This window comes from Sphaerodactylus townsendi, linkage group LG06, assembly GCF_021028975.2.
Source record: "Sphaerodactylus townsendi isolate TG3544 linkage group LG06, MPM_Stown_v2.3, whole genome shotgun sequence".
NCBI lineage: Eukaryota > Metazoa > Chordata > Lepidosauria > Squamata > Sphaerodactylidae > Sphaerodactylus > Sphaerodactylus townsendi.
This window is the reverse complement of record NC_059430.1, coordinates 51205338-51349516: the sequence shown is the minus strand read 5'-3', so window position 1 is coordinate 51349516 and position 144179 is coordinate 51205338. Positions and strand designations below refer to the sequence as shown.

The 144179-nt window shown below is 41.4% G+C and overlaps 2 protein-coding genes across 2 annotated transcripts in view; one reads left to right on the top strand and one right to left on the bottom strand.

Annotated features, from left to right (window-relative positions):
- Window positions 1-53686: 53686 nt before the first annotated feature.
- Window positions 53687-103356, bottom strand: RASSF9 (Ras association domain family member 9). The gene is made up of 2 exons (XM_048502124.1): window positions 103004-103356; window positions 53687-55975 (listed from the first exon to the last, which is right to left on the bottom strand). Exons 1-2 carry the CDS (start codon window positions 103048-103050, stop codon window positions 54712-54714), a joined length of 1311 nt encoding a protein of 436 aa, XP_048358081.1. The 5' UTR covers window positions 103051-103356; the 3' UTR covers window positions 53687-54711.
- Window positions 103357-132215: 28859 nt separating this feature from the next.
- Window positions 132216-144179, top strand: part of NTS (neurotensin) — a 13433-nt gene continuing 1469 nt past the window's right edge. Inside the window, exons 1-3 of the mRNA XM_048502434.1 lie at window positions 132216-132484; window positions 137020-137081; window positions 143290-143517. Coding sequence (XP_048358391.1) covers window positions 132415-132484; window positions 137020-137081; window positions 143290-143517 — 360 coding nt within the window. The 5' untranslated portion in view covers window positions 132216-132414. The remainder of the gene's footprint in view (window positions 132485-137019; window positions 137082-143289; window positions 143518-144179) is intronic.

The following is a 144179-nucleotide window of genomic DNA, read 5'->3' as shown; positions in this document are numbered from 1 at the left end:
AGTTAGTTATATGATCCTTCTGCAAGCATATTACCTTTTTATTAGCTTTATTGCAATTTATAGGCAATGCACAGCAATTTGCATATGCAACAGTGTTAAATAGTGAGATGAGGCTGAGTTGCCAGAATCTAATTTTGAGCTAGTTTTATTATTTCTATCTTATATTGCAACCTGCCCTGAGATCTTCAGGTAAAGAAAAAATGTATAAATAAATAAAATAAATAACAGTCATTGAACAAAGAACTGTATTTTCATATTTTAAACAGACAGACATTTATTTACAAAGCAAAAAAAAATCCCTGGTTCATCATTGAGGAAGATACAGAGAAAGCAATAACTGATCCTGGTTCTCTAACAACTGTACATAGACATACATTTTGAAACACCTGCTTATTATATTCACACTTGACAGTTTTAGTTGTAGCCTTAAAAATATGATGATATCCATCCTTTCTAGCTGGTAGAAAAATTCTTTTTTAAGCTCAAAGATGACCAAGAATATGAAAACATACCCTTCTTAAGATAAACTTATTTTGTCTTCATTTTTTCTTTATATGGCAGGAAACAACATGTATATCAGACATCTGAAGCTTTCTTTTATTAGTCCATCACCAGCTGTGTTAATCCAGGGTACAGGACTGAAACTCAGGAGCACGATATATCTCATCCAAGCAATACATATAATCTCTTCTAAGCATCTAGAATGGCTTCTAAAATGGCTTTTTACTGACACAAGATTATCTATAGCTGAAATGTTGATAAACATCTTGTGACGGGCTGTGAAGATCAACAAAGAAATTCATAATAAGTGCAGATACAGAATTCCTTGAAATGAAAATCTTTAAAATATTGACATTAATGTTATTGGGATTGTATCTTTAAACTACATTCCATCAAAAGAAAAAAACAAAACCCTGACTTCCGGAACTTATATCTGCTTACACATTGTTCATGAATTTGTCCTTTAAAATATAATAGCAAGTAAATTACAGAGCAAGAACTTTCTAAGGTGGTATAAATTACACTTGTTTGAACTTCTTATAGAAGATGAAGCATGCGAAGCAAACAACAAGATGGTATGATTATTGAAGGGCATCCCTTACATGAAAGAATCCTGTTGTGCTCACATCCTCAGCCATGCCATTTACCTTATTCTTCTTATGGGAACTACTCATTAACAAACAATTTAGCCTTTCAGTTCAGCAGCTATTTGCAATGTGACTCAGCGGATAAACAGCAGGACTCATAGCAACAGCATATTCAACTAAGATGTCTAAATCACAGATTGCATTCATTGGCCCATGGCACAATCCAATCTGCAGGCCTTGGAGCTAAACAAGTCCTCAGCCCAGTAAAACTATCAAGAATCACCAAAGATCATTCACTGCTTTCAGAGCTGGGGAGTTTGGTCTCCCTAGGTCTAGTTTGACCCTCAAGTTATTAAACCACATTGGCTACGCAAAAGTTAACAGAAAATATTTCGATTGGCATTTTGTGTGTTTTGTGTGTTGAGTATTATCAAGTTGCGTCCAACTTATTCTGACCTTATGAATTAATTTATTCTAAAACATCCTATCATTAACAGCCTTGCTCAGGTCTTGTCAACTGAGGGCTATGGTTTCTGTGTTTGGGTCAATCCATTTCATGTTGGCTCTTCCTCTTTCCCTGCTGCCTTCAACTTTCCTAGCATTTAGCAGGCATGAATTATGGATGTGGACAAAATTTGTGTTTGTTTTGTTTTGGGGTTCTTTTTGAATGTAAGCATAAGCTTTACTATAATCATGACAGTCAGTCAGAGGCAGTAGGGCAAATACAGCAGCAAACAGAAGACTTATTTTCACTGTAATGAAAACAAGTCCTGGAAATGCTTGGTTACAAGAGCAGCCTAGAACAATATACGTGGCAAATACAAATGTAACAGGAAAAGAAATGTTACCATGGAAGTTAATGTTATTATTTTATTATATTATTATTTTATTAGATTTATACTCTACCCAATTCCCAGCCAAAAGTTGGGCTCAAAGCAGCTTACAAATATGGCTAAAACTGACAGTATAAGCAATGTATATATTAGATAAAATCTAATAAATTATAAATTAGATCCAAAACCAATACATATCCTAGTTCTAAAATACAACTTTCCGCACTGCGGAAAGGGCGCTTCCCCACCGGCAGGAATTCTGCTGGTGGGGAAGCGGGGGCCGTTCGCACGAGAGCGCCTCTTCCCCGTCCCTCTCCCACTCACCTCGTCGCCTCCGTCGCCCTGCTGGCCTCCGTAGACCCGCCCACGCTGCCCTCCAACCTCCAGGGGTCGGAGGACAGTGAGGGAGGGTCTACAGAGGCCAGCAGGGTGACGGAGGCGATGAGGTGAGTGGGAGAGGGATGGGGAAAACAGCGCATTCCCGGCGGTGCCGTTTGCACCGCGCTGCCGGGAATGCGCTGTTGTTCCAAAAACCTCCCTCCAGGAGGGAGGTTTTTGGAGGAGGCCTGACGCCGCCCTGGGGGAGGAGGAGGGGAGCCAGGTCAGTGCTGCTGCATTTTGGCAGCGCCGCCTGTGCGAATGGCTCCCTGGGGACAGCGTATACCCGTCCCCAGGGCGCCGTTTATGGCCCGTGCGGAAAGGGCCTTATTTATTGAGGGAGGAAAAGGGGGATGAAACAATGTTTTAGATGAATGCCCAAAATGTAGGGTATTCTTTATGTGCCTGATGTCATGTATGATTCATGGTTTGGTAGACTGGTAATTTAGTTGAAATATCATAGGCTCACAGAAAATAGTGCCATTCGCTCAGCACCAGGTGGGCGCTGCCACTTCCCAAAAGACTCGCTCATTTAGCAAGTCAACAAAACATCATTGGGGGGGGGAGGAGTGGTGCTGCCTCAATTTGAAGTGGCAGCCGTGGGAAGTTCCCCCTCCAAATGGTGTTTTTACTGGGCTGACACCGGTAATTTTGGCCCATGCAGAATCTGCCATAGAGGAAGCAATGGCAAACCATCTCTGAATGTCTCTTGCCTTGAAAACACTACAAGGTCACCATGCATCAGATATGATTTAACAGCAAAAAAAGTAGCTATCAGACAACTCTTTGGAAGAGAAGGCACTACTGATGATGATCTATATTACTGGGAACATCCTTTCATGAATCATAATGAACATTGCAGGCAAAGAATGAGATTTTGCAGGAGTCCTGTTTTTTTTAAAGTCTGCACTTTGAAGAGGCAGAGAAAGATCTCACCTACTTGAGGTTTTGAAAAGAATTTTTTTTAAGGTTTCTTTTCTAGGCTGAGCCTTCTTTAAAATATCAAGCTCTATTTGAAGTGTAAGAAGTAACAAATGGATTTAAAGAAGAAACAGAAAGTACAGATCAGGGGTTCAGTACAATTTAAACTTAGTAGGCATGGTCTACTTTACATTAATACCTATACCTAGTTTAATTGTGAGAACTTGTGAAGGTCACAATTGAATGTGATTAATGATCAGCTTTCAGGTTCCATTTGGTATATTAATGTGAAAGTATAGGTCTTTTTGGAAAAGCACAACCTGCACAAATATAAGTCATTGTAGTACTTTACACATTTGGGACACTTCCCAAAGGATTGTAGCTCATGAATTGTAAATTTAGGCATTTCCTAATGCTGTCATATGGCTATGTCATGATCCATTACCCATTGCCACTCATTAAGCACTTTAGCCTGTTCACCAAGCTGGAATTGAGGAAAGCCTATTACAGGGTTCAAATCTGTGAAGGTGATGAGCAGAAAAGCAGTTTCAATACCCAGTTAGGACAATCTGAATCCTGTATTATGCCCTTCGGGTTGAGTGCTCATGAAGGCTCTGGGAGTCTTCATGAACCTGATTAATGAGGTGCTGCATGAGTACTAAAGTGGTCATGATTCACTTGGATATTGTGTTGATTTATATGGAGACTTTGCAACAGCATGTACAGTTAGTATGGTCTGTGTTGACCAAGCTGCGGGACAGCTCTCCGTACATGAAGCTCTCCAAATATGAGTTTCACAGACACAAACGAGATTTCTTGGGTTACTAGATCTTGGCAGCTGGAATTGAGATGAACCTGGCCAAGGTATGGGCTCTGGTGGATTGGGAGGCACCTTGTACAAGAAAGCAGCTCCAGTCCTTCCTTGGGTTTTCTAATTTCTATCAAAATTTTATCCCGCAATTTTCCTAGGCTGCACGCCCCATCATGGACCTACTCAATCAATCAATAAGCCTTTATTGGCATACAATGTAGATTAAAACAGTTAAATATAAAAACAGGATAAAAAGACGATTCTTAAAATCAGATACTGTACAACATACCAGAAGTAAATAATTGGTTCGTTTCCATTATTACATATAAAAACTTGGCCACTGCGTCACATTGACTCAAGTTATTATTATTCAGTAAGAAGATAATTTTTTGTTGGTCTGACCTTTCAGTATACTGTGATGTTAAAAATGCCAGGTACTTTGTCCTAGCTTCATTAAACCTTGGGCAGCAAAGCAACAGGTGTTGTACAGTTCCTTGTTGATCTAAATTGCATGGACACAGCCTCTTCTCTCTAGAGCAGGGGTAGGGAACCTGCGGCTCTCCAGATGTTCAGGAACTACAATTCCCATCAGCCTCTGTCAGCATGGCCAATTGGCCATGCTGGTAGGGGCTGATGGGAATTGTAGTTCCTGAACATCTGGAGAGCCGCAGGTTCCCTACCCCTGCTCTAGAGACTCCTTTAAACTTGCCTTATGGCAAAGCAGAAGGTAATATATCAAACATAGCATAGGAATAACCCTTCTTTGCTTAGGATGTGTTAGGATGCTTAAATAAGGAGCTAGGCACCCCTGTTGAGTGGAATCAAAACTTTCAAAAGGTAACAAGATTTATTTGCAGCAGTAGATAGCCTTTGGAATTCCATTGCCAAGATCCTCTTTTTGAGACAATCATAAGCTTTTGAGTAGGAGAACATGTTTAATTAATCTGTAGTTAGGCCCATTTCTTCAATCTTAAGAAGAATAGATGTAATTCATCTAGAATACTGAGATTCTGTTAACATCATGTGAACTAACATGGAGAAATCTAACTGGAAGAGAATTTACAGCCAAAATTTAATTTTTCTAATCCAAGCTATTGTATCTAGTGGCCACTGTACGGTCTCAAGACATAATGCCGCATAAGGGACACAATTTGGAACTCCTAAGGTTTTATACAGGAATTTGGAATGAATCGATCTTATAGAGTACTTTGTAGCATCAAACCATATGGGTGCACCATGCATTGAATACCTTTAGACCTGCAGCGATGTATTGATTGTCTCTGGAAAAATAGAAATGTAAAATTGCTTGGATGTTAGTCATTGCTGTAGCAGAGGCTAGTTTCAGGCACGTTGACCATGATAGTTTATAACTAAACCATAATCCCAGGTATTTGAAATGTTTTTCCTGCTCTATTTGATGGCCCTTGATTTTCTAAGTATATCGCTTTGGCTTATTAGCGAAAACTGGAATTTTAGATTTATCATAGTTCACTTCTAATTTGTTGGTCTTACAATATGCAACAAAATGATTCAGTAATTGAGATAGGCCAACCTGGACAAGGATGTAAGTAAGGGGTTTCCCCCCCCCCCCCATTACATGTCCAAAACTTCATCCCCGTTTGTGGGTTTTTTGTATTTTAAAGTGTTTTTTCAGTTTTTGGCCTGCAGGGGGCACATATTTTGTGCTAACAGCACCTCAATTTCAGGGTATCTTTAGGACACTCTCCTGATGATACCTCCCAGGTTTGGTGAGATTTGGTCAAAGGGGTACAAAGTTATGGAATGCCAAAGGGGGTGCCCCATTGTTTCCAATGGGAGCTAATAGGAGATGGGGACTACACCTTTAAGGGTCCATAACTTTGGACCCCCTGAACCAAACTTTACCAAACCTGGATGGAATCATCAGGAAAGTCTCCTAAATATGCTCTAAATGTTTAATGCTGCAAGCTTAACAATTGCACCCCTGACAGCAGGCACCCCCCAAAAAAAAATTTCCCCAGATTCTCCTTTTAAATCCACCCCCTTTACCATGAGGTCCCCAGTTTAAACATTGAAAGTGATACTGTTTTAGGGTGGGGGAGAATCCACCCCCAAACAGCATCACTGTCACTGCTGATTTAACTGGGGACCTAGATTCTCCCTTTAAGGTGGATTTAAAAGGAGAATCTAGGCTTCCTAGTTTAAACACCATTGAAAATGATGCTGTTTGGGGGTGAATTCCAGCATCAAAGCCCATGGGGCAGGCACAAAACTCAGATCTTGCACCTGGGGCTGCCAGCTGGGAGCCCAGCCGGTGATGGGGCGGGCGGGGCAGGGAAGTCTGCTGTCCCTGGCCTCGGAAAGCTGCTTTTATAAGCACTGAGCCCAGGGCTTGTGGAGACATGGCCACGCCCCATGGGGCAGGTGGGGGCGTGGCCCCTCCTCACAAACCCACCCCATACAAAATCTATACCTACGTCCCTGGACCCGGGTATAGAACAGCAGAACGGCACCATTCCCGTATAGTAATAGTGGCATATGAGTTGAGCCAAGATTAGGGCTATGGCTATTCTCTTCTGATAACACAGAAGCTAGGTCAAATAGATAGATGTTAAATAGAAGGGGGACAAGTATACAACCTTGCTTAAACTCTTTGTTGACAGGAATGGGGACTGTGAGAAGTCCCTTTTGGGGATCTTTCTTTTGCTGCTTGACCCAATTAACTAATTTAATGTAGATCAGTTTAGAGTAAAATTAGCCAATTATAGATAGTAAGCTAATTGAGCGGTTGGGTCTTATATATGTACTTACTGGATCATTATGAACTTGGGCTGTTTCATCAAAGAAAAAGGTTGAAAAATAATGGTGCCAATCTGTAAGAGGAATTGCTGACATTGTTGGCTTAGAAGCATGGTATGAATGATTAACAATAGTCCAAAGCTGCCTAAGTTTGTTAGATAGAGAGACTTGAAAAAGCATTTCCCATTCAGCCATGACATACTCAAAACTAAGGAGAAGGGTCTGAAAGCTACCTTGGGGCTGCTTGGACTGGTCACCCGAGTGTCAAAGCGCTTTTGAGGCATTAAAGAAGCTGTTTACCTTGGAGCCCATACTGCAGAATGTTAACTCTTCCAAACCTTTTGTTGTGCATGTATATGCCAGTGATGTGGCCATGGGAGAACTCTCCTCCAATCTGGAGAGGATGGATGGTTGTACCATGTGCTTACATGTCTGTCAGGGTCTCAGAAACTGAACAGAATTGGGCTGTGTGGGAAAAGGAGTCTGGGCTATTAAGTTGACACTGACTGCATGGCAACATTGGCTGGAGGGAGCTTCCTATGGACTGAACAGAAGAACTGGAAGATTTTGCAGTCTCCTCAAAAACTGACGGAAAAAAACTGCATGGGTTGAGTTCTTTCTTAAATTTAATTTCACTCTGAAATATATTTGGGGGGAAAATAGCTTTCTAGTTGATGCTTTGTCCCACCTTCTCAGCATGCCAGTAAGTGGGAAGAGGTGGTTGATACTTTGTTCACCCCAAAGCAACTGGGATGAGGGTAGTGACCTGTGGTCAAACTCAAGCTAAAAAAGCTGCTACCTAATCTCCAAGTCCTGCTACCAAACTAGGGTGGCTTGGGCTGAGGAAACCTTGATTTGACTGATACATGAGGCCCTCAAGGGTGACAAGGAGGCTGAATTGTTCAAGGCCTCCCTAGTTGAGAAGGAAGGCCTGTTGTGGTCAGGGTCTTAAATCAAGTTTCCTGAAACCCTCTGCATTCTTTAGTTTGTCATGACTCAAAGTCTGCTGGACACTTTGGGTTTGTTAAAACTTTGCATTTGACTCACATACAATTTTGGTGGAAGTCTCTTCATAAGGATGTGGAGGCTTGTGTTCAGGGCTGTCTTGTGTGTGCAATAGCTAAGCACACCGAGGGGAAGCCTCAGTGGCTACTCAGACCTTTGGAGGCTCCTCAGAGAACTTGGACTGGGATTAATATGGATTTCATTACAGATCTTCCTCCAAGCCATGAGAAGACAGTAATCTTGGTAGTGATGGATACCTTTTCCAAACAAGCCAATTTTGTGCCTCTGAAACAAAATTGCAAAATTCCCATGGCACAGAAATTGGCCAAGTTATTTATGAATCATATTTACAGGTTGCACTTGGTTCCAAACAAAAGAATCTCAGACAGAGGGTCTTAGTGCATGTCAAAATTTTGGTGTTGCTTTCTCAAATTGTTGGGACCCGGGATTAAGCTCCTCTCACCATCTGAAAAGTGATGGTCAGTCAGAGATAATGAACTCGATGCTTGAGCAGTAAATGTTGTTAAAGCTAAAGATTTTTGGGTATGTTGTGTATGTAATTAGTGAGGCAACTGTAGAAGTAAAATTGCCTAAAACTTACTGGAGTGTGCACCCTGTGTTTCATTCCAGCCTCCTGGAGTGGGCACTGTCTGCCGACCAGCGGCACCCAAAAGTGAGAGTTCCTCTTCCTCTACTTGTTGATCAACAAGAGCACTACGGAGCTACCCATGTTTTGGACTCACAATTGTATCGCAACTGCCTGCAGAATTTGGTCACTTGGAGAATGAGTTGGTTGATACTTGTGATGTTCTACCCCCTCCCCCCAATTTGGTGTTGGAGTTCCATAACATTATCATCCTGAGGGCCTCTAGGTTGTCATTGGGGGGCAGTATGTCATGATCAACCCCTATTTGATCCTTCTATGTCTCCTGCCCAGGTTGTGAAAACCTTTTCCTTCTTATTCTTCCTCCCTGCTGTGCTTATGTTTTCCACTTTGCTTTTAGGCAAAGCCTTATCAGCTCACTAGACAACTGCTGTTGTAGCTCTGTCAGTAGTGTGGCATGGAGGGGTGCCAGCTCCCCCTTGGGAATTGATATCAGGGGTGGGGTGAAATGACATGAGGGATGATGTGGGATATAATGGTGGTTGCATTGCTGGTTATGCTTAGTTCTGGCAATAGAAGTCTGAATGCTTATTCCTGATGGAGTTTCATAATGAAGAAATCAACTGAATGCAGAATCTTATTATTGAACAGTCCAGGGGCATGACTGGCTATCACATTAGTTTAAGAATGTCAGGAAAAAAAATGTGGAACATGTAGCAAGACTCTGAAATTTCACAATCAACATGAAAAGTTCCCAGCACCAATAAATAAATTGTGTTCACCCCTTTCTTTCTTGAAGCAACTACTTAAATGTTTTTCCCCTGATCAGCAACTACTTGTGGTATACCTGAAAAGAGTGCCATGAGTTTGGAGGGAAGTTAAACGTAGAAAGAAGAAAGTATCTTTGTATCTTGAACTCAACCACCTAAGTAAAGGGGCTGTATAATTCCACACTTTAAAAAATCTGTTTTGAGAGGAAAGGCTTTCCCTTGGGATGACAAGGAGCATAAGTCATTACAGCCAAATGTGAGAAGACTGCAAGTAAGTGGGAGGGAAAGTGACAACCTGGCAAGCAAACTAGACATTGATTTCAAACTGGCATGGCCTAATGATGTCATTCCATGTGGTTATTTGTTCAATTCCAAACAACCAGCCATTCATTTTAATTCTATGTTTCCCCTTGTGGTTCTGTTCACAAAGATCTTTCAACTACCACTAGCTAATTGCAACAGGACTAGAATCAAAGATTTTGTGACAGAAATCTTTACAGCTAGAAATACCAATCTGCAGGATCAGCTTTGGCACACCAATGTTTACTTGGAAAGAAAAACTCAGAATTTTAGGTTGGCAGTGGGTTCAAATGATTGCATTGCTCTTTTTTCTTCTGTCCTCATATTTCCAGAATTTCTATACACCCTTTCATGTTAAGACTTGAGAGCACTACTGCTGACAAAATGCTTACTGCAAAGATAGAGTCTTGCCCATATGAATGTCTTTTCCTTCCAGATGCCTGACTCATAGGATATCTTCTACACTTGGGAGGGAGTGGGTTCATGTCTAATTAATATTTGTTGTTCAGCTATTGTTTTTCATCTCTTTCCCATCACTTTTGATTTATCCTAATTGAATTTACCACAGATGATGCTCCAATTATCTCTGCATTACGCTCTAATCCTCCTATTATGGATACTGACACCCACAGACTGATTTTCCAGAACCACCTTAATCCCAGATAGTTTTGATGTATTTGACATCATTCTAAAATAATCAGAAAGCAGGTGATGTGAAAGACCTTTCCCTGCTTTGGAGAGCTGCTGTGAGTAGAAAATACAAACCCAAGATTCTGATTCTGTATAAACCAGCTTCATGTGTTCATGCTTTTCAACCTTGAGTATAGAAAAGCATGAAGAAAGCAAGTAAATTTACACATTAAATTATACTGCACCGCACAAGGAAATTACTTGGTGGAATATGCATGGTGGAAAGTATGCACTGGGTTTCAATCTTTACTCTTTCTATGTGTAATAAAATGTTAATATAGCTGAGCCATAGCATCCTAAACAGAGTTCTATAGCCCTGTAAGCCATGAATGCCCTGACTTCTAATTGTATGTAGCAATCCCCAATATGGCTTCAGTTTATTAATGTCATGTGGGTTTTGCTCAGACTAAGAAATTTGTTCCACCAATTTCCCTCCAAAAGCTGCTAGTGCTCAGCACTGGTGATTACCACCACACACACAAAAAGAGCCCTGTTTGCAGACTGGTATGTAGCTTTATGTAGCATTCCACTTTAAGAAAGCAAGAAACTTTGTGTACTGTGACCTAATATGCCATTAGAGAGGGAATACATTGTTTTAAAATAATGGTGGCCCACAATCAAAGTAAGATTTCCACCTGTACCTCTCCAAATTTTCTGTACCAACATTCTGTATGTCAATAGCTACTATTCATACTATTTATTTGTTTGTTTGTTTGTTTGTTTATACCCTGCCTTTTTCTGGAAGACTCATTATTTACATTATTTATCCAGCTTCTCACAGGGAAGCTGGATTACACAAAGTAGGGCAGTACAACCACAAAATAACCAGTGCATCAAGATTTTAGAAGACTAGAACCACCAGAAATAGTGGAAGTATAGCATAAGCATTCACATTACACATTAAGTGATATAGAAATTACATAAATAGGATCCTACTTAGAATAAACTTAACTGTGCACGCACAGAGACAGTTCTCAGCAGTCAAATTCCAATCCAAGGTCAGCACAGATATTCCTCCTGTGGCTCTACAGCTGCTAACTGGGTGTGAAGCATCAGGCCACTGTCTGGCTTTTCAACTGACAAGTCATCTGAATCCCTGGACTCAGTTGAGCCTGGCAGGGCCCTGTTACCAACACAGAAGTACAGACCACTTTCCCCAGTCATTTCTCCAAGTAATATCATAAAACCATTTTGTGCAGTGGTTTCGTCACATTTTGTGCAAATGTTTCATCACAGCCTTGCGGTTTTTGGGGAGGCGGAGCTTGCATGCCAGACCTCCCCTCAGCTGGGGATCTCAATAAGAGGTCTAGGGGTGGGATGGGCTCAGTAACTCAAGCCATGGAGGCTCTGCTCAAGAGCCCACTAATTCTGGCAGGAAGAGGTGTCACCTAATGGGCCCATGCTCAGGTGGCACTTTCTATCAGGTGGTAACTTACTATCCAAAGGTGGTAATTTACTATCCAAATTCCTCAACATTGCAACTGGAAACAGTGCTGGGTTCAGCAGGCTTGCTGCCTGGTGGCTAGGATAGGCCCCGGATTCAGCAGGATTGCTGCCCGGTGGCTAGAATATGCCCCTGATGCTTGCCCAGCTTCCTTCATTTGTTTAATAAAACTGGCTTCATGACAATGGAGCTGAGTTGTTGTGTTATTGGTATTAAGCAAGCCCTCCACACATCAGCAAGAAAAAAAAACCCCTCTGAAATATATTATCAGTTCATAAACAGGAGTCAGAGCACTTCTAAGCATGGAAAGCACCTGTCTGCTCCAATAAAGACAGATCTTGGTAGCTCAGATGTACAATAATCCATCAGCTAATATTGTTTCTTCCAGTGCTGACCTGTCATTTTAATATGTCAGACCATGCTTGATTGGAAACACATAAAGACTGCAGTTTGCATAAACAGAGGTGCAGCATGGTTTTTGCTACAAACCACATAGACTCCAGGGAATTCTGCTGCCCTTTCAAACTTACAAGCAAGCATTTTTTAGAAAGCATTACTCATAAAATAATGATGATGTTAATCTCCAGGGATTCATGTTAGAAGGGGCTTAGTCCCTGACCCTTTCAGAAACAGGTTTTTTAAGGAATGTTAAATTGCATTCTGCTAAATAACACATTTTAGGGAGAGAAGGAATTCCTCTCTCACCCCAATGGATTCATGGTGTTGGAGGTTGTTGCCTTTACTATTATCTAAAGACTTGGCTTATGTGCTTAAATCCTTGGGCACGATTAGCTCTGCAGACAGCCAGGTGATAGGCCCCAATGCCCACCTTCTCTGAAAGCCTAAGGGTAACACCAACAGGAAACAAAGAAACAAACACAAAACTGCCACTTCTCTGTTGCAAAGAGATGGGGTGGGTCACTTCGCAAAGAAGAAGCAGCATGCAAGAAAGGATGCTTCACTCCTCCCACCAATTACTTTCCGCTAAAAATAAGCTCTCTTTTATTGCCAAAGGAAAAGATGGGGGTTTCAGTCCTGTTTCTACCATTAGGCTAGTAGTACTTTCCTTGTAAGTCCAGCATTGTTAAATCCTGTAAATTAAGTCCATTGGTATTGACTCTGTAGTCAGTTATTGTTTAATATTATTTTCACTGAAAATCACCACAGCCCTTGAAAGGGCTTTTGAATGACAGAATGGCCCTTTCTGGACAAATCACCTAAATATTTGTAAAACATTTTCAGTCTTCCCCACACCATGATTTTTCTCTATACTCACCCCTTGAAACAATTCATGACCACCATTAGGTGTTTTTCTCTTTTTTGAGTTATTTGTTGAATTAGTACTTCAGTACTTTAATGTTTCTTGCTGCAATCCTCTATAGCTTGTATAATTGATGTTTCAAAGATTTTACCCCCCAATTAAAAAAAACACAGAAATGATTAAATTAAACAGTTGAGGGGGGATGGAGTGAGCTTAGTAACATGATAAAATGGTGCCAAGGATTAAGTTTGGCAACAGCACAGAAGTGTGGAAAATAAAGCAAATAGATCACACAGCAATGAAGATGTTTTGAAAATGTTTCAGGCTAAAGAATCATTTTAGAGTATTCATTTAAAATGTTTTAAGGCTGGAAATAAACATTTTTGGGATGTAAGGGGGGGGGGAAGTGCAGAACTCAATTAAGGAAACTTTTAATTTCCTGTCTCAAAACATTTTCAAAGGTTTGTGTGGAAAGGACCAGTGTGTGTGTGTGTGTGTGTGTGTGTGTGTGTGTGTGTGTGTGTGTGTGTGTGTGTGTGTTGATTGAGGGATGTTTGAGCAGATACTGACAGAACTGATTTTGCTGCAGTATAATTGCTGAATTGTTTTAAGGGTTTTCTGGTGTTTGTCAGTTAATATTGATTTTTGTTTGCTTGTTTTAAACCACTCTGAAAATTCTATTTATTATAGAATAATAGCTCAATTAAACAGTGTTTTTTTTTGTTTCAGCACAAGTGTATGTCACTGATCACTGACATAGAAATATTGTACACATGAAAAACTCAATAATCTCATTTGTAAATTGCCCGCTTTGTGGTGGCCTTAAGAACAAAAATAAAATTGTTTCATTTGTGGACCCATTGTCTACATTATGAGATAGTAACATAGAGTAGCTTAAATATTATTACATACTATAAGGAAAATTGATTCTGAGTTGTTGAACAAAGAGAAATAAAATTCATTACCACAAAAACCCACTACTCATGTCATAAAAGAAAAAAACACAATGAAGAAACATTTAAAATTATAAATCTACAGACATTAGAATACTAGATGCATTATAAGCTTCACACAGTAGAAAAACAAAGATCCAAGTACACATGTAGCCTCTGCTAGAACTTTGACTACTATTTGGACATATTTAAAATAACTCATTTGAAAGACCCTTTTTGGAACACAAGTGACAAATGTGAGAAATCTTTTTCCACCCCTACAACAGTCCATCACACCTTTAAGATTCTGTGTTGTATTCATGCTTCCATATGAAGACTTGAGACATTAAATGTATGGGTTCAACTAAGTTTTCTACTTGTCTGATCTACATCAGTAAAGCATCAAGGCCGTTTTCCCCAAGGCCAACATATCCTGGGATAAGGAGGCGAATCATCCTGCTTCTGCCATTATTTCTGCATGAGTTCCGGGTCTAACTCAGGCCCGCCCCGCAAGATTTCCCTTATCCTTTAAAAAAATGATAAAATTGGCAGTTCTTTTTTAAAAAAACGTGCCGCTCCCGCTCCCATGCAAGCACTGCAGAGGCAGGCTGGCTTATTTTTCCTGCCTCGCTGCCTGCAGCCAATCAGAACGTCAGAAAAATGGGACAATTCACGCATGTGCAGCAACGTCTGTGAGGAAAATGAAACTAACCAGGGGGCTATGCAAGTTCTTCCTCCCAGCCTGAATGCGCTGATGGGCTGCCATGCGGAGGGAGAAACCAAAGCCCCTTCCACACACGCAAAATAATGCGTTTTCAAACCACTTTCACAACTGTTTGCAAGTGGATTTTGCTATTCTGCACAGCTTCAAAGAGCATTGAAAGCAGTTTGAGAGTGAATTATTCTGCATGTGCAGAATGAGCCCAAGATAGAAACATCCCGGTATGTATGATCCTGGTTTCCCCCCAGGATATTTTGTCTGTCCGGAAAACACCAAGAATGTGTTACTTAAAGTATGGACTGCTACTGATAGGTAGCTTCTAATGGTACCGAAATGGTGGGTAAATCTACTTGTATTCCAAACTTGGCAAACATTGCCACTTATTTTGTTTATCCCATCCTACATATTCCGACTGTACAAAGAAGGGATATTCACAGCAGTGAAGTCATGGATAAGTTTTCCAAGACATCTTCTTTGAAATGAGGCATAAAGCTTCACAGGCAAAGCTGAAAATCCACAGCCAAATCTACAGACATTATGTGGGATTTTATAAGAGAACTATGCATCCCCCAGGTAGGTTTTTGCCACCAACTGCTGACACCCCACCTTGGGATATCACAGGATTAGCTCATTGCCCATTTCAGGGCCAAGCAGGATTTTTGGGGGGTGGGGCCCTAACTAGTTCTTGAGAGGGCTTTTTTTTGTCTTTTTCATGATATCACTAGAAAAAGATGTTGTAGATCAAGTTGACCTCATCTCAGGCTAGAACTAGTTTGCCATGAATAGGTTGGATTACTCATAAGCAGGGATTTTGGTAAGCACTCTGAAACATGGGATGTGATGGAGGGCATGTCCAGAACAGGTCATCACAGGTCTTGTGGAGGTCTGGGATGTGCACACCACATCTTTAAATCTTAGTTGAGGCATTAAGGTACATCAGGAGAGGGGGATGAAGCTTGGCATCTTTCAACACAGTTCATGTTCAGGTGTGAATAAATCAAGTTTACATCCAGGAACTGCCCAACGAAGGGAGTCATCAGTTGGCTGCCTAGTGCAGTCTGTCAAATTTACCCTAGTGCAGCTTGTCAGATAGGAAGATGGTCTTTTAAGTGCAGTCTCTCCAGGGATTACTTGGTTACTGATGTTGTGCTTCCCTTAGCTTAGCATTCTCCCTCCATCTCTAGCCCAACAGTCTGCTCTCACCGAATCCTTGCCACATGCTTGAACCCTTCTTCCTGTTTTCCTTCCTTGACTGTTGCTCTCCCTTGACAAGCTCCAGCATTTTTGTCACCAGCCTCTTCTGCTCCTGGTCTTGCCTTGGTTTTTTCAACCAGGAGCTATTGCACCTCCAACCTTGCTTGCTGATGCCTGTGGGCCACTGGTAGAACTGCCAGCTGCAGATTGGGAAATATCTGGAGATTTTGAGGGGAACCTGAGGGGAGTGGCATTAGGAAAGTGAAAGTACTTCAATGACTGAAAGATTTTCTGGCATTTAATTAATGACTATTTAAATCATGGTACTAGCATTCCCAGTTGTATCATCTGTATAAATGTTTGGGAGAGACACTTTAAAGCACTGTTCTCTGAAAGTAATGGTCACTGTGAAGATGATGAAGCCCAAATCTTGGATGTACTCTCTAAAGCTCCTCAGTGGAACTCTGGTATGACAGGAAGTGACCAAGCTAACTGACCAGCTGAAAATTGGTCAGGTTCTAGACACTGAGTTCTTCTTAAAATCGGTCTATTATTTTATTTTATTTAAGCTATTTAAGCTATAGAGGGGGACTGTGGGAAAAGTTTACTAGATCAGAGTCTATCACTTAAGTAGAGCAGTGAGCAATCAAATCTGGTTCTCCACATTAGAGTCTGCCTTAACAATTATACTTTAATTAATTAAAGGAAAGACAGTCTGATCTAAGCTTAGACTTGTCCATGAAGGGATGATGTGACATGCTCCTCCCTCCAGAGTACACAATTCTAAAATTGCTCAGACTGATTCAGTGATCACGAGCTATGTGATAACTACTTGACAATATCAACAAAACTCCTTATGAATTATATGGTATATTGCTATTGTTTACTGTCTGCATTCTCATGATATTCTCAACATTCTTTCCCCTCGGAGCTGAAGCAGACATGTAGATCTTTCCACTGGCTCCCATTCTCTCCTCCGTTCCTCATTTTGTGAGATGAACATGACTACCAATGGCTTGATCATAAATCTTTATACGTTCTCAACTAGTTATTTAATTTTCCTACTGACTAATTAATTGCTATAATAAAAAGAGAAAATGAATGTCTGAATAACATTTATAGGATGAATCATGCAAAATTTTCCTGAGAGTTGGTTGTAATTTATTACACTTACCCCTAAACAGCTCAAGTCAGACCATTTTTTTTTGGTGAAAGAACTTTGTTCTATAAACACACTACAACTTTTCTTTCCTTGTTTTAAATGTGAATCCAGGAACCCTGTAATCATCCCCCAACACACTTAAGCAATTCTGCCAGCTGTGGAAAGCTAGCATTACAATTTTAAGGACGGCTCCTTTGATTCAGATACACTTCCAGCAGTTAAATATGTCCTGATTATGTCAGTAGTCTACAAGCACAGTGCACAGAAGCTGTACCAAACTACACCAATTACCCAGCATGTTTAATACGTTAAGGCTAATATGACAGTAGATAAAACCACAATACTCCCACTGGTTGTTTTGCATAAGAACCATGAACATTTCTCTGCAAGCTGCTGAAAGCATGTTTTGGTCACAATGATAGTTATCTGCACATCTTCAAAATATCTCAGCTATCATTATAAGCACTAACTACAGTTTTCATTTATGTTACTATCAGAATAATTTTAAATAGTTTAAGAATTCTTCCTTTCTTTTACTTAAAGCACATTATAATTCAGAGGTTTTTATTTTTGTTAAGTTTTTTCACACTTTTCCACATTTTTTTTCTGATAACACAACCACATGAAGAAACATTAGTATAAAACAAGCAACAGACAGTCATTGAAATCATTATGATCACAATGGTTGGAAAAATGAACACTGAAATTAAAGAAATGTCTGTCAGCCACCTTCAGCTTCTGCTAACATTTCTTTATGTTTTTTTTGCTGTCAAGTCACAAGCTGACTTATGGCGATCTCTAGTGGGGTTTTCAAGGCATAGACATTCAGAGGTGGTTTGCCATTGCCTGTCTCTACGTTATGACCGTAGTATTCCTTGGATGCCTCCCATCCAAATACTATATCAGGGTCAGGCATAAGAGTGTTTGACTAACTCAAGGTGATCCAGCAAGCTTCCTTGGAGTGAGTGGTGATAATACAATTATCTGTATGCCTGAATGAGACAAATAATATATTTGGATATACCTGAATATTTGGGTATAGGGTCCGTCTGATTTTTTGGGTATTTTTGGTGTTTTTAGCATTCGTGCCTGCAGGGGGCACATGTTTAAAGCTAGTGGCATCAAAATTTCAGGGTGTCATCCAGAGATTCTCCTGATGATACCAACTGAGTTTGGTGAAATTTGGTTCAGGGATGTCCAATGCTATGGACCCCCAAAGGGGGTGCCTCCAACCCCATTGTTTCCAATGGGAGCTAACATGAGATGGGGCTACCCCTTTGAGGGTCCATAACTTTGGACCCCCTAAACCAAACTTCACCAAACTTGAGTAGTATCATCAGGACACTCTCCAAATGATACTCTGAAATATTGGTACTTCTAGCTTTAAAAATAAGCCCTTGACAGGCATCCCAGGAAATTGCCCAAGATTCTCTGGACACAGTCACTTGACTCTCCTAATCTTTTGTCCACCTTCTAGACCAGTGGTGGCGAACCTTTGGCACTCCAGATGTTATGGACTACAATTCCCTGCATCCTATGCTAGCAGGGGCTGCTGAGAATTGTAGTCCAATTGACCATACTAGCAGGGGCTGCTGAGAATTGTAGTCCATGAACACCTGGAGGGCCTGAGTTTGACACCTATGTTCTAGACCAAAGGCGTTCCTCTCATTGGGCAACGTGGGCAGTTATCCAGGGCGCCCCCTTTGGAGGGCGCCAAAAATGCAGGTTCGTTTGTAGGATTTTTTGTATTTTCAGTGTTTTTTCTGTTTTTGGCCTGCAGGGGGTGCTGTTTTTTGTAATAAAACAAAAAACAGTAATAAAACATTTTGAAAGCATTTTAAAAATGTTTTCAAAAATATTTCTGCTGTGTTCAGATTTGTGAGTTGGGGCAGGTTCTATAATGTGATGGTGACTTTGAAACGACCTGGTGAAAAAAATCATTGTTTGGTCATGGTGGGGGAGGGTGGCTGCCCATGGGGGGGCATCAAACTCAGGTTTTGCCCAGGGCTCCAGTTTGCCTAGGTACGCCACTGTTCTAGACTATTAGATAACGTGCTCATACCAACCAGGAACCCTTTTTTTCTGTATGTATCACTTTCCTATATTGGATTTTTTTCCACCTAGAAGATAGAATCTTAGTTAACCATTAAAAAAAGGCTCCAATCCCCACCTTGGAGCACACTGGCTACCCCACTTACAGCATTTTTACTGAATAAATATGGTCCCAAGTTTCCCTGATACTTTGCAGCTGTTTTTTGGATCGTCCACTCTCTGCTTCTGTCACCACACAAGACCCTCAGAGATTTTGAGCTGATCTTAATCTCTGGACCTCATGGTGTATAGTGCTGCAGTGTATCTTCTTGTCACTGGACCCTACATGACTTCCACCTTCTCCAGGACAGGCTTGCAAGTTTTTATTTGCTCCCTTTCAGTAGTTTTTTCCTTCTTAGGTGTTAGCATTTACACACACACAGGTGTGTGTGTGTGTGTGTGTGTGTGTGTGTGTGTGTGTGTGTGTGTGTGTGTGTGTGTGTGTGTGAGAGAGAGAGAGAGAGAGAGAGAGAGAGAGAGAGAGAGAGAGAGAGAGAGCATATGATTCTCTCTGTGGTTCCTGTTTTTCTATCTACTATATATCAAAAGAAAGATGTGGATTTTACTATCTTCTACCTTTTTTATATCTGGAAATTACCCACAACTAAGGGCTGTCCAAATTCAGGACCCTAGTATACATCAGATAGTGGTTCCTTAATATAATTTTGTCCCAGAACATATGGATTTGTGGGTGACAGAAAAAGGGGGATATTACAAAAGTCAAGGGCTATATATGTGTAGGCTTTGGTTACCATTTTGGTAACACCCAGACTCTGTTCAGAATGATATCAAATAAAATGAGCCAATGTGACCTTGATTCATATTAGGGTCAAATTAGCTGACCAAGATATGAAATACAGGTGGAATTGTGCATCTGATGATGCCATCTTCATCCTCAATTTACTCCCAATGAAGTAACTCCCTCTTAAGTACACTGCTGGCCTTGTACTTTTCTCCAAGGCAGAGATAACAAGGATGCTGCTACAGTCTTGGCTATTTAGGAAGAATGTTGTTGCCATAAGCCATGGATAAGCACATTTTCTATTGTTATCTAAAATTCTGTATGTCCTAATAAAAGTTGCACTGATATCCTCTCTATTGTTGTCACAGATAAAATTCAGTGGGGAAAAGGAAGGCTATAGCCATAGTAGCAGAGAATACTGGGGCTAATGCAAAGATGGATACAAGCTGATCCCAAGCTTTGAAAACTTTTCTAAAAAAAATTTGGAATCAGCTTGTATTTAGTTCAGTAGCTCCAAACTGGAAAATTTCAAACTCTGAACTCCATAGTTTTGCTATTTGTGATATCTGTGTCACCAAAACTCTAAATATAACAATCTTGTGATTAAAAAAATGAATAGGGTAAAATCTGTTACTTAAGAGATTTTTTAAAAATACGACAGAATTATAGTAATAAAGCAGGTTCATTAGGCATGTTCAAGCTGTATCTAAGATGCATTCTTACACTTTCTGATATAAAAATTCCCAATTTATATGCAGAAAATTTCAAGCTGAAACTTGATAGGACAGATTATCTATCTCAGACAAGTTCTGTATTTGAAAATTTGAGTGACATAAAAGTATGGGGCCAGAGATTTGGGCTATGATTTAAAGAAGTTTGAAGCTAATGATAGGTATTTAAGATATGCCAATAAAGTATGTGAAGAGATTCAAAAGAATTCACATATGTAACTGTGGTGAAACCTGTCTGAATCCCAGTTATTCCAGGTCTTTGAACTCATTTATACATAATGCACCAAGTTCTGTACAAAAGATTGCGAATACAGCATGGTTAAGTTTTATTCTATTAACAGCAGCAGGAGATGGTTTCTTGTTAGTCTTGAGAAGTTCTGTAAAAGTGGCATTGTAAACCAAATTCAAATATCAGTTTCTGTGTCTTATTTGTCAAAAGAGAGTTTTAGAACTAACTGCTTTTAAACTATATCTAATGAATCAATTCTGTTTTATCAACATGTGAATAAATGGAGTCAAAAGTTCTGTTTTTGAACTGTTACATGCCAAATAATTTATACAAGCGGAACCATCAAGGACTTGTGGGGAGCCTCTCATTTGCCCTCTCCCCCTCTAATTCTTCTTTCCCTTTCCTGAAAGCTCCCATTGTCACTCCCTTTCCATGCTTTGTTCTTTTCTTCTATGGTTGCCACCATCCAGGTGAGGCCTGGAATCACAGCAGATCTCCCAGCTACAGAGATCTGTTCTCCCCATAAGGTTGTCAGCTCCAGATTGGGAGTAGAGTCATGAGACGGCAAGGTTGGGGTGGAAGATGGCCACAGTGTGGTATAATACCATAGAGTCCACCCTCCAGTGGTGTAGTGGCTAAGAGCAGGTACACTCTGATCTGGAGAAACCAGGTTTGATTCCCAGCTCTGCCGCTTGAGTTGTGGAGGTTTATCTGGGGAATTCAGATTAGCCTGTGCACTCCCACACACGCCAGCTGGGTGACCTTGGGCTAGTCACGGCTTTTTGGAGCTCTCTCAGCCCCACCCACCTCACAGGGTATTTGCTGTGAGGAGGGAAGGGCAAGGAGATTGTAAGCCCTTTTGAGTCTCCTATAGGAGAGAAAGGGGGGATATAAATCCAAACAACTCCTCCTCCAAAGCAGCCATTTTCTCCAAGGAAACTGATCTGGAGATCAGTTATAACTGGGTGAGCTCACCCTCCACCTGGAGATTGGCAACCCTAGCTTCCATGGAGAAAATGGCTGCTTTTGAGAATGGAATTTATGGCATTATACCCCTGTGAGGTCTCTCTGCTCCTCAAACCCCACCTTCCTTATTTACTTCCAGAATCTCTAGGAATTTCCTAACCTGGAATTGGCAAAACTATCTCATTCCCATCCAGAGGCCAACCTACCTTTATCTGCCCCTTTGTTTTCAGCTTTCCCTCCCCTGTCCCCCCTCCTCACTTCCTGTACTTAGAAAACTATGGCCCAGTTGTGTGGTGCAGGCAACTGGGCAGGAGCGTATAATGCCTAGGGCAAGCAATGAAATTGTGCTCCCTTCCCTCAGGGCAAAAGTCTTGTGGCACTTTCCAAAATCCACAGGCTGGTTCTGGTAAAAGCCTTTGGCCTTCAAGAGCCCCCTTTGTCTTTAAGGCAACAAAATTCCATCCTGAATGTAATTGAGAGGAAAACCCCTTTGAAAAAACCAAGACTAACCATGCATAAGAGTCCCTCTAGCCACGAGAGCAGCAGTGGTATAGTGGTTAAGAGCAGGTAAACTCTAATCAGAAGGAACAGAGTTTGATTCCCCACTCTGCCTCTTGAGCTGTGGAGGCTTATATGGGGAATTCAGATTAGCTTGTGCACTCCAACACATGCCAGCTGGGTGACCTTGGGCTAGTCACAGTTCTTTGGAGCTCTCTTCGCCCCACCAACCTCACAGGGTGTTTGTGGGGGGGAGGGGGAGGGAAAGGAGTTTGTAAGCCCCTTTGAATCTCCTTACAGGAGAGAAATGGGGGACATAAATCCAACTCTTCTTCTTCTTCTTCTTCTTCTTCTTCTTCTTCTTCTTCTTCTTCTTCTTCTTCTTCTTCTTCTTCTTCTTCTTCTTCTTCTTCTTCTTCTCCTCCTCCTCCTCCTCCTCCTCCTCTTTCCAAACAGCACTTCCCTCTTCTTCTCTTCTGAAGCAGCACTTTGTGTGCATGACATGCACCCTTTTCACAAGGTCTTCTTGCTTGCCACTGAGCTCATGTTTGCTCAGGTCTGAAGTCAGGCTGGCATGCAAGGAAAAGATGAGGAGCATAGTACAGGGTGCAAAGGGCCAGACCTGCCTGAAAAGCCCTAGAAAAATGGCTGCTGGAGCTTCCTGGCTGCCTCTCAACTTTTACCTCTTTGCTTGCAAGTCCTGCCTGTCAATGAAACCCCTTGTGCACCTTTCTTTGTCCTCTATCCCCTCCCCACACTATCTCATCTTTTCCTCCTCCAGCAACTCCCATATCCTCTCACCTTTCTGTACCTCATTCTCTCCTTTTGAAACTTTCACAAACAGAGTTTTCTGCTATAATTATTATTTGTGTCATTTATACCCTGTATTTCCCTACAGTATAGAATCAATGAGCTTACTTCATTCTCCTCTACTCCTTTATATCTACACAACAACCTTCTGAGGCAGGTTATATTGAACATATCTGACTGGTGACCCAGTGAATTTCCAAAATAAGTTGGGGATTCAAACCTGGGTCTTCCAGAGCCTACTCTGAAGCTGTAACTGCTATACCACACTGGCTTTAATAAAGTGGCTGCTGTTGAATGGTAGCAAGCAGCCCGACCAAGTTGAGTCATTCCAGTTACGTGGTATCAAGTCATTCAAAGATTTCTTTCAAACCTAGGACTGCCAATCTCCAGGTGAGACCTGGAGATACCCTGGAAATACAACCCAACTCCAGATGAAAGAGATATATCCCGCTGGATAAAATGGCTGCTTTGGGGGGTGGACTCTGTGGCATCACACCCTGCTGAGGTTTCTGAGGCAGCCAAGCCTCACAGGAGTCCAGGAACCTACCAGCCCAGCCACCATTTTCTGGTTCAGGGGTTGACTTTGCTACCTCTGATGCCAGTGGTTGGGAGAAGCCTCCAGTCTGAGTCCAGTTTGTTCCTTTACCTTTTACAATTTGAAGGGCCATGGGTTGACGTCAACTCTACCTGACCATTAGCTGTGATCAGAATCAATTTTCATAAGCAAAAGAGATGCCAACTCCCCCCCGCCCACCCCACACACACATGTGCTTCCTTGAAACCATAAAACAATTCTAAAATTCTGGGACACACATTTTCATTAATTCGAGAATTTATGGAGTGTCTGGGTCATAGTGAGCATCCCTAAGCTGACTTCAAACAGCTAATTTAAGGTGTAATTTTGGGTGTAATGTAAGTGACATTATCAGTTGGTGACCTTCATTAGGTTGGTGTATGCTCAGAGTTTGCAGGATCATCATATAGATCCCAGGTAGCAGTGCAAGAACAGGTAAAGTGTTTGTGATCACAGTTAGGACACTTGATATAATGCACATGACAGGCAGAAAAAGTAATACTGAAAGACCAAGGAGAACAGTCATTACACTTTGCAGAGCAAACCAGGCTAGCAACAACCAAGCAAAGAACCATTATTTTAAATTTAATTTTTTTTCCTGTCAAGCAGACTACCCAATTTAGGAAAGAGATAGGGAGAGACACAGTAAAGGACGTAAGCACATGAAACAATTACAAAACATGTTTAATACAATTTAAATAATTCTGATTAATTAGAAAGTGGATAAGAGAGCTGCTTGCAAATCTGCTATCAAATTGCAGCTTGAAGAGAGGCACATTCTCCCATTGATGTATGAAACATATGCAGAATCATCTTGATCCTGCTGAAGTTATTGTGGCCTTTAACCACATACTGCAATGCACCATCAATTAACAAGAAATATATTATTCAGACTCATACACAGGATCATAAAAATGCTTTTGTGCTTAGTAAGACAAGGTAGGCCATAATTATCTGAGCTCAAACAACTTTACTTATATGCTTTATAAATGATAAATCCCCTTGTTCTGGACCATATAATCATTTATGATTATAAAGCAGAGATGGACAAGAAAAAAAGAAGTTATGTGAAATTGCAGTTGAAGGTTGCTTGTAGCTACACAGTTCACCAATGAGTTTGAAAACTTCCAAAATTAAGATCTTATCATAAACACCCTTTAGTGAATAAGCACAGTAATCTCTTTCAGTTACAGGCAAATTTTATTCATTTTATTCCCAACCAGTGATCAGGTGTTACTTTGTTGGCCAAAGCTTCCATTTGAGGAATACGATATGCTGGTGAAAATGATGTCCTATACATTCAGATACCCATATTAAAAGGCACTTATGATAAAGTTTCTACCATGGTAATTCACTGTAATACAAAGATGACATGTGATTACTCCACTAATGAATGGACTCTTTGTTCCATTTACAATATGGCTTTGAAATGACAGAGAGGAAAACGCTTCCTTCACAAGTGGGAAAATGTCACACTAGAATGGTCATGAACTCAAGTTTGATTTCCAGTCTTAAATGAAGGACCCTAGGCTATTTTCCAGTTAACCTTTGACTTCACATCAAAGTTACATGTACAGTTTAGCAGTATATAGATTACATTCCTGTGTTGTAAACAAGAACCTCAAAGGATATAATTCTCTGACAATAAAAATGCATAAAAAATAGGAGAGTAATGTTCCTCTGTACTTTCCTTATATAGCGTATGATGGGGCAGAGTCTTTCTGGTCATAAACCTGGAACCTCGAGAAAGCCTGGGAAGCTACCTCCTAGAAATTATTTTGAGTATCATTATAATAAAAGTCCTGTGCAGGTTTTCAAATGGTGGTTTCTGTTCAGCTGTTTACTTCTACCAAGCTAAAATTAGTTTGCCATCTTAAAATCTATACAACACAATAAACCGAGTACTTCCCATTAATTATAAGATGAAAAAGCCTATAAACAGTTGCTGTACATAGGTGCAGATTGGACATTTCACTATTTCATCAAAGAATTTTTTTATTCACCTCGCTCAAAACCTTATCGTTAAACCTTGTTTCTCGCTACATAAGCAACCTTTTCCTCCTTTTTAATCCAATCCCAAATGTTGTGGACATCCATCAAAAAAATTCAATTAAAATATATATTCCATTTTATTGTCAAAGGCTTCCACAACCGGAATCATTGGAGTGTTGTGGGGTTTCTGGGATGTATATTTCATTTACTTCTAATTAAGAACTAACAAATTTATCATTTAACTGAAACAACTGATGACAAGGTGTTAATCCATGACTCATTAACATCTTGCTTTCATGCACTAATGTATTGTGATCATAAGGCCTCAATGATACCAAAGATTTTTACTGGCAATTGAAGGGAGGTTTTGGGGGAAAGGACATGAGTGTGTGTGACATCCTGTGTACCACTATGTTTCTTTTGGGGAGGGGTGAATGGGACATAGAGTTTCTGGCAATTCTTGGAACTACCCTATGTCACTTCCAGGTTTTCTCCAGAAGCGATATGACTCACAGGGCATTTGTTTTTCCCCCAATTCCATTGTTGATGGACAATTCCATTTAGTTCCACATTTAATACAATCCTACCACAAAGACTGGTGATCAAACTTCTGTATCTTGGACTCTCACATTCAATCTGTTTGTGGATTAGGGACTTTTTGTCTGGATGTTCCCAGAGGGTGAGACTGGGTAATCAGGTTCCTCGGTTCTTACTCTCAACATGGGAACACCACAGGGCTGTGTGTTGAGTTCTTTACTGTACACCCTTTATACATATGATTGTACCCCTGTCCATAGTAACACCATTATCAAATTTGCAGATTACACAACAGTGGTGGGGCTTATCTCTGGAGGGGATGAGTCTGCCTACCAGGGTGAGGTGGACCAGTTGCTCTCGTGGTGCAGGGAAAATAATTTGATTCATAATACTAACAAGAAAAGGGAGCTTATAGTAGACTATAGAAGGAATAGCTTAAAAATTCAGCCCTTGATTATAAATGGGGATCGAGTAGTGTGGGCGGCCAGTTTTAAGTTCCTGGGCTTTATGATTAAAGAGGACTTGACCTGGGGTATTCAGACTGCTGCAGTGGTTAAGAAGGCCCAGCAGAAACAGTGCCTTCTTGTTGTAATCCTTCTAGTTTCCCCACAGGTCTTTCCAAAACTGAAGAGTTGCATTTTTCTCTGCTTTTCTTCTTTCAGCATTGATCTTTACATTGAGGCTGGCAGCCTTTACAAAGGCTGGCAGCCTTTGGTCTGATCAAAATTGCTGATTTTGTCTGTACTGGATGTTTCTTGCTTCATATCTTTCACTGTGGCTGTTATTTGTTGTTTGGTGATCTCCAGTGCTTCTTCAGTTGTTCTAATGTCTAGCCAGTACCTTCTAATTAGTTCTTTCATGATCTTGCCATTCTTTAATCTTTGTTCCTTCATATTTTTCAGGTTACTGGCATCTGATCTTAGTTTTTTTGATATTCTGTTCCAGTCAAATTTTCCACTTTGGTTTTAATGTTGGATTTATCTTGGGTTTAGGTGTTTCATTGCCCAGTTCTCATATGACCACTACAGTCATACTGTACATGAGCTGACTGGTTTGTTTGATGAAAGTTGTTTCAATTGTCATCAGTGCCTTGTTCACATCCCTCATTGTGGGTGCAAGATCTTTTTTGGGCACCATTTTCAATGCTGGCAGCCGTTGTCTTTCCTCATTTGATTGTCCATAGTGGATTATCTTTTCCCTTAGTTCTTTTTGTCTTTCTGTCAGTCTATCAGTTTTTTCCATGGGGACTTTCTCTGATGGTTGTACTATTATTTTCTCCCTTGTACTGGTGCTTTCATCTAGCAGTTCTACTATTATCTCTCCTGTTACTTCTGGAGTATGTACTGTTCTTTCTTCTGGTGTTACAGCTGCTTTCTTTTTGCAATTTTTCTGGACTTTTTCCAGTTCTATCTCTGTAAACACTTTTGATGAATTGCCTTTGATCTGCCAGTCTTTGCTCAGTGATATTCGAATCTCAGTAGCGTTGTTTCCACAGTTCGTACATCCACTTCAAGTATCCTCTTTTTTCTGGCTCTGAGTTGTAGTAACAAGCCATGATGGCATGATTTTCTTGCACACTATACTTCTTTCTTTTGGATCGTTGGTCTACTTGTAGCCCACTTGTCAGCACATGCCCAAGGACCCCAGCATGCGACACATCCCTTGTTAACCCACGCAACAACCGATGCAGTATGGAATAATTTTTCATTTGTATCACCATATTGTATAGGTTGGTGGACACTCTTAGTCTGGTTTCTCAGTTGAGACCTGCCTGGCTTGGGAGCCCCTTCTGGTGGTATACCTCCAGCATAGCTCTCAACATCATAAAAGTACACAAGCACCTTCCCCACAACAAAGGGTGCTCATGAGGGGATTATTATTGTTGTTGTTGTTGTTGTTGTTAATATGGTGCTGGTGCTGGTGCTGGTGGTGGTGGTGGTGGTGCTGGTGGTGCTGGTGGTGGTGAAGAAGAATGGGCAAGGATAGATACTAGAGGCCTGGCAGCCTCACATCAAGTTATTTAACTCTGGAGTTTTTCTCCAGTGCAAGTTTATTCTACCAGAGCAAAGCTCTGGAGTTAGTGTAAATGTCATATATAAACTTTTTGACTGGTATAGGAAACCCATACAACATGCATACATAATTCACAAGGATCTACAAAACCAACAGAAAAATTGGAGAACTGAAATCTTTTCCAAAAATATGTGAATATAAAAAGAGCTCCTATATGGAACGTTTACACTTGACTACCCCGATGACATATTTCATTAACTCTGCTGTGTGAAGTACTAATCAATGTCTTTTGGTCCTAGCCCCTGTTATTGTGGGCTAGATAGAGATCAATGATACTCTTTCAACTCATCCAGTTCTAAATGACTACATTAATAAATCAAGTGGGTAAAAAGTGCTGAAAAAGAATGTTTTGAAGTCTCTTTATGCTATAAGGGGAAGAGCAAGATTTGACTTCACACTCATGAAGAGCAGGAACTTGATAATATTACTATACTGTTTGGAATACCCTGTGTTAATTGAACATCAGTACTGAAAGAGAGGGAAAGAGCCGATTGTACAGTTATAAAGAGAGCATGTCTCCAAACTCTTCCAACAAGAGAGGCAATGAACAGGAGCTACTGATTTTATAAGCAGTCATGAGTCTGTATTTTTTAAAGCTAATCTCATATGTTCAGTTCATTATTTTTCAATAGACTTGAACTAAATTAACCTCATCTTATATATTGAAATGCCCTAGGCAGACACTTAATCCCAAACATCACTAGATACCATCAGGATGGAAGAACCTTGGCACTCAGTGTCATACTTCTTAACACTGTGGCATGAGCTGCCCCTACTCATGAGTCAGCGGTAACCATTAAAAACTGTGCAACTTTAATAATCAAACAAATGGAACATGCATTGGTCTATCTGGTGTTACTTCAATGTCTCTGTGTGTTTTCCACAGCAGAAACCATACTAATAGTTATTTGAACCAAAAAAAGCACATATAGGTGTTCCTGATCAGAATAGCTTAACTCCTAACAAAAACAAGAGAAGATAAATAGCAACTGTTTTCTGGGACAGAGAAGTTTCTGGATAGAGAAATCAAGTGGTTTTTTTTAAAGCTGTAGATTTTTGAAATGTTCTTACCAGTAAAGAGAGCAGCAGTGGCGTAGGAGGTTAAGAGTTCGTGTATCTAATCTGGAGGAACCAAGTTTGATTCCCTGCTCTGCCACCTGAGCTGTGGAGGCTTATCTGGGGAATTCAGATTAGCCTGTACACTCCCACACATGCCAGCTGGGTGACCTTGGGCTAGTCACAGCTTCTCGGAGCTCTCTCAGCCCCACCTACCTCACAGGGTGTTTGTTGTGAGGGGGGAAGGGCAAGGAGATTGTAAGCCCCTTTGAGTCTCCTACAGGAGAGAAAGGGGGGATATAAATCCAAAATCTTCTCTTCTTCTTCTTCTAAAGTAGTTCCCTTCTGCCTTGTGTAGACTACCAGCTTGTGTAGTTAACAACTTGTGCTACTTGGTACATCCACATCTGCTAAAATAAAATAATTTACTGTCTTTTTCACAGTCTTTTTTTCACAGCATTTAAAAAAATTTAAAGGAAAGCAAGAAAAGGCAAAGATAACCAGAGGGGTAGATCTCAAAAAAAGAGAAAAGAAACAAGGTATCTCTCTGTGATCTGACCTGGATCACCTAGGCTTAGAAGCTAAACAGGATCAGCCTCCATTATTACTTGGATAAGAAAACATCAATGATGTCCAGGGTTGCTAATCAGGCAGGCAGTGACAAACCATCTTTTAACGTCTCTTGTTTGAAAACCCTAAGGGATTATCATATCAGCTGCAACTCGACAGCACTTTGTACCACTATCTCTCTGAGCTCTTGTGACAATACCTGGGAAAACCCTTTGGGAAATTTCATCTAGAGGTTCTGAGTGGTGACTCCAGAATATTGATGGTACTGTGCTCAACATTTAATGAGACTGATGTATAACAATATAATCTCCTAGTATGGGCTGGAATTAGTAATGGACTGCATAAGGGTGAATAAACTAAAGTAGTCTGAATAAAATGGAACTACTTATAATGGGAGGACAAGGAACCTACGAAGTTAAGGATCTGCAGATTAAGGTGTACCTCTGGTTTGATTTTAATCCTCAATTCTCCGGACTGCTGACTTTCTTAGCCATTCAGGTTTCTGTCTTCCTCAGTATACACTTCGGTTTACCACTATGGCTCTAGTACTGCTTTTATCAACTATAGTATTCCCTCAGAAAAAAACCCTTAAAACCCCCCTGGGGGTCAAATTTAAAGATTAGAAAACAAAGCTTCTTAGAAGAGATTTGTGGCAACAAAGGCTTATGGCAAATTACATTAATTCTACATTAATAATCTTGTCTGATCTTTAAAAGCTCAGTTGCTAATGCTGAGGCAATCATTTTAGGTAAAGATTCTTGGGTGTTCTTTTTAAGTCAATGATGAAAAGTAGTTGACCTTGAATGACATCTTACCCTATTAAACATAAAGGCAAAGTTCCTATAGGAATCTTACCTCCAAATCCCCCAATATAGTTGCATCTCATGGGGTTCCAGCTTTAAGTACCTGATCCATCTTCCACTGATTCTACTGAATCACTGGAAAGAAAGATAATCTAAACTGGTGGTCTTCAATAATTGAATCAACACCCTCATGTGAGTCATGGGGCCCAACCTGCTGTGCCTATTGAGGCACTGTATTTATTTTGCTTCTTCTAAGAAAGGCCTACTACTAGTGAACTTATATAGAAAGCAAGGATGCATACCTCCTGCCTCTCTTGACAGACAATATCAAAAGCCAAGCATCAAACTGAGACACACAGTGTCGAAGAGGATTCCTCAATGGCTCTACCATTAATTCTGCCCCCCTTGGTGTGATATTTGATTTGTGTTTCCTTCCCCCGCTTTTTAATCTTGGCCTGTGGGAGGTAATAACTCTGTCCACTCTTTTCCTATGAGGTCATGAGGTTGCAGCATAGGGGGCCAAATTCTGCCCCCTGAGGATTAAAGATTGGGACTGAGATATGATTGGAACCTGAAGATTTCCTGCTTTTATAATTCAAGATGACCTGGATGAATTCCTCTAGAGACAATGGCTGCTTCACAGGGTAGGCTCAATGGTGTTATATCCTGTTGAGGTCCCTCCCCTTTCTAAAATCCACTATCCCAAAGTTCCATCCTCCCAAATCTCCAGGAAGTTCCCAGCCAGAAGTTCCCAGCAACTGTAGGACTCTGGGAAAGTTAAAGTTAATTAATACAGGGCAACTTCTAAACATGCACTGCACAATTTTACACATTTGTCATCCAAATTCAATTGTGTTGTAAGAAAAGCCCTGACCAACACTTGCATCTTATCCAGGCATTACATTGTTGCCTTGTGTGTTATTGTGGACCCTCGGCATCTCTTTCCTTCTCGGGTAGCAAAGTGATACATAATAGAAGGGTTTTTTTGCTTAATTTCTTGATGACAAGTTGGAAAGCACCAATGGAACAATAGTTGTTAACTGAAAGCTGGTTTTTAACAGTATTAATTGTAGAGATTGCTAAATTAATGGTTATTAGGTTTTGAAAGAGGCCCAGTTTCACCTTATTTCTTTGTACCTGGGACACAAATAACTCTTTGTTTCATCTGCATTTCATTTTGTGTACATATGTGCACATGAAGCTGCCTCATACTGATCCATCACAGTTGTTCATTTTGATTATCAGTTGATTTCCAGAATCTCAGGTAGAGATATTTTACATTACCTATGTCCTAATCTCTTTAATGGGAAATACTGGGAACTGAATCTTAGACTATCAGCAGATATTATATTGCCACTGTGGCACAAGTATTTTTGTAGACCAGTTTACAAAAAAAGCAATTCCAAATTCAGTTATCAAGGAGTGACGTAGATAGAAATTTGTGGTCTTCTTGGCCTTGTTTTAACTTTTTTCTGCATGTTGGAAACTTAATTATTAGATTTATATCATATTTACTCATGGAAGAAGCATGCAGTAATCCATCTATTTGTTGCTTCATGACATTTCCTTCCCACTGATCCACATTGTTGTCTTCTACTTCATTCTCCTACACACGCCAGCAGCCCTTTTGGTTAAAATCCCAGCACACAAGCCGGACTGAATCCCGCAGGGTGCCCATCCCCTTGCGGCTCCCCTCCCCTTGTGCCTTTACCAGAGGGTGGACCATAACTACTCAGGTTTGGTTGTGAATCAAGCCCAACGCTGGCCCACCCAATGAGATGCACTCTTACGAAATGCCTCATTGCATTCTAAGGTGGTAGTGTCCCCCACTATCGAGTGAGCCCTGAGCATGTGTGTCAAATAGGTACCAAGCCCTGAGGGGGAAGGCCAACCCTATCAGTGCCAAATACTCAACGCACCCTCCAACCATTTATCGAAGGTGTGCTCTGCGCACCTTTCCCTTCTTTCTCTTGCTGACCCATGACCCAGAGACCCCCTGCTCTACCTCAGGCCGAAGAAGCTGGAATATATCCATGTAGTACCTGTTAAGTTTTCCTAAATTTTCTGTAAAAGTGGGACCCAGGAGGATTCCCAGTGTCCCATGAAGCTCAGAGCCAATGCTAGCAGGAGGCATACCTTGCATGCCATCACTGGGCTTCTGCCTCCTAGCTAGCCACAGGAGAAGAGGGGAAACCTGCACTCCTAGCACCCAAAATCACCCCATGGCCTGTGCTGAGTCCTCCTCTGACTCACCGGAGGATGAGGTGCTGGATGAACTGGAGCACTGAGAGGACCTCTGTCCTCTCCTACCCTAACCTCTGGGCATATCACCTGAGTACCCAGCAACCCTGGATGTCATGGGGATCTCTGCTGGTGCTGGCAGCTCAGTTGCAGGTGGACTCACCTTCCTGATAGGAGGAGGAACAGCCAGTGGGGGAAATGAACCTGGGGTAGCCCTGCTCCCAAGACACTGGGACAGGTACTTGAGGGTATTAGACAGCCCCTGAATAAAACATCCATTCGCCGGAACCCTATATGATGGACCCTGCTGAGCTAAGCCAACCGAAGCTGGCCCTACAGTTCATTCTGGGCTATTGAAAGGAATGAAATACAATAAGGGGCTTCTGCCTATCACTGCCTAACTGGAATGACTTGCAGCCAGCCCCATGAACATGGCCCTAGCCAACTATCTGCCACAGACGAGCCCATATACAGAGTCAAAGGAGATGCCCTGGGTGAGCCAACCACTGATGATGGGTGGTTTGTCTCTCCTGGCCCCCCTAAATGGTTCGGAACCAGTTGGCCAGATGAGGCTGTTGATCCCACCAGTTGAGAGGGCTGACGTACTGGACCTTTGGTGGATCAGCGGGACTGAGGATGTGTTGCTCTCCCCTATTGAGCTGGTGTGGTAACTGGACCTGATCTGGTCCCAGCCCTGGCTGGCCTGACCCTCTGTCAGAGCGGTTACCTGACTTTTTCTTGGGTGCCATGCTCGAGCAATGGCCCAATAATTATTGAAAATACACTCAACTAACTAGTACTACTATGAACAAACAACTAACTATGAACTAACTATGAACGAGCCACTAACTATGAACCAACTATTAACTATGAACAAGCCACTATGAACTAACTACGAACTACGAACTAACAGCCTAACAATTTGCTCTAAGTATTCCTGAACTAACCTGCTTAACCTAGTCCATAACTTGAATTAATAATGGGGGGGGGCAGCGAAAGGGGGTAGTGGTGGTTACCCCTGACAGTCACTTAAACATGCCCCCTTTTGCCAGTCTGCAATTTATGCTAACCTTGTTGCCCCACACCTAGAAATGAACCTGGGTACAGGGAAAAGAAAAATGAAACAGTTATTGGGGGTAAATCCACCCTTTTACTTGCCACTAATGCCCCCTAGGCAGGTCTGCCACTCAATGCCCGACTGCCTACCTCCACCATGCCTGCCCCAACTCTGTTGTTGGGCAGAATAAGAGATGATGGAAAAAAAGGTGGGGGGTTGGGTGAGAAACAAGTGACCGACACCCCTGCCTAGGCGGCGGAGCCATGCCAGCCCTGGCCCCTAGCCCTTCCCAAAAAAAGGGGAAATGGGAAGTGTCCAACCCTCTCAGGAACCCTCCAGTTGAGCGTTCTCTGGTGCAAGGATGTAGGTAAGGGGGGGTTCTCGGGTTCAACACCCCCATTGCATGTCTGAAGCTCCACCCTCCATTTGTGTTTTTTTTGTATTTTAAAGTGTTTTTTTGTTTTCTGCCTACAGAGGGCGCAGTTTTTAGGCTAGCAGCTATCGTCAGATGACACTCCTGATGATACCAGCCAAGTTTGGTGAAGTTTGGTTCAGGGGGTCCAACGTTATGGACCCCCAAATCGGGTGCCCCATCTCCCATTGTTTCCAATGGGAGCTAATAGTAGATGGGGCTACCCTTTGAGGGTCCATATCTTTGGACCCCCTGAATCAAACTTCATTAAACCTAGGTGGTATCATCAGGATAGTCTCCTGCTGATACCACCCACGTTTGGTGAACGTTGGTTCAGGGGGTCCAAAGTTATGGACTACCAAAGGGGGTGCCCCATCCCCCATTGTTTTCAATGGGAGCTAATAGAAGATGGGGGCTACATCTTTGAAGGTCCGAAACTTTGGATCGCCTGAACCAAACTTCACAAAACCTGGGTGGTATCATCAGGAGAGTCTCCTAAAGATACTCTGAATGTTTGGTGCTGCTAGCTTAACAAGTGCACCCCTGACAGCAGGCATCCTCCAATTTTCCCCAGATTCTCCTTTTAAATTCACCCCCTTTGATATGGATTTAAAGGGAGAATTTGAGGTCTCCAGATTAAACATTGAAAGTGATGCTGTTTCAGGATAGAGGTTAATCCACCCAGTGGTGGGATTCAAATAATCTAACAACCAGTTCTGCCAAAGTGGTGCTAACCTGCTGAATCCCACCACTGAATCCACCCCAAAACAGCATCACTTTCAATGTTGTTTTAACTGGGGACCCCAGATTCTCCCTTTAAGATGGATTTAAAAGGAGAATCTGGGCTCCCTAATTTAAACATGGAAAGTGATGCTGTTTGGGGGTGGATTCCAGCATCACCGCAGCCGCCCATGGGGGGGGGGCAAACCTCAGATTTTGCACCAGGCTCCATTTTCCCTAGCTACCCCTCCAGGGAGAAGGGACTGCTGGCTACTAGCCTGGAGCCCAGCCAGTGGGGGGGGGCAGGGCAAGGCAGGGGGCAGGGGAGTCTGCTGTCCCTGGCCTCAGAGAGCTGCTTTTGTAATCACTGAGGCCAGGGGCGGGGCTTGGGGAGATGTAGCCACTCCCCCAGGGGCAGGTGGGGGCATGTCCTCGCCCCGACCCCCCCCCATAAAAAATCTATACCTACGTCACTGTCTGGTGCCCCGGCTCACTCCAGAGCACCTTAAACATTGCCCAAGTTCTTCCAGGAATAACTGCAGCTCAGGCCTAAGCCAATTCAAAGCATGCAGCTGGCAGCTATAAGAAAGCAGCTCTCTGCTTGCTGTCATGCCTTGAAAGAGGCTAACGCATGCTAGGCAATGCCTTAAATATGCTTGCCCGCCCCCTCCTGTGTCATGTGACGGGCTCCCCTTTACATGATGCAGAGCACGCGCATGCATGCTGCTCGCCATTTGGGACTTGCCAGCCCCGCTTTTGGCTGCAATGGCAGGGGCTGAGTTTTTATTGGCTTTCTTAATTCAATTAGCTTCTCCCAATATTTGTGCTATATTATTTTAAAGGTATCGTTGACATCCTAGACACTAGTCGGCCCTTGTGTATAAGAAAAGGGTGGGCTCAAATTCAGACTTCATTCTAGTAGTAGGTATGGCACTTTCACATAATCTGATTGACCAAAAACCATGAAGCATAAATGCTCCATAATTTCAATCAACACTGGTATGGCCTGCAGCAGAACACATGGCAAATTGCTTCCTATAGTACCACAAGAGCTCACAGTAGCATTGTTATAAGCAATGCCTCATTATCATCAGCCAAACATTATCTGGATCCATCATAGTTCCATCATACTGAAGACTCCTTTAATGCTGAGACTGAAGGATTGATTTCCTGCAAGTCAACTGGATATTAGCCAATGCCACTCCCTTTAAAATTAATATTAAAACTTTATTAAGTATAAATCCACTCCTGAGGCATCTGCAAAGATCTGAAAAAAATACTTATGTAAACTGCCCTAGATAGAGTATTGCTGATGGCATCAGTTTCTCTACTCAAATGAATGTAGGCTCATGGCCAAATATGGAGTCATCTTAAAAGTCCTTCTTAGTACGTTTGAAAGACTTGATCATTACTCTTGATAAGTGGTATGGAATTAACAGAGAATTCAGATGTATTGCTTATATACAGCATCATTTGGTTTAAAAAAACAGAATATAAGCAACCTGTTTTAAGACAAATGTGCTGAGCGTAACTGTGATGATTATACTTTAATTACTTATTACAGCACATTTTCAAAGAATTATACACAGAAGGCAAGCCCTTAAGATCTTATGATCCAAATTTACGCAATGGAGGGAGGACTAGATGGCCCTTGTGACTGGATTCTATGAAAACAATTGAAAATGGGAAGGTATGGGTGAGGGTATAAATACCAAGGCATAAATACTATCACATGTGCTCAGGTTTTATTTCTGTTTAGAGCTCTTTGTGTGTGAGTGCACTCACACACATACACAGAGAGGAAGAGAGAAAATGAAAACTATATCTGTTCTCAGAAAATGACTGCAAACATCTTTGTGTGAGTGTCTACTGAAGGATAAAAAAGAGGTTTCTTATGTCTCTACAGCAAGGATGTTGGATTTAAGTTACAAATATTCTTTTATTAAAAGGCTAAATGTACAAATGTATGAATATCAAGGAAACTAGGCGTTCATTTAAAATACCAAGGTTGCTATTATTAGACTTTTAAAAAGTGTTCTAGAGCATAGTTAAAGATTGTTTCTTGTAGGCTTTAATACTCATACGCTAGAATTGCTGTTCTGTGCCTTTGTGTTATATTGGTATCAACAAAAACAGAGCTCTAAGCATTCTTATGTGATTTAGCCTTATCTTGCATACACAGACTTCATAGAGGCACAACTATGATACCTTTTGTACAGGCAGCTCCTCTGAGTTCAGAATTAGGCTCCAAGATTTATCTCCCTTCCAGTCTAATCAGCTCCTTGCTTTGATATAATGCCACTAAACTATCTCTTGAAAAGCTGATTCATATGAGAAATAATCCTCAACCCATCATTGCCATGATCAAGCTGAATGACAACAGAAACAGATTAGGAATTCTGCATGCTTTGCTAGAAACATGACTGCAAGTATTTTTTAGTGTTGCATGAAATCTTGAAAATTCAGCTGGAAGCAAAGATCCATAAGAGATCATAAGAACATAAGAACATAAGAACAAGCCAGCTGGATCAGACCAGAGTCCATCTAGTCCAGCTCTCTGCTACTCGCAGTGGCCCACCAGGTGCCTTTGGGAGTTCACATGTAGGATGTGAAAGCAATGGCCTTCTGCGGCTGTTGCTCCCGAGCACCTGGACTGTTAAGGCATTTGCAATCTCAGATCAAAGAGGATCAAGATTGGTAGCCATAAATCGACTTCTCCTCCATAAATCTGTCCAAGCCCCTTTTAAAGCTATCCAGGTTAGTGGCCATCACCACCTCCTGTGGCAGCATATTCCAAACACCAATCACAAGTTGCGTGAAGAAGTGTTTCCTTTTATTAGTTCTAATTCTCCCCCCAGCATTTTCAATGAATGCCCCCTGGTTCTAGTATTGTGAGAAAGAGAGAAAAATTTCTCTCTGTCAACATTTTCTACCCCATGCATAATTTTATAGACTTCAATCATATCCCCCCTCAGACGTCTCCTCTCCAAACTAAAGAGTCCCAAACGCTGCAGCCTTTCCTCATAAGGAAGGTGCTCCAGTCCCTCAATCATCCTCGTTGCCCTTCTCTGCACTTTTTCTATCTCTTCAATATCCTTTTTGAGATGTGGCTTCCAGAACCGAACACAATTCTCCAAGTATGTGGCAAGGTCGCAATGGCTTTATATAAGGGCATGACAATCTTTGCAGTTTTATTGTCAATTCCTTTCCTAATTATCCCCAGCATAGAGTTTGCCTTTTTCACAGCTGCCATACATTGAGTTGACATTCCCATGGAACTATCAACTAAGACGCCCAAATCCCTTTCCTGGTCTGTGACTGATAGCACTGACTTCTGTAGCGTGTATGTGAAGTTTGGATTTTTTGCCCCTATGTGCATCACTTTGCATTTTGCTACATTGAACTGCATTTGCCATTTCTTAGCCCACTCACCTAATTTATCAAGGTCCGCTTGGAGCTCCTCAAGAATCCTTTTGTGGTTCTCACCACCCTACATAATTTGGTATCATCTGCAAACTTGGCCACCACGCTACCCACCCCTACTTCCAGGTCATTTATGAATAGGTTAAAGAGCACTGGTCCCAATACGGATCCTTGGGGGACACCACTCCCTACATCTCTCCATTGTGAGAATTTCCCATTTACACCCACTCTTTGCTTCCTGTTTCTCAACCAGTTTTTAATCCATAGGAGGACTTCCCCTCTTATTCCTTCATTGCTGAGTTTTCTCAATAGTCTCTGGTGAGGAACTTTGTCAAAGCCTTTTGGAAATCCAAGTAGACAATGTCCACTGGTTCCCCCTTATCCACATGCCTGTTTACATCCTCAAAGAACTCTAGTAAGTTTGTAAGACAGGATTTGCCTCTGCAAAAGCCATGCTGACTCTTTCTCAGCAGGTCTTGCTTTTGTACATGTTTTATAATTTTATCTTTAATGACAGATTCTACTAATTTACCAGGAACAGATGTCAAACTGGCTGGCCTGTAATTTCCTGGGTCCCCCCTAGTTCCTTTCTTAAAGATTGGTGTGACATTGGCCATCTTCCAGTCTTCAGGGATGGAGCCTGATTTCAAGGATAAGTTGCATATTAAAGTGAGAACATCAGCAATTTCATGCTTGAGCTCTTTAAGAACTCTTGGGTGAATGCAATCTGGGCCAGGGGATTTGGTAGCATTTAGTTTATCAATGGCTGCCAGAACTTCTTCCTTGTCTACCACTATCTTTGTTAGTTCCTCGGATTCGCCTCCTAAGAAGCTTGGTTCAGGTGCAGGAATTTTCCTCACCTCCTCTTGGGTGAAGACAGATGCAAAGAATTCATTCAGCTTTTCTGCAATCACCCTGTCATCTTTTAGCACACCCTTTGTTCCTTTGTCATCTAACGGGCCTACAACTTCCCTTGCTGGCTTCCTGCTTTTGATGTACTTGAAGAACTGTTTGTTGCTGGTTTTGATGTTCACAGCCATGCGTTCCTCATAATCCTTTTTTGCCTCCCTTACAGCTAACTTGCTTCTCTTTTGCCACCATTTGTGTTCTCTCTGGTATTCTTTATCAGTTAAGTTGGACTTCCATTTTCTAAAAGACATCTTTTTTTCCTAATAATTTCCTCAACGTCCCTTGTTTTGTGGAACTGTGGAATTGTGATATTTGTATTGAAAACAGCCTGTGGAACTGTATTCCACAGCCTGTGGAACTGTGATATTTGTATTGAAACGTATCTATTAACATCAGGATACCTCATGTGTAAACCCATGACCTCTGAAACTTTGCTTTTCCTATTCAGCACTGTGGCTCCATCATACAAGCAGAGTTAGTGGATTTTTGTTTTTGTTTGTCTGTCTGTTTTGGTTCATGCCCAAAGGGGTGTGTTGTAGTTTGTTCATGACTTGAGGTCAGTGAAGGGCTATGAAGTGCAATTTAAAAACTGTACTTTTAGAGATTTTAATGTTAGAGAACCTTAATGAAGACCTGGGTGAACCTTAATGAAGACCTGGGTAATCTTTCATTACCTTTGAACTGTGAAATATCTACAATAAGTTCACCTGTCTGTATATGGCAGATACTGCCAAGCCTTAGTAATGTTTGAATATTTTTTGTTTGAATATTTTTTAAGAACTGCAGAATCCTGAAGTGTGCACACATAACATTTCTTCATAGATATGGAAAACATTTTCCCCTTTGTTTATGTTGATTAGGGAAGTATTTTTTTACTCCTTAGAATATACTCCATAAAATTCCTTGTATCCTCAGGAATAGGTGAAATCCCAAATGTTACAGGGCAGGAGATATCTGATCATCATTAAGCTAGAGTAGTACCATTCCAATAGTCAGCAAGAAAACCTAGGTGCATGGATTTAATTTCAAAGGACTGGATTTTGTACCAGAATATTAATCCCACTGACGACATTTATTTATTGTATCATTAGAATCATAGATATCTCTATAAAACTACATTACAGAGTTTATGACTGGACTGAAAACTAGAAAATTCAGGAAGTACAATCTTTTATTTTAGGCTAATGAGGAAGAAAAGTCTAACCTAATGATTTACCTTTTTAGAATGGCACATATTTTATCTTGATGCTAATAGCAAAGTCAGCCAAATCTTACTTAAATGCTAAGACTGAAGTAGTGAACAGACAAGACAAATCTTTTTATAAATGCCTCAGTTTTGCAGAAAAATGTGAAATCTAAAAAAGGTGGTTGAAATCCCTAAACAATAAATGAGTGCCTGCAACTAAAAGGTATAGATTCCCTTGGTGGCTGTTGCTGGGCAACCAGAGTATTCAAAGCTGGGTTTCTGTGAACAAAAAGGCAGAGGGAGGACAGAGTCATTTTCAGGGCTATTTTGTCCATTGTAGCCAGTCCTGACGGGGGTTGCCAGCTTCAGGCTGAGACATTCCTAGAGATTTTGAGAGATTCCTGGAGAGAGGAGGTAGGCCTCGTCAAATATGAAGCAATAGAGTTCACTCTCGAAAACAGTCATTTTCTCTGTGGGATAAATCTCTGACTGAAATTCAGTTGTAATTCTGGGAGATCTCCAGGTCCCAGCTCGAGGTGAGCAACCCTAGCTATGTCTGGCTGCATGCTACTCTACAACAGCAGACACCCTATGAAAGCTAGTGTGGTTAGCAGTTAAAGCTTCAGAGTAGGATCTGGGGCAGTTTCCACACAGCCAGAGTAGTGGGGCTGCATCGGCATGAACCATGGCAATGCAAGCCCCGGGGCCGTTTGCACAAACAGCCCCGCTGGCTGCACAGCTGGTGGAGCAGGCTCCACATGGCCTCCTTACCTCCTCCTGGCTTCTGTCACTCTGTGAAGGCAAGGGGACACGCCCCCATGGCCAGAGCAACGGCTGCAGGGACAGAGGCCAGGAGGCGTGTATTCAGGAGGTGAACAGTGTCCCAGGGACGGTGTTTTTATTGTCCCTAGGGCGCTGTTATTGGGCTGTGCGGAAACAGCCTGGAAGATGCAGATTTGAACTTTCATATTACTGTGGAAATTCACTGGGTTATTTTGGACCAGTCACTTTTACCCTAATCTTCAACACAGAGGTCCTACCATACAGGGGTTTGAATAAAACAAAGAGAATAATGTATGGCCGTTTCCGCACGGGCCAAAAACGACGGCCTAGGGGCGATAAAAATGCCGCCCCCAGGCCGCCGTTCGCACAGGCGGCGCTGCTGAAACGCAGCAGCGCCGACCTGGCTGCCCTTCTCCTCCCTCAGGGCGGTGTCAGGCCGCCCTAAAAAACAACCCTTTAAAGGGTTGTTTTTGAGGGAACAGCGTCTTCCCGGCGGCGCGGTGCGAACAGCACCGCCGGGAACACGCTGTTTCCCTTCCCTTTCCCTCTCACCTTGTCCCCGTCGTCGGCCTGCTGGCCTCCGAAGCCCCTCCCTCGCTGTCCTCCAACCCCTGGAGGTCGGAGGGCAGCATGGGCGGGGCTTCGGAGGCCAGCAGGCCGACGACGGGGACAAGGTGAGAGGGAAAGGGAAGGGGGCAGAGGCGGCTCCATGCGGAGCCGCCTGTCGTCTGCCGGCCTCCCCTGAGGCGGCTCGCACGCTTGCGTGCAAACTGCCTCCGCCCCCACGCCGGCAGAATTCTTGCCAGCGTGGGGGCGCCTGGGGGGCCATGCGGAAACGGCCTATGCTTATTTGGTCCCAACTGTGGAGAAAGGTTGGATGTGAATAGAGTAAATGCATAATAAGTATACCTAAAGATGGGAGGCAGATAAAAGATAGGCTAGTAAATAGCTGAGAAGGAGAGAATAAGGCAGGGAAAGGAAAGAGCTCCACACCGCCCTGAGCCCTTTTGGGAATGGGCGGCCTAAAAGTCCTGTAATAAATAAACAAAAATAAAATAAATAAAAATACTTTAATCAAACTTAACAAATTTGAATTCAATCAAATCTTTAGCTGGTTATCATCAAAGGCAGGGGTAGGGAACCTGCGGCTCGAGAGCCGCATGCGGCTCTTCTGCCCTTGCACTGCAGCTCCACGAGCCGAGCCGCTAGCCCCATCCTTGCCCACCCTGCAGCCAGCAGGGCAGGCGCACCAACTGCCCGCAGCCGGCTGGGCCGCGCCGGGGCTTCCCCTCTCACCTGCCCCATTGGAGCAGGGCGGGCGCTTTCCCGGCGGCCGGCGAGGCCGAGCCACTGGCCCCATCCTTGCCCGCCCTGCAGGCAGCAAGGCGGACGCATCCATGCACTTCTCAGAATGAGCGGAGTAAAAGGTAAAAAACCCCAATATATACAGTGTTATCTTTATTTTAAATGTCAAAAATTATTTGCGGCTCCAAGTGTTTTCTTTTCCCATGGAAAACGGGTCCAAATGGCTCTTTGAGTGTTAAAGGTTCCCTACCCCTGATCTAAGGCCACAGCCTGCAAGCTCCTCATTTTATTGGCAAGGTTGTAACTCTACCCCTTGCCTCAAGATGATCTAAAAGCATGCAACCTAAGACTGGGGTTGGGAGAGGATGTGTATGGTCACCTTTTAATGTTTTGTTTCTCTGTTTTAATTTTTCGGATAGCTGATATTTTTTTGCTCTGTAAGTTGTTTATTGCTGATACTGTATTTTTCTTTTTTGAAAAAAATATGGTGTGAGCATGATGTATTTTAATGTATTAGAACTTTAAGAATTTTAAATCTGGGTCATCTTAGATTTTTCAACTCCTCTAAAATTTGGAAAGCACTTTAAATCCTGTGTGCCATGAGAAAAGTGGCATATAAATAAGCTAAACAAATAAATAAACTGTGCACAGTGGCCAAAAGTGACTATGGCAGCCCTTGTTTTGAAATAACATATTTCTAAATTATGGAAGCCATTGTTCCATTAAATCATATATCCCTTTATAGTATGTTAACGAGCAAAACATAACAAGACTATAAGTGAACTACATGATTATCAGGTGAAGTCTGGGTCTTCAACTGTGTGAGCTACAGAAAAAACAATGTACTATGTCGTTAAAAGATAGATAAGGAACTCACAGGCAACATAAAACCAAGAAATAATGTTGGAAAATTCAACCATGGTCTTCTTCATTGTTATTTTTCATCCAAGTATACATTTAATTAATGATACATGGGGGCTTTATTGCTATTTGGTGAGCTATTCATTGTTTACTGGATACTGATAGCAATCCTCTATGATTTTCAGCAACTAGGAAATTCCAGTTTCAACCCAATTTGTAAATTGATATCAGAACCATCAATATTATTACATTTTCCCCCTCTACAATATTCTTATGGTGCCAAGTGAACAGTAGTCCTGAAGACAGTAATTGTAGTAGGACTCTCAACAATACTGAACAGAATAAAACTCACCACAAACAGTTTCTGGTGGAAGGAATAACAAATTAAAGCAAAGATATAGGTCTCCTGGTTCCTTCTACATCTGATTAGGTCGCTGCATCCCTATACAAAGTGGAATCTAAAGGATTCCATTTTCCCTATTGAGGAACACACATTCAAGCCAGGTGATATTGTCAAGTGGAGGCCCAAGAAGATGTTTTTGAGGAGTCTGTTAGAGAAGTTCATTTAAATGTATCTACAGTAAATGTCAAAAGCTTCAGAGTAAGGTGCCATGGGGATGAAGAATTGATGCAGGGCTTTTTAGCTTACAGGCTATTGATTACTTCTTAGGAGCTTGGCCTAAGAAAGTAATCAAGAGTCAGCAGGGATGGAGAGGCTTCATTCATATCACTAAGAATGTTTCTCTGCAAGACAATTTGTGTATGTCTTCTCTCACAAAGGCACCTCCCAGTGAGCTGCCAGCAATAAAAGATCCTTTTTTTGTTTTTGTTTTGTCCTTGTTTACTTCCTTGAATTTTAAACATCTAAAAATCTATGTCAGATTTATAAGCATAAGAACACCACGAATCAATGTGGGAAGAACTCTTACATATTAAAGAACATTCCACTTCATATGTTTTTAAATGTAGTTTTATAATGCATGTAGTTCTATGTACTTCCATAATTCTTTCCTCCCAGTTTTCCTAATGTGACAGCATTTAATGAAGACCAGCAAATAGGGCTGCTTATCCCTTTCTTAGGCTCCTTCCGCACATGCAGAATAATGCACTTTTAACCTGCTTTCAGTGCTCTTTGAAGCTGTGCGGAATAGCAAAATCCACTTGCAAACAGTTGTGAAAGTGGTTTGAAAACGCATTATTCTGCGTGTGCGGAAGGGGCCTTGGTCAACTATTTCCCACTCAAAATTACTTTCCCCCAAGCTGTTCTATTTTTAGTATGTTTTTGCCCTGTTCTTCCTTAGTATATATCATTCCTCCCTCCTCCATTTTATTTTCACAGAAATCAGAGAATGATTTGCCAAGAACACCCAATGAATTTCATGTCTGATGGGATTGAACACAAGTTTCCCAGGTCCTACTCAAATATTGCAACCACTCCAGTGATCTTCTGCTTATTTGCAGGTTATGCACACTTTTGGGGGAGGGAACTCTCCTTTTTTCATATATGGGAGAAAAGCAGCTGAGAATGGTGAGGAGCTCAGAAATAGCTGGCCAGGAAAGGGTGGTGCCACCTCCTCTCTAGCTCTCTAGTCAACTGCAAAGCCAATCATAGCTAATTTGCATTTTCAAATACTTCAGGGGGGAAATCCAATATGATACACAACATTTTTGGGGTGTACAAAGGTCAAAGTAATTTTAATCCAAGCTACTGTGTTGACTTGCATGCTTGGTCTTAACAATGTTTCACAGTTTGTCAAGGCAAATAATATATTTTTATCTTCATTTTAAAGAGGGTAAAATTGCTGAGCCACTTCTTGGAGAGAATCCAGAACTGAACTTAACCTTGCAGACGCTTCTGTTCCTTTAAAATAATATACTTCACTTTTTTGAAGAAGTTTGTCTTTAAAAAAAGAATATATAGAGCAATACTATTCAGTGGGCTAAAGAATTAAAATTACTTTAAAGACAGGATTAGGGCTGAATTACTTTCTAAGGGCTACTGTCAAAATATTGCTTTTTCATCAATAGCTAATGTAGTCAGATGCTTCATAAATTATTATTTCCTTATTCTGAAGAAACAATGGATGTCAAAAGAATATTATTACAACATGAAGCCAAGTGGATATATTTATTAGATAGTTACCATTCAGGTCTTACCAAAGAACTAGATTTGAGTTGTTACTTGTAAAAGTTGGCACTTTAAGAAAATTTCAGACACCTGGATCTCATTATCTATCTCCACTACATAGATTCATGGTATGTTCACATTACTAAGAATACTTTCGGTCTATACAAGTGTTCATACTAATTAAGATGTAGGTAAATATATATCCTTTAGATAGTTATAAGTTATTATTAATATGAAATATTTATTGCTATTTATTGTAATATATGTAATATTGATGAATGAATTGTATTTTGAACAGTTATATATAGTAGCAACAAATTTGTATATAGATATTTCTGAATGCATTATATCTCATAGGGAAATTCTATATTTTCTTAAGGACCAAAAAATCTTATTCCACATTAACTAATAAGAATGTCAAGCAAAGGCACTGAAGAAAATTTGGTGAAAACGTAGCATAGCGTACAACACGTTCTGCTTCCACTTGCCGCTCTCTGCTTGCTCCAGGCATCCCACTGCTGTTTACCACCCGACGCTTTCCTTGCTGGTTGCGCTCGTAGCCATTCGTCGACCTTGCTGCCTGCTGCAGTCAGTTCACGATCATTCGTTCAACATCATCAGATACACCTGTGCATGATTTCCACAATATCACTTACCTGACTCGCATTTCGTAACTGTGAGTATGACATCATGTCTTCAGACCACAGAACTCTGGCTTTTACCAGCTGAGCTTATTGGCTCCTTTATACCAAGTGTTTGACTGTGCTAATATATTACTTAAGAATTGTTATACTGGAATACACAGATGAAGATCATCATTGATCTGTAGACATTGTTGATGATATATTATGTGTTTATTTTCCCTTTAATTATTGTATAGTAGATAAGTATTTATACTACCTGTTACTTATGTGTAATCTATGATTCAATTTTGCATGACAGTACTACATAATACATGCCTTGCATAGTTATATACAACTTGTCGTTTTCATTTTCCTGTGTTCCTGATCTTTTATTGTTGTATATATTGCTACTGTATTCCGACTTGTATAAGTTACATGCTTCTTTCTGACTGCAGAGGATAACATGACTGTCAACTATGATAGGCACAGATCTGTACTGAACTGTGCATCCATATTGCTTTCCTTTGCACTTTGACTGACATTCTCAGTAGGCAGAAGAAAACTTCCTCATGCCAAATGCATAATAGCTGAACTATAGGTTCCATAGAGAATGACTAATTTGCCTCTAGTAAATTGATCCAAACTACAGTGATGATTCGAGGGAAAAGGCAGGCTTCAAGTGAACTGGAGAACTTGGCATGCCAGTTCTATTCTGAAGGCTTTTTCCCTTTAAAGAACAGATCCCTATCACAATCTGATTTTGGAAGTCTCATTTTCAGAACAATTTTCAGTAAGGCATAGTGGCTTAGGAGAAGAGTTTGGATTTATACCCCACTTTTCTCTCCTGTACTGAGTCTCAAAGTGACTTACAAACTCTTTTCCTTCCTCTCCCTTAACAGGCACTTTGTGAGGTAGGTGGGGCTGAGGGAGCACTGTAATTATCCCAAGGTCACCCATCAGGCTTCTTGTGGAGGAGTGGGGAAAGCAAACCAAGTTCACCAGCTAATGTGGAGGAGTGAGGAATCAAACCTGGTTCTCAGATTAGAGTCAATCACTCTTAAGCACTACATGCTTAACACCATGCTGGCTGTCTTACTGTTCAAGAATCACAAGCCCAAAGTCCTATAGGGCATGAAGGATTATTTGGATTCAGATAATGATCAAATTCTTTGAAGCACACCCATGATTTCTACTTGGCTGAATATTCTTTTATAAAAGCACTTAATGTTGAGCCTTCTGTCTGTACTCCATTTTTATCTGTGCCCTATCACTCTCATCTTCCTTGTATTTGCTTCCTGGAAATATTCAAATTAATCTTGGTCCGATATGAAGATCTGTTGATGTGTCTTTTATAGCATATGATTCAGCTGTCTTCTCAACCAATTATTTGCTACTACAACATCGGCAAGCATTGTAAAAGAACCAGTTTGTCCAGTGCCTAAACAAAAACAAAACACTTAAGAAATCAGCACATATGCAATTTTCATAGTGAATAATGGTTTAATTACTACATTAAGAAAACTCCTTAGCCCAGACTAGTGAATGTTCAAGTGAACATGAGTCAGTGGAGTAACCAGGAAGGATACTAGGAAGATTAACAAAATTAAATTGATATCGTCAAAGGCAAGAAAACTAAATGGAATTGCAGTAAACAAATCCTTAGAATTTATACTTTTAAAGCACAATCAAGAATGCAGTCAGTTCAATGTATTTGTTGAATTTTGTTTTTGTGGGAAAGCATAGGGGTAAATATCTCCAACTGAAATCTGTTTGACTAAACTTGTACAGCTTTGGACATATTTTGATATTGCTTTTTCTTAAGGTAAGTCAGCAAACCACCTTTCACCTTCTCATTCACTGTTTTGAGTGCTTCTGAATATGGCACAGACAGTTATAGTTCTGATTTTCCTTTATAGTTGTAATTTTTTTTACAGCCAGCTACTGAAATTAATGAGAAGACAGGCATGAGCCCTGGGGTTATTTAACACTTCCTCTCTCTTTTTGTGTGTGTGGGGTGCGGGTTCTAATAGGGCTATGATTTATGGCCTAGTTACACAGTATGCCCGACAAGTGAAAGGTCATGGGTAGGCAATGAGACTCACAATCAGGCATACATCAGGGGACTCAAGTTAAAATACACTTGTTCACTCAGCCCTCCAAGGGAGTGTTGTAGGTGGGAAGAAGGAACAACGGCTGACCCAGTAAAATCCTAGTTCATATGAATGATTCACACACAAAGTGTGCGGATCTATATCTATATATATTTAAACCCATATGCAGTGCGAGAATTAGAGCACTAGCTTACATATACTTTGCAAGGGTCATGTAATGATTAGAGTTTATGAACCACTTTGAACACTACTTTGCAGTGTTATTCCAGTGTAATCCCACTGAAATGTATGGACATTAGACATCGACATTCTGCATAGGATTGCTCTGTAAAAATGCTCATCATTATTATTGCAGTATGTTAAAGACTGGCCTCCACCCAGGCCAGGGCTTTTACGGCCCTGGCCCCTGCCTGGTGGAATGCTCTTCCTCCATCTGGTAGGGTCCTGCGGGACCTTGGGGAGTTTCGCAGGGGCTGTAAAACCAAGCTGTTCCACCGGGCTTTTGGGGGGGGGCTGGCTGCTGCCTCTGTCTGTTGCGCTATGTGCCATCTACTTATTTGAACATCTGCCAGTCCCCTCCTGGGGGTTTAGTACCAGACGTCATCCATTTAATTAATTGTTGATGGGTTATTGCTGCTACTGTTTTTAGTGTATTGTTTTAATTGGGATTATTCAATTTGTTTTTTCTTAGTTGTAATGTATTGTCCTTGCTTGGCTTGTACACCGCCCTGAGCCCTTCGGGGGTAGGGTGGTCTACCAAACTGAATTAATAATGATGGTGATAATGATGATGATGAGCATTTATGCCAGCTGAAGACATTTACTTTCCCTATTTGAAGGGACTGAAATGCTTCGTACTGGTGACATTAAAACATTGCCCATGCTATCATTGGGTTTATTTTTTCAGGGAATTTCAAAGATCTGCTGACTCTCTCTGCATCCTTAAATCCTGCCATGCATCTTTTAACAATCAGATTAAGGTTCGGATTCTGAATAATGTTTTCACTATTAAAGGGGCAATTGTTGTCAGTACCAACAACTTGCCCCCTCATGTTGTTTCTGAGCAACCCCCATCCTTAGAAGCAGCATTTCAGGACAAATTTAGGGAAGCAGAAGGAAGGTGAGGAGACCCTTTCCACAAATGTCTACTGTTTGAAACTTACTACTGGTTGCAAATAACTGCATGCTGTCAAGTTGCAACAAGCGTATGGCAAGCCCTCCTTGGGGTTTTAAAGACAAGAGATAAAACCAAAAGGTATAAGGAAGTATTTTACTTTTTATTTCATATGTTTAAGCTATCAAGAATGCAGACATAAATTGTGTTGTCTATGGAAGTGAACAGTACAGAACAAGTTTATCAAAATCACATCTCCTTAGTTGTAGAAACCTGCGTACCTTTATATTTTTATATTAAAAATGCTGAGAACAACCAGCTTATGATTCAATTCAATTCAACCACTGACCTTTATAAAATGTACTTATTCCTCTTATCACATTGATTTATGTGTCTTGATATAAATCTATATGTTTAATAGTCAAGTGTGATCCAATCTGCAGATATCTAAATCCATGGATTGGACACACAGCAACAGAAAAGAGAACTTTCTACAAATCTGGAGGATCCCTCAGGCTTGTAGAAATTTGAAACAATTAATTATAGGGGACGGGAAGCTGGTGAATAAAATGGCATAAACCTAAAGTCATCTGGGCATGTAGGCTGCCATAGGTCCATAGAAATAGTTGGAGAGACAGGGGAAGCAGCCATAACATGTGGATATGATCCAGTCCATTACAAATACTGTAAGTGTAGCCAACGGCATTGGTAGAGTTAAATGTATAATTATGTCGTATTGAAATAAATGGTACTTTATAGTCATAACTTTTGCCTATGAACATCATCCCCAAATATGTGCTAAGCCAGTTTTATGGGACACTGGCTTGTTGGAAGAAACTGTCAACCTCCCACAACAATCCTTCCAGGGGTATTGGCTCGTTATGAAGGCAGATAAATGCAGAGAATCCCAGAGTCAACAAATTTTAGCATGCATTCTCATATATAACAAAGAAGGAGAGTTAAAGAAGCAAAAACATTGTCAAAAGTAAATTCCTGAAACTTTGTTTTTTAAGGCACTTTATTTTGAAAAATACATATAATATAAACTCTAGTTACATTGTCATGAACATTTCTATGTGACTAAATATTATGTACTGAGGAGATACTCTAGATTTTTTAAAAAGCCCCTAGGATATCTGTCAGCGAGCATAAATATTTTAAATTAAATGCCTCTAGTCTGAAAAGAGAAATTACGGAATTTTGTATATATTCCAGGAGCAGAACATAGATGTTGGAAGAGATGATTTATAAACAGGTTTTGACCTCTGGTTACAAATACTTCAAAGACATTTGCATTTAATTCCTGTTAAATTTAATGAAATACGTGGACTTGACTAAATTAAGTCTCATTGATTTTTTTCAATAGTACCGAATCACAACTCACTTGAGTTGGACTGAAAACTTCTTTATGTCTCTCTACTGAGTTTAACAGCTTTTGTGAAGACTCTCCTTCACTGTTCTTGTCCTGTAACAGCATTTTAACAACACTGTCCTTCCTCAGTCCTGCTCTTGAATACATATGCCTTCACCCAAAGATCTGAGACCATTGTGCATCTATGACCACTTGCTACGCATCTGAACTACATAACTATAACACATTAGTAAGTCCAGCCAATGTTATGTGGAATTTAATTTCAGACAGAATGTGAGGTGTAATACGAATAAGAAAAGTCTGAACCTTTCCAAGTGTCGCATTATACATCCCTGTATGCCCTTTGACTACACTGTCCATGCTTTATATACCAGAAGGACCAGAATTGTTTTCTTTATCCAACAAGCCGGTAGCTGATTGCAAAATCACTACTGGTCTTCTCCCCTCCTCCCCCCCTTAATGTACTGTAGTGAAGAAAAAGATAAATCACCTAAGAAAATTCAGCATGCTGTATAAAAATTGACCACAGTTCACTAAATTTCACCAACATCAACATGCAAAAGGCTACCCTACACTCCCAAAGGTGGAAGAAAAACCCCTTATACTCAGTGGAACTTACTTATGAATCAATATGCTTTGAATTGGGATTCATATTCCATTAGCTTTAATTAGACTTTGACATGACTGAAGGATGATTTGTACATCGGGCAATGGAAAAATATGGATTATGCATGCCATCTCCCACCCACCCCCCATTTTTAGATCCAACAGAAGGGAAGAAATGTGTGGCAACAAGGAAACACATTCCCCATAAATGAGACCTTGCAACAGAAAGAAGCCCAAGTCATTCAAGCCTATTTGTTGCCACTTCCTTGAGCAGTACAAAGTAAACTTCACTAGCTCTTGCTGGATCACAGACAATAGCTTTAGAGACAGCTGCTATCGGCCTGATGCAAATTCTTCTCTTCATACAAACAATGTTCTTTTTGGTTTAGTCTGACATGTTGCGTACACAAATACACTACAGCAATATCTGGCTATGGCATTGGGAGTTTTTCTCCTGCACAATTGCCCTTGAGCTGCTTCTTCCGAATTATTCAAAAAGTAGTGACAAAATACAACATTTCATGACAAGTGTAAAGAATAAGATGATATTAAACATGAGATATAGCCCAACAGCTTTCAAAGTACAGGAGTCTTCCAATTAGAAACACATCAAAACATGATATGTTAATGGGAGTAACGTAACAACATTTCCAGGCAGACAAGTTCCATTGTATTCAGTGGGACTTGCAATGGAGAACAACCCAGGGTTCTGGTCCCTTGTGAGGCAAGAAGGCAGAAACTATAACCTTGACATGCTACATAGGGGTGGGCAAATGAATGGAAAGCAGGCAACCAATTCTATATGCAGAGCTACCTTGAAGGAAGTACATTTACTGTGCAATCCAAAAAGGGGTGGTGAAGCTACACTAGAAGTGGCGGAACAGTTGCTCTGGCACCTGTGACACAACTGTGCCTGTGCAAAGTGTCATGGACACTGGCACTGAGGGTTTTACCCTGGCAGCAGGGCACTGTGGAGCAGGAACTAGAAAATTTTCCTCAGTGTAATCTTTCCTGCACAACAGGAGGCTTCTCCAGCATTCCAGGGGCGATCCTGGGAGTGGAACCGATGCCCCCTATGCCAGTAGCTGACTTGTACCACACAAAGGCATAAGTTGGTCTTTCCAATGGTATTTTTAAAGCAACTGGAATTTTTTTAAATTCCCCCCACTTCTTGTGCTATCTGAAACTCCACTGGAGGAGGTACTCTACTACCCCACCCCGCCCTTTGCATTGGGCTGCCCATCATAGTGAAACTTACTTCTAAGTTAGCCAGTATAGGCTTAGGTGCTAAATTAGGCCTGCAGTATAACAGAAATTCACTCAGTCTAAGAAGTTCTCTCACAAGTCTAGTCTACATTTTTTCCCTAATCCCTAATGGAAGAAGCACTTGAGTGGCACCTGGAGCCCCTGTGCACTGGTAATTTGCAGTTTGTTAGAGTTGTGAAGATTGAAAATAAATTTAACAAAATAAAGTTGGACTTTTTCAAATAACGAAACACTAATCTATCAGCATTAAAGACTTTAGATGTTTAGAGGCATTGATAAATTATTACAAACCTAAATTGATAAATTATTACAAACCTAAAAAATCTGTGTCTCCACTACAAGCACAGTCTGTAACTAAATAATGTTCTCTTGAAGCATTCAATAGAATATGAAATGATGTAGCCACACTTTTTTTAACAAAAATGAGGCAGACAGCAGAGATATCTGTATACAAAAATCTCTTTTTAACATCCAGAATTTATAGCCTGCACAATTCAGAAAAAAATTCCAAGTCATATTAATAAGTTTATAGTTATTCTTTTTTCAAAAGTTTTTAAAAAGTTGATCTATAGGAGAAATAAAAACACCAAATCAGAATGCAAGAAAGAAGTTTTCTTTAAAAACACATATGATGCTCTCATTTACCCATCTAAAATGCTGCATTTTGATTCATCATTGGAAACAGGCCTCTTATGTGAGTCTCCTAAGAATACTGATTTGACAGCCATTTACTGAAGTCCACCAGGTTCTTGATGGGTCGCAGAACAAAGCTGAGGTGTGCTACATCAAACCTGGAGGCCATAGATTTGACAGGCCGAGTTTTTTTTTTTTAAAAAAAGATCAAAAATATTTTTGCCTAAATTTTATATTATATACACACAGAGAATGCACATATTAGAGTGTTGTGGGTTTTTCAGGTTGTATGGCTGTGTTCCAGTAGCATTTTCTCTTGACGTTTCGCCTGCATCTGTGGCTAGCATCTTCAAATACAGGTGAAACAGCAGGAGAAATGCTACTGGAAACACGACCATAGAACCTGGAAAACCCACAACATTCTAGTGATTCCAGCCATGAAAGCCTTCGACAATACAATGCATATATTGTTTTTGTTTGTGGTATCAAAAAGAGATAGACATATGAAAAAGCTATTATATACTTATTCAGCCTTAAGGCACTGTTCCACCCACTGATTGTTATAATGCTTCATGCTGTAGCAATGATATGATACATTTTGCAGAGAAACTGTTCCTTATCATCATAGTGTTAAAGGAAAATAGTGTTAAAATGGAAATATACTACAACTCAGAGCTATAGTAACTGCCAAATGAGGTTTGAAGGGTAACAAGCTCCTTAGCATTTATATGTTCCGTGGTTCAAAAAGGAATAGCTACTTACATTCTGTATTATGATACTTTAACCTTAGTATGTCACTCTCAGCCTGACATTGGCTGGGAAAGGTTGGAATATAAATCCAATAAAAATAAAATAAAAATAAATACTCCACTGAAAAGTGTGTCCTAACACAGATTTATTTTGCACAGGCATCAAAGCTTGTGTTGTATGAATTTAATAGCCACACCGATTCTTTGGATGACACAATGATGGGGACATCTTTCCTGAAAGTGTAAAAATGCATTGTATTTGCATGTAAATGAGTATGTAAAATAAAAGAAGCAGTTTTCTCAGTGAACCCACTGTGGATTTAAAAAATAGGGTGGCCACTTTTAATGATTTGTGGGCTTAGATTTTGGTTCATCATAGCTGGTTTGGTTAACCTTAATTTAAAAACAAAATGTTCAATGTGAAATTTGATAAGACAGAAGAAGCTAAATTAGTCATATTAGTATTTCGTGTCTGTATCTTTTTCTCTTTATAGCTGAGAATTAGCTACTACTTCCCATTGTCGGATGGAGATTGTTTTAACCTCAAAGTTATGACACTACCAGGAGTATGACCAATAGAAGAAGCTACCTTATCAATCACCTTTTCTCCAGGGATATTACAGTTTCTTTCTATCTTAGCATTTTGAACTATGTTGCCAACAATATTACATCCCCTAATGCTGTCTCTGAGTCTTGACTGTGCGTGGAACTGATTCCAGTATCAGAGTCTGTGTCGTTTATATCTAAATTAGTCACCTTAAGAAGAAGGTCTGTCCCTGTGAATGTCTTGGTGGTAAGTTCATTGCCATTTTCTTGTTCCTCACTGGATGGGTACCTGCACTCATTTTTCTCTTTAGCATACAGTGTATTAAGCTCTTCCACAAGAAGTTGATATTCCTTTTCCTTGTTTTGAAGCATCAAGTCTCTGTATTTTAGCTCCTGCTGTACACAGTTCAGTTGAGAATGGATCCTTAAAGCATCTTGCATGCTGTTATCCAGTTCACTCTTGACACTGTCTAAATCTAAATTTTCCATTTCACCCTTAAAGGCTTCCTCTGGCCACACATCTCCATTTGTTTTAGTCCCCTGAAGCTCCTGTTCAATTTCAACAGAGAGTTTTTCAATCAAAAACTTGTGATGTTTCAGTCCTTCTTCCACCTGTAATATCCCTTCACTTTTACATAGACTTTCCTGCCCCTGCTGATGGCTGTGAGGCAAATCCATTTGCTTTTCAGGATTATTAGAAGCCATTAAGTAAGATTTCTGAACGTAGTTTTCTCCCTCACTTTCAACCCAGTGGAGGTGGCATTTGGTTTCACACTTTTCAATTTCTAAATCTAGTTCCTGTATTCTGTTGATTTGCTGGTGAATTGTGTGATCTTGAGACAGGATCAAGTGTATGAGTGTTTCAATGTTATCCCTCTCTTGCAGAACTCCTTCCTGTTTAAGTTTTGCCAGTTTTCGGAAAGTTTTTCTGACAATCCTCTTTTGTTTGTCCATTGGCAACATCTTCATGTAATTTGCTGGACTAAGGTCCCATTGTCTTTCCAGACTGGGTATCATCTTAGCTTCAGCTGTCCTCCACAGTGGAAAGGGAAGGAAGGCATCTGACTTCACCAGCACAAACTGCAAATTAGTTTGTTCTTCCCCCCAGGCTTTCCAAAGTCTCAGCATTTTTGTCAGAGGTGGAAGGACCCGTTCTGAACCTCTCCATTTCTCTATTATGCAGTAGTCCTTGGGTTGTCCAAAGAGAAACCTCTTTTCTGAAAAAGAGGTTTGGTGCTCTTCAAGCAAAGCTTCAATTACATCAGTGCAAGTTGTGCGCTTTGTCAATCCACTGACAATTTTCTCTTCCTGGCAGACCCAGACTGTGATTTCTCGTTCACCAGTACCCATGTCTTTCACTGGAGATCTAGAATTTAAAAAGGAAAGATTATAGATGGATTGCATCTCTGTGACACTGATATTCATTTGTGATATTTAACATGTTTATCTCTAACAACATAAGACAACAATACTAAGAAAAATAGTGAATGATTTTTTTAAAAAAAACCAGATAATTGTGCTGAAATGCATGTCCATTAATACTTATCTCTATATCAAGTTACAAGAAGAAACTCCAGGCAGAAGTAACTTCTTTGTAGATGCCTGAAGAATTGTGCCTAGCACTTAGAATCTACCTACCAAGTAGTAACTACAACCTGCCATCAGCATATAGTAGAAACATGGAGGACATTAATGTGGGGCCATTTCCCACTTACCAATTGTTGTGGGCCAAAGGGCGTCTACTCCGCAGCTTTTGACCACGGAGTTGTTCCTCACATCATTTTGCTCTTCTGGAAATCTTCCCTAAAGAATGCGGGGTCAGAATTGCAGCGCTCCCCAAGAGCACATGTTCCGCAGCAATCGCAGCCATCAAAGGGCGGGTCTTTGTTTTGATTGGCTGGTGCGCCGTTTTGAAGGACGGACTCTTTTTTTTGTCATCAACACGTGCACACGTCATCATAACGTTGCCGGTCCACCTACTGTTCTGATTGGCTTGTTCCTTGCGGAGCACTAATATCTGCCAATGTTCCACACAACTCCAAAATGTTGCTCTTCCGACCAGGTCCAAAAGTGACATGCGCTAAGGGGGCGGAAGAGCACCAGAATCGGGGTGGCTGCGTTGCCGTTGCTGGTGCCGTGGGGAGTGCTGCAGAACCCCGGGTCATTTTGCCAGATTGGCCCGCAACAATTGGTAAGTGGGGAAAGGCCCCTAGTGGGAAAGGTATCTTGGAGTAAATGCCATAGTGTGTAACAGGTGCAGTCAAGGGAAAGCATGGCACATTTTACAGACACATTAATTTAAACAGAATTTGTAAAAGACCTGACGGATTCTTGCAAGAAAGGAAACCCTCCAAAAGGCCTTAGACTGAGAGGGGAGAACATTTCCTTCACACTTGCAGAAAATGTTTTTGACAACCCCAATCCTTACAGCATTTATACCTGCCTTACCTATAACTTTACAAAGGATTGCTTTTAAAAAGTTTTGATAACAGTCTCATTCTACATTGTTAAAAAATAACCACATAATCTCCAGCAAAATAATTATCATTAGCAATATTATATGCTCCACTTGGTGAAATTCAACTGCACAGCTACAGTTAATCGTTTTTGTGCCTTAAAGAACTTAGATGTGGTTCTCTTTTTTATTAAGGAATCATACAGAATAGTCTTGGGAATGATTCTAAGACTCTCCAAAAAGCTGTTCTCTCTAATAACAGGCTTAGATGAAATTGAGCAGACCTACAGGTGATTGTGAATAAACTGTGTGACTGACTGTATTTCCAAACATTACTGGGAATCCAATAAATGGTACAGCCACAATACTGTTAGAGATCCAAGTTTTCCAAAAATAATTCCTCTCCACCTCCAACCTCACTTCAAGGAGGAGTTGCATAAATCTACATCTGGAGTACAAAAGAATACAACTGAAATGTGTTGGCTCATTTGCTTTGAATAGCTTTTGCAGTGCTAAATGCAAGCAAAGTGTCTGTGTTACACATGTAGTCATTTTAGTGGACCCAACCACACCCCTTCTGAAAAACTTTGCTTCAGATCCACCCCATAACTATAATTGTTACAAGCTGTAGATAGGTCATTTTCAGGTACCTCCTTGTTTCATATAAATTGCATGTACTGCAGCGACACGGATGTTTACCACATATACAGAGTGGGGTGCCAGATTGAGATCCCTGAATTACCGAGGAACACATGCCAAATGGGACATATCTCCCCAATACACATACAAAGCACTTAAGGGACAATGTAGTGTAGTGGTTAAGAGCAATGGACACTAATTTGGAGAACCAAGTTTGATTTTCCACTCCTCACCATGGGCGGTTGGTGAACTGGATTTGCTTCCCCACTCCTCCACATGAAGCCTGCTCGATGATCTTGAACTAGTCAAAGTTCCTTGGAGCTCTTTCAGCCCCACCTACCTCACAAGGTGGCAGTTGTGGGGAAAGGGAGGGAGGGAGCAAGACGAGTATAAATTCAAACTCTTTCATCTACATGATGTATTTGCTAGAGGACAATCGTGCAAATGCAATTAATGTGTAAAGTATGGAGCTATTCTACACTGTCCCCATAATCATCAAATATTTATTTAGAAAATGTATAGGCCAAGTCTCCAGAGAAACTTCTTGAGATGGCTTACAAAGTAAAACATGGTAAAATCATAAAGCAGTTTAAAATCATTAACAGTCCAATCTATAGCTCCCAGTGGTGGGATGCAGCACTGCTGTGGCATCGGCCCACTGCCTCCAAGAGGACTTCTTGACAGCATGGGGAGGCAAAAAAACAAACAAAAAAGTCTCCTCCATTGAGCAATATGCCCAAAGCCCAGTGTCTTTATGGGCTGTATGTCTAAGTCCAAGGCCTTGCCCCAGTATTCCAGTAGGCAAAGGTCAGGTGGAAGCTGATTAATGTTGGCTCTGACCCCTGATCACACCTTCAGAATGCCCTTAGCCATGCTGGCGCAGCATCTCACAGTGATGGGGCTGGGGCATGGTAGCTGCTTCTGGGATAAGGCACTGCGGAGCCACACAGCTGCTGGGCATCCATATATGTCATCCCGCTGCTGGGGCATGTGTCTCTTGTGCCAGTGGGGTGGGCACCAGCACAAGGCTGTGCCAGATCCAGAGGCAAGTCGCCTCCCCTAGATTAGGTTGCTCATATAATAAACTATTAAAATACAAACTTTAATAAAATGGGACCAAGACATTATAAAACACTTAGAAGCCTAAAATGATTCTTACAAAACCACCCCTGGGCTTTCAGATGGCACTAAAAGCAATTTTAAAATATCATCCTCTTAATTAAAAGCCAGGGGAAATGAGATGTTTTGGTCTGATGCCTGAAAGAGCACCAGGTGAACCTTAAGGGGATGTGCAGTCCATGGGAATGTGCAGTCCATGCAACCACTGAAAAAAGCCCTTTCTTAGGTTGCCACCCACCTCACCTCTGCAGATGGGAGCCCAGTGCAGGGTTGATAAGTATGAGAAGAAACAGTTCTTCAAGCACCTTGGTACCAAGTCATTTAAAGGTAAGACACAACACTTTGAACTGAGTTGGTTCTTGAGTTTACATTTCACTTTCTATCACATTAATGCTTAGATCTCTGTGGAATTACCTGCAGTGGTAACTTTCCATTTCAACTAGTGACTGTGAAAACCAGTGGTAGAGCTATAAGGGGATGGGAGGGAGGGGTGCGCCGTGCACCGAGTGCACACCGGTAGGTGCAGAAAATCGCCCCGCCCCAATCTCTGTGCCCTCTGTAATTATGCCGGTGGACGCATAACACCATTTGCACGGTCTCGTGTGGGCAGTGCTGAGGTTGCTGCGACTTGCAGAGGTGGCTCTGCATGGAGCCGCCTGCAGGTTGTCCCGTTCACCTACCTCTCCTCCCTGTGCAGCTCTGGACGGCTGGAGGGACACACCCACGCTGCCCTCTGACCTCCAGGGGTTGAAGGGCAATGTGGAGGTGTCCCTCCAGCTGTCCAGAGCTGTGCAGGGAGGAGAGGCAGGTGAATGGAAACACCGGAGGGGCCAAAAGCAGCACCCTCATGCCGGTGCGCTTCAAACTGCGCCAGTGGGAAGATGCCACTTTTGAAAAAACTCTCTCAGGGAGCGAGTTTCAAAAGTGGCATTTTCGCACCGGTCCGGGGTGAGTGGGTGGAAGACTACAGGTGGGTGACAAAATTATAAAACACTGTAATAAAAGCCCAGCATAATGAATATACTAAACAATGCAACCAAACTGGATTATGCAATGAAATAAAACAATATAATACAACCAATAAACTTGATTAGCTTATGAGCATGAATTCCAAACATGGGAAGGGACAAATGGTCAAAGTAAGATCAAATGGTATTTCTTTTGAATGTGTTACTGGATACAAAGTAAATATCTGCCACCTTTCAGTTTACATAGTTCTAGAGGTGAACTGCAATGGAATTTTTAACTTTAACTGGCAGTTAAAGCTAAAGTAATACATGAACAGAAGATTGCAAAAGAGGTCAGAAATAAAATGTCAACAAACCCTGAACTGTATGTTTATTTTAAAATAGCAGCATGAACACTCACACTGGAGCCAAGCTTTATTAACAATGCTAAAATAATTTACAGCGACAATAAAAAAGCAAAGAAATCTATTAGCATTACAGATATTAACACCACACTTATCAGGTACAACCTAAAGTATTACATGGAAGTATGCCAGGTGCTGATAAAAATGAAAAGGAATAGTCTGCCAGAAAATATCCAGCGGCAGCTCTGTTGAATGAAGTGCCACTAAGAAGTCCATTTGTTTTAGCCCCGCTATACAAATGGGACCACCTCATTCCAGAAAAACAGTAGGCATTCCTCTGCTATGTTAGAAAGGAAGATCAAAAGGTTTTTTCGCAAAAGTTTCTTATACTGCTACAGGAAATAGTAAAGACCTCCAACAAAGTGATTTTTAAAGCAGATCAAACAACTGTGTCAAGAACAGAGTTTTCAATGGCCAATAGCCATGATGGCTAAACAGAAATTCTATTTCACCAGCTGCTGAACACCAGCTGCTAGACAGCAAGAAAAGGTTTTGGCTTGTATGCCCCTGCTTGCGAGTATCTGTACCATTTGGTTGGATAGTAGGATACGAGAAAAGATAGCCCATTGTTCTGATCCAGCAGGGTTCTCCCAAGATGTGGCCAATGGTCATATGCCACTTAATATAAGTCACCACATTGGTTCTGGAAACCTTGGAAGATACATGCAGGATTCTCTAAATAGCAGCACTTTAAAATTTTCGGGGGAGGGGGGGGATCTAGCCATCCTCCAATGAGCTTTCTCCAAGCCAAAGAAAGCTTTCTCTCAAATAAGTGGTTCTTCCAGCCACTTAAGTAGGAGGAAGGATTCAAACTTTGCTCAGTGGCGTAATAGGACAGAATGGTAGGACCCACCCCTGTAATTTTCAGTTATAGAGAATATAAGTTTTTCAATTTATTTAGCATTTTTATTCTGCAAGAAAGCAAGCAAGAAAGAATATTTTAATCAAAATTAGCATTTTAAAACGTCTAACGTAACTTACAGCCTTAAATTAATTCAGCATGCACTACTTTTCCAAGCTTAAATCAATTCAATGAAATAGATAATACTATATAACCCCCCAAAAGGCATATTAATAAGGAACTCTTTCTCTAGCTTTGATTTATTCATAATTAATTTAATTATAATTTATTGATAATTTATTTATTAATAAGCTATATTTAAATAGTCAAACAATAAAGATTAAAAATCTGTACTCTCATAAGTCTAGCAAATCAAATACCACAAAAGCATACATAACTGTTCCAGCTATTAATTTATCTCACAGAATTCCTTGGACTTTGAAATGTTTTCGAGTGAAAATTTATTTTTATTTTATTTATTTATTTATTATTTCGATTTTTATACCGCCCCGTCCCCGAGTAAAATACTTTAGTAACAAACTTTAATAACACATTAATAACGACAACTTATATATAAAACAGCGAGTGAGGCAACAGATAAAAATAGTGAATGAAAATAGCAGTCAATTATGAGACAGAAGCACAGTATCACTTTCTTATATTAGCAGGTTTGACTTTGAAGTGCGACATACTTTTAAGGATATGTGAGCATGTGAAATTCTTAAATAGCTTTTTATGAAGAAAAACAGGATCAAGGACCTAGAAAGGTTGTAGAATCTCCTTCGTGAAAATAGCTAAGCAAGAGATGGGCATATATGGGTCAGGAAATGTTTTATACAGAGGATATCCTGCTTCAGGGCAGAGGTCTGAGCCAGATGATTCACTAGTCCCTTCCAGGCTTAGAATTCTATGATTACATGCTATCTCAAAGCAGCACATCCTAAATAAACGTGGATGTTTATCATGATTTACTTCAGTTGTACTTTGTCTTCACTTTTAAATTTTCATAAACAAATTCAAGTTAAAGAGTAAAGCACTCACAACACAATTGATCAAATTAAATCCACATAGAGAAAAGATTGCCTATGCCACCACTGAGTTCTAATTAAGAACTTACGCTCCAAACTGCAGTTGTATGTTCAGTTCTCAGCTCATTTATGAGACTCTTGGCTGTACTCAGACAAACCACTCCTTTCCAGCCATTCTTCCTCCCAATGTGTCATAACAGCATGAAACAAACACTAAATATGATTATGATACAAATTATTAATTGCACTAAAGAATCACCAAGGTCTGCCTCTGCAGACAGAGAAGATTAGAATATTCACTAATGAGAACTGACACTCCAGAACCTTGAAGTCTCCCACACCCTCAGACTGAACAATGTAAACAGAAGATCATTCAGGGAAAAAGCTGACCTTGTTTATCAGACACCAAGATAAGAACAGTGGCTCTCCAAAAGTAGGCTTGCCTCTCTCTCAGGAATAAAGTATGCAACAACAACTAATTTTGTTAAGTGTAAGGAACATTTGTATTCAAATCTGGATTTGAAATTCTAGGTCTTTTATAATTGCAGAGCCTTTTCGACATTACCTTCAGAAAGTCACTTTTCTGCGACTGTCACAAGGCTGGATACCATTTAAATTACCCTGCTAGCCAGTGCTGACTCTGTTGTTCAGGTTCACAGCCCAAAGGTGCAAGATCCACATATAGAAAGAATATTTCCCACACAGCTAAGGTGAATTTTAAAGAGCCCCTCACCTCAGGTTCTTCCTCAATTTACATATAGTACAAAATGCACAAGTTGTATTTTCTCTTGTTATGCTTCTGCTATAATATTGGAGTGTGACCGAGAGTAAGAATGTTCTTAGTCCCACAGTAATGTTGTTGTTGTTATGATTTCCCTCAGTCACTTACCTATGAATCAATCTAGTTATCGCTGTAAATATTTTTATTAATAACTGTTTTATTGTCAGAGAAAATGATGGCACTTCCAGCAATATAAAACAAGTGAATATGCCTAATACAAATATGTGTGATGCTCACTACCATCAGAATTTTTAAAATCACAGTGCAAGCATCTCTTCTGAAAGTGTCATTTCATTCTACCATTTCGTGACTGGAAGCATGTTGCTCAAAAATTAACATGAAAATATGTTTTGGGACTACTAAACTAATCCTGACATTCATTATTTGACATGCATTTTCCAACACACAGAAATTTTGAAAAGAAACTGAACAAAGTATATGCAGAGCTTAAAAAAGCAAAATGTAACAAAAACGTATGTTTCTAAAATAATATTCCATGAGTCCTTACTATAACTACTACACTATCATGCTATCTAACCAGCTTGTGGATTTCAAGTAATGTATCCTCCCAATGGTGGGATCCAAAAATTTTAATAGCAGGTTCCGATGGTGGTGGGATTCAAACAGTGGCGCCGCCGCACACACGCACCCCCAGTCCCTATTGGGCAGGGAGGTTGCTTTAGTAACCCTTTCTCGGAACTCAGAAAAAAATTAGTAACCACTTCTAAAGAAGTGGTGAGAACTGGTTGGATCCCACCTCTGCCTACATCTCTCCATTGTGAGAACTTCCCATTTATACCCACACTTTGTTTCCTGTTCCTCAACCAGTTTTTAATCCATAGGGGGACTTCCCCTCTTATTCCTTCATTGCTGAGTTTTTTCAATAGTCTCTGGTGAGGAACTTTGTCAAAAGCCTTTTGGAAATCCAAATTGAACAATGTCCACTGTTCTACCCTTATCCACATGCCTGTTTACACCCTCAAAGTACTTTAGTACGTTTGTAAGACTGGACCTACCTCTGGAAAAGCCATTCTGTGTTTCTTCCTCCAGCAAGGTCTTATTTTCTACATATTTAGTCATTTTATCTTTAATGATAGATTCTACTAATTTACCAGGAACAGGTGTCAAACTGACTGGCCTGTAATTTCCTGGGTCCCCCCTAGACCCTTTCTTAAAGATAAACATCAGAGTCATCCTCACTAGCCGTTTGCAGTGGTTAGGACTTTCTGCCTGTTCATTTGAGCTCATCATGGCAGGTAGGAAAGTCCGCCAAGGAGAGGTTGATGGACTTCTCTGCCCTTCCTGCAGACAGTCCCTCTGCCAATTGGGGCTGGAAGCAGACAGAGACAGAAATCCAGTATTCCTCCCGGGGCAACTGAAGTCTGGGTGTTTCCATAGCAATGGCAGTAAACAATCTTGCATCACAACAGCTCTGTTGGGTCATCCTCACTGGCCATTTGGTCTGGTTAGGACTTTCCATACTGTTCATTTGAGCTCATCTTGGCAGGTAGGAAAGTCCTCCAAGGAAAGGTTCCTTGAATTCTCTGCCCTTCCTGCAGACAGTCCCTCTGCCGTGGGGGGGGGGGGGGGGCCAGAGACGGAAATCCAGTATCCCTCCTTGTATGAGATTATGCCTTGGCTTTCTTATAGAATGCAAAGCGATTAAAGAAGCCCATGTTTGCGCACCACTCTGTTGTTTCGCTGTAAAAGCTACCAGGCCAGCCGCACTTTATACTGGATGGAGTTTCCCTTGGCCTTCTTGAGTGAGATCTTATTTCTCAACACTGTTAGCTTTTTTGGCTTCCATAGTTGCCATTTCTGGTATTTTACATGCGTATAGGTGACACCATAAGAGAATTTCACCATAAGAGAACAAGGTGTCCATGTCACCCAGCAGAGTGTCCAGATTAGTTTTCCTGTCTTCCCGAGACAGACCGCATGTGCATCATTCCAGTGTTCTAAACGCTGCATTTTTCTTAGGTTGCCCCTTTGGAATCTGAGCCTCTTTTTGGAATCTGGTGCTATCTGGATGCCTCCTCCCCTCTATGGTGGGACGTTGTTGTGGGCCGGTATTTCCCAGTGGCTTCTGGTCTTCTGTAAAATTAGTTTGTCATACCACTGCGCTGTCCCCCTAGAGCAGCATTTGAGATCTACCTGACTTCGCTCTTCTAGTTTAGTGCAAAAAAAAATTCCACATGCTTGTAACAAATGGCATAGTTATGTTTTCTTCATGGTTTTGCGTGTTTCTTTTTATGTCGAATCACATTTGGCTTACCGCAACCCTGAGTCGAGTTTTCCAGGAGTAAAGAGACATTCGGAGGTGGTTACCATCTCCTGCCTCTCAAGCATGACACTGGTGTTCCTTGAAGGCCTTTGTCCATGTACTGGCCAGGGTTGGCCTTGCTTGGCTTAAGAGATGGCTAGGTAAATTCAGGCGGTGGTGGTAAGTGGTAATCAACGGCTAGCCTGAGGCTGCAGAAGTCTGAGTGTTACCATAGTGGTGACAGTAAATAATCTTGCCATCACCGTACTTTGGTTGGGTCATCCCTCACTGGCCATTTAAGTTACTGTTCTTGCTGTTCATTGAACAACTCATCACTTAAAGAGGTAGGAAATTCATAGAAAATGGTTCAAAGTAATTAGCGAAACCAGCCTCGGGCCCTCCTGCCACATCTCATGGGGAGGGGGGGGGGGGAATTGAACCACATTAGCCAAACCTGCTGTTGTGTGCGATGTGGAAGTCAAGGGTGGTAGCCCTCCTGCCTGCGAGGGATTCAAGGCGGCTTAGTCTTTATTTGTCAGCTGAGTGTTGCTTAGGGTCCTTTGCGGTTTCACTTCAACGTCCGCATCCCATTTTCTTTTACCATGTAGATGGAAAGCATCTTACGAACAGGACTTTCAAGATTTTTTTTTTAGAAAGAGGGCCTATGGCACCTCACTCCAGCCTATCTAGGGTGGCACAAAAAACTGTCAGCTGGCTAGGGAGGCTTGCACCCATTCCCCCTCGCACAGCTGCACAGCTTTAGCGCCGCTGACTGATGATGATCCAAGTACTTGCCAGGACTGGCCCTGCTTGGCTCCAGAGATCCAGGAGATCCAGGCTAGCCCGGGGCTGCCGGAAGTCTGGAGTGTTTCCATAGCAATGGCTGTCAAACAATCTTACATGCAAGCCCCAGCTCTGTTGGGTCATCCTCACTGTCCGTTGTTCGCGGTAGGACACCATACTATTCAGGCGAGGCTCATCATGGCAAGTAGGAAAGTCCTCCAAGGAAAGGTTCATGGACTTCTCTGCCGCTACTGGGACGGTCCCTCTGCTGCTGCTAAGGAGGGGGGGGAGCCAGAAACAGAAATCCAATTATCCCTGCTTGGCAGCAGGATTATGCGCCAGCACCTTTATTATAGAATGCAAAGCGATTAAAAGAAGCCCATGTTTACCTGCTCTATTGTTTTCCTCTGGCTTCCAGGTGAACCCTTTTAATGCTGGATTGGGTTTTCCTTGGCCTTCTTGAGTGAGATCTTATTTCTCAACACTGTTAGCTTTTTTGGCTTCCATAGTTGCCATTTCTGGTATTTTACATGTGTATAGGTGACACCATAAGAGAATTTCACCATAAGAGAACAAGGTGTCCATGTCACCCTTCGGGGGTGTCCAGATTAGTTTTTCTTTCTTCCTGAGACAGAGCGAATGTGCATCATTCCAGTGCTCTAAGCGTTGCATTTTTCTTAGGGTGCCCTTTGGAATCTGCAGGCCTCTTTTTTGGAATCTGGTGCTATCTCAGATGCCTCCTCCCCTCTATGGTGGGACGTTGGTTGTGGGCCTCTGTATTTCCCAGTGGCTCTCTGGTCTATCTGTAAATTAATTTGTCATGCACCACTATGTCCCCTAGAGCATTAAGGATCTACCTGACTTATCTTCTAGTTTAGTGCAAAAAATCCCACATAAAAAGCTTGTAAGCCATAAATGGCATAGTTATGTATTTTTTTTTCTACATAGAGTTAAAATGTTTCTTTTGCTGTCAAATCACATTTGACTTATGCCAACCCTGGTCGAGTTTTCAAGGTAAGAGACATTCGGAGGTGGTTTGCCATCGCCTGCCTCTCCAGCACGACACTGGTATTCCTTGAAGACCTTTATTCATGTACTAGCCTGGACTGGCCTTGCATGGCTTCAGAGATGGCTAGGTTGGTGGGATCAGAACAGCCTGAGGGCCTATCCCAAGTTCTAGATATTATTACCATAGCAGTGATGACAGTAAAGCAACCTTGCAGCACAATACGCTTCTGTTAGATCAAATCCTCACTGGCCGTTTGGTCTGTTCTTACTGTACATGTGAGCTCATCATGAGAGTGTAGGAAAGTCCTAAAATGGATGTGTAGCAACTAGGGCTCCAGCCTCGGAGGCCCTCCTGCTACATCATGTGGGGAGTGGGGGGAAGGTGAACCACATTAGCCAAACCTGCTGTTGTGTGAAGTGTGGAGGTCAAGGGTGAGAGCCCTCCTGCCTGCAAGGGATTCATGCAGCTTGGTCTTTTTCTGGCAGCTGAGTGTTGCTTAGGGTCCTTTGAAGGTTCACCACCTCAATGTCCCATCCATCCATTTTCTTTTCCCTTTATAGATGAAGCGCATCTTACAGACAGGACTTTCAAGACCACTCCAGGAACAAGGCCTAACCCAGTGGTTCTCAACCTGTGAGTTGGGACCCCTTTGGGGGTCGAACGACCCTTTCACAGGGGTCGCCTAAGACTCTTGCATCAGTGTTCTCCATCTGTAAAATGGATAAATGTTAGGGTAGGCGGTCACCACAACATGAGGAACTGTATTAAAGGGTCACGGCATTAGGAAGGTTGAGAACCACTGGCCTAACCCCTCCTCCAAACAATCTAGGGCAGGGGTAGGGAACCTGCGGCTCTCCAGATGTTCAGGAACTACAATTCCCATCAGCCCCTACCAGCATGGCCAATTGGCCATGCTGACAGAGGCTGATTGGAATTGTAGTTCCTGAACATCTGGAGAGCCGCAGGTTCCCTACCCCTGATCTAGGGTGGCACAAAAAACTGTCTGCTGGCTAGGGAGGCTTGCACCCATTCCCCCTCAAGTAATCCTTTACACCTTCTTCAGCACACTTGGACATTGTCCATCCAAGAAATTACTAGCCAGGACTGGTTCTAGCTTGGCTCCAGACATCAGAGGAGATCAGGAGAAACAAGCCTTTTCGGAGCTACTGAAGTCGGTTGTTTTCCATAGCAATGCGGCAGTAAAACAATCTTGCATCACAACAGCTCTGCTTGGGTCATCCTCACTGGCCATTTGGTCTTGGTTAGGACTTTCCATACTATTCCATTTACGAGCTCATCTTGGCAGGGTAGGAAGTCCTCCAAGAAAAGGTTCCTTGAATTCTCTGCCCTTCCTGCAAGACAGTCCCTCTGCCATTGGGGCTGTGGGGAGCCAGAGACGGAAATCCAGTATTCCTCTTTGTATGAGATTATGCCTTGGCTTTCTTACAGAATGCTGGCGCCCTTCCTCTCCCAAGCGGACCTAGCCACTGTGATACACGCAACGGTCATCTCCAGATTGGACTATTGTAACATGCATCTACGCAGTGAGCCTTCCTCTTGCTTTCTTGAGTCCCGGAGATTAAAACTGGTCCAGAACATGCAGCGGCATGCCCGTTTGCAGGTAGTGCCACCTGGCTACATATTCAACTCCATACCTCGTGCCAGCTGCACTGGCTCCCCGTGGAATTCCGGATCATCTTCCAGGTGCGTTGGTATTGACCTTCCAAGGCCTTTAGTGCGGCCTGGGACCATCGTATCGCCCGAGACCTCCCATCACCCCCGCTAATGCCTCCCTGCCACGTGACTCTCTCCGATGGGTGGGAGGCCGACCTACTGAGTGGTCCCTGGCTCCTCGATGATACGGCTGGCAGCCTCTCACACGGGCCAGGAGCCTTCGCAGCCTCCTTGGGTCCCCGGCCTGGTGGAACAGCTCTTCACCCCTCCCAGCTGTCCGGGCCCTGCGGGACCTGTGGCGAGTTCACGGCAGGGCCTGTGTAAGATTTTGGAGCTGTTCCTAGGCTGGCCTTTGGAGGACTCCGCAGCCGTTGATGGTGTTCTTCGCCCTGGCCCGGCCCTGATACTTGCAGGCCGGGCCCCGGACATCTGAGGCCAGCTGTCATCTCATGGACTTCGCGCATTCCTCCCTTTTTGGAAGGGGGGGAGGGAATTCCTTAGGATTAGAATGCTGAGCCCCCCCCCCTTTTGGGGGAGGTGAGGCAAAATTACTATAGTAAGATTAGTGAAGGCATGCATCTATTTTACAGTAGTTTATCATTATTATTAGGAATGATGTTTTTATGAGTTGTCGCTGCTTTTAAAATGTTTTAATTTGAGAATTATTTACATTGTTTTCCTCTGCTGCTGTACACCGCCCAGAGCCCTTCGGGGATGGGGCGGTATAAAAGCTTAAAAAATAAATAAATAAAAATAAAATTAAAGAAGCCCATGTTTGCCTGCTCTATTGTTTTCCTCTGCTTCCTGGCCAACCCTTTTTATACTGGATGGAGCTTTCCTTGGCCTTCTTGAGTGAGATCTTATTTCTCAAAACTGTTAGCTTTTTTGGCTTCCACAGTTGCAATTTCTGGTATTTTTACATGCATATAGGTGACACCATAAAATAATTTCATTTTCGGTGTCCATGTCACCCTTCGGGGGTGTCCGGATTATTTTTCTTTCTTCCTGAGTCAGAGCAAATGCACATCATTCCAGTGGCTTAAGTGCTGCATTTTTCTTAAGGTGCCCCTTGGGAATCTGAGCCTCCTTTTGGAAGCTGGTGTGATCTCACATGCCTCCTCCCCACTACGGTGGGACCTTGTTGTGGGCTGGTATCTTATTAGCCCTGTGCTAGCCTGATCTCCTCTGAGTCTCTGGAGGGCTGGCTAGGGCCAGTCCTGTGTAAAATTTGCGATTCAGGCCATTGAATGTCAAGTGTAAGCTAAAGATTGTGTGCAGATTCTGCAGGGAGGAATGGGTGCAAAGCCTCTCCTACAGCCAGCCTGATACAGTTTTTTGTGCCACCCCTAAGAATAGGGTTGGAGGGAGGGGCGAAATAGTGGTGGTTCTCCAACCTTCCCTAATGCCGCCAATTCCTTTAATACAGTTCCTCATAGCTGTGGGTGGGGACCATACTCACCCTAACATTTATCCATTTTACAGATGGAGAAACACTGAGTGCAGAGAAGTCTTAGGCGTAATCCTGTGAAAGGTTGTTCTGACCCCCAAAGGAGTCCCGACCCACCAACTTATCTATCCAACTTACTCTTGAACACTTACAAAAACTGAGGTGCAACATTGCACTACCTCTTCAAAACTCCATGAAATAGAACCGATTAGCACTCAAGCTGATGTGGAATAAAAATGTTGCTTACTATTATGCATAACATCCAGATTTGTCATCTTATTCTAATTTAATATATTATCATATTACTACACCTAAATCCATAATCCATAATTTCATAAAGCGATATCCCATCCATATTTCAATACTTTCCAAATCTATAATTCATAAGAACAAAAATCTGCATGTTTTCAGTCATCCATACACCAGAGTAGTATGATGTTCTATTCCATCAATTATCCAATTTTTTGGCAGCCTAATTTAAAAGTACCATATCAAAACAAACAGGAAACGCTTTCATATAAGGCAACCTTTTCGACTACTTCTTCAAAGCAATATATGGTAATAGTATATAATGATTTTATAGGCTTCCTATGGGTAAATAATCTCTCTCCTCAGGAGCTGTCGCTCCCATCGTGCCTTCGGTTCTGTTCATTTGAGCTCATCATGGCAGCTGTAAGGAAAGTCCTCCAAGGAGAAGGTTCATGGACTTCTCTGGACCAGTGGTCTAAGCTCATGCATTTTTTTCTTAAGGTGCCCTTTAGGAATCCTGGAGCCTCCTTTTGGGAAGCTGGTGCAATCTCAGATGCCTCCCCTCCCCCCATATGGTGGGACCTTGTTGTGGGCTAATATCTCCCCAGTGGCTCCTGGTCTTCTGTAAATTAGTTCTTACATAATTACCACTATGTGCCCCTAGAGCATTAGATCTACCTTGCTTTTCTCTTTTATTTTCGTGCAAAAAAATTCCACATGCTTGTGCCATACGGCATAGTTGTGGCCTTTCTTCTACAGCTTTTACAATTTTTCTTTTGCTGTCTAATTACATTTGACTTATGGCAAAACCCCTGGTTGAGTTTTCAAGGTAAGAGAACATTTGGAGGTGGTTTGCCATACAGCCCTTGCCTCTCCTGACACTTCCCTGAAAGGTATTCTTTGAAAGTCTTTCATCCAGAAGTACTAGCCAGGACCGCCCCTGCTTTGGCTTCCAGAGATGGCTGGCTGGCATGGTGATTGGGGGGTATCAGGGCTAACTCTGAGGCTATTCAAGTCTAGGTGTTACCATAACGATGACAGTAAAACAATGCTTGGCATCACAATACTTCCTGTTGGGTCATCCTCACTGGCCATTTGGTCCGGTTAGGATTAGTCTTACTGTTCATTTGAGCTCATAATTGCAGGTAGGAAAGTCCTAAAATGGATATTAGCAGCAAAGACTCCAGCCTCAAGCCCTCCTGCCACATCACGGGGGTGAACCACATTAGCCAAATCTGCTGTTGTGTGAAGTGTGGAGGACAAGGGTGAGAGCCCTCCCAGCTGCAAGGGATTCGGGGGTCATTATTTGTCAGCTGAGTGTTGCTGAGGGTCCTTTGAAGGTTCACCACCTGTCCCATCCATCCATTTTCTTTTCTCTTTGTAGATGAAGTGCATCTTACAGACAGGACTTTCAAGACCACCCCAGGAAGAGAGCCTAACCCTTTCTCCAACCTATCCAGGGTGGCGCAAAAAGTGTCAGCTGGCTTGGGAGGCTTGTACCCATTCCCCCTCGCAACTTTACAACTTTAGCACACTTGACATTGTCCATCCAAGTACTTGCCAGGGCTGGCCCTGCTTGACTCCAGAGATCAGAGGAGATCAGGCTAGCCCGGGGCTACTGAAGTCGGTGTTTCCATAGCAATGGCAGTAAACAATCTTGCATCACAACAGCTCTGTTGGGTCATCCTCACTGGCCATTTGGTCTGGTTAGGACTTTCCGTACTGTTCATTTGAGCTCATCATGGCAGGTAGGAAAGTCCTCCAGAAGGAAAGGTTCATGCGGATTTCTTCTGACCTTCCTGCCGCAGAAATCTCTCTGCCATTGTTAGGGATGGAATGAAGCTTTTAAAAATGGCTTTACAAAAGCCGCTCTCACTTCCGCCCATTTTGTTTATAGCTGGTTGTTGATCCTTTCCTGGCCAATCCTTTTTTATCAGTGATGGGATCCAGGTAAAAAAATTTTTAGTAACAGGTTTCCCATGGTGGGTGGGATTCAAGAGCAGTGGCTTAGCCCAGTAAATGGGGCTGGTAGTGGGGCATTCGAGCGTGGGCCGGGCATTCCGGGGTGGGGCATTTCTGGAGTGGGCTCTGTCAGGCAAGGACGCCTTGGGCACACGTGGCACCCCAGGTGTGCAGTTCACCTTTAAGAAGTCTCTAAAGCAGCTAACAGAATCCATTTCCTCTTCTCCCCTTAGCCAACAAACACCTTGTGGGGCAGCAGGTGGGGCAGAGAAAGTGGGGAATCAAACTCAGCTCTCCAGATTACAGCCCTGCCCCACAGCAAAAGTTAAGAAGCCAGGTGCTTCATGTCCTCCCCACCCCCCACCCCCATCAAGGCCATTCACAATTGCAAACAAGATTTTAGGGATAAAAGTGCAGTTTGGATTTGCACATTACCTTTAAGGAGTCTCCAAAAAGCTAACAAACGCCCCCCCTTTTCCTCTCCCCACAACAAACACCTTGCAGGTGGGGCAGAGATTGCCGGCCTATGGACTTCTCCTGTGCTGGCTGGCTTCGTCCTGCTGGGGAGAAGGCTTGAGACTGAGAGCAATGGCAACGACTTAATGGAGAATAAGGCACTGCACTCTGGGTGAGAGGGAGGGGAGGTGAAGCTCCCCAGTCCTCATCCTAGGAGCACAGTGGTATTTCTCCCTCACCCTCTGGACACTCAGGGCCACCATAGAGAGTGGGCGGGGCTATGTCAGGCATCCTTAATTCTTGCAGCAGCTGGCTTCCTCAATTCCGGGCTTGCTGGGGCTTGCAAAATCAGTCTGTGTGGGGGGACATTTTGGCATCCCCCACGTGACTGCAATGGATGCACCCGGGGACATGGGGTACCCCTTGTCCCTAGGCAAATATGCCACTGCCTCTGAGCGGACCCAATTAGTAACCCCCTCTCGGCACACACAAATAATTATTAACACACTCTCAGGAACCTGTGAGAACCAGCTGGATCCCACCTCTGTATCCTCCATAACATGCCTTTCTGCACAGCACAAATGAAACATTTTACATATGTTTTAAAAAGAACTGTTTAGGTCCACACAGCGCAGACAAAAATTAATTGCCAGGGAAAGGGGTTCTTTTCCTGCCTCCACCCCTGACTAGCTCTCACTTGTGCCTGCCATTTTCTCCTGCTTGTGATTCTGCATCTCACCCGCCATTTGCTGAAAGTTTGTGATGGAGGTTCCCTCCGCTTGCAGCTCATCCACATCCGATTTCACTGTATAAAGTACTTGAACAAAGCTAAGTTGGACTAGTGATTCCACGCACATGTTGTTTTTCCTTTTTTTGAAAGAGGTGTCTTTGAAGCTATGACTCAAAATATGTGCATGTTGCAGATTCTCATATTGTGTTGTTGTAGCTTCAAAGACACCTCTATCAAACAAACAAAAAAACAAGGTCACCATAAGTCAGCTGTGATTTTACTGCACTTTCCACCACCATTAACATATGTCTAGTTATATATTCCAGGCTCTTTGATACAACATTTCTCAATGCCAGCAACTTGCTAAGCAAACTTTTCCTATAGGTTAATTTCCATTTAAATTTATAGTCTACTTCAGTAGCCTACAACCTGCCTTCTTGTGACACTTCATAAAATAAAGATGACTAAACAGACATATTAAACATCCGAACAGTAGAAATCCATAAAAAGCCAAATGGACAACCAAACGCTTTTTGGATCAGGAAGAGGGTTTTTTTTTTTTTTCAAAAAGATGGGAGACTTTCAGTGTTGTGATGGATGGCAAGATGACCATAGTGGTTTATTTACAGCTAACAAAAGAACTATAGATCAGTTAACAGCTAACCAGAAGCTCTCAGTCATAACTCTGAGGTTTTAGTCTCAACTGCTTTTCCCAGGTCTCTTAACTCCGCCCATCAATTCAAACACTTAAAAGTACACATCACTACAGTTGGCTACATGGGCTTTTCTAGGAAAGCAGGGGATTACATTTGAAAAAGTTATTGATCCTATAGACTTCCCAATACTTCATTCTATAGACTTCCCAATACAAGAAACCCACTGTAGTGTCTTATTGGGGGACTGTAAGGGCATGAAGGAAAAATTACTATCCCTCTGGCCCAGAAGTTAAAGATGGGTACTTGGAGGCAACAGAATCTAGTGGGTCTATTCTTTTTTAGCAGATTGCAGCTGCACGATTACTATTCTAGCCCTGGGCACAAGTGCTATGATGGCTTCGTTTCCCCAACAGCCTCCTTTTAGGCTCCATTGCAAACACTCCTGGGTGATCACAGAGTACGAATCTGAACTGCCAACTTATCATTAGCCTTCTCAGCTTGGCATTGGGAACTAGGATCCATATCTTGGCAACATACCGGCTTTGACACATTTTATCCTCAATCCATGTACACCAGAATTTTGGTTTGAGTGGAGAAAAAAATTTCTTTGCTTCTTTTCTTAAAAAAAATATTTACATTGGGTCTTCCAGGTGTTCCATGAACAGGCTAATGAGAAGATCTCAGTCTAAGCATATAAACTGGGTGAATGAATGCCCACTAGACAAAGTAGATATCTATGAACACCTACTAATATTTATTTATTTATTATTTATTCATTCATTCAATTTGGTAGACCGCCCTACCCCCGAAGGGCTCAGGGCGGTTTACAGAACAATAAAACACAATACATCGAATAAACTCAGTTAAAACAATAAATACGTTAAAAATATTTGCCGCAGTAATCTTCTATAGTTACATAATTAAAATAGATGAATGACGTACGGTATTAACTCCCAGGAGGGGACTGGCAGATGTTCAAGTCAGATGACCCACAGTGCAAACAGAGAGGGCAAACAAAGAGAGGCGAACTCAGCGGCCAGCCTCCCCAAAGGCCCGGTGGAACAGCTCGGTTTTAATAAGACTGGGGGGAGGGATAAGTACAATCTCTTTGTACTTTTAACATTTCTTGACTTTTGTTTTTTCTTCTTCTTGATTGGCTTTCCAAAACAGGCATCATTCCATTCTATATTACTTTTACTTGAAAAGACTATGAAAATGGAATTTGATACAGGAAAGAAAGAACTATTCACTTGGCTCTAATTCTAGAATCAAATCTAAAGGGCTTACTACAGTAACTTTTCATCTTTCACCATTACAAATTTTACACAGCAGCTGTAAGGCCCTGCTAAGCCAAGCTGGTAGAATAATTGGCAAACCCTGATGCAGCAAAGTTGAGATCCTATGTTCAACTAGCAGAGAAAATAACTCAACAATAGTTGAGAAAATAGCTAACACAACATCAGTAATGCACAGTCACAGTATTCCAAGAAACGTCTACCACAATAAATCATGATGTTGCAAATCTATAACACCAAAGTACTCATGCAGAGAAAGCACCACTCACTGAGACATCAGTGGGAATACTATGTTGATGATACCATAACACTTACCCTGTTTCCCCTAATATAAGACATCCCCGAAAAATAAGACATAGTAGAGGTTTTGCTGAAGTGCGAAATATAAGGCATCCCCCAAAAGTAAGACATAGCAAAGTTTTTGTTTGGAAGCATGCCCGGCGAACAGAACACAGAAAAATAAGACATCTCCTGAAAATAAGACATAGCGCATCTTTGGGAGCAAAAACTAATATAAGACACTGTCTTATATTCGGGGAAACACGGTATATGTCTTCTGTCTTAATGCTACTAAGTACACTTACTGGCACACAGCACAACACCCTTTCCTCTCAAAGTTTTTCCAAGTTGCTAATTAATGGTCTTTGATGTAGACTGCAGAAATTTCCCCGGAAAAGAGTTCAAGTTCTGCTGGAATTCTAATAATTTTATACAAACAATTTCAACAAATCAATTCATTTATTATACAAGACCAGCCAATATAAGCAATTTTAAATACACAGCGTACATTTCATGAGTGCTGGTAATTATGGGAGAGGTATGGTGACAAGCTCTTTTCCAGGAAGAAGAGAGAAACTTTATGAAGAAGGAAAAATATAAACTATAATTGCAAGATTATAAGAGTAAAAACTATGAGCTGCCTGGTTGTTCAGTGGGAATGAACAAGTTGGTGGGACAATGGAGCTCTGAGTTTTAAGTGCCACTGCTAAGAGGTACTAATGTAGTCTCCAAAATGGTACAGGGAATAGACAGGGAAATAAGGACACCCAATGATACAATGTGACAGCTAAGGAACTGGCACATGATGGACTGTCATGGTCTGCTCCTCGCACTCCACCGAGATGCACACCAACAGAAGTGATGAAAAGCACATGAACAAAAGTGATAAAGAAGAAGAGGCAATGAAAAGCACATGGGCAAAAGCAATGAACAGTCTGTGAGACTGAGGCAAGCCCCGTAGCTTCACCAATGGAGGATGGGATTCTGGGTCTGCGCCATCAACAGACCAGGAAGTGTCAGATAGCATGGAAGAAGAATATGTCCCAGGACTGTCTTGCTTGACCTACAGGAATCCTGGACCAGCTCAAAGGCTGCCAGTACCACAGATATTCAGCCCCCTGATCTCCCCTCCTCTGCAGGAACAGAGGTGTGGGTGACTATGCTCATAGCTCATACAGCACAGGAGTTCGGCTAGATTGACTGCTCAATGACTGCAAGTTTGACACAGGATTGGTACCAGCTACTTGGCTGGTGCAGACACTGGCCCCAGCAGGGTGTAAAGGACAAGGGCTAACAGCTGCCTCACTACAGAAGCAAGGTGTGCTGTTCTGCTTTGACTTGTTCCTGCACATGCAATCCTTGATCTTCAGTCTGCTCCTTGGACTACTGTTTCAGACTCTGGTCTTTGTTTGACATGCTGTGTGTTGACTTTGGACCATTTGATTACTTTTTGGACTATATCTATGCTTCCCTGCATGGAGCTGGCTGCTGCTCTGGCCAGTCACCAGCCAAGACTGTGACATGGACAAAAAGACTCACTCATACATGATGATGCTTGCCACTATGCCATTTTTTCATTCTAGCAAACCATTTCTCAAGCCTCCGTTCAGTAGGTGAGAAATCAAGAGGCTACAAAGTGTTGAGACAAACCCCTGTCACTCTGTTAGTGCTCTCAGTTCTCAGCTCTTGTGTAACATGAGAGAAACATTCAGTCTCACTATCAAGAACAGCTCCAGTTAGTGAAAAGGTAACGATTGAGATGCTCATCAACAAAGCTATCTCAAAAAAATGTTGAAACATGCTGCATTCATTTTGAACAGCTTGTTGTAGAGTTCCCACATATTTTTCAAGGGCCTCTGTGTCGAAGAAAGCTGCTGATCAGACAAGAGGTCATCATCACCCTATTTAATTTCTACCCTACCCTTTCCCAATAAGGTCAGGCTCAAGGCGGCTTACAGCAATAACTAATAAAACACATTAATATGTCAATCATAATTTAATCATAAAATGGACACATAATCATAATAACAATTAAAACCTAATTCACATAAACTACCTAAAAATGGCACTTTAACAATAATTATCCTTATATTACCATCACCCTTCTAGGAAGGGGAATCCTGCCATGAGTGAACATTTTTTTTAGAACTCATGCCAGAACAGGGAACATAGATCTCTAGAAGGGTCCAGAAGGGGAGGACAACTGATGTAATACAGTTAGTGCCCTCAACCACAGGCCTGTCTTGCTTGACCTACAGGAAACATCTCCGTCTGGCCCTGATGAACTGAGCCAGATCAAAAGGTCCAGCTTTCAATTGACATAAACTTCAACAAATCTAGGGAACAGATACAACTGTTCCCCTTGTGCCATGTGCTTCTCTTGCACCTGTCCATCATAAACCAGGGTAAAACACAGGAACTATGCCAGAACAACACCAAACAAGTATGGCAGCACTAGAAAGAGCTAATTCCCCACTGGTTGCTGCTTCTGGTGGTTGTTTCTCTGGAGTCATGAAGCCAAGTATCTGCCTTCATTTCTATTTTTCTCTTCTGGCCATTGGCTATTATGTGTCTTCACTTGTATGCTCCCAGTTCTATAGATATGTAGACAGATCAAGCCCCATAGGTCACAGCTTTTAATTAATTAAAAATATTTCAATATTCCTGTTCCAAACAAATCTGATGCCATAAAATCTGTTCGAGGGAGGGTAATTAAAAACTAAGTCCCTGCATTTATTCATACCAGAGGGTAAAAAAAGGACAAGAGGTAAAAGGTGGACCAAAAAAAAAAGGAAGCAGACAAGGGAGAGAGAAGAGGAGGCCAAAATGGATGGAATACCATTGCTGTCCTCAACGGTAGGCCCCAGCAGGATAGCTCCATCTTACAGGCCCTGCAGAACTATTCTCCGTCCCGCAGGGCCCTGGTCTCATTCGAAAGAGCATGCCCCCAGGTTGGGGCCAAGGCTGAAAAGGCCCTCGCCCTGGTTGTGGACAGCCAGACTACTTTCATGCCAGGGATCACTAGTAAGTTATTTGTTGAATGTAATATCCTTTGTTTGGGGGGGGGGGGGGGTAGAAGTTTGGATTTATAAACCCCTGAGAGGAGACACAAAGGGGTTTACAAACTCCTTTCTCATTCTCTCCACACAACAGACACCTTGTGAGGCAAGTGGGCTGAGAGAGTTCTGAAGAACAGTGACTAGCCCGAGGTCATCCAGCAGGCGTTGTGTGTAGGAGCAGGGAAACAAATCCAGTTCACCAGAAAAGAGTCCACACTTCAGGTGGAGGAGTGGGGAATCAAACCAAGTTCTCCAGATTAGAGTCCACAGGCTCTTAACTGCTATGCCACACTGGTTATTTGGAGAGGTGGCCCTGCGGATATGAAGTCCCCAGACTGTTTAGAGCTTTAAAGGTTAATACCAGAACCTTGAATCTGATTCTGTACTCTACTCAGTGCCAATGCAGAGAACTGGTCGGATATGCAGCTGCCAGGGCATCCCAGTCAGCACCCATGCCACTACATTTGGTATCAGTTGGGGCTTCCAGATCAAAGGCAATCCTGTGTAGAATGAGTTGCAGTAGTCTAGCCTGGAGGTGATTGTTGCATGAATCACTGTGGCAAGGTCAGGCCAGGACAGATAGGGAGCTAGAAGCCTCACCACATGCACGTGGTAAAATGTGTAGCTGCATCTTTTGAAGATATGTAATTGGGTAGTTTACAGAAGAATTCTCACTTATTTTCTGTTATGCCAAATGTGGAGAGAGAGAAACACTTGAAACTATGGTTCAGTTTTAAGGAACCTTTAATTATAAATTAAAGGAACAGATGTACTTGCAGTTCATTGGTGCAGACATATCTCTAGTTTTACAGCTGTTGGTGTACCTTCCCCTCCCCTTTATGAGTAAAACAGATCCATAGTCAAGAAGCCGTCTAGGAACACTCTGAGACTCTCAACGATGGGCATTGGTGTTAATTACACACCATCAAGAATTGGAAGCTGGTCATTATCCTCTGTTTCAGTCTGATCAACTTCCATCTTCAATGGATTCAGCTTCAGCCAACTCTACTGCAACCATTTAACCATGACCTCCAAGCCTGACCAGACTGGTTGGGGCTGTATCTGGCCTTGTGAGGAAGCTGGGGCTGAGAGGTTTTTGAAAGAACTGTTCCTAGCCAAGGTTGTCACCGAGCAGGCTGCATGTGGAAGAGTGGGGAAATAAATAGGGGTTCTCCAGATTAGAGTTCGCCACTCATTGGGAGGCACAGGGAATCAAACCCAGTTCTCCAAATCTGAGTCTGCCACTCTTAACCACTTTGCCATTCTGGCCATTGGTGAGGATAAAAAGAAGGAGAGGGGAATACTGTAAGCTCTTTTGGGGCCCCAATGAGGAGAAAGGAGGGGTACAAATGAAACAAGCAGTCACGGCATTGAAATATCAGTATAAATTCTGCTTTGTAAACATAGCAATGTGCCATGACAGAATGAGGTGTTTAAGAATTATCATCTCACATCCAGTAGACCTAATTTGAGGACAGGCTTGTGCTATCAGTCACTACGTATATTAATTGTCATTTGGTTTTCTTTATAATTTCCTTCATCTAAAGCAAGTAATGAATTTCTAGCTCATCAAGCAGTATCATAGAGTTGTAATATCTCAAACATCTGTTCTTTGTCATCACACATTTCAAAGGATTAAGCCAATAAGTTCTAATATCATATGGTCCTTTCAGGCAAATTGCATCATAATTCCTTAATTACCTCTAATCCTGCCAATTTCCCAGCAAGGATGCTCTGAGCCAAGCCTCTGCTTGTCAGTAACTATTTAACAGCACAAACATTTTTCCTTTGTCCAAAAACTGATCTTCTAAAATTAATGTTATTATCATGGAGTTGCCTCATGCCACTTAGAAAGAAACTGCTTATCATTCTTTCGGGACCAATTTGAAAATAGGATATTCAGAAACAGGATATTCAGAAACCCTTTTATGTGGAAAATGATTTGAAGAGGCTTCCCAGGATGCTCCAGCACAGAAACCTTACAGAGGCAGTCAACTGTTGGTTGCCATCTCTTCTAGCTGCCACCTCCTATACTACTGGTATGTAAGAACAGGTGATATTATTAGAACCGGTAATCTCAATAGCTCTTACAGAACTGTTTCAGTTAACACTCTTTTCAGAAAGACAATCAGAGTATTAAAGGAGCAATTAATATATATCCAATGCTGTGAAAGAATTACTTGCTTTCCCATGTAAATCGCTTCCCAATATACCTCAATACTTTCACATGAAAAATTAGCACCTTTGAGGCAAGGAGACTGTTCTTGCCTAGACTGTTCCCTGAAGTATTGGTTTTATACATGCTGACATAAGAATGGACTTGAGACAAGGCCCATCGGGTTAGCTTCCATTCACAAACATATGAATGGTAAATCTAATTTCCAGGTCCAGAATACAAATTTGAGCAATTTGTAATACTAGCATTCGATAAAATAATTAAATTTAAGCATTATGGCCCAGTAAGTTCTTCTCTGGCTCAAATTATAATTGAGGATTCATATGTCAGGGTGTTGAGCCTCACAGCAAAGGTAAAAAGCAAGAGCAAATTTAGAATCTCCCTGAAAGAAAAAAAACTTTCTTTTCCTGAGTGTTCCCTGGGAGCAATCATAATTGCCAACCCATACCAACTTGAACCTGAGGGAATTTGCCTGTAGCTACTCATAATGAAGTGAAATAGAGGCAGTGAGTATTCATCGGCTGTATCAATACACCCAGAACTAGGAAACATAACTATCAGATCAGAAGATTCAGTTTCTAGACAGGCTTCAATCTCAGGTAGGGATTTTTAGACATGCAGGCAGCGGTAAACTGCAGTTTAATAATAAGTTTTTTAAAAAAGAGATCATTATTATTTGCTATTGATGAAAATCAAAGGCATATTCGAGCAAGAATTTCCTTTGGAGTTCCCCCTTCCTTGTTTTCTTTTTTTCAAAAAATATAAATAAACATGAATTTATCAAAAGCCCTTGGGCAGAACTGTTCAAGTTATGCCTAAGTTTCACTGGAAATTCAAAGAGCTTTAGTGCCATACTTTTGGTACAGTGCTGAATAAAGCCTAAGGATACTTGGCATTTTGATTGCATTTTCAAACATTATTTCATGCTCTAGGTATAAACATCCACACTGACAAATGTGATAGAACTGCAAGTAAAAACATACACGTATTTTACCGTCTGTCCTCAGTCCATGTGGATGAATAAAAATGGTGCAAATAACTGGTTTGTCAACCTCATTTTAGGTACCTAAAGGTGAAGAGGAAAAAAGAAAACAGCTTCTATCTCATGAAGGATGACTTCAGCTACCAGGGTCAAATACCACCTAAAGTTCCATTACAGGTAATGAATTTTGGATTGTAGGCCAATAATGCATTTCTGTAGAAACAAGTACTTAACTGAACTCCAGCCCTATGAATTTTTGTATTCTCCCTAGTTCATATGTCACCTTTCCTGAATAACCAAATTGTTTTTCACCTTTAGCAACCATGTAACCTGAAAGTAGCATGATCTGTAAGACTACTATGGAAAACTAATGAACCAGACAACTCTTAATGCATAAATGAATCAGGTTCCACCATTGCAGTACACAAGATATGGGCCAAAGTCTTCTAAGTGAGTTTTGAACTAGAGCTCCAAAACATAGCTGGCATGAAAACAGCAAGTTAGAACAAAGAATTGACCTTTGATGGAGTGTACTCCATTTTAGTTTACTATATGGGCAGTCTCTACAGGAATTTGACATGTTTACACTTCAAGAATTCAATAGCACATACCCAGGAAAATGCAGTTACTTAACCCAACCCTTTCTGAACAAAGAACATGCACAAAGCACTTAGGAGTCAGTCAAAGGAGTCACTCTAATCCTGCACATTTATTGAGAAGCAAGTCCTGCTGTTTTAAATAGAATTTCCAAGTACAGACACAGAAGTACTTCAACCACAAAAAATTATTTAAGTACCTTTACTAAAATGCATTATGAATCTTCACAGAAAACCAAGAACAATATAAAAGTAGTAGTTGAAAGTCCAGACATAAATAATAATTAAATAGTTAGAACCAGAAAGTTATAAAATAAGTGGACAGTGCTTCCAGTACAATCCTGTGCAGAGTTATTCCAATCTAAATTATTGATTTCAGTGAGCTTAGACTGAAGTATTTCTTCACAGGATTGCACTATAAGTGTTCTATGGTATGACTTGATGGCACATTTAACAACAACCCCACTCACTTGTATGGATCTGCTTATTTTCCTTTAATTAAATGAGCTTAGGGCGGCCAGGGATGGTTACTTCCTGACTAAGACATTGCCCAAGAATCCTGAATTCCATGATAGCAGAAAGTTGGGGTATAAATATTTTATACTTCCCATCTTCCAGTATACCTTATCACAATTTATCCTCAGTTTTGTGAGACACTAATATGAAAAAAAGATCACATACAAAATGTCATGGCAGAATGGGGATTTGAATCTCAGCCTTTCCAGACCTAGTACAAAGTTCTAGCCTCTATATTATTCTGGTACTGTTAACTAGATCTGCTATATCTAATAAAAAGACTTAAAATTATGAAAAGCTGGGTAACAATGAGCATGAGGGAAGAAGTCTATAAGGCAGGGGTCCACAAGGGATGCAGTACTTTTGTTTTAGCATCAAGGCCAGATTTTGCACTCACCATGTGCCATGTCCTGAAATGTAATGTTTCACATTTCTCCATAACAGTGAACAGCAATCATATACTTACAAGGAAAGACATTTGGATGCATGCTTACGAAACTTGGTCATTAGATAAACCAACTCTTTTGAAATTTCTTCTCTTCCACCATTCTCATTAACTTCCGTTTATTTAGTCTGTCCAATTATAACTCTAGGCCTTTTCTAAAGACCTCACTGTGAAATAAAGTGTATGACTTGCTGGTTATGTGGAAGAGATGACATAATAGAATGCTCAGACAAATTCCAAAATTAAAGATCAAAGCCATTTTGACTTTTGTATTCACCCCTACATCTTCCCAACCAGGTCCAACTGCACCTAGGAACTGCTCCACATAAGTATACATTAGAAAATAAAGAAGGAGAAATGTTTCTTTCTAGCCTTAGATGGAAATTACTCTTGATTAAGGTATGCTAAAATAACTGTCTAGAGAACCTACAAGCTGACAGTGAAACAATGCAATAATAGTCTTCACTGCAGTAATGACTTTGCTCAGCTGAACCTAATCTTCATGTTACTCCTCACACTGGTTATTTTGGTATCCACTATCCTCAGGGTAATGAATCTCTGTAACTTCTACCAAATCCAACCACCTGTCAGTATCCATAAGGTAATAATTCTAAACATCATCTCTGGAGAAAGGCAACATGCCAAGAGCTAGCTGGAATGACATGTAAGTCCTGGGTTACTGCAATTTCACAATGTAAGTGGAAAGGAATTCAAGTTTTTCACATATAAAAGTTCAGTTCATGAAGTATTACTATACCAATAATTACATTAAAATAAATGCTTTGTAGAGCTTTGTAGGAATATGAGACTACTGAAGAACTATAAATCATTAACAGATCAATCGATGATCTGCCTTTACAATGTGAAGATACTACAACCCAGCAGTACTACCTCTGTGGATTTTGGAGAGGTCTATTTGCAATTCCCTGCAACCAAAAGAGCCACATGACTACTGTATGCCCTACACATGACCCCAAGCATGAGTGCATGCATACCTATTGTAACATATCATTGAGATATATAGGTCCCAGGTGTGAGTAGATCTGTGGCTATCTAAATGCACAGTCCACACTGAGAGGACATTTTTCTCCAGACTTGGGGGGAAACCCCAGGTTTGCAAAACAAAATCTCAAAATTAACAAAATTGGGGACTTTAATCCCCCCCTCAAAAATCCAGTAGTGTTATCTGCACCTGTGTATCTCTTATACACCTCTTGATGCTGCGAAGCATGGAATGGAGTTGTCACTGCTGAGTAGTGAGTAGCTTGGTGAGTGATTTGGCAGGGGGGCAGAAGATGAGACGCTACTTCCATTGTTGGTATGCCAAGGCCCAGTGCCAGTACAGCTTCCCTATTGCCAGCATGGCTGGCATTGATTCTCTTACCATGGACAGTGACAGCACAACTTTCCTCATTACAGCTGGGGCCAACATGGATGAGGCAAGGAACTAGCAAGGAGACTGGCATACATACAGAGAACTGATCTGGTCAAAATATGGGGCAGGCAGGGATATGGCAGTGCAGGGCTCCAAACCCAATGAAATTTTCCAATGAAATGGGGGCTGTCCAGGCAGAACATTTACTAGACTGTCAAGGACACTCAGCAAGCATGTATGGAAGGAAAAAATGGCAACAACTGCATGGCAGAGATCAGTGGGGTTATCAGCAGGCAGGATTCAAGTGATGGATATCTGATTCTTAACTGGAGATGCCAGGGATTGAACTGCAGACCTTCCGCATGCCAAGCAGATGTTCTACCACAAAGTCACAGCCCCTCCTTTAGAGATTATAATACACAGCTATGACATGACACAAAACTCTGTGCAAGCTTCTCCAGTACTCATCATTAAGCTGGATGTTAAAAAAGCTTCTCTATGTTGAATATTTCCTCTGTGGTAAATGTTCTACTTGCAAGTTGTTTTGTTTTATAGGCAATGCTTCACTTCATTACCACCACCTCATTCAACAGTATAGGTTGACAAGCCTCATATGCAGAACTCCATAATGTTGATACTATCATCACAGAGAAGTTGTGTTTTAAAATAATGCAATTTATTTTATCTTGGGCCCATAATAAGGATAACATTTTCCAAATTTCCACTTGTGGCCCCCAAACTACAGTGTATCACTGATATAGCTCTGACTGAGCAGAACAATAGACAACATGAGCCATACAAGTACATGTTCGAGGGAAAAATAGTGATAGAATTACACAGTTGGCATAGAAATAGGCAGAAAGCACACCACATCTCTTGGTGTACTACTGGCTAGTTTTCTTTTGGTGGACCACTGGAAGTTGGGATTCTTGCAAAGAATGCTGAACCAGGTAGACCTTGGATTGAATCAGCCGTGAATTCTTAAACAGGAATGCATAATTAAGATCACTTAATTCAGAATAAATATGCCTGAGCTGAAAAATAGAGAGAGATTACTCCCATATTATGTGCATGATTACTCCCATGTAATGTACAGAGGAAACCTAGAAATGGACCATAAAGATGAAGGCATTTTTTTTCTTATGCAAGGAACCAAGGGAAGAAGAAAGTCAGTGCCCTAGGAGAGAGGAGGGAAGCAGTCGCCAGGACCTGAGGTAAGGTTAAATAGGTACAAGAGAGGAAAATATTGGTAATAGAGATCTGGGGACAGGGAAAAGTTTTTACAGTAGACAGCTGCAATAAAACAAAGGTACAGAGGCAGAAAAAAATCAAAGAGGAAAAAAGAGAAGGTACAGTACTAGGGTTTACACTAGCCAGCCAATTCTAGCAGATAACTCCATATATATATACATATTATATACATATTAAATCACAATTAGACTGAATTAGGTATCTGGTGACATAATTAGAGAGTACATTTTCAGCACAAGACCCCATTAGCCCATCTTCATAATAGTGCCTCAAGTTTTGAGCTGTGATCCAGTGCATTTTGACTTTGTAAAATGTCCTTGAAATTAGTGTTTCCCAGTAGGGCAAAAGAAAACAAAGAAACCAGTATGCACAGTTACACCTGTTCAGACAGCAGCCTCATCCCTATCCCAGTAAAGCTGGCAACCCTCCAGTCACTTCTAAATCAATTAATTATGTAGAAATGCCTTGTATCAAAGGTGAAGAAAGAAAGTGGATAGGCTCATGCATAATTTAAAATGAAAGTAACCTAATTGCCCTGCCAACTGTTATTGGTAAAATAACCAAACAAATCTGCCCATTGAAAAATAAGTTTGGAAACTCAAACAAAAGTAAAGACCTGAACTTTTGAGTCACAGGCATAGTGTATATTGGAATTCAGGCTCAAAGTCTTTGAAAGGTTACAAAGTTCAACCAGCTTCTAACACCTGCCACTGAAGCCCTTTTCTTCATGATTTTGATTGTTGCAGATAAATTAATACTTTATATCTGATCCTTCTAATATTTGGAACATGCTATCAGCTGCTGCATGGAATCCCAATTCTAACTGAAACTGCGGGAGAGAAAGTGTCAGGGTTGGATCTTATGATAGCTCCTTGTAGGATGGGGATGCTGTTGTGGCTAATACCATACTTGTCAGAACCCTGCAATTCCAGGACCCTCCATCTAAGAATGCCAGCCTCCAAAATAAAATGGATGCTTCGGAGGGCGGAGTCTTTGGCATCGTACCCTATTAAGGTCCTGATCCTTTCCAAGTTCCACCCCCAAATCTCTACGAGTTTCTGAACCTGAATCTGGCAACCCTAACCACTATCTTCTGCTAGATGCCAAGAGGGACCTGGCAACCCTGCCTCCAACTTCCCAGATTCATCAGAAGACAAACAGCCAGGCCCGAAGACCCAAGCACTTACAAGCAGGAGTTGGAGTAAGAGACAAGGCTGCCAGTTCATTAAGAAGGCCTACCCACCAATAGGGATCCCTAGAGCTTTCAGACAACTGGCAGGAGAACTTGTGGGGAAAGGGAAGTCAGCAACTTGGGGGGAAAATTAAAAGAAACATCATGCCTTACCTACTTTCTAGAAGTTCCTACCAAAGAGTTCCTGGTGATTTCTAGAGCTACACTGAACACATCAGTAAACCCAGATCCATTGTGAGACTTTGCAAAATGCTATAAGTGGCAACAGACTTCAGGTCACTGTTACAGCAGTAAGCACTAGCTCCAATAAATAGCCTCAACAGTACTCTGATGATTGTTGGACCACAGTTCCAATAGTGTTTGTTATCTTTACTTGTCTCGCTTGCACTCATGAGAGCTCTTGCCTGCCTCTGGAAGCCTCAATGTAAGCAAGACAGGACAGGATGTAACTCTTATAATCCATTCAGTTTCTCTGATCAAAACTGACTTCCCACAGGTCTCAAATGAATAAAAATGGCTTCCTGTTTTAGCAATAACAACAAGCCCTTTATATGTATTCCACTCATGTGTTCACTTAATGTTTGGAGAGCGAGGGGCAAGCACAAGCACACTTACCCTGCCCCCTACTTCCACAAAGTCACCAGCTAGTGAGTATAGGGTGTACATGTGGAGGAAGTACACATGCTTTAGTGCCATCTCCATGATTAGGAGCACTTGAAAAGCAATGTTCCTCACAATAGGGAAGAAGTATCTACGTGCACACATCCTTTACATACAGCTGCCATGCATAAAAGAAGGGGTCAGCACAGTGATGCCCATTACCCTTTCTGCACATTGACTGAATGTAGCGAGGGGCTGTGTATACAGGACTGATTAAATACACAAGTATAATTCATTCATTTTTTTATTTGTGGTAACTAATTAAACACACAATTATAATTCATAATTTTTTATTAGAGGTAACTTGTTGATTTTCTAGAATACCACTCACACATTGTGAGTTTGTTTTTTATTTTATCTGTTTATCAAAAGGCTTATCTAGAGAATGGTTATCCTGAGGTTACACTGTAGCAATCCGCAAAACAAGTTTCTAGGGCCCTTTCCGCATGGGCCAAAAACGACGGCCTGGGGGCGATAAAAACGCCGCCCCCAGGCCGCCGTTCGCATAGGCGGCGCTGCTGCAACGCAGCAGCGCCGACCTGACTGCGCTCCCCCTCCCCCAGGGTGGCGTCAGGCCGCCCTAAACAACAACCCTTTAAAGGGTTGTTGTTGGGGAGAAAGCGTCTTCCCGGCGGCGTGGTGCGAACCGCACCGCCGGGAACACGCTGTCTCCCTGCCCCATCCCACTCACCTTGTCCCCGTCGTCGACTGCTGGCCATCGAAGCCCCGCCCACGCTGTCCTCCGACCCCTGGAGGTTGGAGGGCAGCGTGGGCGGGGCTTCAACGGCCAGCAGGCGACGGGGACAAGGTGAGTGGGACGGGGCAGGGGGAAGAGGCGGCTCCGTGCGGAGCCGCCTGCCGTTTGCCGGCCTCTGCTGAGGCCGCCTGCATGCATGCATGCGAACGGCCTTCGCCTCCACGCCGGCGGAATTCTTGCCGGCATGGAGGCGACAGGGAGGCAGTGCAGAAACGGCCTATAATTATTTAAAATTACCATCACTCTATTGGAAAACATGAAGTAGATCCAAAGGTGCTACCATTTTATCAACATAACTGGTGAAGAGAAAGGAAGGATTATTACCCTGGAGAGCAGAAGAAAGGCCCTCACTTCACCTCTGAAGCAGAATTGGGAAGGGTCTCAGTGGGCTGTGTGGGAGGAGGAGTCAAGGAAGTCCTATTTCACTCCACTAGCAGTGCCCCCTCCATAAAACAATAGATTCTTCTATGAACAAAATAGCTAATAATGTTACTATGTATTTTAAAATACTGAATCATTATTTTCAAAATGACAACTTCATTTGATCAACATGAACAAAGTTCTAACTGGAATGTAAATTAAGTATAGCACTTGCAGGGGAAATTCTTTGTCTCTGGAAGCAACGTAATGATTTATGTACTTTGCAATATGATTGTTTCTGTGCTGAAACAGAACTTCACATTGCTTTACACTACACGGATAACAGTAAGCACTCTGTTTTTTAAGACACAAAAATATCTTCATTATGAAGCACAGCTTCGTAAGTGGTACAGCAAAAAAGGGAAAAAACCTATCTTAAGGATGAATAGGAGCATACTTCATTTAAAACATTTCACACACTGCAGTCTACCTCATCAGACACAGAGTGCTCAGATAAGGAAATACAAGATGCATCTGATGCAGTGAGGTCTTCCCCACAAAAGCTTAGGTCATGTTAAATCTGGTAGTCTTTGAAATGCTACAAAACACCCTTTTTCGTCATGTCACAAGCTATGGCTGAACATTTGGATAAACCTGAACCGAATAACCCTTTAAAAAATCAGCTTTTTTCCGGGAAGGGCGGGGCAAAAATACCAGGCAGAACTGAATAGCTCAAATTGAAACATATCCTGAAAAGGGTTTAGGCTTTTTCATCTTTTGGCTTTGGAGACAGTTGGGCAATGCTGCATGCAGGCATTAACTCATCTGAATCCTCTACACAGCTCTATCGGCTGCCCGGCTGCCTCTAAAGCAGCAGAGTCTTGTGAAGGGGTCAGTTCACCTGATCCCTGCACACAGCTCTGTCCTGATGCCTCAGACAGGCTTTAGAGGCAGCAGGGCAAATAGCAGAACTGAACGGAGGGGTTGGCTCAGTTGATGTCCGCACACAGCTATGCAGCTCAATGTTTTTTTTAGTTTGGCTTTAAAAACCAAAAAAAAAAATTATTACACTGGGAAAGTCAAGATGGGGATTTAGCTTTCAACTTTTTTTTTTGAAAATTTCCAGGTCTTTTAAAGCTGAACCCCAAATAATACCAGGAAAAAAAATAATGCACAGTCCTGTCACAGGCATATCTTGAAATTTCAGAAGACAGGCAGAAAGAGACATGAAGATCAATTCTGCACAGCTAAAATTTGACCCTGGGGATGCAAAAAGAAGGCATCTTGGGGAGGAACTCTGCACAACTTTCTCCCCAAGACATCCTCAGGATGCCTTATTGAAGCCCAAGCCATCTCACTTTGAAGACACTAAAAGAAGGATGTTTTTCCTTCAAGTCATCTGCAAAGCATCACCTACCTGGCTATGTAATGTTCAGGAGCTCAGGCGGCACCTTATGTTTCCAACCTGGCTGTTAAGTTCTCTGGTCTGTTTCCTCCTCAGCTTGTACCTGACATTTTGTGTGCTGCTGGAGGGATTCTCCCTGCCTCCATTTGGTGAAGTTTCCCCAGAACATTTGTTCTGCAGGCTCTGATCCTGGGTGCCTTTTCAGCCTGAAGAATACAGAGTTGTGCTCAGCTTGTCCTGCCTATTCCGGCAATATATAATTTTCTTATTTAAAAAAAAGTTCGATGAGGTGTCTGTGAAGAAACAGACATGAATACAAGAATTTTAGTCACTCAGAAGACTGTCTAACTCCTCTTGAGAAGCATTAGATAGACTTGTTCTCTGCAGACTGCACAGAAAAACTAAAAGCCTGTTCTCTTCTCTGACACCTGAACTGTCCAGAAAAAAAAAACATGAGGGGTGGCTTTTTTAAAAAGACATCCATAGGTCATCTTATTTTGGGTGTGTGGAATAAAAAGAAGTTGCCTCTTTTTAAGATGTCCCCCTTATGTCTTTTTTGTGCTGTGTGGAATGGACCATAGTTTTTCTAACAGCCCCACCTGGGAAAGGGGGGAAAAGGCTAGAGGGAGCAGCACATCCTTGCACTGGCACTTTTTCCCCTCCCTAGGGCACTTACCCCTGTGGAGGAGGCAGATATACCAGCAGCTGCCTGCCCCTCAGCTCTGCCATGCCAAAACCCAGAAGTCTGGGCCATGACAAGGCTATGCTCGGGTCCTTATCAGATGTCAGCGTGAGAAGGAGCGCTGGGTTATCCTGGGACCCAAACCAACATTAGTTGGCTCCCACCCAGAGTTTAGGACTAGGAGCATCCTGTAAGCCCTATGGAGTGCTTTTTTTGTGTTTTGTTTTTGTTTTCTGCGCCACTGGAAAGCCGCCTTGGAGAGAGCGGGGAAGTGCCACAGTGGTGAAGTTTCTGACTGCTGAGGGCTTTGGATGTGGCTGTAATAGTTCTTGGAAACTATTGGTTCATAAATTAAGCATTTAGGAAACCCACCAGAAACTGTTCAAATAAACAACCTGATCACTCATAGGGTCACATTTAAAAGCTACAACTCACCCATATTAGGGGACTTTGATAAAACTTCAGAGTAAAAATGGGAACTTGTACTGCACAACATTACAATGAGGCAAAGTAGCTAAACAAAATCTATCAAATGGCTTCAGCCTATTTCTGGAGAGGAGCTTCGGTGAAACCTGGAAGTTTATACCTGTGTTATAACAGAACTTGGTTAAAAACCTCTGCCCAAACACAGCAGGCACCTTTCTAAGGGAACTACAGAAAAAAAGCCTAAGCAATAATTAAATCTGGGAAGACAGCTCATTTAATACTGGCTTATCTACTGCAGCATTTGAAAGTGTCATCCAGCTAATAATTATTCTGAGACTATCAGGCTAAGATGGCCTTGACTGCAAATAAATACCAGAATCCCTCCTGACAATCACCAGGAAGCAAATACACTTTCGCAGATCACCTGAACTGACCTCAGTTCTTAGGTTCAGATCCAGTATGGCTGTTTCTAGATCATCCAGCCAATCTGCCTCTGAAATGCTTATATGTCTCTGTAATTTAAGATACTTTCAACTCCAATTCCAGAAAGATGAAATTAACACACATTTCCATTCTTTAAAGGGATGTGTAACATTTCCCATGCATTACATACAAACTGCCTTTTAATTTTACTGTGTTTTTGGCCAGGAAGCTAATCTTCATCCAGGTAGGAAATCCTTAACTCATAATTATAAACATAATGTAGAATAGGTGTGAAACACACCTTTTTCAACCAGAAGAATGGTTATAAATAATAATTAAGATTAAATTTATCTTTAGGAGTTACATCTTGTTTGGTCCTGCCATGTAAATTACCATGATCTGGGAGAAAGGTAGCATTATGAATAATAAAATGACATCCCAAGTAGATAACTGAGATGGTACAAACAGATGATACACATCAGTTTTACTTCAGAGTTATTGGGTGAGAAACGTCTACAGACTTCCACAACACTTCTTAATGATTCACTTATGTTTTTAGCATAAATTTTATTTACCTCCAAATTATTTGGGCAGGGCAGATAGAAATACAATATAGACTAAATAAACAAATCCTCCCTGCAATATGTTTAAATGTAAATCTTAAATATATAGCACAGTTATTCAAAATATCATGGAAAGCAAGTAGGTAGGTACTGCATCTCACTGACTTGGTAAGCTCAAGACTGCAATCAAATATCTCAACCAACTGAACTGAAACAGATTTGTCAGCATAGAGCATGAACACATCTGCCTGTAGAAGTCTTCATTTCTTCCTCTCCCTTTGTGCATAGTTTTATACTTGATTGAAAACTTTCAAATTTGACCAAGGATGCCCAAATACAGGCACCTAAGTGAACTGAGTTTTGTTTATTTCCCACAAATGAAGACTTTAACACAAAAGTTTAGGATACTAGTTTATGGCAGTAAAACTTCAGTGCTAGATGCCTGCCTTCAGCTGTCACAGAACTAAGGGGCTGTGTTTCAGGAGAAGAACATGCCCTCTGCATGCATCACATCTCAAGTTCAGTTCTTCCCTGGCAAGTCCAGTAAGAAAGATCAGGTAGTAGGAGAGGAGAAAAATCTGTAACCCTAGAGAACTTCTGCCAGTCAGAGTAGGCAGAACTAGCCTTGATAGTCCAACAGTCTAAATATAAAGCAGCTTCATATGGACATGGTCAAACGAGGAAGTTTTCAATCAAGTTCTGTGCACAACCTTAGCCAGCTTCCACACAGGCTTTGGGGGCAGGAGCACAGCTCTTCTCCCTCGGGACATATGCCACCCTTATGGGTGGTGTAAGTCCACTGAACCTGGTGGATGGATTTCTGGCAGCAGAGGTTTTGTTTTTTGTTTTCCCCCGCCCCCACCACTAGAAAGTCCTCTGAAGGCAGCAGGATGGTGCTATCCCTGGCCACCCAAGTCTCTGGATCGAGCTACTAAGAGTGACACAATCTGTATGGATGCACTGTTGTATAAACACCTCTCACATCTCCTCACTCCAGTTTTCACTTTTGTCTCCTTTTTTATCTCTCATTATGACAGCAACTGGGAAATAAGAGTGGATCATCCCTTTCAAGAACAGAGTGATGTTTTTACTATGCTTCAAAATACTGCATTAGGATATGGACATTAAAATGCAATGACTATAAAATCAGCTTGATAACCAGGGTGAAAAGCATGAATTAAAGCCCAATCCTGAACCTGAAATCATGCCTAATTTGAAGCTGGTCTCTAGGTATCTGGCCTTCAATAGCCACTTACCAATACTGAACATTTATATAGCAGAAAGCTACTCAAATATCATAATTACAATCACTACAACTACCCAATAAGGTAACCAGTATTACAACAATCTAAAAGAATGGGGTCACTCTACGTAGTTGAAAGAGCAGTTTGCATAAAGTCACCAAGTGACTTTAGCAGTAAACTGGGGATTTCTAGATTTCGGTTAGTAACTACTGTGTTATGCCAACAATATTCATTGCACATTTAGTAAATTCTGTGAAATGAATAAAGGATTTTATCCTTGGTGTCCTGTCTTACTATCCTAATCTGTAAAATGCAGTGTTAATTAGTGTTTACCTTCCCACTTCATAAGAATGCTGTGAGAATTAATGTTTACAGAATGTTTATGATTATTATGTTTGTTGGTAACATTTAAAAATGATTTGTTAAATCCTTATAGCTACTCATCTTTTTATTCACTACCTAACTGAAGAACACTTACCTCTCCCCACAATTACTCTACCTATTAATAGTAATCGTCTAAATGCATACATCCTCACAACAACTAAGTGATGCAGAAAACCATGACACTCATTCTTGGACAGGTTGGCACACAACCAAAAGTGTGAAGTGCAGTACAAGAGTCTCACTTGCGTTAAATAGGGTTTTGATTCCACAGAATGTGCTGAAGATCCGTTAGTGGGTCAAGATGAGATCTGTGTCAGTCTGTTGCTGTTTATTTTTTTTAATAAGAGATTTGGGCTTTGTAGTATTTTCAGGTTTCATTATACAAGCATGAGCTTTTGAACAATCTACTTTGTTAGATGACTAAACATCAGCAAACACAAAGACAGTTATTTGAATTTTTGAAATGGTAGGATCATTTAAGTAGAATTTTCATCATAAGGAGACAGTTTTATTTTTTCCATCAAGACTTATAAAACATAGACCCTTGCTGAAACTTGGTTTTAGCAGTTAAATGTTCTCAGCTTTCATCCAGCCATTCTCTGAGCTCCTTTGATGCCTCCAGTGGAATGGCCAGAAAGTTAGAATGATTAACAACTTCTGTTAGTTCTGTTAGATTTGTCACAATGTGTAGGTCTGTACACACATTATGCGATCTGCAGATTAAAGCCATTAAATTGCATTAAACCAGGACTTCTGATAACGTTAAAAGCAAAAACATGCATCTGACTCATGGTGATCCCATGAAGATTCATTGTCCTCTACCATAGGCCTGGTGGAACTTCTCAGCCTTACTGATCCAGTGGAATTGCTGTAAGTTCTGCAGACCCTGAGTCTTATTTCACCCAGCCAGGGCCATAGCCGAGAAGGGCCTGATTGGTTGAGAATAGTCAGATAGATTTCAGTCAGAGAACACTAGCAATTTGTTCCCAAATGAACAAGGCCCTCTTAAGAGGTTATTTCAGGAGAGGTTGTCCCACAGATATGAGGGCCCCAAGGTAATTAATGGCTTTAAAGGTTAACACCAAAATATTGGACCTGATACAGAACTCCACCTGGAGCCAGTGTAGTCAGAAGATGACAATTGCATGGACCACTGTGGCTAAGTTAGGTCAAGACAGATAGGGGACCAGCTGTCAGATCTGCTGAAAGTAGAAGAATGCCCCCCTCGGCTGTCCCAGCAGTCCAAAGGGATGAAGCCTTACAATCTTCTCCCAGACTGAGGTCTGCTTTCAAATCTCTTGGCTGCTGCATTGCTGACTGAAACCTTGCAACACACTGGGAGAACTATATGTACACTGTAAGCTCTATAAATACCGTCTAGGTCAGGCTTTTACCTGGATGCCAGCTAGCTCAGTGATTTTTAGGAGTGATCTGTGTGCTTATAAACTACACAATATCTGGACTTAGATTCCAGTTTGTTTAAGTGGCATTTATTTTGTACACAGTGTATATGAGAACTGTCTTCACTTATGTTTTGAATGTTTGTAGAGAATCACTGCAATATAAGATCAGAGAGTCTATTTTCAAGCCCTTCTGCTTTTCATTTGCTTAGAGGAAGACTTTGTGTTCCTCTTAGATGTTTATGAGTGATTCAGTTATTTGGGCTGCGAGCCACACATTGTAATGGTTCTTTCAGCTTATTCCACTGATAAGGAGGAACCCTGATCCCAAGTGTCCCCAACTCAGCCACAGGACCTTTGATGGATTTAATTTCAGTTGACTCTGCCTTAGTCATTTCACTACAGTCTCCAAACAACTGTCCAATATCGCCAAGGCATCATCTTGCCAGTTGCCCATCATCAGATATAGCTTGGTGTCATCTGCATGCTGATGGCATGAAACTCCAGCTTGAAACTCCAGGCCAACTGGGCGAGGGGGTGCATGCAGAGGTTAAGTAACATCAGGAATAGAATTGCCCCTTGAGGAACTTGGCACACTAATGAGTGCTGTGATGACATACTCTCCCCTTGTGCTACTCTATGTCCCCAACCATCACAAGAAATAAGACCAACCATCACAAGGCGGTCCCATGTACACCCATATCAGCAAGGCCAACAGTTTGTGATCAACTGTGTCAAATGCTGCTGTCAGATCCCATAGTAACAGCAGCACTGACCCACCTTGATTCAGCTGGCTCCAGAGATCAACTATGAGGGTGACCACAGACATCTCTGTCCCATGCCTTGGTCAGAAACCAGACTGAAATTACCTGTACCTTGGAGAATCAGTGCTGAGATTACTAGGCAAGAAACTGTAGTCCGATACCTAGAAGGCAAGTCCATATGTAAATAAAATTTTGATATATAAACTCTACTGATTTAAATTAGACCTATATTCTAACATGTATCTCCTGGGACTTACATCACAAATTTATACTAGTTTCACGTTTCTCAAAGGTTCCTGGGACCTGTAGTTACAATACAATACAACACAACAACCTTTATTAGGCATATTAAAATAGGCTCCAGAGCATTACAGACATTTCTGAAGTACAAATCAAAAGTACATTCAAAACACAGAAAGATAAACTGCATCTAGCATTGGACGTTACTTAGAAAATTCTGTCACTTGTAAAAGAAATTTTGCTACTTTTTCCAAGAGCATGGCCTCTGTGTTATTTAACAAAAGCTCCACAACAGAGTTGTCAGAGTCTCTTTCAGATTTGTCTAAGTCCCACCCAGGAGAGAAATTCCTAATACCCACATATCTCGGACAGTCAAGTATAATGTGAGCAAGAGTCTCCACTTGGTTTTTACAGTGTGGACAGACCCGATCCTGGAGAGGGATAGATAGGTAGTGACCCTTTGTAATGGCCGATGGAAAAGTATTGCATCTGGCCCTTGTAATAATCCATCTCTGTTGGGGTTCAGTTAATAGTTCAAGATATTTGGCTATGTGCCCCTGTTCTGGTACTATTCCGACAGAAAGGGGTGAGCATGATTTATTTGCTTGGCCCAACAAGATATGGTATTCCTGTTCTAGAAGTCCGCTTTTTAAGGTTTGCAGAATCTCTTTGGGTGACAGCATACAGAGATCTTCAAGTATTAAACCTAGAGAGTGGATTTTTGATTTAAGAAGTTGATACCATTCGGAGGCAAATAGGCCTGGGCGCGCAATATTTGTTAAATTGCGCTCATCAGAGTTAAAACATAGTTTGATCCAATACTTGAATGTATTCAGCCATGCTCTTGTTTCAAGTAGGTTCTGACCAGTTTCTAAGCATAGTACAGCATATGGTACAGAGTGTGGTACCCCAAGTATTTTGTAGAGGAAGCCAGATTGTATTCTTTCAACTGAGTTGCTCCATGCAGCTATCCATAGAACTCTATAGAGAAGTTGTGAACTACCTTGGAGTTGAAAACCTTTAGAGCTGTGGGGACATATCCCCTTCCCCTGGAATGAAAAAAACTTACCACCTCTGAAGCAGTGTGATAGCTTCCTTTTATAGCAGTGTCTCTGTGTCTGGCCCAAGTGGCTTTGTGATGAAAGGTTAGGCCTAAATATTTAAAGGACTTGGACCTGTAGTTTGTAAAGTTACTGAGGACACTTGCCAGAAATCCCTATCCACTTCATAAAACTACACTTGCCAGAAACACTTAGGTATAGTGTAGATGTTTATTTTAAAAGAATTGGTGGGCTGTCTTGCCTAAAATATTACATTGGAATATTTGGAATAAAATATGACATTGGAAGCTTCTTGGAGTACAGACCTGTCATCTGATCTCTAAACTGTTCTGCGCACTGACAGTGTCGCATGCATGGCAAAGAACAGACATGGTGATAATGATGGTAAGAACATCATACAACTTTTTGGTAAATTAAAACATCACCTCTCACATTACACCCCAAAAGCAATTCCTTTTTTCTTCAGGCCAGTTCTATTCAACATTAAAAAGCTGTCATAATAAAATTCCACCTCAACTTACCTTCTTCATAATAACCATTAACCAAAGGTTAATTTCTAGCACTTGAGAAAATCAAAAGAACTTCCAGTGGATCCACTTCTTCAACAGAAAGTAGTGGGGTAGCCAAGGTGTAATAATAACGTAAACATATAACTAATTCAGAGTTAAACTAGTGTACCCTCCCAAAATGCCACAAACACACACACAATCAGAGGAGCATTTCCACACAAATTCTGGATGCCAGTTCCATTGCTTCAAGTTCTGTTTTGGGCTTCTAACAGTGCCTTGGCAAAAGCTAGGAGATTTCGGGGCAGTGCCAAGGAAGAGTAAACTATGGGAATGACAATTCTTGGTGATGCTCCAGAACATCACCGTGTTATGGACATTTTTTCTTTCATTCAGTTCCTCAGGGATTGGGGTTGCAGGTAAGCATTTCCCTGCCCCAAACAGGTAAATGAAGGGCAACATGTACTACAAATTACATGTCCATAATGACCATATGATAGCCCTTTCATAATAGAAAAATCCACTTCAAGTGGAGTCAATTGTACATCTTCCCACCCCACAAAATTCCCTCCCTTCCCTCGAAGTATGTCTTCCCTCCCCACAAAATTTCAGATCCCCTTGTTTAATCTCATGGGGAATGATCATTCTTGCACTATTATGTAGAACATACAGTGTGGGTTTAAGTGAACAAGAAAAAAGTGGTAACTATCTTGATCCCTCTCCAAAGCACAAGTTCTTGCAGGCAACAATAAGCCACCTGCCCTTGGCCAAAACCTGGAGCAATCGTTATGTATATCATGTATTATTTTTCTTTTTGGATATGAAATCTCACTTCTGGAAAGGCAGCTGTGGAAAGATACCTATGTGCTTTATGTGAAATGCCTTTTTTGTGAAATGCCTTTTACTGAGATGTACAACATTTAGTTTTGTTTGATTATCTGATCCAATTTCCCTTCTGCAGTATTTGTCTTTATATGCATGAGCGAAGTCTTAACGTTGTAGGACTAAGAGTCGTGTAAAGATCTTTTTTCCAGTGCAATCCCTTGCAATAAGGAGGATACTCCTCCATAGCCAAACATTCCTAGCCAATTAGCCCATGCAAGAGAAGAATATAGTCTATGATCATCCAAATTACAGCATACCATCAGAAGACAGCCAGGGGTACAGAAGGTTAGCAATGCCTTAGAGGCAAGGAATGCATTTAAGAAGATAAACCCAGATGGATCATGCAAGTTGCTTATGTCATATGCTGCTGGGAAAGGTGAAATACCCTGATTATTACCCACTAGGATGCAGAGATGCCACACAGTGTATCTCCAATACTCACAGGGGAATACTTTCTAGTACTTATGCAGTGACTGCCACAGTTTGGGTTACCACCTTCAACTCAGGGGCCTGAAGTTCTCACATAATTACAACTAACCTCTATACTACAGTAATCGGTTACCCTGGAGGAAGCAGAAGCTTTGGAAGGCTGACGGCATGCTATCATATCCTTGCTGAGCTCCCTTTATAAACTCCATCCACAATTCTCCAGGAATTTCCCAAGCCTGATCTGGCAACCCAAATGACAATGGCACCAAGGCAGTTTGTAACTCTCTAGAAAAAATAATATGAACCATTAAGGAGGATAATACTCCACCGATCTTTTACTTATACACCAAGAACTGAGATATATTTTATTCATTAAAATATTTATATCCTACCTTTTGATAATCAATACCCACGGCGGCTTACAAAAATCACAGAAAAAGAACAAGAAGCATATATAATAAAACAAAAATTTTAAACATATTAACAAGCAACTATTAAGGATAAAGCAAAATTGAACAAAAAACCAATTATTAGCAACAAACACAACAATCCATATACACCATAATAACTCACTCATAAAATTCTCAGTTTTTAAAACACTCATATGTTAAAAGCTGCCTGGAATAATTTAAAAAAAAGTCTTGGTCAGGTGACAAAAAGCAATCAGGAAGGGAGCAAACCCAGCTTCTTTTGGGAGGGAGTGTCAGAGCCTATATGTACAGCCACTGAAAAAGCTTTCTCTCAAATCCCTACCAAATGTAGAGGTGACATAGAGAGATAACCCTTCCCAGATGACCTTACAAGGGTTAGCTTTATTATTTGTCCACTATACTTAGCAGATAAAAGTATCAATGCATCTTCATATTACAACACTGAAAATCTATATTAGTTTAAACACATGACTGAAAGTCAGCAAATCCTCAGTTCCAACTCGTTTGAATATTATGTACAGCCACAAGCAACCATAAAAACTAAATGAAGCCACTATGATTACAGGTCCCTTCTGAATACCATATGCTGAGGGCTCACCACTGTCTTTCTACCATACTTGTAAGCCTCACATTACCATCAGGCAAGGCACTGCTGGCCAACCAGTAATTAAATGCTGACCTAGATAGATCTTTTGCTCCAGTTCAGCAGACCTCTTTATACGTTGGGTTTAGCCAGCTTTTTCACTCCATCTCACTCAGCTCAGTTTCTTACTGCAACTCTGGACCCCCATGACTTTTGTCCATGCAAATCCAATGATCCCCAGCATAGTCTTTTTCATAATCAAGGGACTCTATCATCCCTCTCCTTCTTCATCACTTTGGTAAGGAGGGTTGGATCCAACCCTATATGTTCTTCTCATCCACTAAAATAGATCCTAGCATATAAATGTAATTTTCAATGAAATTAAGAATGCCATAATAAGAAGATCATCAGGAAGTTAACTCTGAAGGACTCTCGAAGACTTACTATATCACTGCAAATCAAGTCAAACCTTATTCATTTCTAAGAATTATTATTTGGTATTAAAAAGCTGCTTCCTGAGCTTTTTAGCACCAGAAACAAGAAGGTCTTGGTTATAGATGTGCCTGTTACAAGTGTTTTCCTGACCAAATCATAAGAAGGCCTAGTGGGCACTATTATTCTGGAGTATAAGTAGTAGAGCTAGGAACAAGAAAAAAAATTGCAAATCCCAGCCTACTACTCTCTGTACCAATTCGAAGTTTGACAGACAGGGAACAATTTGAGGTACACTGGCAAAAATAGCAGGCATTCAGAGAAAGTACAAGATAATTATTCCTATCTCAATGCAGCAATTCAGATCTACAATATCCAGTTTCCATTTCTTTGGCATCCTTTGAGTTATTGCACACAAATCCCCACCAGGAGCAAACTACACAATTGTCCTTTGGGTTCCAAAGCTGTAATGAAGGATGGCTTTGTCTGTTTTCCAGTTTCTATCCTTTCTTCCTGTGCCAGGACTTGCTCTCCACCACTTCAATTACCCTGCTACTCCACCACCAAGAACAAGCTAAATCCATAGCGGATTTTCCGATTAACACTTTTTCCAGGAATTTGTTTAGGGGATGAAACCCACTGTCTTTTTTCTCTCTAGCGCTTCAGAATCCCAGGGTCACAACAAATATTCTTAAGGTAAACCATTTTTGTAACTTGATAGTTGGGGATGCATCCAAGTCTAGGCCTTTGAGTCTCTCAGAGTCTTTTATCTCTTACTACCCACAAGTTTTTGATAATGTTATAACTCTCCTCTCATTAAACAAAATAGAAAGTTGTCACACAAAAAACACTGTTTGGTCTTTGGCTGTGCATTGAAATACAGCTTTTTAAATAATATCTGTACTGGTTGACAACCAGCCACTGATTTTTGTGCTTGGGGCCTTGGCTGGCACATGTTGTTTGACTTACAATGTGCAAGCAGGAGCTCAATTCTTAACATAACCATAATGGAAAAACAATAATTGCAGGGGGAGGGGGAGGAAGAAAGAGAGAGAGTTTTTGCTTTGGTGGACTATACTAAAAGTTGGTTACTTTAAAAAGGCTGAAAATACCTGTAAGCACAAGCCCAGAAATCAGAAGGGCACAAACTGGTGTAACAAAAGAGAACTCCTGAAGTAATTTTAGTCATCCATATCAAGTTCAAGCGCCTTGTTTGAGACACTATAATTTCCTAAGAGACAGAAAATATCATGTTCCCTCCAAGGAAGCTTACACATAAGATGCAAAGCCACACTAGCAGTTAAAAATAATTACACAATTCTAGACCATATAATTTTCTCCTGACAATATTGGTAGAGAACATGTAGATGCAAGCAGAGTTATTGGAACAGGCAGCCCCTGAAAAAAAAACTTTCATTGCTGCCCCTAATACCAACCAAACAGGACTTCCAAACATCCCTGCCCTCCATACAAACTGGAGCCACAAATTCAGATTACCACTTCAAAATCTAATGCACATACAGACGATTCCCTTTAGCCTCAAAAACTTACAGAGAAAAAGGAATTTAACCAAGGAGACTTGATTCCAGGGAGCTTTTTAGCAGCAACCAAAAAGTTCACTCAATCGGGTGCCAGCGAGTCTTTCCAATGGACCCAAACCCTTCCAGTTAACCAATCCCCGGTATTTTGCATGGAGACAGCCCATCTGTACACAGTAACTTTCAAGTTTATTTTCAGATAAGGGGCGCTGTAGCTTTTGCAAATGCAATTACTCCCCACTCCCAAGCACGAAACCATCTACGCTGGAATGACATTCTCTTTCCTATTCAGCGTAACGTGATCATACGTGTCTATTCAAAGCGGGGCGGGAGGAGAAAGACAAACAGAAAGTTTGCTTGCTATAAAAAAATAAATGTCCAAGAAACCTAGTTTAGGCACCTCAAAAAAGAACAGAGAAGGGGAGAAAAAGGGGAAAGGAGATGCATAACTACGAGTTTATAGAGCTTTTAAAAAGCATTAGTCGTTTCCAAAACCTGGGAGGAAGCAGTAAGGTGGGTGTTTATTTCTCAACAGTGCTAGAAATCCAACAGGTCCCCTAGAACATCTACACACACGACTCCCCACCTTACCTAGTTTTGTGCCGGGTCTTTAAGAGATTCCTTCCAAAGGGAGCCATGGTGAGTCCCCGGACTGAAGCTAAACATCAACAACCTTCAAACCGGCCAGGCTGGAATAAGTCCCCGTCTCCCCGCGGTTGCCGGAGCCGGCGCTGCTCGTGCTTTCTAATAGGCGCCCAGCGTGGAAGTTGTGCAACTCGCGGCTAACTTTCAGCTCCTGCCTCCCTGCGCTTTTGGAGTCCTGCCCAGCTGCAATCTCGAAGGAGGCGTTTATGAGCGGGCGAAAGGGGAGGGCTGAAAATAAACCTGTCCCCAAAAAAGAAAAGAAAAAAAGAGCTTGGCGATTGCGGTGAAAAAATGGTCTGCCAAACTTTCCGAGCTGCTAATTAAGGAAGAGACTCTTGGGCGGCTTCAGCGAACGCCGGAGGGGCGGCGGAGCAGAGTTCAGGCCGCCCGGCAAGTTGCAAACGACTTTCACTTGAAGTTTGCAAGGTCAAGTTAAGGAGGCCAACGCCAGCCATAATACCGAGCAGGCCACTGGAGACACCCATTCTGTTTGCAGCACATTAAGAAGCGAAAACGACAACTGTAGTTTTGTGGCTCCTGGAAGCTTGAGAGTGGCATGTAGGCTAGAAACCACTTCATCTAATGAACTATGCGGCGTCTCGGTTGTGCAGATGTAGAGGTAAAGGAACAACACAGTTTAAAAGGCCATAAAATGGAAGCACTGCAGCACTGTTGTGAAAAGTTGTTCTTTAATAATTATTTTAATACAGCCCATCTGGAATTTGTGGGCAATGTGTCACTTTAAAAAAATCTGCAATAGGATATCATTGAAACATGATGTGTATCAAATTTACTGAGTTTTCAGCTTTTTTTTAAAGTCTCTAGTCTTTCTCATTTTGAGGCCTTTCCTCTCATATCTCCCTAATGAAAGGGGCTAGAGAAGTGTACTGAAAGTCTCTGTGGAATCTGTTTTTAAACAAAAGTGGAATCTGAAAGGGAAGTTAACCTTGTTTCCTCCTACACCTTATCTCCCTGCACCCCATTTCTATCAGTATCTTTGTCCAAGCCCAGCCTAATGCTCAAGACTAAGATAAAGTTGTGTCAGGCACCAGAACAGAGTTCAGTTGCTCTTACCTTCATGCCGCATCAACAAACACATTTAAAAACCCTACTTTCTTTACATGTAAGATGTAGACTTATGTATTTGTCAATATATCTAATTGGTACTGGCAACCCCATCCAAAAGGCTTGGATGTCTGGTGACAGTGCTGCCGCTGACCATGCCACACTACCTGCAGAGGCCTTTTGGGCAGTGCAGGGAGGCAGGGAAAAAGAAAATTTCCCCAGCCATCTGAAAAGCCAGCCATTGCAAACTCAGTTCCACCCCCAGAAGTGTTTTGGATCTCTCCCCTACACTGGCATCCTATCAGATGCCAGCATAGCTTCACAATTGCAGCAGTCCTCTTCCAGGTTTTGCCACCATGGAGTGTGGGGCAGCTGGACACTGGAGTCCTTGCCCTCTCCACCAGCAGAGGGGGGGAAAGATGCTGCCACAAGTTCACACCACATCTGAACAGTCATTCCGCCCACTTTGGATTGGGCCATAAATCCCTTCACATTCAGAGATTTAAATCTTGAGACTAGAGTCATGAACATACAAGTCAGATCTTTCTGAAAACCTGAAAAATGTCCCAGATTTGAAAAAAATTCTGAAATTGAAAATATTAAATAAATAAAATTGAGGGGGTTAAAACCTCCTAAAATAATAGAAGCAACACGTGAAGCTCTAAGAAATTAATGCCTTCAGTTGGTATTGCTAGTCAACTACAACTAAGCTTGCTTTCCATCAGTAAAAGGCAGGTGGGGCAGGGCTAGCATGCTGTAGTAGTTAAGAGCAGTTGGACTCTAATCTGGAGACCAGGTTTGATTCTCCATTCATCCACATGAGCGGTGGACTTTTATCTGGTGAAATCAGGGGCGTAACGAGGCAGCCCTGGGCAAACTGTAGCCCTGGGCAAAACCTAAGTTGGATGCCCCCCCCCCCCCATGGGCGTCCACTCCACCACGACCAATTTTTTTTTTGCACCAGGACATTGGTGCCTGCAGGGGGTGCATTTTTAGACATATCAGCACCAAAATTTCAGCATATCATCAGGTGACTGTCCTTATGCTACTCCCCCAGTTTGGTGAGGTTTGGTTCAAGCAGTCCAAAGTTATGGACTCCCAAAGGGGGTGCCCCATCCCCCATTGTTTCCAATGGGAGCTAATAGGAGATGGGGGCTACAGATTTGAGGGTCCATAACTTTGGCCCCCCCGAACCAAACTTCACCAAACCTGGGAGGTATCATCAGGGCAGTCTCCTGATGAGACCCTGAAAGTTTTGAGACTGTGCCTTCAGAAATGTGCCCCCCTCAGCCTACAACCCCCATTGACAGTAATACAGAAAACTCAATGCAGAACAAAGATTCTTGGGCAAATTTCTGGGATGTTCCTGAAGGGGGCGCATTTTGGATGTATTGGCACCAAAATTTCAGGGTATCATCTGGAAACTGTCCTTATGGGACCCCCCCCCCCCATGTTTGGTGCAGTTTGGTTTAGGGGGTCCAAAGTTATCCATCCCACATTCTTTGCTAAGGAGAAGGGGGATACCCTTTTGAGGGTCCATAACTTTGGACCCCCTGAACCAAGCTGCACCAAACCTTGGGGGTGCCATCCTGACAGTCTCCAGATGATACCCTGAAATTTTGGTGATGATACATCCAAAAATGCGCCCCCTGCAGGAACATCCCAGAAATTTGCCCAAGAATCTTTGTTCTGCATTGAGTTTTCTGCATTGCTGTCAATGGGGGTTGCAGGCTGGGGGGGGGCACATTTCTGAATGCACAGTCTTAAAACTTTCAGGGTCTCATCAGGAGACTGCCCCAATGATACCCCACATGTTTGGTGCAGTTTGGTTCAGGGGGGCCAAAGTTATGGACCCTCAAAACTGTAGCCCCCATCTATTAGCTCCCATTGGAAACAATGGGGGATAGGGGCACCCCCTTTGGGAGTCCATAACTTTGGACTCCCTGAACCAAACTTCACCAAACTTGGGAGGTAGCATAAGGACAGTCTCCTAATGATACGCTGAAAATTTGGTGCCGCTAGCTTAAAAACTGCGCCCCATGCAGGCCACAAAAGGAAAACCACTAAAAATACCCCAAAACGAACCCAGCATTTTGATGCCCCCCACAAGGTGATGCCCTGGGCAGCTGCCCACCTTGCCCAATGGGCATTACGCCAGTGGGTGAAATGGATTTGTTTTTCCACTCCTACACATGAAGCCTTGGGCTAGTCACAGTTCTCTTCAAACTCTCTCAGATCCACCTCACAAGGCGTATGTTGTGGGGAGAGGAAGGGAAGGAGTTTGTAAGTTGCTTTGAGACTTCTTACAGGAGAAAAATGTGGGATATAAATCCAAACTTTCTGGGGCTGTTTTGGCCTATGAGAGCAGATTGATCAGGGCCAGGTCTTTCAAGCGATTTGATGCCACAGGGCTTGTGTGACTAACCCAGAACTGGCTATTTGCTACAGTTAATAGTTGTCATCTCATGGTTGTGGAACAGACCTTTGACCTTTGATCCCCTCGATGTTCCATCTGGAAGCTGCCAGTCTGGGGTGGGAAAGGATATGTGGGTGGGTAATATTTTGAAAGTTTGTTTTAAGGTGTTTTATGACTGTTTTATATTATTTTTATTGTTTTAAATTTTGTAAGCTGCCCTAAGACCTCTGTATGGGGTGGAGTATAAGTTACATAAATAATTAAATAAATAATTTACTCCTGCCTGATTTCCATCTAACTGAAATATCTCCTAATTCCATCTTTGTGTTCAATAAAACTTTGCTTTTGTATGTTGAACCTGTTACCTAAGGTGGAGACATAGTCTCTCAATATTGTGGGGAATATTAGCTTGGAGCAGACTGCTTATTAAAGTTGCGAAAGGAATCTTTAATACCAATGTATACGAAGATCAGCACTCAGAAGAAAATCCACAGAGAAGAATATAATGCAAATTTAACAATCTTTATTGTAGTGGTAAGGAGTTTACAATCAATGTATTGTCGAAGGCTTTCACGGCCGGAATCACTTGGGTGCTGTGTGGTTTCCAGGCTGTATGGCCGTGTTCTAGCAGCATTCTCTCCTGACGTTTCGCCTGCATCTGTGGCTGGCATCTTCAGAGGATCTGATGTTGGGAAAGCAAGTGGAGTATATATATCTGTTGGAGTGTCCAGGGTGGGTGGAGAAACCTTGTCTGTGAGTAACAAAGAAGGCAGCCAGGTCAGTAGTTGAGGGCATCTGAATAGAAGTATGAGTAACAATGAAGACTATAGCATGGGCGTAACACTGGAGATAGCAAGACCAAGAACAAGCCACATGAACAAAGATAAAGAGCCATCTAGAGGGAAAGTGTTCTTACCATACATCAAGGGAACCACTGATCGCATAGGAAAACTGATGAAGAAGCACAACCTACAAACAATCTACAGACCCACTAAGAAAATTCAACAGATGCTACGTTCAGCAAAGGATAAGAGGGATCCTTTAGCTACTGCAGGAGTCTATCGCATACCATGCAGCTGTGGACAAGTCTACATAGGAACCACCAAACGCAGCGCGCAGACACGTATCAAAGAACATGAAAGGCACTGCAGACTATTTCAGCCAGAAAAATCTGCAATAGCAGAACACATGATAAACCAACCTGGACATAGAATATTATTTGAAAAAACAGAAATTCTGGACCACTCTGAAAGCCACTACGTCAGACTACACAGAGAAGCAATTGAAATCCATAAGCACATGGACAATTTTAACAGGAAGGAAGAAACTATGAAAATGAACAGAACTTGGCTGCCAGTGTTGAAAAATACTAGAGTCAAGACAGTGTCTAACCAGCTCCACACAAACACAGGATGACCATAGACAAAAGAAACAAAGGCCAGGATACTTCTATTCAGATGCTCCCACCAGTGACCTTGCTATCTCCAGTGTTACGCCCATGCTATAGTCTTCATTGTTACTCATACTTCTATTCAGATGCCCTCAACTATTGACCTGGCTGCCTTCTTTGTTACTCACAGACAAGGTTTCTCCACCTACCCTGGACACTCCAACAGATATATATACTCCACTTGCTTTCCCAACATCAGATCCTCTGAAGATGCCAGCCACAGATGCAGGCGAAACGTCAGGAGAGAATGCTGCTAGAACACGGCCATACAGCCCGGAAACCACACAGCACCCAGTTTACAATCACTTCGTTCAATGCAGCAAACATGCATAGAGTACCTAAAATATGGATAGGTTAGAAAATAGGTTTAAAAATAGATTTGGAATAGAAAGGGGTATGGGATATATGGGTAATACAATCTGATCGCGAAATGAAGAAGATTCAGGATTTAGAGCCAAGAGGCCAGAGTTTGGTTCCAGGGGGCAACACATTGGACACAGTGACAAAGACAGAAAGGTGTCAGTGGCACTGAGCAACTGGCTCTTTGGAGGGTAGGATATTGATAGGGTGAAGAATCAACTTTGGGGGTGTCAGGACAGCCTTTGGGAGATATTAGGGCAACTTCTGAGAGGTATCCAGATGGATTGTTTGAGAAATAATCAAGTGCATTGTAAGGTGGTCAGAAGAAGTTAGTTACAGAAGGGAATATCTGGGTTAAGATAATCAGGGGAGCAATGACATCAAGAGTCTTCTTGTGGCTGGAAGTGAGTATCCATTCAGCAGGGCTACTGTATCATGTTGAGGACATATTCTTCCTTGGCTGTGGAGCTGAAAATGTGCTGACATGGCAATCAAGCTGAGAGAATGAGAACAGAAAAACTATTCCTGGAAGTTTCTTGAACCTGGGTATTGTCCGAGAATGGGCTCCCCATCTCTGCAATGCCAGCATCACACTTTAGGCTGGCACACGGGCAGGGATACCTGTGAATAACCCCCACCTCCACCCCCGCTATGCCAGCACAGTATGGTAACAAGACTGCCGTGGTTCGCTACTGCCTCAAAATGGGAAATTCGTTTTAAATAAAAAAGACTTTTCACTTTTTCTGGAATTCCTTGAGCTAAGCAGATATGTTGAAAACCTCAAATACTACCAGGAAAGCAGCTAGATCTCAATAAATGTGGGAAAGCCTTCATCCACACTGTGAGAAGGGTGTGGGGTGCCACAGCAACACAAAACAGAAGTACCAAGAATTTGTTATCTTGAGAAATCCCTGTGTTTCGGAAGCCAGCTGTTCATTCTACACAACTAACACAGGAATCCTTATTCTGTTTCAGCAGTGTGGACCAACATGGACTGAACCCCCCCTTTGAGGATCACTGTGGAAAGTGGATGCTGTAAATCACACAATGCATCAAAGGAACTGAGACATTTTTATGTCTCTATATGCAAAACACCAGCAAAAAAATATAATGGGAGGCAGATGTTTGAGCTTTGACCAATTTTTGCTTTATTGGTGGGTATTATTATAGTCACTTTTATAGACTTCTTTATACCACTTGAACTGTGAAAAATGTTTAAATTAGATTCCATCATTTCCTCTATGGTTGTTGCTTTGCTAACATGAAAGCGGGCGGCGGGGGGGGGGGGTCATGAAGTACACTTTATCTCTTTAGTTCAGACAACTGTTTCACAAATTGCAAAAATTTCCATATAGGAAATAACATAACTAGCGTGCAGAAATGTAGCCAATTATGATCTAACCTTGAACTACACATCAGAACAAAGTGCTTTCTAATATGAGTTTTTGTAATACGTGATGAACGTCTCAGATATGGGACAAACTTTTTGTAAGACCACTTTGCTGTGATTGCTACCTACAGTATGTTCTCTTCTGTAGGTTTCAAGAGGATTTTTTTGAAAGTGAGCTCATAGAAGTTGACGTGGATCATACATGTTCATAATAATGCAATCCTTAGCAGAGTTACACCCTTCTACATCTATTACAATCAATTGACTTAGAAGGGTGTAACTTTGGTAGGGATAGCACTGTGTATTACTCATGAGCTTTTAAATATGCAGACAACCAATAAGTATAACATATGAGTAAATTATTTTTTGAATATTGGTGTTGCACTAATCCACAATGATGCCAGGGATTTGTGACTGAAAAAATCATTATTTATCCTCACAACAACCCTGAGAGAAAAATTACTGCCATTTTTACTCCCACATAAAGGGAAAACAGACAGGCAGCCCAAGCCAGACTGGAATGATAGGCAGGGATGGCACTGCTCCAGCACTGCCCCACTCCCTCCAAAGGGCTTTCCCACAGCACGGGAAGCCCAAAGAGCATTTTTCAAAAAACCTACCTGAAAATCTCCCATAGGGAAAAGTGGAGATATACTTCAGAAAAGATGGCATATCTCCAAGGCTGGGTCTGCCAGCTTAAGGGGGCTAAACAGGTGGTGGAAACTAAGGTTAAGTCTACCCCCAGGAATGCCTCCGCCACACTGGCACAGCTCAGGGCAACATAGGAGTGCCAATGGAGATTTGGGTGCTGCAGTCAAGTGTCTCAAGGTCCTGCAGCAGCCAGGCAATGGTAGATTTGCCCCTCTGCAGGGATAAGTGCCCTGGAGAGGGTAAATCTGGTGGCGTAAGCCCGCTGTGCCTCCAGAGGGATTCACCCCCCTCAGATTGCGCTGTTAGTTTATAAACCTTCCTAATTCTTTTTAGTGAGTCTGTAGCTGAGTCTATAGCTGAGTCTGAGTTTTAGTGGGTCTGAGCTTGGATCTTCCACACCCAATTCAGCTCTGAATATATTGGACTTTGGCAGCCTAACTATTGTGCACACAAGAACATCTGTCACAATAGCTTCATGACATCAAGTTCCATAGAAGAAGACTTGCCCTGAAGTGTTTCTTTTTGAGAAATTGAATTCCATCATATATTAACAAAGGCCTTCTCAGGGGTGGCACCATAGCTGTGGAACAGCCCAAGCTGTTTCAGTGTTTAAATGTTTTGTGAAATTCTTTTATGTCCCTGACACACATTAATCTATATGTAATGTAAATGTGACTATGACTACTTACATTCCAACCCTTTTTTTTTAAAAAAAAGGTAATTTCTTTTAAATTTTATTATTTTATGGATGAACTTAATGAGTATCTAAAAGAAATGGTTACTGATACATATATAGTTCTGGAGAATAAAGTAACAGGAATATAACTTCTGCATGAAAATTTGTACTGTCTGATCCATTGGATGGAAATTAGAACTTACCCGTGTTGCTCCTCATTAACCCGCAGAAAACAATTTCAAACTCATTCCATGGATTACCTATTACTAAAGTCCTGGAAATACCTTACATACTTTCTGCCAGCCTCATGCTAATTAATTCTGTGACTACAAAAATAAGGATCAGAGTAAGGTGATTAAATTTTTTAAAAAATTAAATAGAAGGAAAAATTAGAACCAAATACATACCTTTTACCTGGCAATTGCTTAAATCATCCCATTTTGTATTTCCACAGAAATCTATTGGAGTTGCAAGACTAGGGCTTAAATTCAACCAGAGGTAATTTCCTCTCCATTAAATGGTGACAAATATTTCCCAACCACCTCAAACACTTGCCAGTCTTTCTTGGCACAGAAACCTCATTCCAGAGCTGGGAATTTCTCCAACACACATTAACTCCCCCCTGCACGCATACACTTTTTCTTTGTCTGGCTAAAAAAAATTACAGGCAGATTGGTTCAACAGGCAGTTTTCCTTTACAGCACTTTGTTTCTTTCATTACAAAGATGAATGATAACATTACAATACCTACAGCTTATCTTGCCTTTTTACAATTAGTCAGTTATTACTCCACAATGTTAAATGAAAGAGCTGATATAGCTTAAGAAGCGAAGAAAATTAGTTTGGATTTATACCCCACCTTTCTCTTCTGTAAGGAGTCTCAAGGTGCCTTGCAAACTCTTTTTCCTTCCTCTTCCCACAACAGACACCTTAGGAGGTAGGTGAAGCTGAGATAGTTTTGAGAGAACTATTAATAGCCAAAGTCACCCAGCATGTGTCATGTATAGGAGAGGGGAAACAAATCCAGTTTACCAGAAAAGAGGCTGCCACTTGTGTGGAGGAGTGGGGAATCAGGCCTGGTTCTCCAGATTAGAGTTCACCACTCTTAAGCACTACACCATGCTGACTCTGAGTGGTGTGGCTAAGATAATGAAAGCTGATTCATTCAAGATGGGAGGAGATAAGTGACTGTCACTCCAAATTATGTTGCCAACTCCAGGTTCAGAAATACCTGGAGATTTTGGGATGAAACCTGAGAAAGGTGGAGTTTGAGAAGGGGGGAGGCTTCAGAAGCTTTAATATCAGAGTCCACTTTCCAAAACATTTTCTCCAGATGAAATGATCTGTATCACTTGGAAAACAGTTGTAATATTGGGAAGTCTCCAGCCACTACCTGTAGGTTGGAAACCAATACCAATTGTTTACCATCTTGATTGGTGAACAGGAAACCTATTACTAGTCAACTAGGGGCTCCTGATGAAGATTCCATCAGGAGGCACCTTCACATTACCAAAACTGGCCCAAAAATCTATGAATCACACAGCTTGCTCAGCAAATTAATTGTAGGCCCAGGAATTTTGTTCCACTAGTCCCCTTCCCTTACCTAGCCATAGAACAAGGCCCCAGTTGGAATCAGGTGCAGACACTACTTTTAACATTTTACTGTTTGTTCATTTGTTTTTAAGATTTCTCATTTTGTTTCTCTGAAAACCTTGGACCCTTTGTCTTTCCCCTTCACACCTCCAGTCACCAGATTTAAGTATCTGAAGACTTGGCCAACTTCACTATTAAAATATAAGATGACAAATTTTATACATTATAGTAGAACAGTTCATGTACAGTGCATTAATTACATACTGTCACATATGTTTAATTATGAAAAAGGGAGAAATACAATTTGCATTTCGCATTGCATAGCAAGATACCCGTATATACTCTTGTATAAGTCGACCCGCATATAAGTCAAGGCACCTAATTTTACCACAAAAAACTGGGAAAACTTATTGACTCATGTATAAGTCGAGGGGGGGAAATGCAGCAGCTACTGGTAAATTTCAAAAATAAAAATAGATACCAATAAAATTACATTAATTGAGGCATCAGTATGTTAAATGTTTTTGAATATTTATTTCAAAGAAAAACAGAAAACTAGCTCTCTAGGTGGAAAAGAGGGTCAACAAGAACAATATGATATCAAAAATAACTTTAAAAGTACAAAAGAGCCAGTCTCAAGAGAGGCATTCGACAAGCCAAGATGAGTTATAAGAGAAAAATTGAAGATTATTTTAATAATAACAACATGAGGCAGGTGTGGCAGGGGATTCAACAAATTACCAATCATAAACCAACCAATGACATCTCTGTAGATGGGGATTCTTCTTCTCTGGCAGAGGAGCTAAATCACTTTTTTGCCCGCTTTGAAACAGGTCTATCAGAAGGAGATGACACACAGCCACTAGGTGATTGCAGCTCACACCTCACTGTGGAGGAACATGAGGTGAGGCAAGTTTTGAGGGCTGTGAATCCAAGGAAGGCTGCTGGACCGGATGGTATTCCCGGTCGGGTGTTAAAGGAATGCGCTAACCAACTGGCTGGTGTTTTTACTGGGATCTTTAATCAATCTTTATCCCAGTCCACCATTCCATCTTGTTTGAAAGCTTCCACCATTGTTCCACTACCAAAGAGATTTCCTGCTGACAATCTTCAGGATTATAGACCAGTGGCACTCACCCCCATCATCATGAAGTGTTTTGAAAAACTGGTCCATAGGCATATTAGTTCTTGCCTTCCAGATACATTTGATAAACATCAGTTCGCATATCGGACTAATAGATCTACGGAGGATGCCATTGCCATTAGCCTCCACACAGCTTTGACGCATCTGGAACAGCAGGGGAATTATGTGCGAATGCTCTTTGCGGACTTTAGTTCCGCATTTAATACAATCTCGCCACAAAGACTGGTGACAAAACTTGTGGACCTTGGACTCTCACATTCAATCTGTTTGTGGATTAGGGACTTCTTGTCTGGACGTTCCCAGAGGGTTAGACTGGGAAATCGGGTTTCCTCAGTTCTTACTCTAAATATGGGAGCATACAGGGCTGTGTGTTGAGTCCTTTACTGTTCACCCTTTATACATATGATTGTACTCCTGTCTATCATAGTAACACCATTATCAAATTTGCTGATGACACAACGGTGGTGGGGCTCATCTCTGGAGGATGAGTCTGCCTATCGGATGAAGTGGACCGACTGCTCTCATGGTGCAGGGAAAATAACCTGGTTCTTAACACTAACAAGACAAAGGAGCTCATAGTGGACTATAGAAGGAATAGCTCAGAAATTCAGCCCTTGACTATAAATGGAGATCAAGTGGAGCGGGTGGCTAGTTTTAAATTTCTGGGCGTTATGATTAAAGAGGATTTGACCTGGGGAGTACAGACTGCAGCGGTGGTTAAGAAAGCCCAGCAAAGACTGTACTATCTAAGACTTTTAAAAAAAAAGGAAGCAGCAACTGGATGGAAAACTCCCTGAGTGTCCTTTTACAGCTGTGCTATAGAGAGTGTCCTAACCTACTGCATCTGTGTATGGTTCTCCAGTTGCACAGTGGCGAATAGGAAGGCGCTCCAAAGGGTGATCACCACTGCACAAAGGATTATCGGCTGCCCTCTCCCCTCCTTGGAAGAAATCTATAATGCCCGAAGCCTAAATAAAGCCCAAAATATTCTGAGGGACCCGTCTCATCCAGCACACTCTCTTTTTAAACTGCTACCATCTGGCAGACGATACAGGGCCCTCAGAACTAGGACAAAGAGGTTTAGAGACAGCTTCTACTCTAGAGCTGTGGCTATGCTAAACTCTGCTGCTTCATATTGATGTATTTGGGGCTGTGTAGGGATGGGTGGAGGATGATGATGTATGAGTCTGAAATTGTGTGCATCGAGGAATGCTGCTGTAAATTTCGTTGTGCGTGCACAATGACAATAAAATGCTTATGCTTATGCTTATGCTTATGCTTATGCTTAAAAAACTTAGCTTTTTTGTAAGGAAGGGTTTTAAACAATGGATCTTACAATAAAAACTGGAATGAACATGCCTGTTCACTGTGACTCAAAACTACCCTGCTTTTTAAAAGAATAGTTCATTATTTTTAGTGTACATATTTTTAAAATTGCACATGGCAGGTGTCATTTTAGAAGTGACATTCACACAACCTGTCAGGGGAAGAATGTTTATGTTAGCGGTACCAACATTTCAGAGTATCTTTAGGAGACCCTCCTGATAATACCACTCAGGTTTGGTGAAGTTTGGTTCAGGGAGTCGAAAGTTATGGACCCTCCAAAGGGTAGCCCCATCTACTATTAGCTTCCATTGGAAACAATGGGGGATGGGAGCACCCACTTTTGAGATCCATAACTTTGGACCCCCTGAACCAAACATCACCAAACCTGGCTGGTATCAGCAAGAGATTATCCTGATGATACCACCCAGGTTTAGTGAAGTTTGGGCCAAAGTTATGGACCCTCAAAATGTAGCCCCATCTACTATTAGCTCCCATTGGAAACAATGAGGGATGGGACACTCGCTTTGGGGGTCCATAAGTTTGGACCCCCTGAACCAAACTTTACCAAACTTGGCTGGTATCATCAGGAGTGTCACCTGATGATAGCCTGAAATTTTGGTGCCACTAGCCTAAAAACTGTGCCCCCTGGTGGCTGACAAAGTAAAAACCCTAAAATATTTTTTTAAAATAACCTCACTCGTGTATAAGTCGAGGGGGGCCTTTTTCAGCCAAAAATGTGCTGAAAAACTCAACTTACACATGAGTATATATGGTACCTAAGAAACACATACTTAAGAAACATGAATATGAGTGGACAAGTTTTCAGGAATTCTGAGCCTCCCTTTATTTTCTGTTGGTTGTAGTGTCAGTGGCTCAAACACAGAAAATTTCAGAGAATATTTAATTCATAAGGTAATTAAGTATTTTATCCTAGGATTTGAATCTAAGCCATACCATCTGGAACCAGTGTGTGCAGAAGTTCTGGTCAAAGCCAGAGAAGCCTTCAGAGGCAGATACTGCAAAGCGGCAACATATTTCTTCATACATTTAGCTTAGAAAAAATAATAATTTAAAAGCCTGCAGAATTATTTATGTTAGTACTTATTTAAGTAGCGGTGAGATTGCCAGATATAACCTGCTATTTTGAAAAGATGAGAAACCATAGCTTTCAAGGGAGGACAGCCAACTTCTGTATTCCCTAGGGAACCCTATTCTTCTAGCTTTAGTATGTTCATAGATTAGTAACATCTTGCAAAAATAAGAGAATTTAGAACATCATTGTTCTCATTAATATATTCAATAGGAAAACAGCCTTTTTAAACCCCAGCCTACAAATAGATTTCTTTGAACGTGGTAAAAATTGGAGCTAGAAGCTTTCAGAAACTGAAATTTCATCATTCAAGTTGTCAGAACTTGTAATTTATTTAAAATAAAATTCCAACACAGCTGTATCAAAATTCCAACACAGCTGTATCAAAATTCCAACACAGCTGTATCAAAATTCCAACACAGCTGTATCAAAATTGATTATGAACATAACATGGTTGAATTGTCAATAATAACCGAATTTTAATTCAAGATAAAAATTCCCACAAATAAATCAGAAAATTTTAAGATTAAATGAACCTTTCTATGAGGTAAGTTTGCTTACTAACTGGCTACAGAGTTCCCTTAAAGAACTCTGTGGCCGATTACTCATAGCAGGTTTCCCGTGACTTCAAAGAGAATTGGCCAGGGAGTCTTTGTTTCAGGGCATGTTCAGCATTATTACCCACACCCTATTTGCAGTGGGGACAGGCACTACCGATCAGCTGGCTTTTTGCTTGCATCTGGGGTGTGTGTGTGATGTTTCACAGGTTCTTGATTGTGCATACGAGCTTTAATTTTTAATATAATCTTTAATTTTAATCTTTAATCTTATCAATAGATCTATCAATATATCAATGTATAAAACTATGAGGCTGTAGACTTCCTTGTTTGTTGATCATATGCAGTGGCAAATCGAGTGTTTGGACTGATCAACAATCAGTATTGATTTACTGATCTATCAATATGGTTATTTTTTTTAAAAAAAAGATCTAAAGATATGCAGGAGCAGGGCAATAGAAATGATATGGCAGGGCAAGAATAGGAAAGTAGTTGGCAACAGGGAGGAGGGGAAAGCTTTCAAAGCAGTGCAAGGGAGAGGGGATAAGACTTGGGCTCATTCCGCACATGCAGAATAATGCACTTTCAAACTGCTTTCAGTGCTCTTTGAAGCTGTGCGGAATGGCAAAATCCACTTGCAAACCGTTGTGAAAGTGGTTGGAAAATGCATTAATTTGCGTGTGCAGAAGGGGCTTCAGAGGGCTGGCTGCTAGCAGAGGGAAGAATTCCAGAGCAAAGCTATGCCCACTGGCAATTCTGTCCCACTCTGGCAGTGAAGCAAAATTTAAATCATGCTATAAGTGGATCTGCTTGCTGCGAAGAGAGTGGAAAGTGAAGGTGGGGCTAGAGGAAATACATCCATACAAGAACTCTTGCCACAGTGGACATTCACCTCTACCACACAGCAAACACCTTGTGTGTAATCGACCTGTGCTTCTATTAATCCCTTGAGAATGGGAGTGTTTACCAGATGCTGTTCTCCCATCTCAGGACTTGAGAGCCTGCTGGATATATCTCTCGATGATAGTCATTAAGGGTACGAAACGTCCTTCGAGACCAGGTGCTGGAAACCATAAGTGGCTATTATGATGATGGTTCTTCTTTTGAAAAATGAGCCTTTAGCCCTCCCCTGGACAGGATACAGGTTATGTAAGCCAGTTGTGGCGTCGCCCCCTCCAAAATGCAGGGCTGGGATGAGGAAGCTGCATTAACTTGCCCTGCATCCAACTTCCAGGCATAGTAATAATTTGGTCTGTCACACCAACTGGTTAGACCCTAACTAGGAATAGCAGGAATTGTGTGGAAGGTTGCTGGCACATAGATAGAGCTAGCTGTGCTGAGAAGCAGAGTTAGGGAAGGGATTCCTTTGAAGCTGAACATCATCAGCAGCATGTTGGGCAGAGGGTGAGGCTTTACTCCTCTCTGCACTGTTTTCTGGGAAGAAAACTGGCAACAGCTTGGACTGAATTTGGAGCCAGGGTGGAATTGGCATAAAAATGCTGGGAGCTGAAGCAGACTGACTGAATTTAGGAAAAGTTGGGTGTTGCAGATCAGCTTTATGCTTTGAATAATTAATAACTACTAAAACAGAACTTTACCATCTGCACAACTTACAAACAATTCTGTGTATTCCAGTGATTTACTTTCAAGCAAATACACATAGGATTGCAGTTCTAGTCTATATATATAAAACTGGAACCATGCATTTGTTGCTTCGAGAATAACCCCGCACCTGCTGGCCCAAACGCTCTGAACATTTCACAGACACTTACTCATTCCCCCAACTGAGTTCTTACATACCTCCTGCTGTCAGACAACACACCTGAGCCAGGTAAAGCATCTTTTTCCTGGTGCACCAGGCCATGAAGCTGCCTGTGTGTAACTGTCACCCTTAGAATGTTCATGCCCTTAGAATGTTTGCTCAGATGGCCAGATATAAGCAGTGAAAACAGTACATAGGCAATAACTCGAGTGGACATGAAACACATACACACGTTGCTGTGTGAGACGTCAGGTGGGGTCCCCCCCTCACACACAGGTACCTTTACTCTCTGTGCCTCACTGACTACTACCACACAACACACCTACTCTCATACACATTCAGCGGAGGGAGAGGGAAGAGACGAAGGGGGAGGCATGCAAGGGAAGAGAAGTGAGGGAGGGGACAGAGAGTGAGGGATGCATGCAAGGGAGGGGAGGGAGCAGGCCCAGCATCTGGATATGGCACACTTACCCTAGCAAAGGGAAAGGGGAGGGAGGTAGGGGGAGGGGTGCCATGCAAGGGAAGAGAAGTGAGGGAGGATGCGGTAACACACATCAATGACATCGCACAGTATCAGCTTGCGCGCTTCCATGAGCATGTACTGCTGGCCTCTGCAATTGATTTGCTGCTACTGTTCCTTTCCCATTTCCCCACAATAAGCCAATGCAACGCGTGGCCGGGCCCCGCTAGTTATTTATAAATTGATATGGGAACTCTGAAGATAATGAAATTTCCACTATTGGGAAGCCAAGTTGAACAGGCTGTGCCAGAGGAGGGGACAGAAGATCCATACAGCCTATGACAGTGCTTCAGACAGGCTGGAAAATCTTCACACTCCTCCTTTCATTATGAAATATATATTGTGATTGGTATTTGAAGACTCTGACTCTTCCCAGCCTTGGCACTGGTGAGTTATTAAAACCAGGAAAGGCAAAGATGACATTCACCTCCATTGTAATGACTTGTCATTATTTTATTTTAAATTATTACACCAAAGGTTTATCTAATCAAGAACATTCAAGAAATAACATGTGCATTGTGTGACTAATCACCTTTCTTGACTAACAAGTAATGAAATAATAAATCACAATTTTGCAAAACAGTTATTTAGCTAACATGCCTAAATTTTGAACAGGTTCCGAGAAAGTGTTGCCCATTATTGAATGAGTCATTTGGGATTTGCATGCTGCTACTTTGAAACAGTTGATGAAATTAAGGCTCTGATCTTCCAACTGTCCTGCCAAAGCAAACCATTTTCATTTCAGGTGGTGCCAGGTATTTTGGATCCCCGGGCAAAGGAACTTCTGGGTGCTTGTTTTCTGCCTCCTCCACAAGTATTCCGTGTGGAAGTGTTGCCCAAACTTTTTGTTTTGCTTAATAATACTCGCAACTTTCTTCTCCACCAAAAATTGAGACTCTACAGAGAGTTCTCTGCCAATGGAATGGCTTTGTGCTTTGGACAAACAGCTCTGTACCACATCAGTTTCTCGCTGGCCAAATCCCCACAGACAAAATAAATATGTATACATCCAAGTTTCAAAAGAAACAGTACCTTTCCATCACACCGTCTCCCTCCCCACTCCACTGAAGACTTTGATTTCTATCAAGGATTCAAGTAATGCAGATTCAGGTTATACTCCCCTCAGACATGTGATCCGCTCTGCAGGCGTGTTCTTCCTTGTCCTGATTGGCTTTTGTGCTGTGTTGGGGCGGGACCTTTTTTTTAAAAAAATTTTTGCGGCCACGTGGTAATGTCACTAAGTCACTACGTGGCAGCATTGGTGTTTTTGATTGGCTATTGGGACGGAGCAGGAACATTGCTCCGCCCCTTTATTGAAAACTCATAACCCTTATTTTCTCTTGAACATTCCAACGTGACTACATATAAACAATATTTGCCAAATGTCTGGACGTGTGCACATTTGCACATCCAGTTGTGCCCATGCGTCCGTGTGTCCTTGTTTCCACGTGGGCATATCCAGCACAGCAAAAAAAAGCCCTCCTGCTGCCTGCCACCCTGCGTCCTGGCAGCAGCATCTTCTGGGCATGACGGGGGGGGGGCTGTTGATGGGGTTCTGGGGTGGGTGCTGGCTTTCCATAGGTGGCCCCGACCCCTCTTCTTCTGCCCCCTTTGTGCTGGAGTGGGGCCAGATGGCAGTTGCGGCACAGAGCAGAGGAGCAGAAAACATATTCACAATATTTTTATCCACTAAGTTCATTAGTTATAAACAACATGACATCAGAAGTTAGGAGGCAGCTGATATTAGTTTTTATTTAACTAGTTGATGTTTAATCCGTCACACCGGGCTGCCTCGGAGAGCATGCCACACACAAGAGCCGGAGCCAGCCAGTGAGCGAGCAAGCGGGGGAAGCACTGCTGGGGAGAAGGGCGTCACCCGGCCTGTCCCGGCTGCAAGAGAGCAGCGCCAGCGCCATGCAAAATGGCTTCGGAGGCCTCGTGGCAGCTGCTGCCAGAAAGCTGAGCTGGACCCAGGAGCTACAAGTGGGGCAGCTAACCCAGAGGGCTGATGCTTTGTGGGGGAGCAAAGGTTGCCCTCCTGCCCCCGCCCCCCCACCCACGTGCCCTATTAGTGGCAAGGAAAGTGGCAGTGGGTCTTCCCAGTTAGCAAGTGTTGGCCAGGGCTACCAGCGGTCCAGAAGGAGGCGAAACCACAGCTAGTTTACTATTTTGAAAGGCTCTGGTCTGCTTGGCCAGCAGGTCAAGAACTCGGCTCAGAAACCCCAAAGAGGCTTCTATGCCCCCCATGGCAAAAAAAAAAAAGGCTGCGCGCTCAGGGTGTTTTTTTTTTAATGTGCACAATCATGCAGGTCCTGAAAAAACCCGCGATGAGGGGTGGAATGTACGATGGAAATAGTATGAAGACGGGTTCAGCGGATAAGCGGTGGGGAGTGCTTGCTGAAACTGCATTTTTTTGGCTTGAATATCATGCATTTTATTGCTGGTGGGGATTCAACCATTGTATTTGCACTCTTCTCCCTTCCTTTCCAAATATGAGGATAGGAGTTTTCCCCATGACTAGTGTCAAACTAAAATTAGGAAGGGGGAGGCATGTTGTTTCTATTTAACTAGTTTAGTGACCTAGGGTTGCTGATTTGGATTGGTCGCTGTTTGCCTTTTGAATTAGGAGGGTTTCACATTAAGATTGACAGAGAGTATGTAGCTTCCAGGTAGCAACATACATGGCCTCCGAGCACCTAAGCGTGCACGCACACAAACACGCACACACACTTCTATATCTAAAACCCCTATATCTGCATAACTGATTTACCTACAAATAACTATCCTTAGGGGCAGGCATTTATGGAGAGGAGGGGCTTTGTGTGAAGCAAATATGGAGAGGAGGGGCTTTGTGTGAAGCAGAAGTACAGTTATGTGTGCTTGTTACAACACAAAGTAACCACTGTTCAGCCCATGGAATGGAATAGATTCAACTACCCTTCTAGAAGCCAGAGAAGGCTTCTTTAAATTTATCTGGAGGGAAAGCTGCTCAAGGATCTCATTACAGAAGATGTGAAACTTGAGTCAGGTCAACTCACATTTCACCTGTAACCAGCACTCACCTTAAAAATAGTTGGGAAGAGCACACTGACAGTGGATTACAGCAAGGTAGCAGCAGGAGCGTCAATTTTCTTTTCCATCCATGCCACTTTTGAAAGCAAAAAATGACCCGGGGGGGGGGGGGGGGTGAGGTAGATTTGCACTGAGAGAGAAAAACTGATAAAAGAGAACCCAATAAATTTCCTTGACAGAGTAGGCTCTAACTTGGATCTTTTAGATCCCAGTCAGACCCTTTACCCACTACTGTACAATGGCTTAATTGTGTTGCTTTTAAGAGAGCATGTAACTCTACCAATCCATGCATAGTGTAGAAACCCTATATTATATTATTCTCATCACAGAACACGACTGTAAAACAATGATAATATCAGCAACTGAAATACGTTAAGAAGCAAGGAGCAAGACTGTTCAGTTTCAGTTGAAACATATCTGCATGGATCAATAACCTCTCACATTTGAACCCTTGTAAATAATGACCTATTGAATATGTTTGAGGAAACACCAGAGGTGCTAAAGACTTTGCATTTAGATACATCAGTAACCTTCCTTCCTATTTGTTAAATGCAAATTAAAAACAGAAGAACAGTCAAATAATAAATGAAAGGAAATATATAATAGACTGAATGCTTACGTGTTGTAGGTTGCTGGATCAAAAGCATGGAAATTATTCATATACACAATATAAGTGGTTGAAATGGAACCACTGAAATTTCCTCACCAAAATATCTCATGCTGTTACTATTGCCAGTGACTATGTGCAGATCATAATAATAGGGATATAGCAGGTTCTCTTCTTGCTTGGTTTCCATGGTGGAATAGCTGCCAGGATACGTGACTCTTTTTATGTGAATAATACTATATGGGACTAATCCCTTTGGGTTTCTAAGATTTTTTTAAAAAGTGTGAAGGAGGCCTTACCTAAGCCAGGATTGAGGAAAGGTGCATTCACCTGAGTTCCAAATGACCATGGCTGATTCCGCATGGGCCAAAAACAGCAGTGTGAAAACAGTGTGAAAATGGTGTAAAAGGGTTTAAAACAGTGTAAAAGGGTTTATACTGTCTTCACACTGTTTTCACACCACTGTTTTTGGCCCATGCGGAATCAGCCTATGTAAATATTACAGCAATCAGTTTTGGTTTGCTTGGGGAGGAAAAGTAATGGCCATTTGTCATACCCTCAGATATTAAGAAACCTTTTGAAAAAGCAGAAAATAGGGATGTATATAGACCATTTATTTGTTTTGGAACTAGCTTATTTACTTTTAATTCTTTATTGTTTGGTGAGTGCTTGGAGTTCTATTGATATTTTTATTAATGTATCTTTCTTTCAGTGGGGAACAAATCCACTATTGGGAGAAGTGCAGGACTGTACTGGCAGATTTGCCCTCTCAGGGGCACTTGCCTTGGCAGATGGGCAAATCCACCTGTGTGCAGCTGCTACAGCCCTTCTCAATGGTGGGACACAATGTTAAATGCCATACCAGCATCCCTCTGCCCTGCTGCCACTGACATAGTGCTCTGGAGACATGGCTGGCCTGGGGGCATAGTTGGAGGAGATCTGGACCATGGTGGTCTGGGGGCATGGTTGGAGGACGAGCCAACGTTAGACAGGCTGGTGCTCCTATTGTGGCAGAAGTCAGGGCTTTAGATTTACAACACATTTTCAATGGCATAAGTCCATTAAGTCCAATGGGGCCTTTCTCACAGAGGGGAGGATTTTCCATGTTTATAACATCCCACCACCACCAGAAAACCTCTTTGGAAGTGGTGGGTATCTGATACCTGGACCATTGGATGAGGTTGCCTGTCTCCTAAATATTTTTGGGATGAAAAATTCTTGGGTCATACCTTTCACGTGATAAACCTTTCCTCCAGCATTCAAACATCAGGAAAAATAAATCCACTCCAGGCACAATTAATATTCTTTTCTTTCTTTTATTGCAGAGTGGTCTTGGTGGGGTCGGGGGGAAAGGGCTTTAAATAGCCAAGCAGTGAGTGCATTGAAGAAAGGCAACGTGATAAGGTTTGCCTTATTTTGTCGGCATGCTTTTTTAAAAAAATAAACAACAAATGCATGTGATTTAGGTATGGATTGGGTCCTCTGACAGCTGCTTATTTTAAGTATGATTTATGAAAATGTATGAGCAAAGCAGCTGTCCCATGAAACCAGCTGAGGCAATCAATTTAGGTATCAGTTTGAAGAGGAGCAACTTCCTACCACCAGTGTCCTATTCCACAGTCCTCTGCCTCCTTCTTTCTATCACATCTTCTTCCAGCAGGAAGATGGAATAGCTAATCCTTCATAGACCTCTCCCCCAATCATATTTTAAAACTGCAGAATATCACACTCATTTCCTACAGAGCTTTCTAAACTCTTATGGGATTCCTTAGTCTCACAAGAATTCACTATCATTCTGGTTGTCTAAGCAACCATAATAATCAGCAAATTTGCCAGTTTAATCAAAATAATGGCTGAACTTGGAGGAACTATATTTATATCTATCTATCTATCTATCTATCTATCTATCTATCTATCTATCTATCTATCTATCTATCTATCTATCTATCTATCTATCTATCTATCTATCTATCTATCTATCTATCTATCTATCTATCTATCTATCTATCTATCTATCTATCTATCTATCTATCTATCTATCTATCTATCTATCTATCTATCTATCTATCTATCTATCTATCTATCTATCTATCTATCTATCTATCTATCTAATATGGTTGTTTGCATATTCAGAATAGTCACTTCTTTTTTTAAGAGAAAGGCTGGTTTACATTTACACGTTTCTAAGTGATACAAAATGTGACCATAGTTAAGAATATTTAAGCCCCACTGATATCACTGGGTGAAGTGTAAACGGATGCTTAGCTGACTTGTTGAAGTCAATATGACTTAAAAGTGTATCGCTTAGCTGGATTGTGGATAAAAGTCAAGCCCATACATATAGCCCCTGGTCATATAATTTCTCCATTTTCTTTCCTGTTGACACAGATCACACAGTCACTGTGTATATACGTATGGATACATAAATATGAGATCTGCAGTAACTAATCCAAATGAAATTGCCTCTGCTTTCATTAAGGAAGTGAATATTACACATTCAAACATTATCTATGCCAACCTTCACCTTCCATTTTCCTGCACAGTCTTTAATATTCCATTTCCTTTGGGTGTCAAAGGGAAGGGAAGGGAGGGTCACTGGGGGGAGAGAGTAACTGCACAGACACCTATCCGGGAGGCACCTCATCTAAATTCTTCTTTCCGGATTGGTTTCCTACATGTGAAGGGTCAGTTTTGTAACTGTCTCTTCCAAACGTCACGATTTTGAGTGTCTTCTGGGGTAAGGTTGTTTGCCCGCAGGTCTTCATTGATTGTGTCTATCCATGTTTTTTTAGGTCTGCCAGGTGGGTGGCATCCACCAGGTTCAAGGTGCAGGGCTGTCTTTGCTACGGATGTTTCCTCATGGCACATGACGTGGTCATACCACCTTAGCTGTGCCTGCCTCATGTATTGATTAATTGGTGTTATTTTACTTCTTTGCTGTATGTCATCATTAGGCACACGATCGAACAGTGTCAGGTTTAGCGACATACATACATACATACATACATACATACATACATACATACATACATACATACATACATACATACATACATACATACATACATAAATAAGTAAATAAATAAAATGCACCTCATCTAAATAGTATTTGTATTTTTGTGCATAGCAAGCATTGCTGCCATTATGCAGCTTGGATTCTGGAATCTGGGAAAATATTCTTCATGAGTCATGTTTGCCATACGGGGAGGGGGGCTCAGATTTTGCACTGGGCTACATTTTCCCTAGATATGCCTCTGCTTGATCCCATATCTTTCTCCCTCTCTCTTCCTGATTTTCAGGCTGTGAGTGACCAAGAGGCCAGAGTGTTCATGTACATGAATGGAGAATCCTAGCAATCCCCCTTTCTATATTTCTGTTTATTGCCACCAATCAGACCTTTCTATGCTACCCTCTTCCCTCTATCTGCTGTCATAAACAGCAGGAGGATTTCATTGCCTGATTCCCATATGCAAGAATAAGTCATCTGTGGCTGATGGTCTGTTTGTAAGCAGGCTTGGAGATCTGACTTTCCATAGTTCCCTCCCTCAAAGAAAAAAGAAAATCATCCCCTTGCCAATGTTAGTGCTAACCTGATTTCAAACTTGGGCTTCCAGGGGCAGCAGTGGCTCCCTCTCACTTCACATTGGCCAAGAGCCCTAGCTTAGCCCTGGTAGAGGTACTGCAGGGAAATAGCAGTGATTCTGGGGGCCCATCCAGGACTTTTGCCAGTGCAATTGATCCCAGTTAGAGTGCAATCTTAAGTAGAATTATACCATTGAACTCAATGGGGTTAGATAAACATGTTTTGGATGCCACTTTTAATCTCCTGTGGCAATCTGATTCCTTATAGAGACGATGGGCCTTTCCCCACTCCCTTCCATCCCCCCTATGCCGCGCGCTGCTCTCAGCGGCATCTAAGCAGCAGCTCCCGAAGCGTCCCCGACCCTGCGCTCTGTCGCGGAAGTGCGTCAAAAGCGTTTGGAAGAAGCCTGGGATGCCAGCAGCAGCTAAGAGACTGCGGGCACGACGGCAGCAGCATCAGAAGCGGCTGCGCTGTGGCCGCCCCTGCCGTGGGGAGGGAGGAGGAACCCTGTGCTACTCTCCTCAAGTGGCGGGAGAAAACTACGGTAAGTGGGGAAAGGCCCATAATTTTGCCAAATACCTTAATCTGATTAAGGGGCTGGATCCAATTTCTTTGGATCTGAGAGCTACAGTGTGGTGGCTGTACATTTTTAAAATCAGGATATTACAACCAATTCAAGAACTTAGATGGTTCAACCAACAGCCACAGAATTCCTAATATAGGGTGTTTCCGCACTACAAAAGGGAGTGAAGGTCGACTCGGTTCCCTTCAATGGAAGTGATTCCTGGCTGTGTAATCCTTTTAGCAACCTTCCTTGGCCCCTGGAACCGCCGGCTAAGTGGGCGGGTACCTGTTTAGCTCCTCGATGTCGTGATTGAAACGTATTTACGGAGGGAAGCGGGAACATTCTTGTTTGTTTTACAGTTTCCGTGCGATACGCTCTTCGTAGCATTGACACCAATGGCGCCAAAATTTTTCCAGTCAGTGATTTCTCCTCGTCACTTTGAAACGATCTCGATATCGTAGCTTCAAAACGTGAGGGAAACTGTATTATAAAAAAGCAGCGGCATCTCTCTACCGTCCGCGACTCTCCCGTTCCTGCGTATGAAACGAAGCGGCTCCCTGATTGGTTGGATAATGGATCGCGGTGTGCGTTTACGATCGTCCGCATTTCGGAAACTGAAGCGATATCAACCTTGTTCCACCAGCGAGTCGCAGTTCATAACTGCGACAGGGATGTCGCGGCTCCGAGCGGGGGGAACAGAGACAAGACAACGTCGAGCTCGGTTATAGTGCGGATACACTGAGTTGAACCTGAGTAGAAACCGGTACAACACAGTAAGTGCGGAAGGTCCCTCTCAGTATGCATATGTGTGTAAAGGGCTGTCAAGTTGCAACCAATTTATGGCAACCTCAACAAGGGGTTTCAAGGCAAATAAGAACCAGAGATTGTTGCCAGACTGACCCATGATGGGTGGGTGGGGGCTCTGTTTTAAGAAAGTAATGCCTCTACCAATCCTGCCAACCCTTGAGGTTATGACCAATGCAGTACCAAAACGGGGAGCCCATTCTTTGCATTGGCTAGTGTACCCACAAGGACACAGCAAAAGCTTGTCTGGACTTGACCTTGCCAAATCAGTCATGCATAATGCCTTTCTCACACCCTTCTGAAGGGATTAAGCAAACTCAATACCACTGCTCTGGAGAGCATTCCTATCTTTAGCCCTGGACCATACACTTTGTAAAGACAAATGACTTGTTAATGTTTTTGCCCCAAATGTTCCTGCCAGCATTGTATTAACCTGAGAACTTCTTCCTCGGACTAACCACTCACTAATGACTACCTCATTTGCATTGTCATTGTTCTATAGCTGTAATTCCATCAGCTACATTCCCCCTTTCAGGCACTCCCAAATTTGGCCAGTCGAGATAATGCCTCAACCCATTAGATTAATGACCCAAAACATTAGGGTTGACGTTTGTCTCATGTCTTTCCCTAGAAAGGCAGTATTTCCCTTTGACCTGGGAAATTAAGGGTAACTCTGCATAACCCTGAGGTCCCTTTTTCCCTAGAAAGTAGCCAGTGTTCAATATCTGTGGACATCTGACTGTTGATATTGTTCCACAATGCATTGTTCTTCTGCCAGAGTTAAACGCAAGTCACTCAGCTCTGTTCATCAAACCATTCTGCTCCAAGATCACTTGACTATAACTCTTACTCCCCCAAATTCCCTTCATCTGTTCCAAACCTATTCCCTCAACACTGCTTATATTTTAGGGCTGTGTCTTTGTTCTGCTGCTTTGATAAGTATGTGCTTGTGTACCACCAATATCCCTAAATAAACTTGTTTTGCTATCCTGTGGAATTTCTTGCAAAGGCTGATCTGTATAACTTGGAAACAAAGACCCCGAGCTTGCCCAACCTTAGCAAAGCCAAGACTCTGCTCTTGTTAATTACCCACTCTAAGAGGGAAAGACTCCCACCACTTTGGATAACAAGGTGGTTTGCCATTGCCTGCCTCTGCAGAGCCTTCCTGCCTGTCTTTTGAGATCTGACGTGATCAAGTTGCACCAATTATGGTAAACCTTTTGGACTCATATCAAAAATTTGGAAAATGCCTGACTTGACTCTGCTGGTGTGTCCCCACCTTCAATCAAACAAAAGAGAAACAATTCTTAACATTTTTTAAAAAGTCCAATCACTTGTGGTGCTACGTATTACATAAAGAAACATAATTACAAAAATGACTCAAACTAAAACAGGGAGAAAAGTTGTTGTCGGGTTTTGGTGAACTCTGGCATGTCATCCAAAACCTCATGGTGTTTCTCCTTTGACATGCTAGACCATGACATCTTTCCTCTCCTGTATAAAAAATAGTAAAATAATATTTTACCATGACTGCCTGCTGTTTCTGCCTTTGTAAAATAATTTTCTGTTCTCTTAACTGTAAAACCACCATGCAAACAAGAAAATAAAACTACAGACTATTCCAAGAATAAGGCAGGCTTTTCTTAAGCAGATTCCAGTATAAATCTCCACAATATGTTGAATCTTTACCCCATATTCAACATGTGAAGTCTTTAGGATAAAAAAAACTATCTGGAGAAAAATTTTCTGATGAGTCATTATGTCCTCCATTCATTGTCCTTCCCAGTCTCGCTTTTATAGTAAAACATTTGGGATGATTTATCCATTTATGACCAGCACAGTCAGATGAGTTCCTCAGTTGCCTTTAGCGACATGTCCCCAGTTTATGTAGTCATAGCAAAGCATATATTAAAATATGTTTCAGGAAAGTGCAAACAGTCACCAGTGAGAACCTAAAATGTGAGACAGAAATGAGCCACTGCAAAGTAATGCTGCTGTTCTACATTATCTTTTTTTACATATAGTTTTTTACACTGACAACAGGAGAAAAAAAACATATTTCTAACACACAGGGGAGACTTTTTTCTTGTACTTCCATTATGCCCTCTAATGGAGGAAAGGTAGAATACCTGAGAAATGTAAACCAGCATCTCCATCCATCTCAAATAAATGGAAGTCTTGTGGCACCTTAAGGATTGACATGTTTGTACTGTTTGATTATGTGTTCCTGTGTGGCAGGGGGTTGGACTTGACCCTATGAGTCTCTTTCAACTCTACAATTCTATGATTCTATACTTCATCATAAACATTCATGAAATCTAGCCCACAAAACTTTATTAGTCTATCTTTATAATACCTCAGAGTCCTGTTTCACTACAACAAACTAAGACAACTCTCCTTCTTAAATGTCTCCACTGCTTAAGAATGTGTTCATTCATATACCTTTTAGGCAAAAATAGGGTTTCTCTGCAATGCTCATTCAGTTAACCTCTGTTAGCTCACTCACTAATGAACGTTTTGCTGAATAATGAAGTCTGATTACTTAGTCAAATAAATCCTCTTTTCTATTCAATAAAAGCCATGCAAAATATGCTCTTATACCACTTTAAAAAAAGATTAATAAATGGAACTGCATCAACCACTTGCCTTCTTGCTTCCTCTAAGGAGATAAATAGTAACATTTGGGATGCATTATAAGTTTGTTACCTGCACATTCAGATGAGTTTCACAGTTACTGTTGGTGTTATGATCCAGATCCTTTGAAATATTGAGACCAGTTTGTACAACTGACAGTGCAATCCTAAACACTGTATCATCCTGAATCCACTGAAACAAGTGGGATTGTCATGGTGTAACAGTGTAGGAGACGGCACTACGAGTAATAGAACTTACTCACGGTGCTGTAGTTCATCATTGGAATTTGCAACAAGATAATGGTGATTTGAATACATCCAGGCTTGTGTTGAATATATTTTTTCTTAACACTTGTTTAAGATAATTAATCAATTCATACCAAGGCTTTTATGACATAGCTCTGAGATATGTTTCACTTTTGTAGAAATTATTTACTCTAATTTGCCTCAAGGCCAAGAAACACTATTCATATACAAAATACATTTGTTTACTTTAATATTTAGAAGGCCACTACTTATAATGGATGCTTATTAGAACTTAGTTCTGGGAATATAAGTTTCTCTGACAATGACTGCATATCCTTCTTAGTGATGGGGTGTCTGGCACTAGGGTGGGGGCAGGGCTTCTCGGTCCAGCAGCATTTATTCTCTAGGCAGGCCAGAGGCCCAATGCATAACTTCTCAGAAATTAAATACTGTATTTTTTAAGTATTTGGTTGTTTTTGTTCTTTTCTTTATATTACTCTTTTAGTCATCTGATCTACAGATTAATAGGAATGTCTGTATATGGAAGCATTATAAAGAGCCAGGGTGGTTTAGAGGTGAAGGTGTCAGACTAGGGCAGATTCCTCATGGGCCAAAAACAGCGGTGTGAAAATGGTGTGAAAATGGTGTAAACCCATTTACACCATTTTAAACTCTTTTACACCATTCTCACACAGCTGTTTTTGGCCCATGCAGAATCCGCCTAGGATATGGGAAACACAGGTCTGAATCATTACTCTGCCATGGAAACTTGCTGGGTGGCCTTGGGCTTGTCACAACTTCTCAACCTTGATCTTGACCCACATTTGGATGGAAGACCTTCAAGGACCATCAGGATCATAACACAGAGGCAGGCAATGGCAAACTACTTCTGAATACTCTTGTCTTGAAAACTGTACAGAATCACCATAAGCCTGCTGTGACTTGACAGCAAAAACACAGAGAAGCACACATGGGAGCATATGGATGTGTATTCATACATCAATTACAGGGAAGCACAGCAATCTTTGTAAAAAGAATGCTATATCTTACAAAGCCAGTGAGATATAGTGGTTAGAGGGATTAGGCTAGGACAGGGAAGTTCCAGGTTCAAAGAATACCATTGTCTGTCATCCTAACCCATTTCACATGGATGTTTTGAGAATACAATGGACAAGAGATATTGTCACTTAATGGTATCAGCTCTTCCAACAGTGCCATTTTAATCCGATTTACACCACTGTAAACCAAGTGAAGCTCAGAAGGGTGTAACTCTGTTAAGGAGTGCACTTTAAATCGACTGCCCTCTACTAATATAACCTTTCTCACTTCCACTTGGAAAGAAGTCGTTCCCGTCCCCCCCACCCGTGGATTTAGAATGGGATGTTCAGTCCTTTGATTTTATTTTTTAAAGAGGTCTCATCTGGTTCTATTTCTCTCAATCAGCGGAAACACATATGCACCCCCTCACCCCCCAGCCTTGTTCGGGGTCTGCGTCAAGAAGATCCCAGCAGCGCAGCGCAATTACTACATCGCGTCAGTTTCATTTCAAAGAAGGGGGAAGACGAGGGAGGAGGTGTCGGAGGGGCGGGCAGTGGAGGAGTGGGTGGGCGTCTCATTCAAAGGCAGCGGCTGATGTGCGTTTGTGACATCAGCCCCCTCGCTTATATACTTCGGGAATGGGCCAAGGTTCCCTTTATGGTCCAGATCTTCCTAAAGCAGCTCCGGGCAGTTGAGGGGGGAAGCACCAGCACCCTCTGTCCTCTCTTTCTCCTCTCTGTCCCTCTCTGTCTGTCTGTCTCACCTCTTCGCCTTTGTTTGTATGGACTTGACTTTCTAGAGAGGGGAGGATGGCCAAGATGAGGATGCAGCTGGTGTGCGCGATGCTGCTGGCATTCGCCTCGTGGAGCCTGTGCTCAGGTAAGCTCCGTTTCGCAGCTTCCACCCCGCGGGGAAGGTCTTGTTGAGAACGACCCTGCGCGCTGTTGGCTAAGCTGGGAGTGCTGGAAGAACCAGAGCAGTTTGTGTGAACAGAGGCAAAAGACATAGCTGGTCAATTTCAAAAGTTAGGAACTGAATGAAGCAGTTTCTTTTCAGGCTCCGATGGAAGGAGCTATTAATCTCGTGCATTTGTTAACACAATCATCAAAATCTAGCATAGGTGTTTTTAAGAACTGGCTTCTTTCTTGCTGTGTCTCTGCTGTGCCTCAACTAAGTCTTTAAAGGAGTTCCCTGCACCCCCTTGTAAACTGGTCGACTGCCTTCGAACTGCCTACTGCTCAGCTATCTTATTACATTAACTTTCTCGAGGAAGATCGTTACAGGACAAGGAAAATGAACCACATCTCCAAACCCAGTAACAAATTTCTAGGGATTAGGTAAGTCTAATCTTCCAAAACTAGGCAGGTGTATACACTGACTGCTTATCCCGTGTGTGTGTGTGTGTGTGTGTGTGTGTGTGTGTGTGTGTGTACTAGACCTGGATTCTAATCTGATTTGGTCTCTCACTTTCACTCTTTCTGGCTCTCTCTCCCTCTTGCAGCTGCTTAGGGGAAATACTTTTTCTGAAAGACCAATCCAAACCCAGAATTCTACCAGGGATTTACTCTCAGAAAAGTTTTTTTTTTTTCAGATTTTACTGTCATTGATAAAATAGTAGTGATCTGCTTCATAAATGGTTGTGGGAATGAGTAATATGGAATGTTCTGTTACCTACTTATGCTTAAGGATAAGGCATACTGTCAAGCTAAAAAAAAGTGAATAGCCTTTTCAAAATAGTAAGCAATTAAGATTTGTTGCAACAACAAACTTCATATCCCATGTCCATCAAATTCTGAAACCACCAATAGTATTAATTTCATGGGAAGGTCAGAGTCAAATATTTTACAGGAGAATAAAAAGCTGTTGGTGGGAATAAAAGTGGATGAATCTTGCCTTACAAAAAGAGAAATTTAGGCATATTTGTAATTTGATAATTCTTCAAAGCAATAACCTCCATGTTATGTTTCAGTAACTGATTTCAAATTCCCTTAAATTCCCCAAGGACACAGATTCTGTGAAAGTAAGAGCCACATTTTGCATGTTGTAAAAACAATGGACAAAATTCCTACTAGATACATTATACACATGGATGCACACAGTGGAATGGATTTAGTTCCAATCGGAACACATTATTGATGTCCATTAAACATTTTATGGAGCAACGTAGAGCAAAGCTACAAGTTTTTCAGATCCAACAATTCCATCTTTAATTCAAAAACTTGTAGCACAGTTTCAGGAGTGAAAATATGTACCATCACAAATTCAAATGTTTATTCTGTGAACTATATTCTTCACCATAACTTAGGAAGTGCATTACTGAAGACCAAAGCTTCAATTTGGTACACAATTATAACCACTGAAGTTTGGCTTAAAACTGGACACATCAGACTCTGTGCCAAACTTTGGCCAATGAGATCTCTAAAGTATTTGGGACTGTATTGCTAACTGAAATAAATATAAATTAAATTATTTTTATCAACCGTCAATAATGTATCAGGTATTATTATCTGAAGACAGATGTGAAACAGAAATTTATATAAAACTTGTTTTCATGCTACATCAATCAATGAAACAATCTCAGCTTTGATAAAGCTATGATACAGATTGCATTGTTAAAGAAAATTGTAAAAGAAAATGCTATCTGGATCCAATTAAATTGAGAGAAATTAGTATTGGCATTGGAGCAGAATAGGAGAAATTGCTCATATTCTAAATGCAATGCAATATCTAAATATCAACTAATAGTTCCTCTTTCCTGATCACAAACTTGGCACTATCCAGCTATTAATTCTAATGACAAGTTTTAGCATAAGGCTAAATCTTTAATTGAAATTACTGGTTCAGTAAGAAGTGATTAACTTGGATCAATTATCCATCAACCTCGCTAGGGTTTGTGTCAATTGTTTATATATGTGTTATGTTTCATCAAGTCACTTCTGACTTATGGGGAATCTATGAATTAATGAACTCTAAAATACCCTATCATAAACAGCCTTGCTCAGGTATTGCAAACTGAAGGCTATGGCTTCTTTGCTGAGTTAATCCATCTCATCTTAGGTCTTCCTTTTTCCCTGCTGTGTTCCAGGTTTTTTTAGCATCACTGAGTTTTCCAGCAAGTCCTGTTTTCTCATGATTTAACCAAAGTACAATAATCAGTTTAGTCACATGACTCAGTTTAGTCATATTAGCTTCTAGTTAGAATTTGTTTCATTTATTTTAGTTGTCTTTTTGACAGTTCATGGTACCTGACACCAAATTTCTGACACCAGATTTCAAATGAATCAATTGTCGTCGTGTCAGTTTCCTTCACTGTCCATCTTTCACATTCATGCATAGTACAGTGGGAATACCATTGTATGCATTTGGGTGCTGTGTGGTTTCCGGACTGTATGGCCGTGTTCTAGCAGCATTCTAGCAGCAGAACACGGCCATACAGCCCGGAAACCACACAGCACCCAAGTGATTCCGGCCGTGAAAGCCTTCGTCAATACATTGTATGCATTATTTTGATCTTGTCTCTAGGAACCTCCTTATACTTTAGGATCTTTTTTGGTTTCTGCATGGCTGCCCTTGCAAGTCTCAGTGTCCTTCTTGTTTCTAGACTGCAGTGTTACCTTTGAGTGAATAGATGGGGACCAGGTTCCAATATGACTAGAAGCTTCATTCCTTTCAATAAATCCTACAAGTGGTTCAAACAGTATGGTATGACAATTAAAATAGCCCTAAGGCTCAAAATATTATTCTGGTTTCATTGAAATGAATAATGTAGATAAAATTGTCCTTGTTAGATATCGTTAGCAATTTTATAACCATGTGCACAACCCACAGAGCAGTTCAAGTGAGACTGGTGGAGTGTCCCTGTTGGCTTACTAGCCGCAGTGCAGCAAGCCTCTGTGGGAGGCACTGTGGTTGTGCCATTCCCAAGCACAGTGCAGTTTCCCGCTCCCCTTAGGGTAGCATTGCCAAAGTAATCAGCATTATTTTATAGCTTCCAAAACTAAAATTACTTTTCTAATACTATCCAATATGCCTATTCCAAACTAGCAATGTTGTTTCTACAACCAAAATCCTCATTCTTTGGGGATTCTTCCTGCATTTGTTCCCTTAGCAATTGATCACCATTCTATTCAATAAACCTGTTGGTGTTTAGTTCAAGAACTGGGGAGTTGCATTCGAAAGGATGATATCTGTTTGCTGCACATTATTTACATTAAACTCCAGCTAATTACAATTTTGGGAGATACCATGAATAAAAATAGTATGAACTTAACCACTAAGCAAATATAATCAAGACAGTATTCATGCTAAATGACCACTCATTGTTTATAATCACTGATGCACTTGAAAAGGTATAGTAACTAATTAAGCATCTTCACATTATCTGCACAGTTTATCCTCACTCATTTTATGTTATTGCAATCTTAGTCACAACAGTTCTTGCTTACATTTGGGCCAGTTAACATAGATTATTGATCTGGAATATAATAAAATTTGCTTCTGTTATTTACTATGTTACTTCTTACCAGAGGCATTTCTAGTTTTCCACCCTCTGCCCCCCATATGGGCAGCCACCCCCCCCCCCACCTGGACCACTGTATGGAGTCAGTGTATGGACCCGTGGGGAAAGTGGAGGGGTGTGGGGGCAATTTTCTGCCCCTCACATGACTAAATGGCCATAGCCTGGGGACATTTTATTCCATATGTCCCCCTGGGCCCCCTGGGCAGTACATCCCTGCTTGTTACTGATGCTCCCCAAACTGGCCGTCCCTTGAGAAATACAACTCACAACTTGCTAACTTGCTCACTATCAAGGGTCACACATTTTTATAGAAAACTATACGTTCCACAGCAAGCAGAACTCTCCATCTTATTCACAATGATTGGTTTTTTTAAAAAAAAGGATTTTGAAACTGCATAAATGGATTAAATGTCTTCACAGAGTTTTTTTTAATGAAATCCAGATTTGCACTGAGAAGGAATACCATTACATATTCTCCAATAAATTCATTTAGAATAAATCAAGCTGTTGAATTTAACCCGCCAACCAAAAAAATCAGAAGCTGCCTTTAACACTTTATACTCTGGTTAAGCTCAGTAGGACCTTGAAATAATTAAGGCTAAACCTAATCCCACCCAACAAAATCAGCAGGTTCTCCTTGCCCCCTATTGGTGATGATCAAGTACCAGAATTCTGCAATTGACCAGTAATAAGCTACTTCTATTTCATTTTCCCCAAGAGAGTGTATAAATCAGAGAACATATATTAAAGAACAAAACACTCGCCAAGCATTTATTGTTGCATGAGCTTAAACCTGAAATCTCTTTAAAGAATATCTTTAAATCTTATGTGTTGAAACCCAAATGCTGATGATTTATAATGAAATAATAAACATGTGTTTCTGATTAACTTGCAGAATCAGAAGAGGAAATGAAAGCCTTAGAAGCAGATTTATTGACCAATATGTATACATCAAAGGTAATGCCCCCATCCATCTTTAGCAACAGAAAGCTTGAATTCTCACAGCATACATGGATGTTTTGGCACACGATTGTAAGGCACAAGATACGTCTAAACATTAGTGCAAAATATTTCCATTTGTGAAAAAGTGTTTTCCAGTCAAGGGACAGTAAAAATTTGGGCAAAGGGATGATTTAAATAACATTTCTGTATTATATCATTGATACATTCTCTGAACAATTATGCTGGAATTATGAAGTGATGTAAATCCATTAGCAGAAAAAAAATTCAAACCTGAATACTCTTATAGATTTTAAATTAATGCCAAATCACATAATAGCATTTTTCTAGAAGTAAAGCTTATATGTTTACCTACTAAAGTCCACACCAAAGCAATTGATTTTATCTGTATTACAATGTATGCTTAATTATCATCAGGAAGGGCAACAGTTAGATATACAATCTCAGAAAACATGTCAAAATGCAGTATACATGTTTTTGACAAGCATGTTGCCAAAAACCATACCTAAATATCTCCCATAAATGTGGCAGTGAAAACAGAAACCTACTACTGTCAAAATATGTATTTCACTGGCTTAAAGTGGCATACTTAATATATAACTTATCACTTTTTTTGTCAAAAACAAGGAAAAGATAAATGTATGTTTTGGAGAGCCATATTTAACATAATCAAATTATTGCATTGACTGAAAGTCATAGCAAACAACATGGAACCATAAAATAGCAGTTCAAACAGTTACATTGCCAGCTATAGTATAAAATTCACACCATTATAACAAAGATGTCTTTTATATCTTCTATAATAATAAATTGCACCAAAACAAAAATTAGCTAATGTCCATAAACTACTAAGAAACTGATAAATTTACAGAAAACTAGAAAAAATATTCATGCACAGGGGTTTAACAGACTGTAGGAAATGTCATGAATTCAAAATAAAGAAAAGCCTATCTGTAAGTTGGAAGGAGGATGAAAGATGCAGATGTTCATTTCTCCCCTATCATCTGTAGTCAGATTCTTGACGTACAGGTACAAAACCCAGTAAATCACATGTGTGTTATCAGCAATGATAATCGTACTCTAGTTTCTCTTCAGATAGTGCAAATCTTTCCTTTTGGAGCAATTCTCCTGCTTTTATTCACAAGCCTTGTGAGCTTATAAATTCAGAAACAGAAAGAGCAAAACTCTGTCATCCACATGATGCTGGAAAATGAAAATACAATCTCATTCTGTTTTTGTTTTTAGCATCAAGCTTGAAGTAAAATTGCTGGTATTATTGCTAGTCAAAGTATTTCCAGATGTTTTATTTTTAACAGGAAATCAGCCAGCTTTTAAAAGAAAAAATAAAGTGCAGGTTATCTTCTTGTGGAAAGCATAACTTGTTCTGCCATCTCTGTAGGTTTGTATAGTTAGGCAGTTATACAGTTCTCATTATGATTTTGCATAATCCAGCAGTTTGTTCTTAACAAGAAAAATGTCTGACAGAGGGCAGATGCATTCTCACGTATACCTACGAGAAGCTTAAAAAGATCTGGATCTAATCATGAATCTTCCAGTATCTCATCTGATCTGTCCCTTAGTTGAAATACGTGTTTAATAGATTTATAGCTCTGTTAGGATGATAAATCATGAACACCTTTTAGGGCAATAGCTCATTACTGGCAGCTTCCCCAATTCCCTTCCACCCATTTCATATACACACACAAACAAACATTTCTGATTTGAGAATTTTCAAATTTTTGATGCATTGGATGGGACCTAAGGGCTGTATGTGATGCTTTTATCATCATATAATTGCATATAATGATTATTTTAACTAGAACAAGTTTCTTTGCTCTGGATTTCAATGCTACTGTGTACAGAGTGTGCAGTAAGTTAGTTATTGCAATTTAATTTAAATAACTTCTATGATATTCCTGATTTAAAACAAAAGTATTTATCCATCAAAGTGTCACACTGCTGGAATACTTTTTAATAGAAATATTAAGGAACACTTCTTTGGATTTCTTGTATTGCATCTCATCTTTCCCAGCCTTACCCCACCAAATGCCAATTTTATTCCTTATCAGATATAATGAGGATGTTGGAGATCCATGACTGAGCTCCACAAGTATTTTAGTCACAAAGACGAGGCTATTTGTGGTATAAATCACCAAATTGAAGAAGAGAAAGTTCAACATTCTCCTGTGTTTGTGATTTGGTAGTATAGGGGGAAATGATCAAAACAGTCTGGGGACAGCATGTTCTATCTTAAAACTTGTGTAATAGAAAGAAGGAAACTGTCAATCCTGCCCCCCCCCCCCCGCCCCACTATTTATATGTCCTTCCTGGTTTTGGATGAAAAACAAATTGGAAGAAACAACATGTAGTTTATTTCCAGAAAATTACTGAAAAGAAGGAATTATTGAATTGATGTACTGTTGAGCAAATAACTATCCTGGTGAAGCAGGTTACTTTGAGGGTTTGTATTTGTCTCTAGCACACAGAAGCTTGAACAAAACAAGATCACAGCTTTATTGAACAGATTGCAGCTCAATTACACTCCAAGCACACAACAGAACTCTGGGGTTCAAATCTACCTAGATGTCTCTCCTGCATGGCATGTGGCTGACTGCCCAGGGACGCTTCAATTTCAATGTGCTGCTGAGCATTGTTTGTTTGTTTGTTTGTTTATTTATTTATTTTTATATACCACCCTATCCCCAAAGAGCTCTGGGCGGTACATGATCACATGCACTTCCTAAAGGCCAAGGCAACCTATGAGAGCTGGGAAGGGGAATATGCTTTAGTGACCTGCTTTAGTATTTGGTATTTCAAGACATTCCCAACAAATAATTTAAACAAAGAAGATATGGGCAAAAATAAAATGTCTACAACTTGAATATAAATGTTCCTCTCTTCAGCCTCTTCTCAATTTATCTTGTATGCTTTTTATTTTTTATATTTTTGCCAATCAAATTACAACCAAATTGTAGAGACCATGTAGGTTTTCTAAGGCAAGAGGCACTCAGAAGTGTTTTGCAATTGCCTGCCTCTGTCATGACCCTGGTATTCCTTGGTGGTCTCCCATCCAAATGCTAACCACAGCTTTCTCTGCTTAGCTTCTAAACACTGACAAGATCTAACTAGCTTGAGCTGTTCATATTGGGACTGCATGTTTATGCACATTATTTAAAAGTTAAAAAACAAAGACATATTTCTACAAATAAAAGTAACATTACCTTTAGTTTCTATTGGTGGAAAATATCTTTCATATAATTTCCTTGTGTAACCTCTAACTGTGGGTTCTGTGGGGCAGAACTTGGAAGGAGTTGCAAAGAACTAAATTTTAAAACAAAATTTAGTTTACTTAACAAATAAAACTTTTAACATTTACATTTAACATTAACAATTTACAGTCCTTCTAAGTTGCATTTCAAGTCCTTATCTTGAAAAACTACTGATAAATGCAAAGTCCAATTCTTCCTGCTGGCGGTTGGCTTATGAAGACTTCAGAGGCTTGGTGAATGGGATCCAAGATGATGAAGGTCCCCAAACGAACTCCCATCAATTACATACATAGCAAGCCCTGAAACAATAAATTCTAACATTTACAATTATAGCAAAAATAACCAACTCCCTTCCCACTAGTTCCCAACAACTTTGCAATTACCTTAAACAAGGTGTTAAGAGCTTATAACGGATTAAATCAAGGTCCCAGCCTGGTAGCCTTGCTTCCTCCAACTTCACCAGTTTTTGCAGCCTTCTCTGGCTTAGAGTCTCCACCCCTTTCTGGGTCAACCCATTCTGATCATAGGGGTTACACTTGCACCACCTTGTTCTGGGGAGCCTAATTAATTATAATATTTGAAGTTCAATTAATGGAGCACTCAGTGTAAGTTTGGTTTTTCTTTAATTAGAAGGCATGTGTCGGCCCAGTTCACATCAGAATCATAGTATGAAGGAAGTGGGACTGAACCATTTTCTGACTTGAAATGACCCCATGAAGCTGCTATTTGCCCTCGAGGCAAGCACACAAGTATTTGTACCAGATTTTAAAAAGCCACAGAAGTATTAGGGAAATTTTAAGTATTTTAGAATTTGTTCTGTGTACTCAGCGTGTGGAATTGCACTCGACAATATAAGGGAGCATTCGTACTTTTATCTAGATTAAAACAAAATCCTATATCGATATGTGTAAGGTGACTGAGGAGGAATTTTTCCCTCTGGAATAGTACAGTAGTTGGTTCTGTTACTTGTTTTGATAAACATTTTATGAAAGGGGAAATGAATTAATTGTATATTGCTTGGGATTTGGGTCAGATAAAACAAAATGCTTATCCACTCAAAGAGCAATTACCTAACTTCAGGATGCTTCAGGATGTAGTGATGGCCACTGGTTTATCTGGCTTTAAAATTTTGTTGCAGTGCCATCCTAAGAAGAATTACACCACTGTGTCAGTTGGCTTAAAAGGATGTAAATCTGTTTAGGATAGAATTATTAGACATATTCGTGAAGGAATGATCCATCAATGACTGTAAGCCATGTTGACTAAATGGGACCTCTGGCATTTGCCTTACCAGTTAACTGAGCAACATTCAATCCTTTCCTCAAACCTAAGGAGTCTTCCTCCAATGGAAGTATTTTTTAATCTAATGGAAGGACTATTTTGGCTGCAGGAAAGCTCCTTAGGCTGGAGGATACCTGCTTCCATAGTAGGCCCTTTCTGAATTCCAGTGCAGTGGAAAACAACATGTGAAGGCTTTGGCCTTTTGCCCTGCTTCCACAACTTCCAAAGGCATCTGACTGATAACTGTGTGAAACGAGATATTGGACTAGATGAGCTGTTAGTGTGATCCACCATCCCTGTTCCGTAATCAAGAGAGAAACAGATAGATTTAGGGAAAACTGCACTAATTCAAAGCCTCTCCCCAGTGAATCACCAGGATGACTTCACACTGACAAGATGTCTTGCTTCTTGTCCTTGATTGGGCAAAGACTTGGAACGTACAGCTACCTATTCTGCAGACATGAAGCAATATGATGAATACTTACCAGACCACATTGGATCACAATGCAATAACTCCTCCTGCAAAATATCATGATGAAACTCATATGCTGTTGCCTTTTCATTTGACTAATATACATGAAACAAAGTTTCAGCTTGAAATTGCAGTAGACTTCTAATTCAAATTCTCTGTCCATGTTGTGGCAATTTTCAATAATTAAGAAAGACATACCAAAACAAGGCTGATATGGCATTAAACCTGTTCTAGTCTTGAAAGATAATTTGACAGCTTAATTATCTCACTGAATGCAATAACAGATGTACAAAATGAAAAACAAAATGACTACAAAGATAGTATGTGTTGCAGAAAAATCAGGATTTCACCTCCATAAAATCTATGTTCAAGAGTATTATTCAAAAGGACATTCTTATAGTTAACTTTGCTTTCTGCAGATTTCTAAAATATCTAAGAGCATCACGGGGCTGGCCTGCTTTCCTTTAAACTCAAAAGAGATGAAACAGAAAGAAATTATGGATACACGAAGTGACTAAAATGTAGTTTTAATTGAAAACTCATTGTTGAGTTTGGAATGTGGATACTTATGGGCTCTCAATCTACCTATAAAGAATGACAGAATGACAAACGAGATAAAATGTCTTGTTCCTCTTTTAATTTTTTTTATACAAAGTTGTGTTCATGGGACAGAGGAGCAACTGGCTGATTTCTTCACTCTCTTTTTGTTTATGTTGTGGCCAGCCTTTCTATCTGTAGACTGAAGCAAAGAGGCTTAATCACCTGCTGGAGCTTTGTTCTCTTTAGAGTGTTTTGACTGTAGACAGAAAGCTTCTGAGGTTCTGATCATGCAGAGTTCGGTCACGTTGTATGTGCATCACCAGTCTCTTTATTTGCTGATTTAGGAAATAAGTTTACAAGGTTAAAAGAATCACATAATTACTTAGCCAACAACTCACTATATTGATAACCCCCTGTAGTTATTTGCAGTGTTAACATTTTAAGAAGCATTATGGAAGCATCACATTATCCATAATTGCTCTTCAAGCAGTAGATCCTGGGCTGCAAGAACCCTACAACATTGCCTCCTCTGTAGGACTGCTCATTCCACCTCTTGTTTGCTAGCAATTGTCTCCTCAATTTCATTCAAGTGGTAATAACTGATGATAGCCATTTGACATAGTGTGATTGTTTACTCTTTCAGATAAACAAGGCAAAGCTTCCTCATTGGAAAATGACCTTTCTAAACATTTGTGAGCTTTTAAGTAACACAAACAACCAAGAAGATGAAGAAGCAGGTGAGGGCACAGAAGAGGATCTCCTACCCAGAAGACAATTTCCTGCTACTCTTGATGGCTTCAGTTTGGAAGCAATGCTGACATTATATCAGCTTCAAAAAGTTTGCCAGAGCCGAACTTTTCAGCACTGGGAGGTAAAACTTAGCTAGGATACCTGAAAATTCTAGTTTGTCTTGTATGTTATATTGTTATAGAAAACATTTTGAACTATTTACATAGAATATGATAAAAAACTTATTTCAGTCTTTTAATTTAGATTATACGTAGAATTGTACTGCAAATATATATTCCATAAGTTTATCAGAAATTTTAACCTTTTTAATGGTCAAAGGAATTTTATAATTTTAAACCTAAACTATGAGGGGTATTTTATGGGACAATTGGAAACAAAATCTTTGTTTGTGTTTGTTTGTGTCTAATTGCTAAGCCTGTGTTTAACTATCTGAGAAACAACAACAACAATAATTTATTTATTTGATAGACTGCTGTATCCCCAAAGGGCTCAGAGCAGTGTACAAGTCAAACAAAGAAACAACAAATAACAATACACAAAGGACAAATCAAATAACATCATTAAAATCCATAAAAGCCAGTTAAAACTGTAGCAACAGTGCAACCCACTCACAATTTGGTGGATGGCATCTAGTTCTAACCCCGGGAGGGGGTTGGCAAATTGCCAAAAATAACAGATAGTACATGGGCATCAGAGAGGGGAGGTAAGTAAGCGGCCAGCCCCCACAAAAGCCTGGTGGAACAGCTAAATTTTGCAGGCCCTCTATCACGTCTTTGGCAGCTA

Coding starts and splice junctions, on each gene's coding strand:
- RASSF9 (XM_048502124.1), bottom strand. CDS start 103,050: ATGGCTCCCTTTGGAAGGAATCTCTTAAAGACCCGGCACAAAACTAG. Junction 55,976..103,003: donor AAGACCCGGCACAAAACTAG/GTAAGGTGGGGA, acceptor TTTAAATTCTAG/ATCTCCAGTGAAAGACATGG.